At 33.7% G+C, this 101,754-nt stretch overlaps 5 protein-coding genes and 1 long non-coding RNA gene across 6 annotated transcripts; 4 read left to right on the forward strand and 2 right to left on the reverse strand.

Annotated features, from left to right (window-relative positions):
- The first annotated feature begins 23,192 nt into the window (after positions 1-23,192).
- On the forward strand, positions 23,193-31,227 carry LOC137924371 (uncharacterized). Its single transcript, XM_068767766.1, has 8 exons — positions 23,193-23,364; positions 23,919-24,115; positions 25,412-25,559; positions 26,910-27,011; positions 28,361-28,525; positions 29,156-29,271; positions 30,033-30,197; positions 31,054-31,227. Exons 1-8 carry the CDS (start codon positions 23,193-23,195, stop codon positions 31,120-31,122), a joined length of 1,134 nt encoding a protein of 377 aa, XP_068623867.1. The 3' UTR covers positions 31,123-31,227.
- Positions 31,228-32,441: 1,214 nt separating this feature from the next.
- Positions 32,442-34,189, reverse strand: LOC137924420 (uncharacterized). Its single transcript, XR_011107591.1, has 3 exons — positions 34,113-34,189; positions 32,750-32,860; positions 32,442-32,524 (listed from the first exon to the last, which is right to left on the reverse strand). It is a non-coding gene; the product is annotated as an uncharacterized lncRNA (long non-coding RNA).
- A 3,430-nt stretch (positions 34,190-37,619) lies between these two features.
- Positions 37,620-47,976, forward strand: cin (Molybdenum cofactor synthesis protein cinnamon). The gene is made up of 9 exons (XM_068767367.1): positions 37,620-38,618; positions 40,109-40,263; positions 42,460-42,601; positions 42,922-43,001; positions 43,577-43,683; positions 43,957-44,116; positions 45,067-45,178; positions 46,425-46,627; positions 47,409-47,976. Exons 1-9 carry the CDS (start codon positions 37,865-37,867, stop codon positions 47,538-47,540), a joined length of 1,845 nt encoding a protein of 614 aa, XP_068623468.1. The 5' UTR covers positions 37,620-37,864; the 3' UTR covers positions 47,541-47,976.
- A 756-nt stretch (positions 47,977-48,732) lies between these two features.
- CHOp24 (transmembrane p24 trafficking protein CHOp24) lies at positions 48,733-50,859 on the reverse strand. Its single transcript, XM_068767368.1, has 4 exons — positions 50,611-50,859; positions 50,284-50,465; positions 49,945-50,094; positions 48,733-49,291 (listed from the first exon to the last, which is right to left on the reverse strand). Exons 1-4 carry the CDS (start codon positions 50,750-50,752, stop codon positions 49,142-49,144), a joined length of 624 nt encoding a protein of 207 aa, XP_068623469.1. The 5' UTR covers positions 50,753-50,859; the 3' UTR covers positions 48,733-49,141.
- Positions 50,860-52,816: 1,957 nt separating this feature from the next.
- On the forward strand, positions 52,817-71,763 carry LOC137924240 (alpha-tocopherol transfer protein-like). The gene is made up of 5 exons (XM_068767619.1): positions 52,817-53,085; positions 65,886-66,045; positions 66,323-66,503; positions 67,184-67,375; positions 71,129-71,763. Exons 1-5 carry the CDS (start codon positions 52,938-52,940, stop codon positions 71,369-71,371), a joined length of 924 nt encoding a protein of 307 aa, XP_068623720.1. The 5' UTR covers positions 52,817-52,937; the 3' UTR covers positions 71,372-71,763.
- Positions 71,764-73,702: 1,939 nt separating this feature from the next.
- On the forward strand, positions 73,703-100,923 carry LOC137924180 (citron rho-interacting kinase-like). Its single transcript, XM_068767542.1, has 30 exons — positions 73,703-74,043; positions 74,701-74,798; positions 75,382-75,537; positions 76,338-76,534; positions 77,082-77,253; positions 79,410-79,525; positions 81,050-81,230; positions 81,684-81,819; positions 82,316-82,409; positions 82,618-82,800; positions 83,333-83,597; positions 84,816-85,025; positions 85,132-85,248; positions 85,498-85,650; positions 86,232-86,504; positions 86,905-86,973; positions 87,332-87,579; positions 88,313-88,469; positions 90,220-90,321; positions 90,733-90,900; positions 91,759-91,968; positions 92,534-92,650; positions 93,158-93,264; positions 93,594-93,647; positions 93,729-93,785; positions 94,568-94,624; positions 95,376-95,529; positions 96,580-96,766; positions 98,000-98,253; positions 99,263-100,923. Exons 1-30 carry the CDS (start codon positions 73,839-73,841, stop codon positions 100,325-100,327), a joined length of 5,562 nt encoding a protein of 1,853 aa, XP_068623643.1. The 5' UTR covers positions 73,703-73,838; the 3' UTR covers positions 100,328-100,923.
- Positions 100,924-101,754: the final 831 nt, after the last annotated feature.

The raw sequence follows: 101,754 nt of genomic DNA on the forward strand, positions 1-101,754 counted from the left end.
GATAACATCCGGTACTGGAATGTGATCTCTCACTTCGAACAAGCACAGAGTAGGATGTTCACTTATAAGAGGGATAGTCGATTTTGTTACTGTTGTCGGAAGTCCCTGGATCCGGGTCGCAATCAATTGGTTCTATTGGATATATGTGACGAAGGTCTATGCAGCTGTGGATGACTTATGGCTGGAATGATGATGAAAATGTTCTACTCTCATTATTTGAACGGAATCACTATACATATACAAAGGTGGCAGCTTTATGCAGTAAATAAACGTTGTTCACAGCCAAATTATATTAAGCGGCAGAGCCAATAGCCAGATCTGGGCAGAGGGTGGGTTTTTAATTTTCTTGGCTTTTGAGTGATGTACTCTGGGGAGTCCGTTTTACATATTAATTGAAGAAACCGAGAAGTAAGATCTTGGCAAATATACGATGTAGCTGGTTACGGAGGGACGGAGATTCATCTCGTTTCGGGATGCCAGTGAGGTTGGAATTGTGTGCGAAGGCATTGACCCTGCTATATAGTCCTAACCCTTAGATGTTTTATTGTTTAGAAGTCCGACCTAACCAATTTTTGCCAGCAACGAACAGTAGTAAAGGTTTATCTCCCAGTAAAAATAAGAATACCATTTGTCTTAGTTGTTTTTTAAAAGTAGATATCACGATCTTTCTTCTTGTGTCATATCTTTCAGCTGGCGCATGTTGTGTGTGGCATATTGCTTCAGCTCATGTGGTATCGAGCGTGGTAAACACTAGGAAATACGCCGCGAGTATTTTTATAACAATACTTTATGGCGTGTTAGATGATGACAATACAAGATGCTTAGATAGTAGAGAATATTTTCAAGAACTCATCAACATCAAAAGACGCTTCCTCGTCTTTATTTTCAATTCCTATAATATAAACTATTGTAATATAATAAAAGGAATAAAATTTAAAATTACCTTCATTCATTACAAAGATGCAATCAGTGGACGGCTTAATAACGTAGTTATTTTTCACTTTAAAAACGCATTGGAAGGGATAAACATTAAATAAAGTCGAATGATTTAGATGTATATTTTGTCCCCATAAGTGCACACATAACTCATGACGCAATTATGTTACGATTTTATGATCACCACAGGGAATTGATAGCACGTTTTATGGTTTATTACACAAAATAGTCACTTCACCACAAAAAGCAATAAATTTTTTTATTACTTATTTATTTAGTTTCATTTTGTTATATACAAGTCACTACATTTGAAATTTAGTTGCATAAAGTAACAATTATTAAAAAGTTATTAAATATTTAAATGTTTCAAAAATAATACGAATTACGAAAACAATATTCGAAAATAAAATAATAATTCGAAGCCGATGGACTTATAATATTTTTAATTAAATTTGAATAAATCCACAATGCTTAGGTTTTTAATATTTTGGTGCAAGCAACCTACTCCGATTTTTAATCCGAGCAACTGGATTCCCGCAGGTATCGGGCGAACTCATTAAGTTGTCTTATCGATCATAGTAATAGCAAAACTTTAATTGCCTATCTCTTGGAAAACACTTCATAATAAAGCTATATATTTTACGACGTACTTTTATATACTCGCTGAATTAATACAAGCATTGGAATATTGATTGTACAACATATTGTTTTGTAAAACTTTAGAATAATTCCTTCTTAAAGAACTAATCTATTATAAAATTCTGTATAATTTCACTTTCATATAAATACATTTAGTGAGGCGTCCATCACAGATCCTCAAATTAAAAGAAAATTGAAATTCAATTGCATGCTGATTCTGACTCGTACACGTGTCGTTAAATCGACCAGACAGAGGTAGTAGCTGGTACCATACAATAGAACATTGGCTTAAGTGTAAATAAGTGTATAAATACACATACTATAACCTTACACATACGATATTACATCAAAGTCCTATGTCATCATCATATCAGCAGACAACTAGCCACTGCAAGGCATGGAACAAAGATCTTTTGGTTTCGTTGAAAATGTTGTGCTTGGCTTTTAAACATCGCACGCGTCTTTTCGTGCGGTGAGTGGTCGTTAGTAGTTGTATTTGCGCTTGCAGAGTTGTGAGTGTCTGAAGCGTGCGGTGTGTGATGACTGGATTGTGGGGACTCTGCGATAAGATCCTTAAGGACGTCTTAGGATGCCTGATGAGGTTTCTGTAGGAGGTGCCGGAGGAGTAGCGAGTAGTTCGTTATAAGAGGGTTGGGATGAAAGGCGGCCTTCTCCAAAATATGCTTTTGATATTCATTCGTGTTTCGTCCGTATTTATATCGACGTAAGTGAACAAATATTTCTGTGTGATTTCCGTTTTCATTGCGCCGCTGACTATGACGTAATAGTGTGCTTTCAGGATAATCATCATGACGTCAGCCAAAATATGCCCATTGCTTAGTAAAAGATTGCCATGTAGATAATAATATGAATGAATGAATAAATGATATTGTAAAATCCAATAACAATATTGTGGAATTACTGCTTTAATATAAGTATAATGTTATTTGTCATTTAATTTTCAATCTTGTCTCGTTATTTAGAGAAAAATAAATATGCTTAAAAATGTACTTACCTAATTCTCTCGGTTTGTAATAAATTAACGACATTTTTCTTCAATTTTTTTACATAAAAGCAAACTAAGTGAATATTCTATGTTGCCGGTGAATGATATACGAAGCTTTAGTGTTTAAGTAAATAAACGACAGCGGTTCACGTTAAATCAATGCTTGGCATAGTTTATACAAACGACACACGGACACAAATAATAATCGTTAATAAATTACTCGTAAGTGGAATGGAAATAGGTGTACGAGATATAAAGCTTTTACACCTAAAACTAATCATCCTGTATGTTGGTTAGTCATTTTTCCTGTTCGACCATATATCTAAAATAAGAAAATAGAGATAATCAACGACCAGATCTGACACAGACGCCTGTACAGAACTTATATTTGTAAGTGTGATCTTTGTCCTTTAAGACGGGGAAATCCCTTACCAGTGTAGAATCGACCGATGTGTAGCATGGCCTATCGTAGCTAGGACAAGTCGCATCTGTAAAATTCCTATTCTTTTATTCCCTAGATCGACGAGATATGATAAGGGTTTTCCTTGCGCACTCAGAGAGATCAAGTGCGTGGTTTTAAAAAAACATGATTTATAATGATGTGACGTTTTGTGAGGGTGAAAAAGTCTGGTGAAATATAGCGACCTCATGAGGCTATTTAAGGTGCGTCACTGTGGGCGAAGGCCCACTTTGTCTACTTCTTGCTACGCCACTACAGACTTGCAGTGTGTGTTGGTGAAGATCCGGTGACTTTGGTGAATTAAAAATTAGGAATATTGAAGTGGTTTTGAGCAGTTAAAATATAAAGGCATTTCTTTTGTACAGTATAACAATAAACTTCGAACTTTACTCTTAACGTTGACTGACTGAAACATAACCATGTCGTACTGACAATGAAACCTTTTCTGATATTACAATTTCCTCGTTTAAAGACACACATATTATCATCGTTGACAGCATTTCTTGAGAACATGAGTAGTCATTCCGTGCTCCTTTGAGGAAAAAAATTCAATAAAACAACCTTTTCATTCGCTGCCGGAACCTTGACGTCAGCGGAGGTCATCCTCCATGCTGAGTAAAGACTGGTTCGTCGAACATATATTTTAGCTAACTCCACGAGCAACGTTAAGATAACGAGTGAGGAACTCCAACTCCGTCTTAAGTCGTCGAGGTACTAAGTCAACGCTGTTTAAACTACAGTTGGTAGCAGTACCACTAAAAAGGTTGATTTTATTAATTTGCAGAACAGTAATTTTTTATTTCGTTAATTCCATCACTACTGTCATGAACTTATCACACGTGTATAGTGTAAATAATTAAATCTAAAGCATGAAAACATGTACATGTGCTTGTGAGTTTCATTGTTAAACTTTAATAGGTATCGGAAAATTCTGTGTTCATTTAGTATTTTTTACAAATAAGCTAATTACTGTCAAATTCAATTATTATTTGTACGTAAGTACGACTTGCTTACGATCTGTATGTATACGTTTCGGTACATTCTAAAGTACAATGAGAATATATCGAACCTTAACACTATTTTATAAATTCGATTTTGTTTACACAAGTTCGCACCTAAATATTTAAATAACAAAATATACAATAAATACATACATTTATACGGAATATAGATAATAATAGTGAATTCTATTATTTTAAACTATTTGTGATAGTATTTCGAATTTGTTTTATTTAGTAACGAGAACGTGGTATTTTTAAGTACTTTTTATATTTTAATGTTTGTCGTGGCAGTGGGGAAACCGTCCCGGCGTCCGGCACGCGAGATGTCCATCTACAAAGTGGCCAAGTGTCTACCATCGGTTTTTTATTGGAAAGCAATGGAAGAGGCCTGTGTCCAGCTGTGAACGTCCTTCACTTAAAACAATTATGATGATGATGTCAAAATTCGAAAACTAATAACCATGGCTATCATATGTACAATAAATAACACAAATCTCATAGTAATAAATAATTTCGCTAATGTGTACGTGGGTGTGTAGAATTACGTTTCCATATGTTAGCGTATGCTGCAAAACCGGTCAAAGTACCAGAACGCATCAATAATCGGGAAATTTAAGATAAATTTAGAGCAGGACGTCCTGCAAACGAAATATCCGTCAGGCGCAGATGTTTCATCGCTATATCATATTTGTGATATTTATTTGATGCTGAATGTCTTATTATTTTATCAGATATTTCTTTAATATCTATTTTCTCGTAATATCTAACCGTGATGTTTGTGATTAATTAAAAAAAGAAACAATTGCTAAAAACCAGAGAATAATATAAAATTTAGCTTTTAATAGTGTAATGGAAAAGTGAAAACTCTTTCAAATGTTTTGCCGGTTAAAATCATGGAGAAAAAAAATGCAAAATCAATATATGATCCCACATTCCACTCAAAATAGTGTACATTCATGAAATTGAAATGTAAAATCTTGCGGCTTTCTACATTCGAGACAAATATGGATTTCCACATTAATAGAAATGGTAGTAATTTATCGTCCACGGTGTTGAATTTGCCAATACCGGTTCGAAATGATCCTATTGAAAAATTATTCTGGAGGTCTATATGCAGCAGTGGATATCGTGCGGTTGAAATGATGATGACGCTAGCAGTTTAATACACCATGGAAAGAAATAACATTAAAAATATTTAGTTATCCACCAACCTGATCTGAAGTCGATGCATCCAGGTATGTATTAAGCAATAATTTAGCAAAAAATATAAAGTCGTAAAGGAGATAAATTCACAAATAAGTGCTAATCAAAACGATAATAAAATAAAGGAATCTCTAATGGATTCCCAAAAAAACTATAGTAAGGGTTGCACCGACCGGGCAGATCGATGCCTTACCGCGCCAAAACTGACGGATAGTTCCAAGATTATCTTTGACCATTGTTTGCGTAACTCGTTTTACTTTGAACACATTGTTTGTGATAAACAACTAATCTCCAATTTTCGAGAATTATTCATGTCAAAACATTAAAGTCATTTACCATAACCTATTACATAAATATCATTTTTTATTTAATTAAAATTGGACATTTTTGATCTCACCAGAAAACGCGGGACTTGGGGGGATTACCTACCTACCATTCGTGCTGGAAATTTTTAACGTAGGCCTATGTCAGGCAGTGGACATATTTCGGCTGAATGATGATAATTTAAAAACTCAAAAGATAAAAGATAAATTTCATTTATTCAACACTTGAACTTTTAACAGGACTCTTACTGATCGTCAACCATTTTTTAGAAAAAGCAGAATGAAACTCCACAACAATATATAATATCATCTGAAACAGTTAAATAATATTATTAATTACGTATTATACAACAGATTTATGCACATACACTTTCTCTCAGATATAACATAATTGAAAACAAAATAATAAGGCGACATCATTGCTAAGGATTCATGTCATATTAACGTTAATTAGTTTATTATATAATATGCGTGTTCCGTTATTTTACTACATACGTTTTAAATTTTATATATCAATCAGTAGTCCAACAGTGTTTTGAGGAATTTTATAAAAAAATCTAATTCGTTTTATTAGTCGAAATTTCTGATACAGCCAGTTTTTACGGTGCCCTATAACTACGGACGTCCCCTATTTTTTTCAATTTATTATAATTATTCTCAACGTACAAAATATTATTATAAATAAATTGTAAGGCTATAGTAAAAATTTGATTTTTTAAATCGAACATTTCTTACATAGTTTAAAACCACCATTTCTTGTTATATTTTTAGAGGTGTTTGATTTAACATTCGATATAGTAAAAAATTGTATACAGTTAGTCTTTAAATTTAAAACTAAGTTGTTAACCGCAAACCAACTCAGCATTCGCGAAAGAGTTGAAAAATCATTGCACGAGTCGCTGAAGTTATTCGCTTTAACTTTAAACAGAAGAAATGTGTCATCAGCGTACAGTACAATCTCGCTATAAGATAAATTTTGGGTTAAAAATGGCAAATTGTTTGTGTTTGTATATATATATAAATATATTAAAATGAGTCCCAATTTATTAATTATAATTAAATAGTAACCATAAATTGAATAGTACAATATTAGAATAGTAGTTTTTGTTATTATTAAATAATAATAATATATTAGTCCTTTTCTTACTTAGGATGGACTTCCGCAAAGTAACGCCTGAATCTATTAGATATAACATATCAGTATTATTTAATAATAATAAAATATGGCGTAAAGAATTAGTGCCCAAACAGAGTGTAGTATGTTCAAAATACACTTTCCTCTGAACATGTTCATAAATTCCATTAACATATCAAAAACTGACACTAGCATAGCTTATATTTTAAAACACCTAGAAAAGGCATAGTAAGGAATAATTACGCGATATTCTAAAGTATTTAAAAATGTTATTCAAATTTCATAATTCTTATCAACACCCCTGACACAGTTTAAAAATGTTAAATTCTTTAACTTGACAACTTAAATATACGTGTTTCCAATATCAGGGAACATTCGCCTTTTAAACGTTACCTTTTGAAGTTACAATGAAATCGTTGTTTTTATTTTTAACTCTTTGTGCTACCATACTTGGCGGACTTAGTGCTATGCCAATGGATGTAAAAATAAGTAACCAAGATCCACAGGTTAAAAAAATTGTAGCAATTACTACGATTGAAGATGAAGATTCAAATGAGAAAGTTAATACTGTACGTCAATATATAGATTCGTTTAATGATCAGATTACCCCTGAAAACATGGGGAGTGGGATTAAATCTTTGATGAACGATAAAGGTATTGAAAAACAATTTGACGGGGAACTACCAAGAAGTAAACGACAGACTCTGCTAGAAGAAAATACACAGGTTTTAATTGGTACCTTCCAGGCTTTAATACGGCCTATGTCTATGAAAACAGGAACTGAATCAAAAATTGTTTAAACCTTGTTTTTAATATTAAGACAAATAAACATTTGTAATAATTTACGAGTTTTATTTCTGTGTTATCTGTAAATAAATCAGAGATTTTCACTTGTACTACGATATCTCTGGAACAATAAGGCTTAGCAACTTGAAAATTGGTAGGAGTATTTATTTCGCATAGTAGACGTCTGATAAAAATACTCGTATATAAGGGTTTCAGGAAATTTCACTCGCAAGGGGCGTTTAACTGAGATTTATAGTTTTTATAGGTATAACACTTGTCTAGAATTTTTTTGGCATCAAATTACACCTATATAAGGCAGTGCAAGCTATGAGAACCAGGCAGGGGATAGTTAGTTATATAGATACATGTATATTACCGATTATTTGTAGTATTAATTATAAATCCATTAAAACAAGTTGCTGTGCTCGCTTGAAAATGGCGCAAACAATTCAGTTTTTTTAAAATTTTTAAAGTTTTCGTTAAAGCAACCGTAAGGTTCTTAAGGGGTACAAAAATGAAGAAAATAGTAAAAACAACATATTATATATTTCGATTTCAAACAGTAAGTTAAAACATTGGAGTAGTGGTATCCTAGCAGCAGACGACTGAGATTGGCGATCGTAGCGCTCGGGTACGTTTCCCGGTATACAATCTTATGTAATTCATACTTTGTTTATTATTTACATAGGATTACCACTGCTCACAAGTTTCTAGAACATGGGTAGCAGCGTCCTCTGCGTACCATAACATCACACTGCGATCGCCAACTTGCCTGCCAAGCGTGGCGATTACAATATATCCCCCCCCATATTTATCTTTGGGGGAGACTTATGTCTATGGGTTGCAACGGTGATGAAATTCAAACATCTGCATCTAAAATACAGCAGTCAAACATTTGTTTTTAGTCGTAAATAAGAACTTCAATGTTAAGATTAGATTTCACAGTATACAATCAAATGTATAACTTGTTAGTGTAAGTGTAAGCAGTCGTAGTTTAATGTTAAAACAATAAATAAAGTGATGACTCTGAAATGACTTTTATTTATGTATTATATTATCTAAAGGAATAAAAAATATAAAGAAAAGTAAGTTTTTGTAACTTCTGACAACTTAACCCGGTAAAAAAGATTTATTAATTTTTAATTTATTTTTCACGTAAATTTAAGTATCGCCTATGTATTTTTTCAAATCATATTGTCGATCTATGAGCTATGTTTGCCTTTATAGTTGAATCAAAAATTTTATTAACAATGGTGAATGTGGTTTCTCATCGATAAATTCAATAATCGACGATAAAACTTAAACCAAAAATGTATCAATTCTTTTTATGTAATTATAATAAAAGTCAATAATATAAATTTAACTAATTCCAATTTGTGATAGAGTAAAAAGTAAGACCAAGGCACAGGAACGTAATGTTATAAAATGTTAATTTTACTAATGATAATTTATTTATTTTTAATTTTAATAATAATGTATATACATACATAATGTGTGTAATTAAAGCAACTTTTTTGTTTAAATAAACATCGATTCATAATTGATTTGATGGCTTTCTGCTTTAACAAAATTAAAAACATTTAAATTATTCTCTTTTATTAATAATAATCCGATTATATAGTAAGATATATGCAGGTAGCACCTAACAATTGATTTTAAAGCATAATGTTTTTTTCTTGTAGCATCCTATAACAGTAAAACAATAAATATTTCTAATGTTTAACTGTTGTATTCCTCTAATAGCATTTCTACAGCCAATGTTTGTGCAATAATTTGTTCTGAAGATAAATCTTTTGACTCATCGCTGGTTGTTTCGTCGTAATAAATATTATCATTATTATTTTCTTGTATTTTTTCAATCTCTTCATCCGAAAGATCATTACTTAGGTTATAAAAATTATCGTCGTCGTTTATCAGACTAGTTGAGTGATCCTTTAAAGTATTTTTGATTTCGGTAACTGGCGGGCTTTCCTTTTTGGTCCTTTGTAAAAAACTTCCAATATGTTTGTTTATATTATAAGATCTTTTTCTGTCCGATTCGTGAATTTTGATATTGTTATCAAAGTCGTTTACGTTGTTATATTTTTTATTTTTTTCTAGATCTTCATAATTGTCATTGTAATTTTTGTTTTTATTCAAAAATTTTAGCATATCATTCTTAGCACTGTTCGAATTTTGACTGTGTTCTATCGTAAAGAAATTAGAATAATCTTTTGTTTTAACTTGCGCATTGGTTTGTAAGATTTCTATCAATTGCTCCAGGAGTATTGGAATCGTGTTGAAAATATTATTGTATTGATCACGTGCATGAGTTATCTTCGCGTTTGGATCTGAAAAATGTTTACGTATAAAATGTGATCTATATTTGAATGTAATAGCACGAATTGGTCCGTAGTCATCATTAACATCATTATTTCTGTAGGACGATCACCGCTGGAAATAGGTCTCCTTTGATAATTAAGAAATGGCCAGACCATTTCCAGCATCTTCATACTACATAATCTAGCATCATCATACTACAGTATGAAAAAAAACTTATCTAAGAAGGAAGTAACGGGGCTGCTATAAGTCATGTAAGCTCGGTGCGGATTGATTGATGAATATCAAAAACCTACTGATCGTAAGATGTCAGATTTTTAAAATGATATATTTTGTGACCAGTGACAAGGTGAGATAATTAACACAAAACTCTTCTGCTGGAAATTGAACTCATGATTTCATCTTCACCGCAAAAAAATAACTGAGAAATTAAAACAAAATATTCCCTTTTCAGTACACTGGCATGTAGCTTTTTTCTATAGATTGATAACTTATACTATACTTATAATGTATTATGTATGTTCGATTACATAGAGAAATCCTAAGCATAGTCCTCTCCATGGTCAACCGAGTGACCATAAATTTGCAAATAAGGCTCAGAGTGAGAAACCACGTGTCAGTACCGTAAGTCATCACTGGAAACATACATTGATTGTAGATTTTAGTCTAAGCTCTGAGGGACATTGTACGAGAAGATGTTTTGTAGTTACCTGAACGTTTAAACAAATAATATATAATACAGGTTTTTGAATATTTTAAATGATGCATGCATTTTGGAACCGCTTTATACAAATTGTTCATGTACTTATTATGTATTTAAATTAAAGAAATATCCATTACTTTCAAAAGAAATAAACATTTCACATAGTGGTAGAACAAATACTCAATTTCTTTCAGTAATTTATAATCTATGTTTATATATTATATACCTAACCTTAGCATTAACATGTATCATTTATTCATATTTTATATTTCGTTGCTCAAGGAGGTCACTGACTCTAATTGCAAAACTAGTGCAGCCGCTAACGAAATATTTTTCATGACCCCTGTTTTTGGGGACCTTTCAATCCACCCCTATTTATATGGGAACAGGGATTTTTTTTTTTGTTATTAATTTTTTCACTCTTTTATTATTTACTTTCTCTTCTTCCATTCCTCACAATATCTATCTTGCTACTCTCTCATTCCACAATTCGGTCTATTTTTCTCTTTTACTCTAATTTACTTTCATCCATCCTAAATCACTGCAGTTTGGTCTATTTATAATTTGCAAATCTAACAACATATAAGAAAAAATAAATGATTACGCCTTGTTTTAAATTGTGATTAACAAACCTTCTGAATTGACGAAAAACAATGTATACGTTAGAAATAGTAAATATTTCATATTCTCTTTTTTTAGATTATTAAAACGTATTGAAATTATTTATTCACTACTTGACAACAATTTTGACTGAAATGCACACAGCCAGTCTAGATATAGTATGCAAGACTGCAATGTTCTTTTAACAACTCTGACAAGGAAATGTTACAAAAGCGATTACTAATTCAACCGTAAACTGCAAAGGGTTTTCAGAATTTTTTTCCCTTGAGGAATATTCCTTTCACCGAATAGAGATCAGCTAAGACATTTTCGTAAATTCTAGTGCTGAACGTCGAATGAATTAAAAAACGATTTGTAGAAGAATGCAATTTTTAAGAAATTACAGATGTTCGAATAACGGTTACTGTAACGGTCGTGGTATAAGGATGTTCTGTACCGTGAACACCACATATGCTATTACATTTATCAGAAAAACTCCTATTCATAGCACGGTAAATACTTTTATTCCACTTTTAATACTCTTATAGACCAACTAGCATAGTTTCCACTAGACAACTTGTCACTTCGTTGTCGAACGAGTGACCGAGCTCCCGACTCAATAATCAAAACGCTGTTTCAACCCCACCACTCTCAATCCTTTTACTGGAAGTTGTCACAAAAGAGTCACGGGGTCGAGTAGTGTTGCCATTTAAGAAAAGAAAATGATGTTTTATAAAATTATTACACATTATACACGCAATTCTATTACATAATTGTCTATTGGGGTATCTTACATTACAACGTTGACAATAGTCAAAAACTTAATTTTCATTTATTCGCTTCTTCTTCGCACTTATTGTCTAATCCAAAGATTTTTTAAAAATTGTCTAAGAAAATTTTAACTTCTTTCAACTTTTAAGAGAAGATAACAGTTCTTAAAACAAATTGTGCTGCAGAAATCCTTGTTTATAGAGTAATATCGTATATTCAGTATATTAGAAATCGATATTTCGTTGGACTGCTGCCATAAACCCTGCCATTGGACTGTTTTTATATAGTTATAATGACAAAACCTTCACATTGAACTGTCGTAATGTTAATAAATTTTATAAACATCAATTTTTTTTTCAAAAAGGTTTAGTTATTGTAGTAAAAACACAACCTAATCTAACCTATATAAATATTTTCTTTTTTTATGCTTTCTTGTTGGCGACGATGTGGTCGAAGATGAAGCACGCAGAATCAGTAGATTCCTATTTACTCTGATCTGAGACTTAGGTTATAATTATCCGGAAAAAAGTAGCTGTCAGATTGTTACATACTTAATGGCTCAAAGACTGTTCACAATGTTGTGGGACAGACATACAACCATATCCGGATAACAACAAAGAAAGAAAGAAGTTTGCCGCATGACAGCGTGCAGCATGACATAATCCAGCTGTGGACTTCCTACCACTGAAATGATGATGATGTAATAAAATGAAAAATTTTTAGGCTATTTACACATTTTAACATAAAAACAAATTGTGAAATATTGCACAGCAAACACACAGTTAAATATATGCATATTAACCGACTTGTTTAAGGGAACTTATCGCTAAATACAAAAATTTTATGTTCCGGCGACTTTGTTATATAAATTATAGTAGGTGAAGGTTTTTGAATTGTGTCCTGCTTTTTGTTTCTAATAGGAAACCCTAAATATATTTATGCAAAACGATACTAACCAAATAAATAAGTAACCAAATTTGTGTAAATGTTACGAATTTTTTTTCCGTGATTAAAAACCTTACCCACTTTTTATTACATGCATTTATTGTATTACACAGATATGTAAATATTATTATATTAGATAAAAAGTAGTTCGACTCAAATGTGCATTCTTTTAAACAAGGTATTTTTCTCCGCCCAAGGCATATAAGCGGTGAGACGGGGGAGGGCGCGGTCGAAAAGACATACATGAGATATTTAGGAACAGACGGCTTGACATTTGTGTATCTCGCCTAAAGCACAGGAACGTTCATAGGAGTTGACAAGCACACGCACGCGCACTTTATCTAAGTATCGACGATATTTCGATGGTTTGAGATATTTGATCGTGTTCTAATGTTATCAATATTACTTACAATATAAATAGTGCCGTCCTTTCAGTCTACTTTATTTCGATACTACAAACATTGCTGTTTGTAATGTCACAGTACATATAAATGAAATAAATTTTGGTAAGAGCAAATTAATTTAATGAAACAAATATTATATACGCTTACAATTGGGAATAATGGAGTTAAAACGTTGAAATTTTGGCCGTGAAAACACAATATAAAAAACATCGTAAGCTTAAAACTTGAATAGGTCGTATAACAAATAATTTAAATCTCCGATTGCAATGAAGAATTGGAGTCTGCGCTGAACACTAATCCTGACGTCACAAGACCATCCAAGTTAAAATCTATAAATATAAAGACACAGGTGAAGACTCCGCCAATGATCTGAAACGCAACATTCTGCTAAATGCATATTGGGTTCAATATGTAGTTACACTAGTTGCTGTCTCCTCTATTGATGATATTGTCATCATACTTATCTTTTCATAGTCAATTCTAAATATAAATTTTAATAAAATATTCATGCTTAAGTAGAAATATTTAAGGGAAATATAGAGAATTAAAATGACACATTTAATCTAGGCAAGTCATATTCTAATCATCATCATCAACATAAGTAGATAGACGTCCATCGCAAGGCATAGACCTCCCAAAAATCGCCTTAACGAGAGGTTTTGCGATACTCACATAGAGCGACTTCCTGCGACCGAGACTTTGTTATCGATCCATCTAGTGGGGAACCGTGCCACGTCTACCGGCTCGAGGTTGTCCCTCGAGAACCTTCTGCCACTTCAGACGACCAATTCTTCGAGCTACGTTGATGACTTTGGTTCTTCTATCAGTTGTCCTAGCGTATCATAATTACGGAAAATACTTTGTATTTATGTGGATCAACCACAATATTCAATGATTAAAAGGTGTATTTTAAAAATCCCTGTTTTCCACATGCTTGGATAACAGAAATATTTACTATTGCTCTTGGATGTCATAATAATAAATAATATTCTCTGCTCGCTTTAAACATTTCGCAGAAGAGCAGCATAAAGAAGTCAAAGAGTACTCATATCCCTGGTTAATCCGAAACAGAAATAAAATAGTAAATACCGTAAATATTAAGCTTCTGTTGAATGTAATAAGTCCCATCGGCGAATAACTTATGTTATAAAGTGTTAGTTGATCGAAGTAAGCGTCCAACTAATTCTGCATAAAATCACCGTCGGAAGTGTGGCACATTAACCTCGTGACCAAAGCTTTAGTGTTCTCAATCTGAAATCAGCAAACGTGATTTCTATTAACACTGGCTGATAATATAAGTCATAAGTATATCGAATATCATGTAGTAATTAGTACTAGTCGCCTCTTATTTTTAAGAGGCCGGTACTATAATAATAAATAAAGAGACCATGCGATTGTGCGTAGTTATTTCATTGCAATGGTAGCGTGTACATCAAATAAAGGCGTTACGGCATTAAAAAAAAAAACATTTTCATTACAAATTTAAGTTTACCTTATAAAAAAATGACAATCACAATTCTCAGCTACGCTAACGACAAGAGGGAGAAAGTGAATTTTTTAATTTATATTTAATTATAGAGACAGATATAAAGTTGGTACAGTGAATTATTATACTGTAAAAGGGACCCGCTGTTCACTTCCTATGTATGTATGTATGTCCTATGTTTATTGTTTATTTTTAATTACAACTCTATTTATCGCCAGACTAAGTATACATGGTAAATAATACGTATAGTGTATTTATAAAATTTTAGCATATATATAAAATAAGTTTTTCGAATAACATTTATCAGAAGTCAATCAGTATTATTTCAACTCTATAGATTTTTACTTTTTAATGCATTTTCAATTTTACTTCGGTTAAAACATACCATTAATTTAAAAACATGGAGCTATTAGCTCGGTTATGTTATAGAGCCCACACGTGGAAAATGTAACAGTTTGGTTTAAATACACATTTGACAAATGATTATATTGCTATGGTATTTTATAATCAAAGTAAAAGCTTTGACGCATTTACTGCAAATTAATGTAATCATATCAAAAGATCTATGGTTCCGGATAAACCATTGATTAGCAATGATAATATAGAAAGGAAAAGCGTTTTTATAATTTGAATAACTACGTAGTAAAATTAATTATTGTTATTAACAATCTGTCATTGGAGACTTTTTACTGACAGAAGTTATTTATCTGACGCAATATACAAGAAATTTTTTTACAGACTTTTCACTTTATATAGGAAGATTGAAAATAGATGTAAAAGTTTAAATTATATGCATTGACCTCTCTAAATGCTTTATAAAATATTAAAAAAATATACGATAAACTTTCTAGGGTCTTTCACATTAAATCGGTTATTTTTTTATTATTCAGATAAGGCACGAGGAACACTCAGGTAGATTAAGGAAGAAAAATAGTGAAATCAGTTTTCTCTTTTCATATAAACACACATAGCTGTCAAATATTTTAAGTCAATCAAAACAAAAAACGGTCCGAAATGTTCTGCTTTCTCTAGAAAATTATTAAACTTCCATGGTAGAAATAAATATGACAAAACAAAGTTGCGCGTCACTATGTATATCATAAAGAAGACCTTGGTATTGCGTAGTTGTCTGTCATTTAATATTTTAAAGCTTTCTATGGACGCGTATTCGTCCAACCCCTAGGCTGCATGTACATTTGCGACGTAAAAAAGTTACTGAGACATTGTGTTATACTCACGAATCACTGCGCGTTGTCGCCGGCTATGAAGCGAAGCAGCGCAATTGTGCACAGCGCAGTTGCACAAACATTGCGTATCTTACGACTGTTTGGAATAACACCGGTACACCTGGAGCATCTTGGTTCGTCGTATCTTATACGCGCCTCCTGGGTCTACTCTTTATGGAGTTACTTTTTATCCACGGCTTTCGGTTGTTATTTTTCGTTTTTATTGATTTAAGCATAAAACTAATCACAGGTTTAATTCGACAGACAAAATATGTGAGATTCATTCATTAGAAAAACGTAATCTAATCTTTATAGTTCTATGTCTAATCTAAATTCTTTATAATTCCATGATATTGCTGAATTTGCATTTTCGCATAATTCACTGTTAACATGATGTCGTAAATGTTAAGGATGCTTGTGAGGGTCGCATGTGATTGGTTACTGATCTCTGGTTACCGTTACTACCGTTCAAAAAAGCATTGGCGCTGAGAGAAATAGACGGAAATAGTGAAGAAGTTGTTCAGAAACATCTTACCATTGACGTTTGTAGATATTCTGCGATACGTGGTGGTGGTTCGTGAAGGTCACCCGGGACTGCCAGAAAGTACGGCGTGCTCTCTCTCTCTCGCTGCGATTTGAGTGTTTTTTTTTAGGAACTGGTTTCAGTTTCGTGATAATGATTGAGCGTACCAAAAAGAACGAGTTTTATCTGAGATATCTTGACAACTCTATGAGGGCCTTGCACTAATGCAAACAATTAGTTTAATTTTGATCTCTGTTCCAATTACAGTTACCGCGTCAGTCGTAGTTTTACTACTCGACGGGAAGCATCTCAGTACAAAGGAAGATTTGCTGGCGTCGTCGATCACCAGTTTTATACTGGTAGTCAGTAAAATGTCAATTACGCTTCCTATAATCCTGGTGGGAGGGTACACTGCTAAAAATCGAATGGAGCGCTTTATATGTTATTTTAATATTTTACAAAAGGTATTACAAGTTATTGTTATCTTAACCTTATTGATTTGTCAAAAGAATTTTAATTTGACTATACTATCTATGAATGGGAATTGCCGCCATGCATCCTGAAAACGCCGCAAGTGGAACTGGATATTCCAGATGCTTCGAAGGGACCCTGATAACATACCGAGGCAACTCCTAGAATGGAATCCTCAAGGAAAGCGAAGATGTGGCCGCCTAAAGCAAACCTGGCGGCGGACGATCACTGCAGAAGTTAAGGCAGTTGGAATGACGTAGAGCGAAGTAAAGCGCGAGGTTTAAGATCGCTCGAGATGGCGTACTGTGAACACCCTCTTTCCCGTTTTGGGGACATAGGAATAAATGATGATGATGATGATGAATCAGAATTACAAATATCATCTATAAATGAAACATGAAACAAGTCTTATAAGATCGTACGTCCGTGAATGTTTATAAAATATTTAAAAAGTTGTTAAAATATTATAACAATAATGAGTTTTATTCTAGCCAAATCACGAAAACATCGGTTACAAAAGTTTAGTGAATCGTCAACACTGGATTTATTTTGCATTAATGGTATTAGCTTTACTCATGACACTGTTTGTAGTTTTACACGATAGCTACTCTTTTGTGGAAAACGCGATAAAAGCACAGCGCTCAGGTATATATATATTGTTATGAAATACATTTCTACCAAGGAATCAAATTTATTCTTACATCTTTTTTATATGACTTCTTAACTTTATTATTTTAGTGATGGTGGCCCATTTATACAATTTGTTTGAGACAGAACATATCTTCCTGCTGCTGATAGAAATTCAAATCGTTACCGTAACTTTATCCGTGTACGAAGTACTTGGCAATATCGACCACAGCATATCAAAATTTATTGCAGAAATCACCCCACGCAGTAAGTTTATTAATTAATTATTTTATTTGAAATAAAAATCATGGCATACGTTTATTAATATAATTGATTTTATTGACGCTATGGTATTCGCAGCTACGTCATTAATTAAATACTAGTTATTTTTTTAATTCTAACGTGACATAACAATAAAAATTAAAAAAAAATGTTATCGTGCAATGCAATTACGTACGTTTTATAATAAATTATATTTTTTAAATATAATCATGTAAAAGTCTTTAAAATAAGTCGGAATTAATTTACTTATACAGTCTACCTTCTTAAGCCTAGTGGGCCATTAGTAAGCAAACCGTTATATACGTAGAAAAACAATTTTATATAAAAGCGCAGTTTGATTTAATTACTTTGGTTCATAATTAGTAATTAATTAAATTATATATTTGTTATTTTACACTAGTCACATCCTATGTGACGGGTTTATCAAAAAGTTTTGACGTAAATAACAATTATATTGCTGTTCAGTTTTAACAGTTAGTTTGACATGATTTATAAGTGTTATAGCATTCTGTAAGATCATTTAATGAAAGAGGCATCGTCTAAATATATCACAAAATGTGTAATATATCTGAAGTGGCAATGGGTCGGGCAAATTTATCGTGCAACTGACTGTCTTTAGGGCCGAAAGGTACTCATGTGGTGACCACGGGCCAGTAGACGCAACTTGGTTATGCCTTTTACTAGGTAAACCGATGACATAATCAAACTTGACAAGACCAGTCTTTCTGGCTATCTTCAGAGAATCCTATGGCTTGCAGGGGCCGCCTATACTACATTTATAACAATATCAATGACATTACAATGTTAAGTTCTAACAATACGAATATTTTTCATACCTTTTTTAAAAAAAATTCTCAATTTGTTATTCTAACATTTCCAGATAGAGAGAAATTGTTAAAATCTAATGTTCTACAAAAGAAATTTCGTCGTGTAACCTGTGAATATGTATCCGTGTGTAACCTAGCACGCCACGTGAATAGAAACGAAGGCTGCATGATCTTTGGCCTTTTACTTTGTGCCCTTCATTCCCTGGTCACTAATATTTATAGGATGATAGCAAAAGTCTCTTCACCCGGTACGATTTATTTTTTAAATGTTTTTCTTCACACTCACCAGAAACATCGTAATCTTTTAGGTTGAATAAACTGTTTATTTCAGGCAACTTTAACATTCTTCTGATGCTTGGGCCTATTATATGGTTTATAATTCATATTGGGAAAATTATATTACTAGTCGAACCTTGTCACAGGACTCAAAATAAGGTGAGTTTAATTAATTTCTATAGAAATTTGTAAGCATGATTAAAACATTAATTTCTTATATATGCAATCTGATATAGAAATGAATTGTCTAATTAAAAGGGACATTGGAAGTGTTTGATACATTCTGCGTTTAGTCAATTACATATTGTTATATCTTATCTGTGTAATTGTGTTAACTCTTCCTAATTTTTTAGGTTTAACTTAACAAAGAGATTTAAAAAAGATTCTTTTATTCAAAAAATCAGTCTTTTTATGTTAATAATTCAATCTTTAACTTAGAAATTAACACAAAACATTTCAGTGTACCAAAAAATATTATTGATCTGTTTTATTTTTTTGTTTAAGTCCACCCGATTTTTTAAATACTAATCTTCGCTAAACTTTAATATAACAATTTAAAGATGTTATGGTGAACAAGACCGTAGGATAATCAATTATAATCAAGCGTTCATTAAGTATTCGTACTTATCGTGGTTTCAGAAGTAGCGGGAGAGTAATGTCAAAACTGCAACCATACCCATCATTCTTTCATCGCTATTTATAATTCGACCCAAGGCTTTCGTTAACTTTATTATTATTTTAAAGGTTGACGAACTTAAACTAGTTCTGGGACGCTGGCTACGTAAGGAGAATGCTATTCGTGATCCACTTTTAATGAACGCCAACAAGTTCTTCAAACAACTACTTTTCCAGGCCCAGCTTTATACACCGCTGGACATTTGTACTCTTACGCGGCCGCTAATCACTACGGTAGGTGCTAGGTTTCTTAACATGTTCTTTAGCGAGATTCAATGTATAACAAGAGAATTATGGGGAAAACGCCTATTCTTCTTCGTCTTCTTTTCAGCCGATAAACGCTCACTGCAAGGCATAGGCCTGCTCCAAATATTACCACCATGACCGGTCTCGTGCTTTCTGCATCCATCCGACTTTTCGCGACCTTAACTATATCATAGGTCAACCTAGTGGGGGATACCCTGACACACGGGTCGTCAGCCCCAGCACTAGCCCCTCTCTCGATGACTCCGCCACTCCTAGGATGAACCCATGGAATTCCTAGAAAATTCGTCCCTTAAGTAACTAAAGCAAATGCATCTAATATAGCTCTATACAAAATTGACATTTATTACCGTGTATGTGTAAGATATTAACGGATATTTTTATTCACAAAATTGGTTACGACCACTATTCTGTACTAAAATGCTGTAAAACATTATTGGACTACCTTGACCAACAACATAACGTCTTAAGGAATACGAATTTATAATTTACAAATGGAATTTATATTGGTCTGATTAAAAAAAATTATACACAGACAAAGAAAATTTTATGGTATTGCACATTTAAAAAATTATCTATTATTAGCAAAAAAATATTAAATTGAATCTTTTACTCGCATTGTCCAATTGCCTCACGAATCGTTTCAACAAATTCTAACGCATTAACAAATATTTTATGTTGCAGATAATTGCCGGCATGACCACCTGCCTTGTTACCATTTTCACATTCCGCGAGATATAGACATGCTGATGCAAGAAATAAATTTTGCCCAGATTATTTTACAAGGCTTAAGATGGTGGAGCGCAAAGGACGCTTAGCCAACACACTTTTTACTGTAACTATGCACGTAGGTTACTTCGGCTGGGACCGTAACTTTAGATGTTTAATCGGATTGGGCGCTGCCGAACACACTCTCTTGACTAGTGGCAAACGCTCCTATAGACCCGTGCCGTCATTCGAAACGCGTTAATCATTTCAAGCATAAGATTGTTAGGATCGAATTATTTTGCAAGCTCTGCACCAATTGATGCTTATCTTCATGTATTATACTAACATTCCGTTATGTTACAACATAATAAATTATATAGAAAACTAATTTGTTTAATATGTAGTTTAATCCCATAACTACAAAATTTATAATGAGTATACCCTTGTAATTTAGTTTTTAAGTATGTATTTTGTTCTTTACAAGAATTGTTTTTTATACCACCAATTTATCAATTTATATTTTATATTGTCAAACATAGTAGTTTTATTAAAATATAAAAAACTTCTCTTCTGTGTAACGTTTTTTGTTGACTTATTGTCAATCAAATTTAAAGTATCCTGAGTTGTTCATATTACTACGGCAATAGATCTTCACTTTTCAAATTTTTTTTTAAACAAGATACTGACTAACATAGAGATTCACGAAGTGCTGAACTGAGCTAAAAGTAGCTAAGCGCTATAATAATTTATATTGCGTATAATCATGTATTACGTTGCATATTGATGGGTAAAAATGCAAGCATTCGCCGCAAACAAACATTGAAAAAGTGCAAATGATGAAGATAATTTCGTATTTTACATCTTTCTGAACTCCGTTGTTTTATTGTAACAGAAACAAAGTATTTCAAATAAAATCTTTAAAACAAAATTATAAATTTCTGAATTAGTAATTATACTTAATATCACGTTGAGAAAAAATGCATTGTGAGTTTTTTTTTAAATATTGCTGTAGAAGTAATGGGTTAGCTTCACTGCCTTTCTGGATATCAGAATAGATTATCTATCATTGAATACTAGATACTTCATCCCAAATATACACAAGGATAAAGGCATTATACATCAATAAGGTGAACACAACCGCGGTCTACGGTAAAATCTTGTGTAACAAAAAATCATCTAAGTTAAATACGTATTATTATAAGGTACGTATTACCGTGATATGCAAAGCTATATTAGTATGTATCAGAATACCAGACAAATAACTGATAGTGGTTGTGACCTTTGACATTGGTTCGGTTAAAGATAGTGCTAGTCAGAATTTGTCCGAAGTATTCACAGTTCTTAATTATATCTTAGTAAATTAAATACGATAATACCTGGTACATCCGTATTTATAGCATAACGCGGTTTAATGTTCTTTTAGAAACGCAAGCAATTTTATGATTCATTTAAATTTTTGTGTTTCAATAATGTGGTACCTCGTAAGAACAAAGCCTAGAATAACTTTTCTGTAATATTTCTGATGATGGTCGAAGCTATGGAAAATCCTAATTTTGTACAAAGTCATGTTGTTGCGTAGAACTATAATGACAATAATTCCATGGTTTTTAAAATTATATTCCATGACATGTAATTTGTAACGTATCTACAGATTATGAGTAGTTACGTTTTAATAAATTTTCCATTAAGCTTAAAATAGTGGAAATGCAGCAAGCCCATTAAATTTCAAAAAAATGTAAAACACAAAGAAATGATCTGATAAGCAAATTACATATTGTGTAACAAACAGTTATTATTAAGTAAAGCATTGATTTATAATTAAGTAGTGACAGCTCAGAGGAAAACGATTTTGACTTCGTTGGTACACGGGTTCACTTATTTACACAGTTTTTGTAAATTATTTGTTACTTTAGTTTTTTTTTGGTTAAGGTTAAATGTTATTTACTTGGTATTAGCTACTTCACCTGGTTTAGCTTAGAACTCTTCACCTTTTCTCGAGTATCGATTCACCGTAGGGATGCGACAGTTCTGTTGATCCTTAAAGAACAATTATAACGTTTCGTAATCGTTAACAATTATTCATAGAAAAACCGACAGAAGGATATAACGTCCTTACCTATCAGCTCCAAACTATTATTCTCGACTTATTTTCAATTATATTTATTTAAGAACGGTGTTGGACAGACTAAGAAAAAAAAGATTAAGAAAAAAATACAATCATCGTCATACCGATGGTTATAATTTTTGCGAAAATAATAAATAAACTAACACACAGGAATCATTTATTATGAATATATTTTTTTTTATTTTTATGCCCTTTACTATGTATATACAGGGTAGATTGTATCAAGAAATGAATAAAACATTTCGAAGGTTAATTTTAATAACCACAAACATTAGGATAAAGTTTACAACAATATTTAATGTGGTTAATGTGTATATACGTTTCTTTATGTTTTAATACCCCAAGTAGTTTAAAAAACATCAGTACATCTGAAGCTCTTCAGACATAACATACTTAGAGCGTACTAAAGATACCTTTATAAAGTTTAAATAACAAAAACACTAACATTACTTCTTAAAGGATAGATTAAGAATGAAGAAGTCCGACGCGGAATCGTGTATAATACGCGACACTCTAGCGTTGGTTTTGCGAATTTCGAAGTTCCACGGCGCCGCTCCTTTGCACTTGAAGCCGCATGGAAATGGTTACATTACTCGCGCCTCTAAACTAGGAGCTTGCACATGGATTTTCTTCGTGTTACACAGTAAGTTAGGTACTTTAATAACAATCAGTTTCTGAAATGTAAATCCAAGTAATAATCCTGTAACATTTTGTTAAAAATTATCAAGTATTAAACTGTTCATAACCTGCTGGTTATTGTATGATTCATTCAATAAAGATAATTTAATCAATGTTTAACGTATGATTTAATTTTGAATCTAATTTTACGTCAACGGTAAATTCTCACTTCTATCTATTGCATAGGTATATTCTCTTTTTTTTTTTTGAAAAGCTACTTCTATTAAAATCAACAAATAAGCACGAAGTGATTTCTAGATAACTTAGTACTCAACTCTTACAAAACGATTAAGTTTTTTTACTTATTCTGAAATCTCATCTTGGTTTATTTCTTTTCATTTTCTTATTTAGTAAGATTAACAAAATACTTACACTTTTATTATTGATCGAAAACTCATTAATTTTATGTTAATTATTATTTTGATTGTGATTTAACTGCAAAGATTTGACTTAATTTACACTTAAAACATTCGAATGGAACAAAGAACCTTCCCCTTGATTCAACTTTACGATTTGCAGCTGGAATAGTAGGAGTCGGTTTAATTATGGACTTGCACGTCTTCGGGACCAGTAAAGCTATCAGGGTTAAGACAACGTCTGCTCTAATTGTTTGGCTCGGTGATCTTGGAACTTTGTTGACAACAGTCGTTTTAGGCGTGATCTTTGGAGAGTCCCGTATGAAAAATATATTGAAGTTACAGAAAGCCATCGAAAAGGTTAGAGAATTATCATTTGACTTTTCTTTGTATATAATATAAACAGATTGTAACACGACCGGTGGATCAAACGTAACACAGGGGCTCAGGGGAACCTCAATATCTATCCATTTTACTGGCATATATGAGTCAACAATATTCAATAGTGTGGCACAGATGTGAGAATTTGTGATTTTCTTGAAAATTTCCCGGATCTTCGGAGAACTTAATGATACAATAAGACTGTTAGGCCGACGTGATTTATGCCTCATTCTAGCTAAACACTAGGCATTCCGTATCATGGTACAGCAGTTAATAATCGCTTTATAAAATTTTGAATAATGTTGATTTGAGATATTTATACATACTTTTCTCCAACCTTTCATAAAAACTACTAGGGTGTATGCAAAGTAATCCCTGAAAATGTTGTTAACATGTTAAAAAATATTAATGAGTGTAGGTGCAGTGAAATTTTAAAATCTTAACTACGCAAATTGCCAACTTCAAAAATGTTTTGTTCATCTAATTACAGCAGTACTTGCTATTCTTATCAGTTAAAAATCATCATTATATGTTGAAAGAGGGTTAATAAGTTAAATATTGTCATGTAGGTACAGGCACCGGATTGGTTAATTGCGCCTGGGCCGTAGGTTGCGCCTATAGTCTCCAGGTCTATAGTCTGTGGATATCAAATCTAGTACTTTTTTACTTAGCAAGGATGCAAGTCTTGCTTCGCGCTCTATTCTAGATATCTATGTGAAAAAGCCTAAGCGGTTTCCAATTTTTCTGGTATTTGATGAAGGATCTCTTTGTACTTCTCACAAAAATTGTTCTACTCGACCTGGATCGCTCCTTTGGCTACTTGTTGGGTGTATAGATCCAGGACTTTCTATGCACGTATTTCGAAAATTAAAAACTCACAGCTCGACTTTAGGTTGAGGACCGCCTCTTTAAATACATTGCTTCCAATACATTCTAACAGCCGTTTGAGCGTTTCCTCAAGCTATTTTATGTAAGACAAATAGTAGCATTTAATAAGTGATATAGCTTCCAAATAATAGTGTGTAGTAGCGCATATACACCAGCGCTTTTAATTTTTCTATGTACGCGTATTCGTAATCAACTAAAAACTGTACAATTAACAGACAAACCTCATCTGAATCTAACTAATCACTTATGAATTTGTAGTATGTGATTCGCTGGAAATGTACATAAGTGTTATTTAGTTTACAACATCGGGCAATGACATCATCTATAAGTAAAACTTAATTATCTATAGATCTCTAGCATGTGCATATAATTTTTATTGTGTTCCAGATTAGAGAAGATGTACGCTACGACTATAGGAACCCAAAAGAAAATTTATTTGGTATACTTTTCATTGCCTTCTTAATTTACACCTACTTAGTAATGGTTATGGATTATGCCATGTTTATCTTAGATGCTTATGTCAACGAAAGAGAGAGTAAGTAGTTCGTTTTATATCACAGTATAGATCCAAATTGTTAAATATTATCTTAAATGTTCCCTTTACAAACCTATATCGTAACATAATCTTCTAATAATTTTTAAAATTTTTATTTGAAGTTGTTAAAATTGAATATGAATAGTAAAATGAGCAAACCTGTTTTATTAAATAAAATATTAATAATGTTTACTACAACTAAATATAAATATATATATTTATTAAATTCAGTATTATATTCTAAATAATACTCCTCGCCTATAGCTAAAGATGTTAACATTTCGCAGCCTGATTTTTCTAGTGTCACATCAGTATCTGCCCCATAAAGATCCAGCACATAAAGTTATCATTTAGCCATAACTTTTCTTTAAATTACGAAACCCTGATATCTGAGTCGTCATACATTACGTAATTGTCTTAATAAATATGTGAGACATACGGAAAATCATTTTTCACAGTGGCAATGGCATTTAGCAGTGGTACCCCAGCCTTAGTGGACCGAAACTTGCGATCGAGTGATCGCGAGTTCGGTTCTCAGGTTACAATGTTATACAATTCACTATATGTGCAATCATTACACAGGATTTTCTAAAGGATGGGCAGTACTGTCCTCTTCGTATCATAATACCGCACCGCGATCGCCAACCCGCCTGTCAAGAATGACGATTATGGTTTATGCCTCTATAGAAATCTTTAGCAAGAATCTATGCCTTGCAGTGGGCATCTATGCGCTGAAATAACGATATTCCCGCCGCACACGGACTTCCACACAACACTAGAAAAGTCACCGTGTGACGTAGACTTGTGAGAGAAGCGCAAATTATTCCTCAGAAACACCCTCACTTTATATACTTATTTACACAAGGAGTGTTGTTGATGGCTGCCATCTACCATTGTCTCGAATGAAGTTATTGCTATTAGCCCTGCGGGTTTTTACAGCTTTTACCGCGGAACCGAGTTCACAGAACGTAGAAGGGTCCGTGGCTGTTGTCTATGAGTACAACATTTAGTATTTATTAAACGCTAGTCTTTTACCACTAATTCTATTTTTTTTCTGCTTTCAGTGACGATCGTCTACCTTTACGGCTTTGTATATATTGGATACATTTTGACATTGTTAATTACAATGCAAGTTGTATTTGTTATCCTGACGATCCATGCAACAAGCAAAAGTATAAATATCAGTCTACAAAAGCTGACTGATATACTTAAAATCAAAAGTATGTGATTAGTTACAACACGTTTTAAAATCAGAATTAAAACAGTCGAGTCTACTGTTTTAATTTGTTTTTCCACTAGATCACTGTTCAAGTTTCAATTATTATAATTTTATACTAATTACATTAACAGATAAAAAACCAACGCCGATAAATGATTCTTTACCGAAACTTAATATAACTCGACCCACAACAATTACTAACAGATGGATTGGTCAAATAGATGATGTTTCAGGTAACCAACATTTTTTATATTTTATAAATAGTCCAGATAAATTGCTAACGCGCTTTGTTAAAATATCGTATACTGTAAAATAAATAGCAGTCTTACCAACCACAAGACAATGATTCGCCTAGATCAATGTGAGCTACCTTTTTAATCAACGGGCCAATTTAAATTAAAAATTGTTTCGCGGGACGCACATCAGTTACAGTTATAAAATTTAATTTGTAATATACATAAGAATTAAAAATATGTGCAATTAAGAAAAAAGCAAGATTTTATAAAAAAAATAATGCAAAATATAAGTAAACAAGAAAAGGACAGAAAACGAATGTACTTGAAATTTTTAATGAGAAATATGGCACTGTTTTTTCGATACAAACTGCTTTCAAACTGATTCAAGATTCAATTTTGATCGGTTGTCACTTAATTAATTGTCTCAATTTAGTATGTAATATCATTATATTACAATATATTATATATCAATTTATTGATGAGACAAAGTCGATAAAATAAATTTAATATTGAATATGTTTGGCAGGTCATATAAACATGTTTAAACCGTTAAACAGCGACACGCGGCACGCAGCGCGCCGTCCTCTTGTGGACGTTTTGAACATCCCTATACCTGGATCATTAATAATTACTGTTCCAGTTCAAAAAGCATCATTATGCACTATTGATGCAGTAGATTAGTGGGGATTATTTTTAAAAGTAGCAAGTGCAAATGCGATGCAATTACTTCTAAATATGTATAATTTACCGTCAGACCTTGTTATATCACTCTTATACAGTGTAGTAAATGTGTAGCATATTTGCTGTCAATTAGCGGTAGCTGTCAAACATTTGACGTCAATAAAAAAATTACATAAGAAGTAAGTAAGAAGAGCTTTCGGACGATGAAACGACAATACGACAAGCCACGTACAAGTACAAGGCCTTCTTAATCTGATACAATAGTCGGATATAATAGCCCGGGCTGAGTTAATTATTATAGAAAATACAACAATTGGTTTTCACGACTCTACACATGCAATAAAGCAAAGCTCTATAAACCGATACCTAGCAGATTTTCGTCTAATTTTTCGAAGAACGAATATGACTTTAAAGAATTAAAATGATGATATAATTACATACATTATTTCTTTAATAAAATTCACTGCAAGACTTAAAGTGCTATACATTTAACATTTTTTGTAAGAAATCTTTGTTTATAATTAAGCAAAAAAGTTTTTTGGAAATTAATTTTATTTGTTAATTCTTTTACTGGACTGCGACAAGGCAATATCTTTTGATATCACGTCTGTCGGGGCATATTGTTTTTTATAAAAACAACATATAAATCGACCTTTATTTTACAGCTCATGACTCGATTCAGCGTTTATCAGACTCTTATATTCTGTTATGCAAAGTCGTAGGAAATTTTAACGACGAGAATGGTTTATTACTTTTGATACTGTTGGCGTCTTTCATTGGGAACACTTTTATAACAAATTATTATATGATAAGGGATTTATGTTCACCAGGTACGTCATATGTCAATTTAAGATAACTTTTTCAATGCATAGACTAGGCACTAGTACACAATATAATATATACACAAAATAATACACACACACTAGTACACAATCAATAAAATTCTATTGATGGAAAATTTGAAACTAATTAACAAACCAATTGAAATTGTTTAAATTACGTTGAACAAGTACGCTGATTAACATACATAAGAGTGATGCTTTAAAATTTAGCAGTTGCGGGACTCTATCGCTTAAGAAATAGATGAGAGTGTCGCTGGGGTGAAAGGAAAGAGGCCCTGTACTTGTCTGCACGCGAGTCCGATTTAACCCCGCGTACCGGGATCGTTGCTTTACCTTATCTGAATTATTTATATCTGCATTATTATTTGTAATATACAAATCAAAACAGTATAAAAGAACCGCCATAGATTATTATTTGTGTTAATTCTTTAAAAGTCAACGTGTAAGATTACGGAACTTTAATATAGGAGAGAAAATTATGTGTCGTCACCCATTATAGCATTACATTTGCGTGCCACGAATGATAAAAACACTTTTTAGTTTGTTGATTTCTGAACTTAGATTAATATTCACCATTGCTATTTTTTTTCTCTAAAATCTTTTAATTATTTCTAATAGATTTAATAAATAAATGGAAAAGAGTGAGCAGCGTATTAATTCCAGTGGTGTGGACAGTGCTTCGATTCGTGGAAGTCTTGACTTTGATTGAATCATTTCAACGAACACATGATGAGGTGCGTATTTGTTATATTGTGAAATTAGATTGTGGTTTGCTGGTGGACATTTGGCCGGTAATTTACTTTGATTTTCGATTTATGAAAAAATGGAAATATAGAAGTAAAGCAAACACTTTTCTTTGTTATATTGGGGCGGGAGAGATAGATGTCTTTTCGTCTAAAATCTCCTTTTTTTCTGCATAGAAATGACACGCCGAAACTTAATACATTTTATTTCTCGGGCTCTTCATTTTACACAAGTCACAAGACCGATCTTACTTCCTGCAGAGGATCTGGCCTTTAGCTCGGCCGCCAATACTAATTCGGCCGTGGCTGATGCTTACCTTCACCAGCCCCACCGCCGTAGTATAGTGATGTAATAAGTTTATTCATGGGGGGAGAGCATCACATCAGAATACTGACACTCCTTTTCTAAAAGGGATCCATCTCACTTGTGGCAAGCAAAGGCAGAAGTAACCAACTCTACTCCGTAGCCCGTTAGTTAGCTATTGAAATGTGCTTTTCGAGTACATTCATAGCAGTTACAACGAGCCAATTTTGGTAACCAAGCCATGCATAATGAGCACCCTGCCCGGAAATGGCAAAAAACAATTTGAGTAAAAAGTAATCAAAAACATTGTATAAACTTGAATTTAAATATTTCAAACAGTTCAGTATAAAAGCCGACTTCTTTTTCCTAAAAAATCATGTTAAACGATAATATTTATTATTTTTAAGACATAGTTCACGAGCTGTTTGAAATAATGTTCCTAATACAGATGAGTCTAACACAAGTTCTTCTGAGCAAGGCGATCTACTGCATGACTCCTGTAGGACAACCAACGTGCACCGAACTGGATTCGTTTTACAAGCAAATTGTAGTCTACAAGCCTTCATTCTCGCCGCTATCTATTTGTACCTTACAAAGGTCACAACTTGCCGCGGTAGGTATTATCAAATTATTGCAATCCATAAAGACGTACTTCTTTTGACCCAAGAGTCAACCGCGAGCTATCAGTTGTTCGATAATGTCGGTTTTTTTGTTATTGATTAATCAACCAGCTGACCTGGTGAACTTTGATCCACATAACACCTAATGAATATGCAGTTTGCGGATTTTAAAATAAAACAAAATTATTAAGTCCATTTTTGACACTTGTGTTAAGAAGACCATGCACGTGTTTATTGACGTCGTTAATCGGATCAAGAATATTTGTTGACTCTTTCGCATAAAAAGGAATCATGATAAAGACTATTTTATATTTAATACCGTGAAATTTTTCATAACTTTGAAGATGTACATATATATGAATCTTGATGATAAGTGAGTGACTAGCAAAATTTATAGAATTCGAAGATTCAACTATTAAGACAAAACATACTATCTAAAGTAAAATCGTTTGCAAACCTTATTCTAATGTGATTACCTAGAATTTCGAATTCGACTAAAATTGTGAAAAGTAGTTTAATTCCTAATTATAGAAATTATCAATTCCAACTACGAAATAGTTATTTCCAAAAATAACTTATAATTGATTATTTACTTAATTGCTTTATTATGCTGAATAAGCCCTGCGGATGTCGGCTGCACTGGCTGAACTACTTAAAATATTATCTGCGTACATTGATTGGTGAAGTCAAACCAACAAGTTAGTTCTTAACTGTCGAAAACAGTTAAATTTTCGTGTACCACCGCTTACACTTTAGTAACTAAGGCTCAAGTAACATGAAGGCAAACGTTACATCAGACAGTAATATTGACTCGTCCCACATATACTTATCTACACGTGATGGTTTCAGATATTCGCATGCGTTGTAACCTACATGATTATAATACTACAGTATGGTCTTATTGAAGAATGTAAGTAGTAACAAGAAAACATCTTTAATTAAAACGAACGATGCTTTACTTTGTGCGTTTTGAAATGCACGATGAAACTCCTGTGTGTTACATACAAGAATGTTATCACTATATAGCACCAAGTTTTCATTTGCATAACGTTGATTCATCGGTTTTGGGACAAAGTGTACGCTTATATAATAAAATCATTGAAGCCATTTTAAATTTATTCATGAAAAAATTCATAGCAAGCAATATTAATTTATAAGGCCTATAATAACGAATGCCTATTATTTTATTAATATATGAGATAAACATGCCAGAAATCAGTATTACGATGATGTTTAAGTGACAAATCGATATTTCTAAACAGAAAAATTGGAAATTTAGCGTCACAAAAGTAACTATCGAGTTCCTTGCTAAGTTCTTCTAAATGTACATAAACTGAAGTATACATATTAAAATGTGTATCTTATATCTTGACTTTTAAAAAGTAGTTAACAAAGGACATTCGTAAGAATAAATACTTCTTTTAATGTTACATGCAATTTGTATAATTTTTAAACCATTAAACAATGTTTTGATGATAAGCTACCGGCTTGCACATAGTCCCCGCGTAGGTAATGTACGGCGACGTTGTGCCTTGAGGTACGTTTGGTTTTGCGTAGGAGTTTCATCGAACATTTAGGAACAATTATAACAGACGCCCAGAGTGCGACCTGAGTCCTCCGAAAACTCCCTCAAAAATATTGTATTAACTTATCCCCAGCATTGGTTATTGGTCGCACGAAAGCCAAACTAAATTGTTTTACGTGTAATATTTTTTTTCCTGCGCGGAAATATCAATGTAATCGCTGACAAATACAGATATACTTTTAAACGTACTTTTATTTTTATATAAAAACAGATTTTAATTTCGGAGTTATTTATTTATACGCACTTTTTGTATCTTTTGTAATGGCGGACTTAATGATAAACTCAAGCAATTTCTACCAGTCAATTCAAGGTGGTGCAGAGGTGATAAGTATTTTAACTATATTTCATAATATCAAATAACGTCCTTATAAACTATAAAATATTGCGTATAAATCCGCCCCAAACTTATGTGAATTCAACACTTGAATACATTAACAGAAACGATCAACAGATCATTTGTGTTATTGACATTAATAAATATAAGAACCTTTGATAATATACCGTTTGTTAACATGTTCAAAACTGTAATCATGATATTCAATTAAGTAAAAGCGATCTAATTTAAAATAAGAGAAGCTATAATTAAGTTACAAGGAGTCACTGTACGATTGTAAGATAAATAACATTACAATATACTATTAAAACTTTTTCTTTTGTCAAGTTATATGTTGCAACTTAAGCTTTTACTTTATAATATCTGACAGCTTTGCCGTTCCATTTGTTGTTTGTCAGCATCTGAAAAATAAACAATGTATGAAACTTGAAAATGTGTTTATTTTTTACATATTTAATATACAAAAGATGTGTACGCATACACAGCATACACAGTTTGTACAGGTGAACTGTACAAATAGAAAATTTGGCCGTCGATTGAAATAAATTAAGAAAAATAGGTTATTTCCTATATTTCGTTTAGTAACTTACTTAATGTATATGCATTATATTATGAAAAAATCTCACCGTTATTAACTTATCGCTAAAGTACTCCCTTTTATAATTTATTACGCAACCGTCCGCAAATTGTTGCACTTGATTAAGAGTGTTCCAATCGAGAGTAAATTTTGACTTCGCCTGAAATTTTTAATAGGTCACTTGTAAAGTAATTATAAAATAACATCAAACATTTAAACCAATTTTTTACTCAATTTTCAATAACGACTGATTAGTAGTTAGTGGAAAGAGATGAGTTTAGTTTGCAGACGAGTATCCCAGATATTGTTGTATATGTACAACTGACAGATAGATAAAACTAAATTAAAAATAGCATGACCTTGCTACAAGTGCAGAAAGTGTTTCGTCAAATTCTTATTCGATCTTGAATGAGGCATTCACAGTTTCACTTGGGCATTGAGCCGTCAGTGTATATACATCGCCCTTTTTCTCGAGTTTATGTACTGGTTTGAATTTCTTAAAAAAAACAGCACGCGCTGGTGGCATACCTTTACAGAAAAATAAAGTTCTTTTAACTAAAATGTTTATAATATTAAGAAACAAAGTTAACCGTATTTATGTGTAACAACAATACTATGAAATTACTTGCAAATTACTTTAAGTAAAAATAAATTATTACTGTTTAAAGCACGCGGCGAAAACTAATCGAGTTTTAAGGTGACATCAGTTTCAAAATCTCAACATAAAAAACTATTTCAATGAATATTTCGGATTATAAAAATTTGGTGTTCTGTAACAACTAATGAAAGGAGTAGAAAAAATTTCTCTGACAGTATATTTACCCAAGCTATCGACGAATGCTTGGAAATTTTCTTCTTTCAAATTCGTACAATTTTCCTATGAAAGCCATTTTAAGATTTATTATTGTTAGTACTTCGTCCAGAGCTCGTATAGCGAATATTCAACGAAAATCTGTATTTATAGCCTACATTAGATAGGTATTGTCCGAAAGATAAACTATTTATAGACCTTTTTTTTGGCTTATAAATGTCATTGCATGATACAAAATGAACAGATCATACGTAATGCATTATTTTGATATAATACATGATATCGAGTTAATTATTCAATATTGCCAAAAAACAACAATTTCTTAAATTGTTATGTTGTTGACAAAATTTATTAATTGGCTTTCTTATCTCTTCGAACGCAACGATCGAAAGTTTGTTAGGAGTTCACTTATGACTATGAATTATTTAACCTTAACTGTTTGTTAGCAAAGCCTCCTGAAACTTGATCATAATCTTTATAATTACAGCCGTAGGACGGCCACAGCTCAATAAAAGGCCTCCGCATAGATCTTCGATAGGGTCGGTTGGAGGCGGTCTGCATCCCGCGTCTATCAAGGTCCTTAATAAAGTCATTTGTTCACCTTGCCATCATCTGTCCAGCGCTGCGCTTGCCGGTCCATGGTCTCCGCTCCAGAACCTCCAGGTCTCGGCTGCACTCAGCTCTGCGTGCCATAATGTCATTCTTTCATTTACGGATCTCTTCATTCCATCACGAAGTCGTATCAACGACTTCTATAAAAATTCTCGCCCGTTGACTAACCGTGAACTTGTCAATGTGGCCCGAAGTGAGAGACCCAAAAATTCATACCGAATAAATTTACAAAAAAAGTAAAAGTCGTCATTTACACATCGCCAAAATGAATTAATTATTGATAAGACCTTCATCATAGGTATAGATATTTTAGACGAACCGCTCTTTCTATTTTTATAACAATAGCAAATTAAGTCAACAGAATTGAAAGCGCAGCGCTACGAAAATAAATTTGTGTTTTTGCAAATCTTTCACAAGTTTGTTTTTTACTTAACTCTTCAATTTACTGGAACTGCTTAGCTTTACTCGACCACTAGAGTTACACCAGTGTACATAAATAAATTCCACATTGGACATTGCTGAGACTATTGTATTTGTGAAATTTCCGCGCAAAGAGCTACTAGTTATTCTTATTTTGGTATTTTAAAAGACGATTTAGTTGATTACTCTTTATTTAGTACATTTACTTACTTTTGATACAGTCTGCCAACAAAAGTGCTATGTAGGTTCTTTTTATATGCCTGCCAGGCTGGAATTGAGTTGAGGCTATAGATGTAAAAAAGCCGATTTAAAACGTTTAAAACCAAATGTGGCGGTTTAAAACCCCAAATAAATCTTTTTAAACGGTTTAAAACTCGCCTACTAAAATATAAGAACAGTGTTTTTACACATCATTATCGACAATACTTGGTCTTGTGTTAGTTACCTATGCAGTTTATACCTATGTAGGTAAGTATATTACATATAAAGTACTATAATTATAAAGAAACAATATTACATACAATAGATTAAAATATGTACCTAAATCATAAAGAAATTGTGGACAGAGAGCCACCGCCGACTGCTATGCACACACACAGTCTGTCAAGAAAGTCATGAAAAGAAATAAAGTGTTGCCATATTTAATTTTAGGACAGAAATGTCAGTCAGTTTTACAAAGATAGTGGCGCCTCATAAATTTTCATGACTTTCTTGACTGTATGATCATCATGTTAAACAGCTTATAACATTTTAGTAATTTAGTAATGTTTGGCATATTTGGTACGAGTACCTTTATATTGAATCCAAATTTGTACATTTTTTTACAATACTGGCAACACTGACATGTCCGCACGCAACACGCTATGTATGTGTGTGTGTGGTGTGGAGTAGGCGAGCTGGCAACGTTGCATCTTGACGTCTCTCCGCGTGAGAAGTGCAAGTGTGTGAGTTTGGTTTTAAACCGAATGAAACTGATTGATAAATCTTTTCAAAATAACCAATATAGTTAACTAGGTAATAGTTTTTCAACTTAGCTAGGTAATGTCTACGCTTGGAATAGATAATGTGTTTATATTTAGGAAAAACATAGTCGTCAACACTAAACGTTTAAAATCAAAAAAAATGGGTATTTTTCGGTTTAAAACGGTTTTTTTCGTTTTAAACTGATTGGTTTAATTCGTTTTAAACCGGCCTTACATCTATAGTTGAGGCACAGTTTTTATTCTATGCTTTTATCTTGAATTGCTAACTAAAGTTAAAGAACCTAGTGCAATGTAATCGTACACCATATTAATTTATTTTAATAAATCCTGCTCATTGCCATTACTTACATTCCGTTACTTCCATTCCTCTAGGGATCTCCTCATTTCTTTTTCGATATCCTAAAGAAATCTCAAGCACAATCGGCCCAGTATCCCCGCATTTAATTAATTTGTGGTAATGTGACAAGCAACGAAAAATTGGAAAGAGTTCACTTTAGTTTTTCAATTAAAAAATCCTAAAGTATAAGTGCGAATTCTAATTATACTCGTATGTACGTTAGTGAGGCTTATGAAACATACACAATATTTTATAATTAAAAATTTCTTTGTTAGTTTCTACGTGTGCGGATACGCAAAAGTAAGAAATAATTTGATACTATTAAATTTACTCATTATCTAGTTCTGATTTTCAGGTACTATTTATAATTTTTTTTTGTGTATTATGCTTTGTATTATAAATGTTCTAAAATAATCAAAAAATAAAATAAAATCAAGTTGTTAGAGAAAAAGGCTACGCAAGGATTGAAGAAAACTAGGGCAGTTAGCTAAAAAGTAGCCTTCAAATTAAAAACGAAACTGTACTACAAGAAGCGAATCTAAACGATTTTGTTGCGTTCATTAAGCCACATATTCCTTTGGAGTCGCTTCTCAAATAGAGCTGTCATTACAAGAAGGGACGGACGGCTAATACCACAAAGATGTTCTTCCCGGATGCGTTAGCCGCCTGTCATGTAGTGAAAACGCTGGCTTTTGAACACAGTGTTCACGAGGCACTGCGGACAGTTTGGCGCGTACCTGTGACCCGGAGACAAGTCAACCATATAATAACCGAGTGTCCTGTATACATTAAAATAAAAAAATATTTACAAAGACAATTAAATATAGACGTTAATAAATAACTCCGGATCCTACACATGGTACATGTCGCCATGGTACGTACGCCTTGAAAACCTTCACGTCGTCGTCGATAAAAATATTACTTTTTGAAAGAATATATCAAAAAAACTCAGTTTTCGTAGTGCTCTCTAAAGATTTCTATGCCTTTCCCTGTTAGACGGTTAAAATTACCAAAGGCGGAATAGAATGCTAACATAAACTTCAGCTCCAATATCTTTTAAATAATAATATTTCAGCAGACATCATAAACAATTACGACCAAATACTGATACTTACAGTGACTGTTAAGTGGTAATCAGTTCTTTTCTTTAGCTTGCCAACTACTGAAAACTATAATTAGGATGCGTTCAAAAATATAATATGGTCAAATCGACTATAACTTCCTTATAAATTGTAGTCGACATTTAAAGAAAACATAGATCACATGAAGAACTGTACATTTTATTTATGTACTTAAACATGTATTAAAAATGTAAACCCGATGAAGACAGACGGAAAGGACTAGAAATAAAATAACTTTTTTATGTATGAAATAATAATGGCAGTCATTTTACGAATAATACAGCATGTAAACTACTGAAACCAATGTGCAACTTAATAACAAGGTAATTGGTATGTAGATACTGCAGTTTTTCTTTAGCTAACTTGACACGCATTATTACAATAAACATTTATTTACCCAGATTTATTAATCAGTTATTAGGGATGACGACACCACTAATCACGGTAAATCGGTCACACGCAAAAGCACTTGTACATATAATACGGGTACTTATGGCCGACACCTAGTTTCTAAGTATCGATACAAAATGAAATTGTTATCGGAAGGAAAAGTATCGAGTGAGTACTTGGATCTACGCGTATCGTTCGATCCCCTCCCTATTGATATTTACGTTATGTATCAGTACAGTCGGTAGTTACGCGCTCGAAATATTTGCCAATTATTATTTTAGTCTCTGTTGAAACAGTATAAGACAATAAATACTACATTAATAAAGTTCAATGATAAACGCCAAAAAAGTTACGTAAATTATAGTTAAGCATTATCAAATACAATTCGTGTAAAGTCTGACAATTATGATACCGAGTTTTATCAAAGAGTGAAAAGTTATATGTGCGGTTTAATTTACTAAAATTTGTAAAGAATATTAAAGAATTTAAAATGTCGATAAATACTGTAGCTATAGTAACGATTAGTGATACATGTTTTAAGAATACTTCTGGAGATACTTCAGGTCCAGCGATTCATGATATTCTTAATAAAATTTATCCAAAGGTGATTAATCTTATTATACCCGACGAGAAAAATATTATCGAAGAAACCCTCAAGAAATATTGCAATGAAAAGTTCGATTTAATAATTACCACTGGTGGTACAGGTCTAAGCATCCGAGATGTGACACCAGAAGCAACTAAAGCTGTGATTGAAAGGGAAATTCCGGGTATATCGATAGCTCTAACTGTTGCGAGTCTAAAAAAAACTCCTATGGCTATGATATCTCGCACAGTGAGTGGTATAAGAGACAAAACACTTATTATAAATTTTCCAGGCAGCAGGAACGCAGTATTAGAATGCATTGAAATAGTCATGCCTATATTAGACCATGCAGTAGACATTATTAAAAATGATACACCTAAAATAAAAAATATTCATTCCTCAATGATATCAAATTATGTCTGCCCACATAAGCGAATTAGTAGCTCTGTGGATATATCTAAGGTGGCTTTGAGGCCCAGGGAATCTCCATTTCCTATGTTAGAAATGGTTGAAGCATTTAAAATTATTGATTCTACTATGAGTCAATGGATGGGGTCTTTAGAAATGGTTGAAATACAAAATAGTATTGGATTTGTGATGGGTGAATCTTTACTTGCCAAGGAACCAATGCCACCATTTCCTGCATCAATTAAGGACGGTGAGTTTGGAATTATCAATTTTTTATAAGATAACCATTTTTATTAAAAATATCAATAAGAGCTAAGTATTAAAGTGAATTTTTTAGCAGTTTAAAATTTGTTGTGTTAAAAATAAGACTATGGTTGTATTTAAACTTAAAAGAGAATCACTCAAACTATTTCTAATCATAGTTTGGTCTTGTCAGGGTCACCAATATAAGTGAGTAGCAGGCAGATAGGTGTTACCATTTATCTGTATCTGGTCCTTCTTCAGTATAATATATGTATTTGGTAGAAGTAATTATTTTAATGAAAATGTGACCCAGAGGTATTTGAAAAACTAAAATTTAATACACAATTGTAAGTTGGTATTCAAATTGGAATGCACAAAAATGACTGATTGACTGACACTAAAGTATAATGGCTGTATTGGTCAGCAATATTAAATGTGAACATTACATCAACATGAACATTATATTTGCTGTTGTTATCAACTATTGGTTATGTAGGTTAAGGTTCAATATTTAAATATAATGTGAAGCATTCCCTATAATTTTAATACATATTTATTTTTAAATATTTACTTGGATACAAACAATGCAAGTTTTATAATTTACCATTTATTAATCACAGAACTGAGGATTCAACAAGATGATGAATTATAAATATTTTTATTTGCCTGATCTATACATTTTAGCAGACACATCACGATCTCTGGCCCTGACTTTGATGAAAATGAATCGAGCTAGAGTTTATCAGTTTAGTTCTGATTATAAAAAGATTTATTAAAAGTTTAAAATATGTGTTAGTAAATAGTAACAGACAGTTTAAACTTTTTAATACAAATCTTTTAACAAGCTATAAGATTGTTTTATTATGTGCATTTGCATTAATAACAATAGAAGAAGAATATCTTATTCTCTTCATGCTATTCTGAACACCAGCAAATTTTTTTACCCCTTTTAAAGGCCTTTGGTTGTTAAACACTGGAACTTCTACATGTTTATTCAATTTGACTGCAGCATTTTGATGTAAGCTAATAATAAAAGTGTTCTTTTTGTTAATAATGAATAATAATAAATGTTAATAATCAAAAAATAAATGTATAATACATTTGCTGTCAATTCATGTATAGTACATCCTATCCAAAAATCAGTGCTTTCAGAAATAATTAATAACATAATGATAATATAGTTAATAAAAGTGTTTTTAAAATTCGGATTACTACATATTAAAATTAATTATTGTTTGCTATCTGTCCTTGTTGACTAATACCAAAGTTTTTGGCCTGTTGCATTCCAAAAGAAGAAAATGAACTTTCCGAGTGTTTACTTGAGACAAATGAGCTACATATTCACCCCTTTAAAGCATTCACATCTATAACCAGTGGCCCTGTATGTATCAATAAAATATTGTAATGGTCCTAGGTAGAAACTAAGCCTTATGTGAGTTTGTTAATTTTTGTCATAGCAGTTACGGCTGTTAGACTACACCTATTTTTGTTTGGCAGGGTACGCATGTATTAGTTCCGACGGCGCGGGCAAACGACGAGTCCGTGCTGCAGTAGCAGCAGGCGAAATCAGTGATGCGCCTTTGAGAGCCGGGGAATGCGTTCGTATCAATACCGGTGCTCCATTACCTGTTGGCGCCGACTGTGTAGTGCAGGTTACTGATTTTTAAAAAATAATCATCTACATTACAAATACTGGTCTTGCACTACCCGCATTCAGCAACTTCATGTGACTTTGCCTACTTGCTACCCATTGAATGGCCTACTCATGCCACGTCTTCCGGTTCGTGGTCGCCACTTGAGAACTTTTCGGGCCTAACGGCCGTGATTCTGAACGCGGTCCAGAAGGGCTTGGCTCAGAAAATCGCGTGGACCCACAGGACCGCTTCCCTGCACTCAGCTCTTATCCTTGCTGGGCTGGAACCTGGAGTTACCGGTCAGCTATTTGAAACTTCCACACCCGTCTGGACAGTTTGGTGTGAAATTCTCCTGATTGAAGAAAGGTGAGGAAGCTGTCCAACTTGCCAACGCGGCTGCCGATCTAGTGATTTCCAACCGACGGCCACTGCACAGAGGATAAGGTGGATGCGGCGTTCTGCGTTATGCGGTACGCCACACGGCTGCACAGCAAAAAGCTCAAGTTGGGCAGTTTCTGCACTGTATACCAGGCAGAGCTGCTGGCATTAACGGAAGCGACAGAGTACGCAGCCGGCAGGTCGGCACAATCATGCGTCATACTGAACGACTCGCGGTCCGCCATCCAAACAGTCGCAACATCTGATACTCTCCATCTCTTAGCGTCAACAGTAAAAGAGAACATAATAAAGTGAGAGAAAGAAGTGAGGATGTAAGACTATACTGGGTGAGAGCGCACGCGAGGACAGAGGGAATATGAAGGCGGAACAACTGGCCAAGGGTGCGGGAATAAAGCCCCGTCTCATTTGTCAAGCTACAGCTTAGGCTAGGAACGCTTGACGAATGGAATAGCAGGTATATGGAAGGTACGACGAGATCGACAACACGGAGATTTTTTCCGGACGCTATCTCAGCCTACCACGTGCTCTCCAAAATCGAGGTGGACGCGGTCTTGGTCCAACTTTTCACGGGGCACGGGGGATTTTCCGAGTTCCTTCACCGGTTTAAGCTCCGGGTGTGGACCAGACCGTGATCCATCTGGTAACCGACTGTCCTGCATTCCGAGGATTTCGAGTCGACTCCGAATGCCGGTTAGGCATAAAGATTGGCGAGGACCCTACGGCCTCGCTAATCAACGACGAAGAAGCTAGACCAACGTTCCACAAATGTGTATTGCGGCAGACTCAATTTGAAGGAACAAGAGTTAGTATGTAAAAATAAAAATTGTAAATAAAAGTGTAAAATATAGGGTAAGAAATAAATAAATAAAACAATATTGTTAGAATGTAAAATCTAGAAAAGACCAAAAATGAGAGATAGAATAAAAACAAAAAATTTGTAATAGTTAAGGTATGAGGAGAAGAAAGAATGGTAACGAACGAAAGGGAAAGGTAGAAGAAATGTAGAAAGAAAGAAAAAAAAGGAATGGAAGATCATAAGAGGAATGACAGAGGAGCGCGAAAATAAAATTACGAATAATGAAAACAGAGTCCCTGTCCCGCAAAAGATAGGAATATGAGAGAGAAAAAAACGGTCGCTGGTTAGACGAGTGACGTAGGTTGGGCGCTGTCACTTCAGACGAGCAATTCTTCGAGCAACGTCGTTGGTTTTTCTGCGTAAATTCTCATTTCTGATTCGGACCCGCAATGAAGCACCGATAGCCCTCACCAATGCACTGTGGGTGCCCTTGATCTAAAAGCTTTACAGTATATGAGGATCTTGTGTAATTATATAAGGCCCATCGTAAACAACAAAGTCTTAAATTCATTTGTCGTCACCGGCAACACTCTGGTTAAATACCATTGTTTTATTTTATTCTTAAACAATTGTTCACGATTTAAGTGGCCTGTATCTCCTATAACTTTGCACTGATTATAGATCGAAATTAATTGAAATTGCGACTGATGATGGAGACATGACTTTATATCGTCGAACATTTCGTCTCTGATGTTTATCATCGAAGTAATAATTAGAAGACATACATCAAATTATCACTTATTCTGACATAAATGGGACTTTTGTATTTCAAAACTTGATTAAATATAACTTAATTGTTAAATTATAGTATAAGTTTTCAAAATGTCACTTCTTTAATCCATCGTCTTTTGTGATTTCTCGTGTCAATATTATTTCTGTACTCTTAAGATTACCACTAATATGCTATTTTCTTTTAATTTCGCTATTAAATCTATTGCCCGTTTTACATAATACTCTAGGTGGAGGATACGAGGCTAATCTCGGCGTCTAAGGATAACAAAACCGAGTTGGAGATAGAAATTCTTGTAGCGCCAAAGCCACGACAAGACGTGCGTCCGATCGGCTTCGACATAGGTTTAGGAGACCTATTGGTCCAAACAGGTGGGCATCAGAACATAAAAATACTTATATTTTATTTCTCTACCGATTTCTTTACTCATTACATCTTAAACTTGAACTAGTTTAAATTCATGAGTTTTAGTCATCATCATTCGCCGTAGGACGTTCACTGGTGGACTGGAGAGAGAAGATTTCCAATAAAACCGACTGAAAACATCCAGCATCTACGCTGCGTTTGCTAGTTGTTGCCATTCCAGTAACTCAAGTCCTCAGCAGCCATCTGTTCTGTACATTAAGTCTTAGATGTATATCAATCATTGATAATTGAATTTCAATATGTGTATTCTTTTTTTTTTAATCAGGTTCGGTGATCAATGCCGCTATGGTAGGGTTATTAGCAGGCGCGGGATATCAGCAAGTAAAAGTGAAAACAAGACCAAAGGTATTTTTAATTAAATATTAAATTCATTTTGAGGTCCTGTCCATGTCGAGGTTCGCTGTGCAATACCTTTGCGCCTATTCATTCAATGAAAAAGTATAATGTAAAGGCGTTCACGCTTTCGAGAGAACTTACAAACATTAAAAAAATAGGTTTTGTTTAAACAACTCCAACAGTCTGCAACCTCTAATTCTAATCATCATCATTTCAACGGCAAAAAGTCGACGACTGAATGAGCTGCCCACCATAGGTACAGACAATAGGATAGGACTTTATAAATAGCATAATATAATAATAATTAAAAACGAATGAAAATAGCACATATGTAGTTAAAGAATATAAACTTACAAAATGTGTTAAACCCATTGAAACTTAGGGTCCCAACAGCTACCTGTTCTGCGCACTATGTGGGCAATTCACACTTATTTCATCTTGCCAATCTCCTGGGCTGTGTTTTACCTTTAATCCTATTAGCTTCATGAAAAGTACTGTAAAGAAGTATTAAAAGTAAAAATAAATATATTACTACCTAGTCGTGTTAATTTTTTTTAATGAATAAAGCAATAAAACTTGTTCAGGTGGCAATACTATCAACGGGGAACGAGTTACAGGATCCCTCGGAGACCGTACTCAAACCAGCGCACATTCGTGATTCTAACCAGACAATGTTGAAAGCGCTTCTCATGTAAGCACTCATTTTTGACTAATGGCAACTTTTAAAAATGTTTTTCTTTTATTTTGGTAAATAAACTTAGCTTACTTAACCTAACTTAACTAAGTTGGAGAAATAGAAAAAAAATTATGTCACTACATTTTTTACCTAGACATAAATCGCAAGCTGTGAAATAATAAAATATCTTTTAGCTAACGGTCTCTGAATACAAACAACCGTTAATTACTTTTAAATTATGCTTATTACTTTTGTCATATATTCGTGTCTCTTCTAATTGTGTAATAGGGAACATGGATATACGAGCGAGTGCATGGGCGTAGCCCGCGATGAAGCAGACGTATTGGCTGCGAGCTTAGCTGCCGCGATGAAACGAGCGGACGTACTCGTCTGCACTGGCGGCGTCTCTATGGGCGAACGGGACCTGCTCAAACCCGTGTTGCTTCAGGTAATATAGTACGAAAACTTTAACTGTACTGATGTACGTGATCAAGAATGAGGAGGTTCGAAAACGAACGCAACTGATGTCGGCCGGCGTATTGAAAGTTGAAAAGATAGAGGACAGGCTGCACTACATGCTAAAATAACGTGATTTCAACGCCCTAAATAGAATACGAAACAATCTTTTTCTAACTTTGACCTATAAGAATAACATTACGTGTTTATTAATACACATCTGAAAACTCAATATAGTTTATTAGTTATTAACAAAAATTTGTTTACTATTTTTCTAAATTGTTAATATTTTTTATTATGCCTCTTTGAATTTGTATATAGATAATAATGATTTTCAACCGTACAAACTTAAATAATTAGTTGCTTTGATATGAAAATAGTTTCGGAATATGATGATGGTTATACACTAATCAATAAAAAAAACTTTATTTTATATATTACTAGCTGATCCCGCAAACATTGTTTTGAAAAAAAAATTGTTTTTATTTAACAAATTAAAAATAAGAGTTGATTGCAGAGGGGTGAAAATTTAGGGTTGTATGTATTTTTGTATGCTGTATCATAAAAAAATAAAAACAAAAAAAATTGTCTAAAAAATAAAACAAAATTAGGGGTAGACCACCATTAACATTTAGGGGGATGAAATAGATGTCCGATTCTCCAACCTGGCCGATATGCGCGCTAAGATTCACGAAAATCGGTCGAGTCGTTTCGGAGGAGTTCAGTCACGCACACCGTTACACAAAAATTTTATATATTAGATGTAATTAGTTAAAAAAATGTTTTGAAAACTTCTCTGCCTTCTTTTTAATAATACCAATTTATGATAAATCCTTTAATTGTCTTTTCATATAAATTAAATGCCATAACTGGCTTTTAATCCATAATAATCTTAAAAAAACAATTGACAGTGATATATCTAAAATTATTTATCACTTCCAGGACTTCGGCGCACAGTTATATTTCGGGCGTGTGCATATGAAGCCAGGCAAACCGAGCACTTTTGCCTCTTGTCGATTTGAGGGAAAAACAAAATATATCTTTGCTTTACCAGGTAGGAAATAATGAAATTTAATATTGTATCTATATTAAAAATATACATTACCAACATTACCATTATTGCAAGAACATATATTATTTAGCAATAATTTACATTATATGATTTAGATATAATAATATAAACGAAGGTTCGTTAAAAATGACCAATTCTGATCATGTGTAGAAGAATGTCAGTATAGACTGATTTGATAGAAACTAAAATCAAATTGAACTCTTCTCTAAGGCATCTTTTAACTTAAGCTACGAGAGTTCTCAATGCGCTTTGATCTAAGAGCCCGTCACAAACTTAGAAGTTTTTTTTTGTGGTCACAGTATCCTCAATATAGTACTGAAACAAATTAATTCCCAAGCTCTATTGAATGAATGAATATATTCAAATCCTTAAAAATTACATCTACAGTATTGTTAATAATGTTTAGCGTTTCCTTAATATTAATGTTTTTTTCTCCAGCAAATTCCATACATTCGTCTTTTGTCTTGTTCGCCCAGTCCTTTCCTGCGATTTCTGAAATATATTTCCATCTTTTGCATGGCTGACCAAGTTTGTTATTGCCAATTAAACCTATCTAAGTGCTCTGCAGTGTTTGCGCCTTTTTTCTTCAAAGCGCACTACATGCCCAGCCCAATGCCACATATTCTAAGAGCCTTGACAAGAGCGTCGTGGACTTTGGTAAAGCGTCTTATAACTAGACATCCGATATTTTACTATTTTTATCCCGAGTTGATACCTCTCAATCTCCATTATTACTTTTATAACCTTCACACCGTTAAAGCATTTTTTTACTAAAATTAGTTTTATTTCCTTAGTTCTTCCTGTTAAATTTCTTACAAGATAATTTAAACATGACATGGAAGTATATTGTATTACTGTACTATATATTTCATATCACCCCACTATACCATCCCATGAATTTTTTAAGATTTGGGGGAAAAACACATGTCCCATAGCGCACCATACTTCTCGGCCTCTCTACCTAACACGTGCTATGGACTACCTCGGGTAATACATACTCCTCAAACTCAGCGACTATTCAGTGTGGTTCATGTGGTATATCCCCCCATAGATATCTTTGGAGAAGATCTACGCCTTGCAGTGAGTGTCTATGGGCGACAAGAATCTCGAAAATCTATTTGAAATTGCATTATATTTTATATGAATATTGCTTATATAAATGCTACAAGAAGAGATGCACTTATTTTAATATTTAAAAAAAATTAGAGCATTTACTCTGTTTTTGCAGGAAATCCAGTTTCAGCATATGTATGTTGCCTGCTGTTCGTAATCCGCGCGTTGCGGGTATGTGAAGGTCGTAGAAGCGAGTTTCCTCGTATACGTGTGCGTCTCGCCGAACATTTTCTGCTAGACTCAAGGCCGGAGTACGTCAGGGCAGTGTTACGATTCATTGATAGCGATTTGCCAACAGCTCATGTTCTCGGGAATCAAGTAAGTTGACATATTACAGTCTACTATGCATTCTAATTATTGATAAATATTTTCTAGCGTGTACAAGAAAAAAACATTAAATTACATTTACACAAATCCTATCGTATAAGAAGCGCATGCGAAATCAGTGCTCACGGAGTCGTTCGGCAGAGACAGGTACCTCTGCGAAAGAGAGATCCGACTACGGCTATATAACGCGCACTCTGCGAGCCCAGCCTCTCCATGACCGGCAGATTGTTCCTCAAACAGTATAAGAATGCCGGAAGTTACAGGGTTGGGTTCATAATCCTTTGAAACCGCAACCAAGCCACAACCTATCAACCCATACGTCTTATAAAGGAAAATGTACCTAAAAATAATTCGCGTTGAATTAGTATGTTTTTGGGAGGCGAAAAAGCTCCCGAAAGTGTCTTCCGACGACCTTAACATGATAGTTTGTCTTCATTGTGGGTCTTATTTGCATTTGCGGGCCTGTGGTCTCCAGACAGAACGTTGAGGACCTAGAGAACACCTGCTGTTACTGCTACTTCAACTTTCCAATCCACTGGTCTGTATTGGTTACTCTCATTGTTTTAAAGATTTCCTCATTCCTGATTCATAAAATCAAGAGCATAGCTCTCACCATGGCTTGGTGAGTGACTGACCATGCCAATGAGGCCAGAAGTAAGATACTAAGTTTCTATGCCTTAAGTTATCATTGGCAATGCACAATGGTTGTTAATTAGACTTATATTTAAATGATGATTAAAAAGATAACTTATTTTTAAACATTTTTTAACAGTGCAGCAGTCGACTACTCAGTGCATGCGGAGCCTGTGTCTTACTGGAACTGCCGCCCGCCTCCTCGGTGCTCAACATCCTCTCGGCCGGAACCATAGTTACCGCCGTCGTAACTGGACGTCTAGAAGCCTAGTTCCAATTAGTTAATGTTTATGTGCACACATTAAAAACTTTTTTTATCAATACTATTTACTTGCCAATGTTTTTAGGTTGAAATTATTTTTAGATTAAGTAAATCTCTTGAAATTGTTAATGTTTGTTCAATTCTACGTTATACTTTTATTTCTTTACCAAATTAATATATATATATAATGTTGCTCTTTGTGTTCAACGCTACGTTGTAAAGTTAATTAAAAATATTTGTGATAATCTTCTAATTTTATGTGTGTTTACATGCATGATAAAAAAATTTTAAAAAAATCAAATATATGTTCCTAGGTGGTGGGTATATTTTTGTATAATTCAATTTTATTGCGAGATATATATTTTTCGAGGTGTTATATCATAGATCTGTTAATATTAAAACATATTAAAAACCTGTTCACACTTATTTTGTTTTAATATTATTATTTACTATATTACTTAGTATTACATATTCCTTTTGGGCACCCTTATCTTTATGCATATTTTTTAATGTTATGAAGCATTTTGGTATACTTCTAAGGAGAACAAATTTGGTATAGGTCCAAGGGGTTACTAGGACACTTTTATAACATGTGACTTAACTGTGGTGATTAGCATTGTAATTTAGCTTAAGCTAAACAACAGTCAATATCTTGTTAACCAAGAACAATATTCTTTTTTTTCCCAAATTTCAGTAATTATAAAAATGGCATTGCTTATTTTAAATGTACAAAAAACTTGATAATTGATAATGCTATTTCACATGATTATCCCAGGACAATATTTAATTAATAAAACAAATAATACATGTTAGGGCGGGTAGGAGTGTATGTTTAGAAGCTAAATTTGAGTATAGTTTAATAAATTAGTAATTGTTAATTGAGGGTATTTTGCCGTGTCATATGTTCACTGCAGGCCAGAGTTCCTCTATGCCATGATGATGATGAATTACTATAACATGATAATTGATGGCCAACAAATATTCCTAGTAGTGACTGTAGAATGTTATTTTTTTCCCATGATTCACATTTGTCAAATCAAGATATATGAGGTACAATTCAATAATGGTGATACTATTACTAAAAGTTAATTTTAAAGATAAAATTTTTTATTCTATATTACATTAAATTTACGGGCAAACATAAAACAATATAATAATATTTTAGGGACATAACATATTTATATGTCAGTGTGGAAATTTAAGCAATTTTAAAAAAAATGAATCAAAAGTATCAACTTTTCACAGATAACTATGGGTTTAATATGACAAGCTTTCAGTTACATAAGTAGCTAAAAGTTTAAATGGTTTAAATAAAAATATTTTATTAATTTCATTATAAAACCGATGATCGTGTTTGCCTCTTGACGGAACCTATATGGTAATTGTTTGAACAACTGTGAAAATTTAAACAGAGCCTGATCACTTTTATTATACAGTCTAAACAAAAATCAACAAATTGTCTGAAAAAACTAAAAAAGTAAATCATTTTAGCATATCAATGGTTAATATTCTTTTTTTCATAAATGAATTGCACTTTCTCTTTTCACAATGTTCTTTTTATTGTTTACTTTTTTTAACTTATTTAAATATAAAACAACATAATAGCACTGTTAGACAACACGCTGCACCTCAAAGAATCTCTTCAGGTAGTACACTTGTCCAAGAGTCATGACTAGTAGAACTGAAGCCTCGAAGATAGACCACATGACAACTCTAGAGTTTGTACTCTCATTTATCTCCCGGTGAATGCGGTCACGAACCTGTTGTAAAATTTTTTGTAATAATTCATCAATATTATTATCCATATAAAATCAATTACAGTAGCCAATAATGTATGCATTAAAAACAAAGCACAATAATTGAAAATTTGAAAATAGATTTGAAGCACCACTGGAGTTTTAAAATAAGAACAGAGGAAAAATTTATTAGTAATTTTAAAATTCATATAAGTTAAAACAACAAAGAAAAATCCATTTCATAACACATGGTATAAACTCGGAAAAGTATGTGCTTCTTTGTTAATTATTTTATGTTTAAAATGTTGTTTAGTAAACAAAATTGATTATAAACAATTTGTATAATTATGATAATAATGTACCCACAGTAAATAATCAATTTTGGTCATCATCATATCAGCCAATAAACACCTATTTCTCAGCCCCTGCTGTGCAATAGCTTTGTATCTTGACTCCCCATAAAGGGCCTCCCTCAAGATTTCCACAAAGACTGGTCTTGTGCTGCCCACATCCAGCACCATCTAAATTTTTGACTACTTAATATAGAATAATCACATGCTCAACAAGACCACAGTTACGATTAATTTATTTGATCAATAATATCATCATTTCGAACAAAGAAATCTGTACAGGTAAAACAACTTAATTGACTGATATTTTTAAAACGGAATGATTACCTGCATGTACTCCTGTTCATTTTTAACAGTCTTAAGTGTGGCTGCAAGTTCCTTGATCATGTTTTCCAGATTGTTATGATTTGCTTCCTCGTTATTTTCTCCTGTGTTCTTGTTGGGGGTTTCCCCAATTTCTAAGTTGAACATAACCACCTAAAATTTATGAAAATGTTAACATGAGTTAATAGCAAATAATAAATCATCTGATCAGATATTCATTAATTGTTTGTTTATACTTGGAGAAAGAAAAGTAATTGATACTTTAAAATTAAGACAGAATATCTATTGATTATGATAGCAATTTAATTTAAAAAATTGTTAGTATTGAGTAAATTATCTTACTTTAGGTGTCATTGTTGACATTTTATTGCTAAAGCAGTAAGTGTATCGTCCTGAAGTAGGCGCCGAGAAAGTGTAAATACCAGAAGACTCCCTCTCTCCCTTGTGTATTACTGCTCCATCAGGACCAGTGATTGTGATGTCTATGTCTAAGAAGCCGCCTTCTGCTATTTCAAATGTTAATCCTGCAACAAATATATTTTAACATTAGATTTACAGAAAATGTATTTTAACATTAAATTTACAAAAAGTTGAGATTATTTGGAACGAAGTTTAAGTCAATAAGACACGTATATTACTAAAACTACTACATAATACACACTAGCTTACCCATTTTTGTGTCGGCTTCAACATTTTCGTAAAAGCATTCTTCAGCATGCGCGTCCACTGTAATTGTGTATCCATTAGCATTATTTAATAACGTGATAACTAGAATGAAATATATTAATAAAGATCTATATAAACAGTCCATTGTATTAGCTATTAATATAATATAAATATTTTATTTAGTAATTTAAGTATCAGCAACTTGTTTTGTTCGTTTCGCTATTTTCTGTGATGACTTGAGCCACGTAATGACAAATGAATGACGTGAATGACAAAATGACACTAATCTAACGTCAATGAGAAAACTGCGATCACAGACTGAGATAAACACTACATATTATTTGGAAATTTTGTATTTCTTAATTATTATTTACAAAAGAAAGACGTGATTTTTATGTACTTTTTTGTTACAGGTGTGCATTTTAAAAACTGAATTTATTTTTATTGAATTTTAAAAACCAAGGGTCTTATTAATCACTAGTCATAAAACAATGATTATAAAATATAATAAATAAGGAAAACCTGTTTAGTTTTTTACATCGTTAATTTGTGAAAATTATTCTAGTTGGTAACTTTAAGTGGCTGAACTATGTGTAACCTGTAGAACAGGAAATATAAAACCGCGGCAAATTTAAAAAATAAATTAGTTAAATGGACACCGGAGTCTCTTAAACTATAATACCATAAAATTTTCACAGTACTGTTTAGTGGCTTCTTGTGATAATATTTTAGCTTTTATAAATTATCATAACCTCGACCACGAATCGAACTCATGTTACGAATAAGAAATGACAAGTCATTATACTTAATGTAATGATTTTCGCGCAACATTTGTTGCCTTTTAATAGAATCAATAAAGAATGGTTTATTGATTCTATCAAATTGTCAAGGTTAACTATTCCCCCCATATACATATTGCGTCGTTTGCCATAAATAAGTACCAGCATAAGTTAGTTGTTGTTATTTGTTTTTGAGTTTTCTTTTCTACAACCACTAATTAATTAATGAAGAATTATATATTATTTTAAAATTTAGTTGGGAGTATCATTATCACTCCTCTCCGCTCTACTTTATTATGATCTCCATAGGGAGGAACAAAAACAATTGAAAAATCGATTCAAACCATGTTTATTAATTGGTTTTCTTTTTCAATCTATTAATAATGACATCAAAACCAGCCAGACACAAATAGTATTATGTCTTAATATAATACTGTTATACTTAGTCTGGCCATAACTACTGTTATTATTAAAAATAAACAAAATATTACTTTTGAATTTAGACATCTGACATTTCCAAAAATTGTTTATTGAGTATTTATTTTCGCGCCAATATAATGTAAATTATTTTGTGATGTTAAAATGGAGGGAGGTGATAAAGAGAACCGAATATTAATAATATATATACATATATATATATATATATATAAATGTCAGACCTTTTTTGTCACAGAGGAGGTTTTATTGTAGCCATCAATAACTCGATATGTATACATTTTATTTATATTATATACACATATTAATATATTAATATTCGTGTCTTTAGTTTTCGGAAACGTTTGTATATGGTACAAGGGAAAAACTAAAAAAAAAAATATATATTAGTCACCTTTTTATAACATATAATAGTTGGTAAGAAAAGGAAAAAAACAAATCCTACTATATTCATAAGTTTTTTTAAAAAGCAACATGGAAGAAAGAATAAAAATATTAAGACAAATATTGGGCAATGGTAATAAAAAATTAAAACCATGTTGCGGAAAAAATCAAAGACTAATTATGATTAAAACTCCTGTATGGAAAGTTTCTGAATGTGATTTGTACAAAATACATCTATAAAAATAGTTGTCATGGTGCTTCATTATGGTAAAATTATAACATAGTACAAATTTAAATATGCAGTAATAATAATGTCACGATGCTCGTATAATGGTGACACACTGCGACGTCAACAAAAACAGTTTACCTTAGCAAAATCTAAACACCGATGTAGGACAAAAATACATTTGAAATTCAGACACGTAATACGAAGAAGTTTGGTATTATTTTTATTTTCGTAATCATGGAATAACTTTTTATTACATTTCGTTAATTAAAACTTGTTTTTATTGCATTAACTGAAATTGACGTGTTGTTTTGCTCTCGGTCTAATAAGAAATAAGGATCTGTTTGCTTTGTACGTATTAACGGTGGCATGTTTATAAAAAGAACTTTATACTATTCGCTCACAGTTCTCTTCTGACTTAGCACGGCGTGCTAGTATCACGGGTGAAATAATTTAATACAAATATTTTATATACTAAGTTTGGCTAGTCTAGTTTTGTGTGTAAAATGGCGTTCCTTGAGGGACCATCGCCTAAGCAAGCGGAAATAATCAAGCAAGAATTAGGCGAAGGCACTGGTGATTTAGAGCGGGGGGTCCGAGATCTTCAAAGTATGTGTGCAGCCTCCCCGTATCTACCTCAACCTGAAATCGTGGGTATGAAAAATTTATTTTTTATTTTATGAGATCAAGTTATTTCAAAGCATATTATGACTAAAATACTTTGTCAATTCAAAAATAAATTTTTAATCTATAATTTCAATTTAAACAGCCCGACCTTTGCTAATATTAATAACTATCACGACCAACTTTTCAGTAAACTCACGCTTTAAAACTTTTAATAGAAAAAAACATTCAATTATACGCATAAAAATGGGCTAACAATAATAATAAAAGGAATATTATTTATAATATATGAACAATGTTAAATACTTGGTTCATTACGACTGGAATTATACAAATAAAACTTTATTCATAATATAATCACGGCAAATTTAAATCTTAGCATACAAATAACACAAAAAAGAATATTTAATAATACTTAAGGTGGACAAATTAATTTATTTTTGAAAATCAATGTATTAATAAAAAAAAACTGTTTTCGACAATACGAATGTAAGAGAGAAAATTAAGATAATGGTTAATAAATTACTTTCCCAAATTTAGAAATATCCAATTGTGAGATGCTAGTCATATACTTTAAATAGAAAATTGATCATAATATTTATAAATAATTGCTACAGTTAAATAAAAAAATGCTATTCATGTAATAATTCAAATTTTATTACCATGAATTTCTTATATGTAATAATGCACTTATATTTAATTACTTATTAAATAACCTGTATCTAAATGCTATAATGCGTCTCGCTTACATATTACATAGATCGTTAATTTTCTTGAATAATTAGTTTGGATTTTTATTTATTTATGTTCTGTCTAAGTCGTCATAAGTAATCATTAATTCTGATCACTACACGACTCCGCAAAACTATTATTTTTTTGTAATAATTCTATAACTCAGGCGATTTTAAATTTATTTTGTTAAAAAGTAGACTAATATATCTTCGAAGTTATTTATTTAAGATTGTACGTTTCCACGCATTTGTCCTTTGTATTTTCTTGTTAATAAGCTGCCTGTTATTTATTGCTGCTAATACAATTCCGATGCTCCACTTCATTCCACATAGTACTTTTTTCAAAGCTGGTTGCGAAATAAGGCAAAAGATGTCAATTAATGAAAAAAAAAGTTTGTCTTATTTTACTGCTTGGATCTACTACGAGTATTACATAAACATTGTAAATCGATGTCGAGAATAGTAGATCTGGTCTGACCAGCGTATCGTACGTCGCCCTCTTGACTATATGGTTTACGAACATGTAAATAAGTAGTCTATTACGAATTAAATTATTACCAGTAATAAGGTTTTTGTCGGGCCCATTTACTATGCTATTAAGAGCGATATATAGTTGTTTAATTTCTGTATCCTGTTACAACATATGTACATCTACTAGGTGTTTAAATGTGGTTGAATTCTACGGGCCATCTCTTCGTTTTTAAATGATGCAAATTCTTTGAACACTTTTTTTTATTTGTAAATACTGTTTTGCGCCGCCGGCACCAGCCATGATGGCGGACTGACAAAACGGAGCAGCCGATATTATTCCCCGTTTCGCCGCTCGTAATAAGGCGCGATACTATTTCGGTAATAGACTAGTCAAGTAATTAAACTATTACGAAACTTTTATATCAAAACAGTAACGGTTATTTGGCTCCATAAACTTCAGGGTGCCCTTCATCATGTTTAAGGCTAATTTCTAGAGGCTTATGACACCTATATCTCAAAATAGTGCAGGAGCTATGCTGTGCTACAATTTATCGTTTTATATCTAGTATTAGAAGTATTGAGCTAATGCGCTATCTGTTCTATTTCTTCTTCGTCTTAATAATCTTCTAATAACAACTGATTAAGCCAAAAACATCCTTAATAGGTACTTTCCAAACCCGAGCCAGTTGGCCTCTCCGGTGCCATAGCCCCAAGTCACTTCATGGAGTGACACAGTGACTTAAGAGCTTCTCAGCTCCCAAGGAAGCCAAAGAGTAAAGAGTACTGCTCTAAATCTCGTGAACTTGTAAATACAAATAAAATGAAATTGCTAGTTTTCGATCCCAAGCATTGTGTTCTGCGTAAATTTCTATTATAAAAATCACTCATCATCATTTCAACCGTGGGATGTCCACTGCTGGACGTTAGCCTTCCCAGTAGATTTCCAATAGAAGAGCTTCGAAACGACTTGCTTCCGTAGTCTTACGACGATCTTAACAAGGTCGTGTTTCCTCGCGAGTACACATTCTGCGCATTTTGTTTATTTTTTTAAAGCACAGTAGCCATCTTTCGTGGGCTATGTAGCCTGCTTACTGCCACATCATCTTGTCAATATCACTCATTATTAGGTGAACGCCATCACTTTTGACTATTAGAAAGAATAAATTTGTCTTTATTTTCTATTGTATCTTAGTTGGTGAGATCTACTAACATAAAACTATTATAATAGATACGCTATAGCGGAATTATGTAAATCAATAGTTGTTTGCCTCGGTCATCTAACAAGTATTTATTGAGAATTGTTATTAACAGTCCCTAGGAAGTGAGACCATTATCGACTACGGTTAATCAAATTTACGATGGATATGCGCATATTTAGATGAAATTTTAAAATTTTGAAATAAGTATGAAAAAAAAGTTATCGTAAAATAGGTTTTTTTATAAAAATAAAAGGAAATTATGGTCGTACGCATAGTTTATAATAGGACTGCTCAAAATTTGAAGATTTTTGCACGTCGCAAATAAATACATATTTATAAGGAAAGAAAAAAGATGTATTTTTTTTACAAAAATGCAAATTTTTTATTGTAATAAAATAGTACAATAATTTAAAATTTACAAACATTTAGGAAAGAAGTCAATTTTTGAAAATCCTTCAAAAAGCGGCAAGTGACTCGTGAGCCTCGATTGCCTGTAGATTCCAATTTTCTAATCCTCCTTTAACTTTGCGCGCCAAAATAATTACAATTTTTTTCTGCTTACGAGATATTCAGTTTGTTCAATCATACGTTCGCGATTTTTTTTACTTTGATTAATAGCAAAAAAAGTATTCACCATACGAATAAATGGGACATTCGTCCATACGGCAACCGACCATGTGTGTTGATATACTCTGTTGAATGAAAATGGCAGGTTATGTAGAATAAGAATGATTATTACGATTGTTGTAACTGACATACCTACATTGATATTCATTGTTGTGTAAGCTCATGACATATTACAATCGATTAAAGTTCAATTTATTTAACATGCGTAACGCATAAGTCATTATAGACTTGAGTATGTATAAGTTATGCACCTCAGGGGAGCAACGACTGGCAATACTTGTTTGTTGGCAACATTTACATTTATAGACGGGAGCGAGTTCTTGTTACCTACACATTATATGTTGTTTACTACGATTCATAAAATTGAAAGATTGTATATGTTATGTTGCGGTATCGTTTGGACTTTGACTATATGATCATTTCATATGTGGAAAATTCAGTACAGGACATAGGCTTCCTCCGTAGGTTACCAATTGATCGATTGGAATCGCCTACATCCAGCATCTTCCACAGACATAAAAAGATCGTACATCCACTAACTCTTCCACTGCGCTTGCCGGTCCTTGGTCTCCACTTTAGAACCTTAAGGCTTGTACGACTGCCCACTGTAACTTCGACTCAACGCCTATTCTTTATAATAACACATCAATCAGATCATAGAAATACTTACACCATTGGGTAAATTTGCAAACTCATCGTACTATTAAAGACCAAAAATATATTTTTAAACATCTCAATAATCACATCTAGTGCAACGACCTGTTTAAATTATAAATGTGCGTGTCTCTCACATAATTAAATTCTCGCTACGGCTTTGGAAAACATTCGCTATATGTAAGACATCATAAAATGTATATACATAATGAAATAGCGACTGTTGCCGAAGACATTGATATCTTCAAAAATATCTTGCCTATGTTTAGTAATGTATTTTGTTCATTCTAATTTATTTCATTTTATTTGGCAATTTTACGGAATTTTTTTAGCTACCAGTTTAAAAATAATAAGCTTCCCTACATCATCTACAGCGTGACTGATTATAGTCGAAAAATTTTAAAGAAGTAAATATCAGGTGTTTTGTGTGGTGGCTCATTTGCTGTCAATTATTGTATGATACTCCCAAGAACAGTGGGGCCACCAACATGTGTCACAACACAGACTAGACAAACTCGTGTAAGAGGGCCGCTAGAAAGAAAAAACCTAAGAAAGTATGAAACTTCAACATCGAAGGTTACAGAAGCAGCCAAAAACTACGGCAACAACGACGGAACGAGTACTGCTCCGCCCAACACCACCCGGAGGAACGAAGATACAGTTTACCCGAGTCACATACACGCCACATAACATTCAAGTGGTGTAAGCACACAGGCTCTCATAGTGGCAGAAAGTTAAAATTTAGCTCGCGGATTGGAGCCCATGTGGAGCTGTGACCGACAAAGCTGTAACAGCCGCACAATGTGCGCTAACCGCGCCGTCACTTAATAGAAACTAGAGAGAGAGAGAAGGATCGTAGGATAGACAAAATTCAGTAGTATCCGAAATTATAAATAACGTAATAATAAAGTAACAAAAAGCCTTAAAATTTTCGGATTGGTACCTATTAAAATTAATAATTACTATCTGTCCTCGCAGATTTTTTACTGCCAGAAGTTATTGGCCAGTCGCATACTAATATTAAAATAAATTAATGTTACATATTTCAGAGTGATTACTTTATATCTTTCTAACCAATCAACCTGTATGTAAGTATTTACCCACCTATATACCACTATACCACCTTGTACAAAAATTATAGATATTTTAACATTACAATTAAGACTCATTTATTTTCGTTATATTTTTTCTCTCTCCTGATTCCCTTAATTGAGCATCTTTGGTTACAGACTTGTAATTTTTTTGATTATTATATTAAAAGTAAGTTATACATGCTAAAGTTGATTATAGGTATAATTTGCCGCCCATGGGCCCAAAACGTTTTACCGCCTCTATTTAGAACCATTTAGAAATTAATATTTTTTACTCGAGTTAAAACTGCTTACCCACTAGGGTAAGCGGTTTTAAACCAAAAAAATATACCTGATATATATGATGTGAATCCTAACTTATATCTAGGTTAGGTTAGGTTAGTTAAGTTCTTCGGTCCCCCGTTTAGCGCAGAGGGCGACCACCGGGGGGGGGGGGGGTTTAGTGGGTAGGAATCCCACATACCCCTGTCCTCCCCCCAGAGGCAGGGTATCTTGAATACCGGAAGATTTCCCCCACCGATAAAAAAAAAAGGTTAGTTAAGTCCTTAAAAATCTGCAGCCTTGGGCACGTTTATGTCGCCCATGCCTAAATCCGGCACTGAACATTTTAATATTAACGAATTAGTTATACGTATTATTATCTATTGTTAACACCATATTAATAATAAAAAATGGAAGAATCCAATTCTTATCTTTAAATCTTCAACTTTTCAAGGTACACATGTGAGAAACAATTTTTTAAGTAAATTGAATGCAAAAAAATGGATTTCACAAAAACGTTAAACTCGAACAATGGAAAATTTTATTTAAAATATTAAGTCATAATATCGTATTTGTCTCTATCGCGGAAACTAATGACCAATGTAGCTTTTAAGCATAAATCTGCTGGGAAGTGATCCGCTCTATCGACAACAATGCAGTCTTTCTCAGGCTCTTGAAATATCACGTTTTGCTCTGCGTTGGTTCGATATAAAAAAGCAGTAAATATGGATACATTCATTGTTTAAATACCTATTTTTTTAAGAATTCAGAGGAACTTTTTGTATAAATAAAATGTTATTTTAATTATTAAACCCTTTTTTGCAAGTTACAGCAGATGCATTCGTAAATAATAAAGATAAAGTTAGTTTTTGTGCGACGCAGTGGTTATTTAACGGTTGGAAAGGTTTGAATTTTATTAAAAATCGTAAAAAATTAAACTTTGTAATAAAGGATACAAATTACTTGTGAGGACTAACATAAACCAAATGTGAAGTATTTCGTCATCTAAAAGGCTGCTTTAGTCTGACTATACTAACTGGTTTAGCCGAGGTTCTGCTCTTTCAGGTACATTTGAATACTAAACACGTATTGAGTTTCAGTCTAATCAGGGGCATTATCTAGGAGCGGTTGAATTATAGGTATAAAATTAAAAGAGTCATTCCATGGAGCGTTTGCATCATCTTTGCGACTACATATTCCTGTGAGACGTAATAAGCCAGAGCCTCGATAGCTACTCTATCGAGTTTAGTTACAAATATAATTGTTCGTATTAACGCCCTTAATGTATTAAAGAAGTTTGGCCTTAATGGCAAGTTGGCAGGTTTTCTAAGTGCCATGGGGAAGGCTACGCTTGATATTACTCTATGAAATCAAATCAAGAATGAGGAGATCCGTAGACTAATGAAACTAACCGGTATAATCGTTAGCGCAAAGAACAGATTGGGAATTTAAAGTTCTGCAGTGAAGTAGAGACAAGGTGGACGACGGACGAAGAACATTGGAAGACGCCGGGCGCACGTTTCTAACCTTTCCTATTAGAAATGTGGTGTGGTAGGGAAGCTTATATCCAGCATTGGACATTCGAAAGTTGAAATTATGATGATGATTAAACAAGTTTACAATATAAAAGAATATAATTAATACTATGTGTATATAAAATAAATATGATAGATTGTTGTAAACAAATCGTTTTAACGCGATTATAGGCTTTAATTAGTAATTTATTTAGAAAAGAATTTGAGTTGTAGTAAGGTGGTTAATGTCGATTATCAGATGGGGGTCTGCCTTAGTAAAATGCCTTATCGTTATAATATTACAAAGAGTATAATTAAAAATACGAAACCTCGTTTTCTAATGCGATTATTCTTTTCTTAGACCATGTCAATAGCCACAGAGACAACGCGCAACTATGAATCATCTTATCATTGACCTGTTTACTTATAAATTCAATTTATCATACCGCCGTAAATTATTATTATTGTTTCCTTTTTAACTTGATGTAAATGCTATGAATTAATTGCATCGAGTAATTTATTAACAACCAGGCGAGAAGTTATTTCTATGTTTTATTTGGTATTTTTATTGGCTCCTGCTGTTGGGGACATTCGTACCCCTATTTTGGTTTGGGACAGAGTTTTTATTCCCCTTTTATTAATTTTTTCAAACCCTTTTTTATTTTTATGCTTTTCTGTCATTCCTCTTAAGATATCCATTCTTTCATTCAACGATTTTACTTTCATTTTTTTCCATTCTATTTTCTGTTCATTCATAGCCTCGTTCCTCACATGTCACATAATTATCACATTTGTATTAAGTAATCATATGATATTTGTACAGATCACCATTTTTTTTGGTTTGTTTTTTTTTCTTAACGTTTAATTCACCCCTTGTTTACTCGGTATGCCACCAAGTAATCAGGCGGTAGAATTCGAATTTACCCCCCCATATGTATTTGTTTCATTTATTTTTGTGACATCCATCTCTATCCTCCTGCAGAACTCGAGGAACGCTAGCCTATCGTTGTTAACTAGGCGTCTGTGTAAGTGAGGCGATGTTGTCCACGCTTATTTTTTACTTACCTGGCAGTCGGAGTCGTATCAAAGGCCTCCAAATGCGGGACAGTCAACCACCAGATGCACCATGGTCTGGTTCACGCCAAAAAAAATTATTTAACAGATCCTGTCATTGAAAAAGACTATGTTTATCCACGACTGGGTAGTTTGAATTCTCTAATTGTTACTTTTTCTTATTAGTTAAGCTTCGTAAAACGAGGACAATATTTCAAATCATTTTTAGTATATGTCAATTACACCTTTAGTACTGAAAGGTCTTGTTCAACAACAACTTATCTTGATATTTATAATTGTCGTTTAAACGATGGCTTTTTTAACCGTAAGGCAAATTTAATTTTTATTTTATTAAAATAGATCCGGATAGTTGTTACAATTGAATAAAAAAATAAGCTTTACATGTTAATGTGAAATAAATTACACAGCTAAATAGACGTAAAAACTAGAAACGCAAATTAGAAAAAGGGTAATACGTGAAAGTAACAAAAGATTAGAAATTTCGAAGAACTACATATTTCGATGTCCAAAAAATTCTATTAAGCAAAACTACTTCTTCTGGAATACAACCTTATAATTCACACTTTATGCATTCATTATGAGAATTGCTACTCCTCATAAACAAAGTAATGGTATATCAAGCATTTATCAATGATATAACAAAATTTGTCATAAGTTCTTGGACAGCACAGATCTATAATTGCTATTTCTAGAACTGCGAAGTAACACAAACATCCGAAAATTCTCATCCAAAATACCGCAATGTCTGAAAACTAAGCTCTTGCCTTGCCACCACTGTATGTTGTATTTTATACTGTTGTGTATTGTATACTCTATGTTGATAATGACTTATGAATCTTTGAAGTGATCGTTAACAATGGGCCTTATAAGATGGCTCAATGTCACCCAGAGAGCAACGAAGAGAGCTATGCTCAGAGCTTCACTGTGTGACCGAATCAGGAATCATCTCTCTGCTCTTCTGAGTGCAATCGATGGCCGTTCGAGTGGCGCCCATGAGCAGGTACATGACGACATAGTCTAGGATATACAGAATGCAGGCAACGCTGGATGGATCATCATGACAATCTTTAGGGAGGCATATGCCTTGCAGTGGGCGCCGATCGACTGATATAATAATGATAATATTGAAGTAACACAATAGCGTTCACTCCATTTTAGAATGTACTTATACATAAAATAAAGCTAAATTAACTACTTGTTATTGCATTTTAGTCTAGAACATAAATAACAAGATACATGTGTTCCGGGCATAAAAATACGTTAGGTTATATAATCGATTCTACGTTTTTCTGGCAAAACGATGACTTTTGTAAACTATTTGCATCGAGTTGCGATTCTAATTCAATGTACGTTGCGCATCGCAATGTTTATCGTGAACTTTTTCTCATTTTGTATTCTTAAAGGGAATTACTTTCGCAATGCTGTGCAATATATTAATTGTGGCAACGTATTACGAAATCAAATGGATTGTTTCGAATTGTTTTGTCCGCTAAGTACAAACTACATGAGTTTTTTTTTTTCTGGATCACCTGCAAAGAAAGTAATGAAACATGAACTAGTTGAACAATTCGTTTGGACATGTCACTTTAAGAAAAACCTTACCACAGGCTTAACATGATTGTTATAAAAATGGAAATTGGAATTATTTTAAAAATCAAGGCTTAACTTAAATTTTAGACTTTAATCATTTATAACAACGAAATTCTTGGTTTTTTTATATTTATTGTTAAAACTTAAGAGATAATTTTATTTATAAAATGAGATAAAAATCAAAAGATCGCTTGCGACTTTACTGGCCACCGTTCTTGAACTACTTATGATGAATCAACTATTAATGAACTTGTTATATAGATAATTTTCCTTGTCATTGTTTGAAGTGAAGAGATGAACAGAATAAAGAAAAATATTTAAATAAAAATAAATGTTCATATTTCTAACAAACTTAAAATAACAATTTTGCTAGTGTTATATTATTAAGATATTAAACAGGTGACAAAAGTGATGAAAATTAAATTGTGGTCTAAAGTCGACAGCATAAAGCAAACAATTCAATGTAACTTAAATATAAATTGTTACTTTATAGAAAAAAATACATAAAATCTGTATCTAAATCTGACAAAATAACTTTTTCTTATGTTTTGTGTTTTCGCACCAATGTTATGTAATACATGAGGGTCATGATGACTTTAGAATTCCAGTGAAGTAAAAAGATAAGCAAGGAACACATCGCCTCACTAATAGGAGATAACAACGACAGGACAGTGTTCCTCGAGTTCTGCAGGACGATACTGAAGGGTATCACAAAAATTAATAAAACCAAAACAGGTCTGGTAAGCCACCAAGTAAACAGGGGATAAAATTAGAATTAAACGTTAAGAAAAAAAAAACATAAAGCAAAAAAATGGTGGTCTGTGATAAATAGTAATAAATATCATATTATAAGGATGAGAAAAATGTAAAATAGCATAAACAAATATACAAATGTGTTAATTCTGTGATATTTGAGGAACGAGGCGAAGAAGGGAGGCGATAAATGATCGGAAATTAGTATGGAAAAGAAAGAAGGTAAATTGTAGAGTGAAAGAAGAGGAAAGATAGATCTTACGAGGGAATGACATAAGAGCATAAAAATAAAAAAGCATCTCAAAAAATTAATAAAAGAGGTATAAAAACCCTTCCAAATAAGATAGAGGCACGAGAGGTCCCCAATAGCGGAGGCAATAAATAAAAATATTTTTTATTTATGGCCTCCGCTATTCGGGTGACAAACAACGTATGCCGAAGCCTCTTGTCAGAGGCTCGAGCGTCCATGACTTCCCACGCGATCCAACGGTTTGAATTCCCAATACAAATACCATTAATATAAACAGCATTTGTTTAAATTTACTGCAGAAGAGATCTTATCCTGATACTATTTTATTCTGTACGTGTTCTAAACCCAATTACCTATTTTTTGTTAAACTAATTCTTATATTAAAGTTTCCTGTTTATTTCACCAATAATAAATACTTTCATTACTAATTCGCACTGAACTATATTACCTTCCCTCTGGTAGGATGAGCTCTGTATTCCAGCACTGACAATATTAAAAAAGTTAAATTAACAGTTACCAGTTTTATAATGTAAATTTAAGATTGTTGTTTATTACAAATGTTTTGATCACTCTTTAATTAATATATGTATGAAACAGCGATCGAACAAACGAGCTAAATGGAAAATTACCAAACATTAGAGGTATAGTACTAAATCAAGGTTTTGTTTATGTTATAACTTATATGTCTACCGAACTTAGCACAATAAAAAAAAACACTATACACTATTATTCACGAACTGGTGCACATTGAAATAATGTATTTTTACATTATCACCAACTTTTATTATATTAAAAAATGTTTTTTTCTTTTATTACAGTATAATTGGTATTCGTTAGATATATATTATACATACGTAACGATCGTGTAGAAAATATTATTTTTTAAATATTTTAAAAGTTATGTAATGTGATTGACAGCCAAATACACGAACTAGTTACATCCTGCATCTGCATAGTTGCATCCTGTAAATTCATTTTGAGAATCGGTTGGCCCACTGTAAGTTTTTCCATGGCGATTATTAATACAGCCACAGCTTCTTCCGGTTCTTGAAACAGTATTCTAGATAGGATCGTTTTACAAAACATGTGTAAATTTTAATAGCAATAATATTCAAAGAAATACAAATAATTAAATTTAAAAAATCCACACAATACTTTATTCGATAATGTGATCAGACAAATCGCTTGTGATAATACTAAAATTTGCTTAAAATTGTAGTTACTGTTTCACTAAACAATCATGAATTGAAAGAGAACCATGTAATTAATTGTATTTACAATTTTTGTTACATTAATTTTATTTGACAATATATATATTGATAGACAACTTTTAAACACTATAAATATATCTGGATACTCAGGAGGCGATCGAAACAAGTACCATTAACAAAATTGAGTAGCTATTGATGACCTCTGTATTAAAGAGTAATGCACACAGAGGTTCTATGGTTCTAAATAAGTAAGAAAAAATCATAAACAGTTAATGAAAGAGTAGTACGTATATTTAGTCTACGTCATATTCACGAGATACAAATGAGCTAATCAACACTAACGACTGAAATGCTTCCGTGTGCTGATCTGACAATTATAGTCGATAGAAGCATTGCTGGAGTTTCTTACGCCATTTCTTCTTCCATCATTAACGCTTTTCGAAGTTCTAGTAGTGTTATTAGCCGGGTAATAGCAACCGACCAAGTCGGATTTCGTCCTCCTCGGTCGTCCTTGTGTCCGAATGCTAAGAGGGTATTAACGATGAGTGTCAGCCCAAGTCGAAGTCCCCATGTGGGGCCTTTGAGCCTAGTGACTAGGCCTAGTGACCATGGAACATCCGCTGATGTGTTTATTTTTTGTGGCGCCCACTATTGGGGACCTCTCATTCCACCCCTATTTATTTGGGAACAAGGTTTTTTATTTCCTCAAAAAAATTATGACATTATTTTTTATTTTCTTTCTCATCTTCAATGCTTCTCAATGTTTATTTTTCTACTTTCTCTCATTCCATAATTCAATCTTTCTTTCCCTTCTATTCAGTTTCTCTCATCCCTCCTCAATAACTGTGATTTTGCAGTCTATTATTTAAAATGTTTTACTGATTTTCATTTATTATGTTTCTTAAAGTTATTTTTATCACAGATTTTGTTTTAAGTTACATTTTAATTTATTTCTACTATCATATTTCTACATAATAATAAACCTTCTGTGTTTACATGTTTAAGTTTTATTTCTTTTTGTTACTTTATTTGCCACGTTGATGTGATGTTAGAGCTCGGCGGCCTCACAGTCCGGTTAAGTAGTAGTATGTAGTGGTCCTCGACCTTCACTACCTTATAAAAAAATCTTAGGTTAGGCGCGCCACTTCAAATCCGCGCAATCCGCAAACCCCATTTGGGCAGCAGTAAAAGTCCGATTCAAAAAAAGCTGGTCTACTCAAAGAGAGCGCTTTATAACCGTGGTATAGTTTATTGCATTGTATCAATATTTTTTAACTACAGTATATATAATAATGTTCCGTTATTTCTGTTACAATAGAAATGAAAGTTTTTGATCATAGATTTTTAAATGCCTGAGGAGGTTTTAATTACCTTAATTATAGCTGTATTTTTATTTATCTTCAGACACAAATATACTGGAGCTGTTTGTACGAGGGTGCCGCATGGATCAAGAGCGTGCGCGAAAGAAATTCGAAGCGTTTTGTATTGGGCGCGCACGCAGCCGCGATCTCTACGAGTTTCGCTCTATAAGCGAGCCCCCGTTGAGCAATGTTCTCAAGTTCTTGTGAGTAATGTAATTAATTCGGTAATATTGAACTACCTACCACATTTGCCACAACTATTACAAAAACTGCTCTTATCCAAGTCAGGCTTAGCTGCGTGAACTTACCGATGTCTATACTGTTTTCATCACAATTTTATATGAGCCTTTGTTCTTTATAAAAATAACATTAAGTATTCTCCATATTCCAGTAATGCTACAACACTTTGAGTGTATTGCCTTCTCCAACATTAGCTTAACATTAAATACACTGCTGTAAAAATAAATTAAATATTTATAGAGACATCGCACCTCTGCCAAAGTTAACGGATGAGGGTCATCGGGTAACGATATTTCGAGTTCGTCCCAACTATCCAGAAGGTTTCTCTGATATAGCGGCTGTGGTGCGTGCTATCTTACTGGTGAGCGACGCGCGAATGCACGACGAAACACTTATAGCTGGTGACATCTTTATCTGGGAGGTATGTTGATAAATACTCAAATATCTAAAACAAAAACATAAAAAGTACTCCAAGGTAATAATCACAATATATATTAAGCTAATTCAGCCTAAGACATCCGTCCACAAGGGGCACCGCTGAATGCAGGCCGCTTCTGGTTGATCTTATTGGATGTTATTTTTTTATTTGATGAACAGCCTGGCTTATAATACGACAAGAACTTTGCTCTTTATTATTATTATTATTACACAAAAAAGAAAATCATTCTTTTATTATATCAGAAAGACTTTATAAAATATTAATAATAATATAGAAAACATTTCCTCCTCGACCATGTTATTTACATGTTGATTTAACATATCGAATCTGTAAACAAAAATTTTAATTCCATTAACATTTTGAGTTTCAAGACGGAAATAAATTGGAATCGCTTTGTTAAGATTCCATCATTAACATAAATTATAAATTAGCCGCTGATTTTCGTGAAATTATCATGTGTCATTGATCCTCACATTTCCTGAAAAACCAATTTCCTGTTTAAAAGCCTTACATCTTTTAAAACATGCTTTTCGCAGTGTATGACTTCACAAAGAGAAAGTTAGCTTAACTGTAAATAATAATGTTATTTTAGACGCTTTAATTTATGTTTACATTTGTAATGATTATTAACTGTGACATTTTGTTACTGTTTGTCATAACAGGGGTCCAATATACGTTCGTCGTTCGTTGCACGCATCGCAGCAGCTGCGAATGCGGTACGTCGTGCGATCCACCTCGCGCACGCTGCGTATCCGCAACGTTTACGTCAAATACACGTCGTCGGCGCGCCGCCGCTCATGGCTTCGTCCCTCAATTTTATCCGCTCATGTGTTAATGAAAAAATAAGAAATAGAGTGAGTACGAGCACTTACATTTAATGATAATATTCCAACTTATAACGCATTAGTCAGTGCATTAAAAAGCATTGAACCATTGTCCGCTGATCTAATCGTTCCTAATTCGCAGATGCTTTCGAAAGTATTAGGCGGACCGGAAAGTAAGTGGCCAACATTTGATTGTCATTTGGTAGCTCATTACGTACTTGTAAGACATTGTATACTAGAAAACAAAAGGTTTAGAAGAAGTAAAGATTAGAAATAAAAACTTGTTAAAAATTTAGTCGTTTGAAATTAACTTAAGTAAGCGACATTACTTTCTGGTCACCCTAATATTTTGTTAGTTGATCTTTATAAGATTGACTGTCAAACTGGAAACGATTTAATTAAGTTCCCGTAACTGGCGACAGACAATAATGACTCGCATTCTTAATATAAACGTACTGTAAAGCAATGGAAATGTAGTTATTAATGTCTGTGGCTTATGATCATATATCATACGCTGTGAAGTATAAAATAGTATCAAAATCAAAATCAAATATCAAAAGGCGTAGAACTACTAGTAGTAGGAGGATGTTTTCTACATCGTAAGGATATGAGGTGATGTCGGTCACAGTTTGTATATTTTAGCACCGTCCTGCTATGTGCTGGTCGAAACTTTTTTCTGCCTATTGTTTATTTAAGGATTCATCGTGTTTAAGATGAACTAGTATAGTACATCTTCGGCTAGAGAACTTAGGCATGGGCTATCACTCGATACTCGTTTACCATTCCGGTTCCAAACTCGGTAGTGCCGAACGGGTTCAACTAGTTTATATCGGTTTATAATAGTCAATGTATATTTAAAGTAAAATATATATTTTTACATTTTTGTTTGCAAACAAACTTCTTTGGACTGTCGCTAAACATGCCAAAAAAGAATGTATTAAGGTTATTATGTACAAAGGCTATAATTATTTTAAAGTGACTGATCGAACAAACTTATCCCAGCTCTGGGTAATCAATTCAGACCTTAATGAATTGAAAAAAGTTATTTAAAGAAATAATCCATGTTATTGATTTTCATACAACATACTTGTTTCTATTTTGTAAAGCGTAAATAAACAACGTTGATTCTTTTCGAACACTGGATCATGCCACGTGCTCTTATTATATATTTGTCGATGTATTAAGGGAGACCGGAAAGCAATGTTGTTTCTGTCGACATATTTTACAGAAAAACCGATTGATTTTTACCACTTCGGCATTGAAAATTTATATACTAGATGGTAAAAGGTTGTTGATAATGAAGGTATATTGTTGATTAAAATTAAAAACTCGATAAAAATGTAGTCGTGTGAATTTTATTAAAGAAAGCGACATTACTTTCCGGTCCTCTTAATACAAGCTAAAGCAAATAAAAGCTGCGTCGTAAATTGTATTTTTCTTCTCTAAAAACTTACAAAGTATTAGGAAACTTTAAAACAATATGAATGAAATCGGTAGACGTGGACCGAGATAAATAAATATAATACACTACATATATAACTTTAATACATTACATACACTTTAATAAATAGATAATATAAGTAGTAATTGCTTTGAGTAAAGGCTGCCTAGATTAAAAAAAAACTGTGATAATTAACTTGGTAATGCAATCAATATTATATATACACAACAGCCGCGTCCCGTAGACTTTAAAATACGTAAGCGGATATCATGTTGCAGCGATATAAACGTTATTACTGTCTGATTTAATTATGTTATTTTATTAATCCCATTTTGAATTATCAGTGGGTTGACTGAATGATGAAGACCGCCGATTGTGGCGAAGGCCAATGCCTTATAATGTGCGTCTATCGGCTGACATGACGATGAACGAATGTATCCTGAAGAAGAATCCCGAATGAAGATGAATCCTTTGTTTATTACTTGGGCTTTAAATGATATTTGTTAAGAATACCGCGCATTAGTTATTCATATTATTAAATTAGGAGGTTGGTATTGCCAATGACTTTGTTGGTGTAAACTAGTTTTAATAAACATCCGTAATATTCCATCACAGATCAAAACAAGTTTTTAATTGTTAAAGTCGAATCGTAATCGATCGATAAATAAACATTAATGCAGTGCGAACTACCGTTATGTAAAGTTTTTTTTTTTCTAATGTCTCAAATACCGATACAGGTTTTTAATTAGTCTGTCATGCTAAAATAGTCCAGGAAATGACAAGATAATGAGGCATTTGTCAGTGCTAACCACTGTTTTATTTATGCTTTAAATCATTATATTATATACGATAAAATATTATGACTGTGGTTATAAATCGTTTTGTTAGAAAAGTTTTGGCTGTGTCTACTTATTCGTTAGAGGGAAAACTTTGCTGGGAAAAAACTTTTCTCCGACGACCGTGTAGATACCGCTGTCTTTCCTAATATAAAATAATAAATGTAAAAAGGAAAAGTTGGAAATACGTACGTATAGATCGAACACAAGGTCCTATGGTACAAATAAGGTTAAGTGTCCTACCTGTGTAAGGGTCTAGATAATTCACATAACATAATATATGCAAAATATAGTATAGTTATTTATACTATACTACACTATATATCCCTATATTTACATACACTAAGGCTTGCAAGTTTCTTTACTATATTTTCTACAACTATTAACACGTGGTCTGTATGACTAAGAAAATTGAAATATGTTTGCGTTTCATTCACAAATATTTAACTGCATTCTTTACTTTACTTTATTGTTATAGGATACGACTCGCACCTTGCAAGGTGTTATTACGTATAAGATAGTGTTGCAATTTGTTTTTAGTTAATTAACAATATAACTATATTTTTTTTACCTGCACCTCTCAGCGTTGTCGTTTTATTAATTTTCGAATCAAATGTAAAGAAACAAAGTAATGTCAATTTGGTAATAAATGGATGTATTTAAAACAGGCACAAAATCGCGCCCGCACACGCAGACACGCAAACAGCTTTATCTAACTGACCGGAAATGCTGTACCGCACGAAAGGAAAGCGCGTATACCTATTATAATAATGCATGTTTTATCTTTTATCTGTGACTAGGTGTCTTCTATCCACTTCACAAACATAATGGACGCCACCGCATCCCGTCTTTCAGACGGAATTTGATGAAATCCGTTCTCAGCTGGCTTCTTTTCTGTAAAGAAATAGTATCTACCAAATTCAAGTCTTTAAGCTTTATGGTTTTAGAAATATCGTGATCAGTAATTACATACGGGGCAATATTCACATTGTAACGTTGTATTACAATAATAAAAAATAAACTGTTAAAGTACGTACATAATTAGACGTTGACCGTACTCCGTCTACTCTTAATTTGTCCGATTGCTTAAAACTGCTGAGATATATGCTGCCATATTTGCACGCGCGGCGTTGGGACGTTTCCGCAGAACCTTTCCGCGACACCCGTGCCGCTTGCTGACTTGGGCTCAATCGCCACATTCATATAACTTGAGGACGAGCTTCTTTAATTCTCCATTAATCTTTAAGTAACGCAGTTTTTAAAATTTTTAAGTTACTTTATTATATTAAATTTTAGAAACTGATCCAGAATTAGCTTCTGGGTAATTAATGATTAACATGACCTTATGATACTTTTGTTAAAAACATACAGACTATATCATTTTGTTATTTATTACATATTTCCAATTCATTGAGATCTATTTTCACCTTGAGGACAGGATTTACGGCGTTATTAATTACTCTTAAATTTTTCTTTTAAATATTAATTATAAAATCCTTTTGACAGTATTATTTTCATCAAAAAGTGGAAGATTTGTACGAACACTTGCCGGTGCGAATACTGCCCGCAGAGTGGGGCGGCGAGGAGGTATCCTTTGACGTCATCATGAAGAAATGGACGCAGCGCGTGGACGAACTGAGAGATTTCCTGCAGGACCTTAGCGAACTCTCCAATGTCACGGAGGAGCCACAATTGGATTCCGACATTTACGGCACCGTTGGTGCTTTTCGAAAACTTGAAATCGATTAGAAAATATTAATACTACTTTAATAGCTATTATAAAATAAAATTGGTGGATTATCTAAAGGAAATATATTTTAATATTTACATTCAAAAGTAGATAATAACTGATACGATATTTCTGGGTCATTGTAAGCAAATTTTCTGCCTGCCAAAATCTTTGCGGATATATATTTTTTGTATATAAAATACTTTGTTTGTATAATTTTTTAACGTACATCATACTATTCTTATTAAATGTAATAAGATTTGTTAAGTGTCATTAGATAAGACTCATCTACATAAAAATTTAGAAATGATATTAAATCATTTCTTGAATAGATAATGTGTACTATGTAAATCAAAGATCCATGTATATAATTTGTGAAATACAAATTATCTGAGTAGTTGTAATTTTATTTAGTTAATAAAGACAAGCCATTACAGGAGAGTTTTAATTTATACATTAAGGACTGTTTGTGCGAAGATTAAGATAAAAAAGAAGAAATCTTCATAACTCTGAATGTCAGATGAGGGAATGATGAATATTAGAGACTTTACTGGATTTTATGGTTCTCCCTGAGGTATTTTTATAAGTAATAAATATAGATGTAAAAAAATAAGTGAAACCTACGCAGACACCTTAGCATGAGATATGGCAAAGGAAAAGCAATATTTACTATTATAATAATTTACATTTGAATTTAAATGTTATAATTTAGCAAAATCATAATTTTTTACAAATATTGCCACCGCGATTTCAATAAAAATTATTGCTTTAACATTAATTATGAGCACAGGATCCGATGAAATTATTCGACTTTACAGTTGTCATTCTTATCTCTCAAGGACTCATATAATATCAAGAAAATTGTTTTGTAATATTAAAAATAGTCAAGATTACGATTATGCAGTAAATTTAATTTAGTTTGGTAAATTTAACTGTATTGAGAATGCACGAATTTTATCTATAACCATTAATTACTTTTTTCTTCTACTTCGTGATACTAATAATGTATCGTGATCGGACAAATCGATTTATTACACAGTTAAATAAAAAATATATACGTAATACTTATGAAACAATCACGAATCACTTTTTTTAAACGGACGTAAATTATCAGTTTCTAAAAACGTGCCTGTGTACATGTAATAAACTTTTACCGAAACGAGACATTCTGAAAAGTTTTACAATATATAAATAAAATACTGTAAAAAAATAGAATTTATAAGAATTAGTTTTTTTATTGTCTATGTGATATTTGATTTTGACGCATTTATAACATTATAAATGTTGAAAAGGCAATATTATTTATACCAAGATTTATAGCAACTTATTTATAGCAAGCCAATTATTTATAGCAACATTTTTAATTGTCAAAGTTTTAAATCATCTGTTTCTTTTATACATATTATGGTAGGGGAGGAACACAAACGAAAAGTTGTATGTCTCTTATTATCAAATATCTGCTAAGAGTTTTGTCATAACGTCTTCCTTTATCTCCGCTCGCAGACTTCAGAAGGAGACTAATACTTCCGTGCACACTACTGGTGACCCATCCACGCGTTGCTGTGTTTTATTATATATATAATAAGTTGATTCAATGCAGTGGCTACATGCAATTAATTTGGCAGAGTTAAAATTCAGAATTAAATGCGATTACATCGCAACATATACATCGTAACTTTGTAGTTTGAACCGTCGACAGATGGCAGTAGTTGTTGGTACAAAGAATGAGTAACTATAATAGCGTAGTACACGTAAAAGAGGCACCGCGCGGTAGAATCGACATTAAAAAGTCTATAACGATACTATATATAAATATATATATATATAATAAAATATATATATTTTTAGTTACAACATATAAATCAATGAATTACAAACATAGGTCATATTTGTAATGTATTGATTTTTCAATCGGTACTAAATAATTGAGATTAACATCATCGTTCGTTTTTAATTTGTAACTGTTACATTTTATAAAGATATAGTGACACTAAATTTACACAAATTTGATTGCTTAATAGATTTTTGAAAAAGTCGTGCATCATAGATTTAAATTTTGAAATAATGCCTAAAACTAGTAAGTTGAATGTTTATGGAGACTTATAAAACAGCTATACATTTTTGGGTTATGGTCGGCCATAAATGTTTGCTCTTGTAGTTTTTTGTTATTATAAAGGGTTAAAATAACATAAAAATTACACTGACAACGCACGTCTATTTTATATAATAATTATTTAAACAGTTTATAAATCTAAAACGTACCTCATTCGTCAGTTTTTAAAGTGTTGCAAGTCACTTCTGCTTGTTGAGGTGTTAACATTAATCTACTCTATTAGCCCTCATGTCTACTGTCAATGTCGACAAGTTCAAATTTCAAAAAATAACGGTGAATATACCGGGCTCTTGTGATTACAAAATATTGAGTGGATATTTGGAAAATAAACAAAGATTACAATGAAATTACATTAAAACACAAGAATAAACAACATGGAGCCGTCGAAAGAAGCAATTGCTGTACGCATTACGCGATTAAACCGTCAAATAATAGGAAAAGTTACAGGTGGTTCAAATAAATTAAGCAAAAAGGTAGATCGTGAAACTCTATTGGATGCTATTAATGTTCTGTACGATGAGTGTAATGATGATCCAGTTAAAAAGTGTGACGAACTTGTACGAGCTTTTGTGGATAAGTGTAAGTATTTATATTCGACATAAACTTACAAAACATACAAAAACATGCACATTACATTTTAACATGGTTTTGTCTTCGACTTCTTGATCAAAGACGATCGATCTTCGATCGAGACGATCAAATCTTGATTAAAAATAACAAGATTTGTTCAATAATGGAGTACTTAATTACAAAACTAATATTAAGGATATTCAGGAAGGAGATCTAAACAAGAACAGATGAAATTTTCTTTTAGTATATTTATTAATAAGCTTGCTTTTTCTTGTTCATAATTAGCAGTGTCAGTATTTACTTCTCCAGAGGAATTAGCTAAAATGATATCCAAGTAGTATTGAGCTGTGATTCTTCTCTATGTTTATAAGATCTTTTTTATGTGATCATCAACATATTGTTTCGCTACAGAAACCTGTACCACCACTTAGTGTACCAACTGTTTTAGTGTAGTGTGTTGCTAAGCAATAACACAAAAACATAACAGGGCTATTATTCTTATAGTATTGTGGCAAGGAAAGTAAAGAGGCTCACATGACTTGCTTTTTTGTATGAAGATGGACAATAAAAACACAATTTTTGAAAATAAACAGTTTACTAAAATAAATATGTAGTTTAAATTGACATCCTTATTTAACTGATGAAGATAATTCTTTTATAATTTAGATCGAAGCTGTTTGGCTGAGTTGCGTCGTGCTCGGGTGTGCTATTCAGATTTTCAATCACTACAAGTCATTGGAAGAGGACATTTTGGTGAAGTTCATGTAATAATGTGTCCTTATTTATTCTATTTCTCTTTTCTTGAGTCACCTTATCTACAAATTATCTGTCACTAGTTCAATCTTAGGTTTCTGCCACAATGTATACCACACAGGTGGTGGATCCAGCTGGAACCCTAACCGGGGGAATATTACAAAGCTAGTGCAACTAATCTCTTTTCACCTGGAATGGAAAATGAGACTCCTTGAATAGATAATATTAATTTTACTTATTATTTTGTGAAATGGTTAAATAATTTATTACAGGATAGTAGTATGAAACATTTCTGGCTAGATTGCAGAAAATTGGTCTATGTGAAATCCAAGAAAAATTAATTCAGTTTACACAAGCTGGCCAAGACATATGTCTAGTAGCTCATAACATCATTAAAATTAAAATATTTTTATCAATTGTAAAAATGTTGGAAAATGGTGCAAGTTTAGTTCTTTAAAGAGTTTAAAATCCTTTATACCATTATTAAATATAATAATAAAATGATAATATATATATAATATAATCCCTTGTTTAATTATTTTGTAAAGATAAATAACATTTTAAAAGAGAATTATGATTTTTTTTTCTCTCTAGATGGTGCGAGAAAAAGAAACAAGTGATGTTTATGCTTTGAAAATATTACGTAAGGAACAAGCCTGTAAACGAATAGCGAGTGGCACAGAAGACGAAAGGGAAGTTTTAGCCAGTAATACTGGACCCTGGATTCCAAAATTGCAATATGCATTTCAGGTACTTTATTTGCTATATTTAAACAAACAGGCTTACACAAACATTTATTTAACTAATTCATTCTTAGTATTGGTGGGAAAATAAGGGAACTCATACCAAATTTCAAGTTTCTAAGCCTTGTGGCGCTAAAGATATTGGGATGTCGGTACATAGGTGGAAATCTTAAACAAGGTCCTTGGTTGTTAGACACACACACAAAGAATAAAAATAATTATTAAAAGAAACAAATGATACTTATTTTAACCCTCCTAATAGATACCAGACTGTTTGTATTTCATGCGACAGAGATAATGCACTATGAAGGCGAAATTAGCCGATTGACTCTTTCCAAAGGTCAATGTGCAATTTTTATCGCCGGGTACTGTAACTAGTTTACAGTTTAACACTGCATGCACTTTTATTGAGAATTAGAATATAGCTCTGAAAAATGAAATTTAGTGGATGGTATTACAAAATCATGATGTCCTAATTTATAGCTGGATATGGTGAATTTAGGCAATCAGCAAATTTCGATTGCAATAATTTTATTGTTTGATGGCTTTTGCAGATTTAACACAATTTTTTTTTACATTTAAGTGATATCTTCTGGAAAATAAAGTTCTGATGAAACATCCTAGTGTAATAACATTATTGTTCAACATTAACAATTAACAACTTTCTCAACATTATCAACATCGTTATGTCAACTGAAAAACACCCAGTGTGAGGCATAGATCTACCATAAAGGTCACAATAATGATCGGTCTTGCACTAACTGCATTCAGCAGTTCCTCTCTATATTAACACAAATACAATTACAGGACAGCAGTCATCTATATTTAGTAATGGAGATATGTAATGGTGGTGACCTTGCGGGACTGTTGGCCCGACGCAATCACCCACTATCCGAACGGGATGCTGCATTTTATGTAGCAGAAGTTGCACATGCATTAAAGACATTACATGCAATGGGCTATGTGCACCGAGATATCAAACCACAAAACATTTTTCTGGATAGGTAAGTTCTCTGGGCTTCTTGTAATTATTACTATTATGGTAGTTATTATAAGGCTTAACATTAGAATAAATATTGTGTAAATTTTGTATCAAAGAGGTGGTGGCAGATACTTTTAAACGAAATCTGTTGTCATTGTGGGTGGATGTTGCCCCTAATATACCTTATACTAAACACAGGTTTATTCATTTTTATATTTTCAAGAAATATTTATTATAAACATCTGATTTAAGTGTAGGTGACCTATTAATAAAAATGTTTATAAGTCCTTCAAATTTCATTACTATAATGAGAGCGAAAATTTTTAAAATTGAAATTCTTTTTTTAGTTGAGTTTTTTTTTAGTTAAGTGGGTGTTCCTATTAATGGACAATGTTTTTTTTTGTCTATTGGAATATATTGTAAACATTAATTTATTACTAATAATTTCAGTTTTTGTTTAACAATGACTCAAAAAGAGACTATCACGTCTTGTCTCTGTGGGTTGGTTTCCGCAACTCGCGGCACTACGCTCTTTGCGTTGGGGTTGGCAATCGAATTCCATGTTTCAGATGCGGTCACGTGAAACTCGGAGACTTCGGTTCGTGCGCGCGCTTATCCGAAGGCAACGCGTCCGGCGTGGCTGTGGGGACGCCGGACTACGTAGCACCCGAGCTGCTGGCCGCTGCTGACTGCGCACACACCGTCTGTCTCGACTACTGCCGCGCCGTAGACACTGCTATTGTGGGTTCGCTTGCACGCGCACACGCTTTGCACATGCCATCTCTTTCTAAACTTCGTCCGCTTTTACTGTGTTGTGGGTTTTTAGTATACTTTAGGGTAATATTTGAGAATCTTTACACAATTTATAATATATAGAAATACTTCTGTGGTAGTCAAAATTATATTAAAGATAAATATATTAATATGGTTATTTTCTTTTCCAAATTAAATTAAAAATCATTCTACTTGTCTCAAATAAAATAGTATTACTACAACCAGGCATTACTGTTTCATTTTGGAAAGGTCCTTAGATGGTAAAATTAGGCTATTGTGATACACTATGCCATATCTTGTGGTTAAAAATGAGCTGTGGTTCTGCCGGACACCAGTATTTTAATTATATATATCAAAAGATAAGCAGGGAGTTTTCCTGTGGATAATTGAGACATTCCAACCATTAACAATTTTGTTTCATAGAATATATTAATACAAAATTCTGTGCAGCATGTTGACACTTCCATACAAGTCCTCACCTTAAATCAGATTACAGTTCATTCTATATTATAGTAAAAAATCAAAATCTCTTCAGATATATTCAGATGCATAATTACAGAAAGTTGAAAAATTGACTGATTTTAGAAATCGTTTTTGTTTAGAAAATTCGGAAATTGTGAGTGAGATGCATTACTATACTTACTCATGCGAGAGAGATGATAAAACGTACTTTCCAAAATAGTTCCACTTGTGAATTTAAAACTAACTTTTGGTTATTAGTTACCCTAAATTAAAATTTGAGTGTATAAAACATCTAAAAGCTTATTAAATAAAAAAGTTAAAAAAAAAATCGTCTCTTTTCTAATGCATGTTTTATGTGTGTGTCATATTTTATAAATTAGTATTCGGGATTAGTTTGTATTATTATAAATTAAAAAGTCCTTGTCATATGTACATGCTTTGCTGTGTGATAATTGTGTTGTTTATAGAAATAATTCTTGGGTTTGTAGTGATAATTTACTTTTTACATAGAGTATGTTAACAGATACATGTCGACATGTATCCTGTATTATTAGGCTCTTAACATAACAAGAGTAGTACTTGACCAGATCTCATGTGTGTTAATACCGAGGAATAGTATCCAACCCGCAACACATATTAACTCTTTCAATGTTATAAAACAATGAAAATCTTTAATTATATAATGGATTAAAAATACTGTTTAAGTTACATGACTAATAACGTACTGCTATGTGTTTAGAAAGAGATGCATATGTTTTAACCGTTGTTACAAATTTTATTTATTAACATTGCACTGTGTTATAGCGGACAAGATTATTGCAAAACAGGATACAGTTTAGTAAGAGCGACAGAGGTGAAGTTAATTATTTCTTTGTAGAGCATGTTTGATGAAAGTTAATTTAAAAATTAACAAATTTTGGAAATTATAGTAATATGTAATGACGATTAATTTGATTGTTAGTTTTACACTCGTATAAATAATATATTGACAGCATGAAAGAAGTATTTAGATCGTGAATACTAACGACGATGGAAAAATTTCCTTTAATTACATGTTAATGAGATATATATTTTGTTAATCTACTGAATTTCTCAATTTGCTATAAATTGACAAAGTGAAAGATTAAAAAAATTAATATAGAAACATGTTTTAATTATTCTCACTATCAAGCATAAATTCAAGCATTAAAGACAGCATGAGTTATGAGAAACTAAAAGTCATTTTTAATAAAATATAATTGTCAACACAATTGTGGAATAATATCAAAAAAATACATATGAAAATGATATTATAAGTTTTTAAACTGAGATTAGATGTGAATTATTTTTAATTATGTTATGTTATCAGAAATTAGATTATATTTAACACTAACAGATAATTATTGGATTATGGTTTTTTTTTGGTGCTGGGAATAATTCTCAACAGTATAGAAAGACGTTTGTGATGCTACAGAATTTTTCAGTAATTTTAGACAGTAGAGTTATTAAGAGAATGTTGAATTCAAATTCTGTGTACTATTTAATTTCAAACCTATTATTAGTAAAAAAAATATTACTAATGACCTAATTTGTGCAAAGTAGGTTTTTGAAAGTAAAATTAAATACAAATTTGTTTTTGAAATATTTTTAATTAAAAATTAATTCTATAATTCTGTGTACAGTCTGCATGTGACTACTGGTCGCTGGGCGTGGTGGCGTTTGAACTCGTTACTCTTAAAAGACCGTTTTCCTCCGGAGATGACGACTCGCTGGCACACATCTTGGCTAACATACAAAAGTAAGTATTATATTCCCATATTTATTTTCTTATTTTACCTTTTTTGCAATTCATGTAATGGTTGGCTATGTGCCTTTGGGCATTCTCTACCAGTAAACCCAAGGTGGTGCAAAGATAATTAGTGGACAGGTGTCTAAATAAAAACTAAACAAAAACATTAATTAATTAATTATATTAGGATATAATATACATAAATTGCACAATTATACATATGTTATTATTGATGAGAGGGTTAGTATTTATCCGTGAATAGGTCTCGTATCTTCTTTTTGAACGTGTAACACCGCTCGGAGATAGGTAAAAATTTGAGATTTGTTCAACGAACAGAAACGTAAATGGCCGTATTTTCGAAGATTAAAAATCAAAATTGAGTAAGGTTGAGTTTAGTGCCTTGGTCTTGATCGGAAGAAAATTCGTCGGGCGATAGAGACAACGCATGGCACCAGTGATTATTAATTCATCTGCGGACCCCAGCTTAAGTTGGTGTCAATTAACAGTCCAAGTTCCTTAACCCTTTCCTTACCGCAGTCCGTTACGCCGAATTGACGCTACTGAACCGGACATGTGCGCCGCGAAGTGTGCACATTGTATGGCAGTAAGCTGATGTTCGAATTTTCTCATTTGTGTTACATATTTAAAGATTTTACTAGTATATTAATTAAAAATAGAAGTTAGAATAATTCTTAATAATTTATTTAGCTGTGATAAATCTTAAAGCAGGGATTTACGTATAAGCCCGCATTACAAGGTGGATTCTGACTAACTCGGGCGCTGGTACACACGGGTCGTTCAGTGGACGCCGGCTTACTCCGGTGCTCGTAACGAAAGGGTTAAAGAGACTAGCATTACGAAATATCAGCTTTATACGGTTTTTAAATATGACATGAGATCTTATATTTACCTAAAAATATTATGTTGTCTTATTTTAGTAAGCTTTTTTGGAAAGCATCTTGCTTTGTATCTTTGAAGGTGGGGCGATAAATACTCAGCCAAAATATAACTACTAATCCATCCAATTATCCATTCTATGAACATGTGTTAGTTCTTAATCTTAAGTACAATAGTATGAGCTAAGTATGCAATATTTAAGAACAATTGTTGTGAATAATGTTATAGTGTAACCTGAAAATAACATCTGGTGTTGATAATTTAAAAGCTTGTCAGTGATTCCTACTCTAAATTTGTTTTATAGTTTTAGAACAACAAATTAATTCCATCAGCAACTTTTTTAATATTGTCTAATATTCTTGAAGTAAAGAAAATCTACTAAAGTATTCAAAACTATGGGATAAATCTAGTCACCCCTTTGGCGCCTCAAGGTCTGTTTGTTAACATGAAAACATTGTGGAACTGTGTTGACTGACATTGATGTATGTTTACATGTAAATATAAGAAAAATACATATAATAAAGAAAATTCTGAGAAAATCAGTTACCTCCTTATCTGTCCTAAAGATAAGGTTGCGTGTTTTCAACGTTTTTTATTTTATTAGAAATATCATTTGTATATTTTGTAATACTTTAGATATGAGAGTGTGAAAGACGCTGAACCACCATTCGAGCCGTTGCCACACGGCCCTTCGAGTACTTGGCGTGCACTGGTGGGAGGATTGCTCCGCGTAGCCCCGGCGCGCCGCTTCAACTACTTGGACACGTTGCAACAGCCCGCTCTAGCGCATCTGCGTCTGCATTCTATTCGTGATCAAGTAAATATACTCTTTACAATACAGTAACAAATTTCGAAATAAAATAATTACAAAAATATCTGTGTTTAGGTATGCATTAATGTACATTTTTGATACGTCAATTATGTCACCTACCACCGGCTCGGCATGCTGATCTGCTGATAAAAGCTGGGCACAAACTCATCAGTTGCTCTTTTTATATAATCTTTTAAAAAATTCACAATTCATATCGTAATATCAGTTATGTAAATGAGTCAACAAACCAACTTTCAGAATAACATATATTAAATAGATCTGGGATGTCCATTGTTTAACGAACAAATGTCGGCGTCGCTGGGGACCTTGAAAAGAGCAGCCTTATGCCTAGCTGCATTCGATTAAGCCTCACGTACCGTGAATGTTATCTTTTTATATATATATATATACCACATACATATATATACTACCACATCATACAAAACTTAAACTTTGCAGGTACCTCCATGGGTACCGCACTTGCGCGGTCCGGAAGACGCGTCCTACTTCAATCCCCCACCGCGTAGTACGCCCTCTCCCTCAGCTGCGCCCTTTCGCACGCGGCCGCCATTCGCCGGACAGCTGCCGTTCATTGGTAAGATTTTAGAATTATCTATATCAACTAATTTGACCTATTCTGTATATAAGTATTATCAGATACATTCATTGTGATTTCTGTTAGAGATCGAATCAGGAATAGTTAGATCCATTGACGAGCAAAATCACCCGACATAGCTCAACTGATTGACAAAATAAGTGTCAGTGGGTTGGCCACATAGTTCGCAGAATAGATGGCTGTGGGGCCTTAAAAGACTAGAGGGGACACCACGGGCCGGTAAGCCAAGTGTAGAATGTCCATCCACAAGGACAGATGTCCTTGGTAGGGTCGTCGAAAGACGTTAGATGCAGGGCGCTTACTATTATTTCTATTAGAAGTGTATGGGGTAAACCATGTCCAGCTGCCTAAATTATAATGCTAGTAACGTTTTAAGAAACCAAAAACTATTCTTAAAAAATTGTATTGTAAAAACTATCGATTTGTACTTTTGTTGGTGCTGAAAGATAAGGAATGTAATTGTATATCTTTATAGGATATTCATATGTTGCGCACGATGAAAATGAAGACAGTACGGGAGGCTTCAATGCATCACACGATTGCACTGCTATCAATCTTGCTACATTCAAGTAAGTTACAATCACAAGAAAGGTAGATGATGATTAAATTGTTTATAATTTTTACAGTTTTAAGTGACTTCCTGACTTAAATGTGTTAGGATTTACAAAAATAGGAGCAATAAATTCACAGTAAAACCAAGGCTTAATTAATTTTAGGCACAGAAACATTTATGTGAAGGGACTGTACTGAGTTCTGAAAAGCAAATAATGTTTCCAGATCAGCGGAGAAGTTGGCGGCGATGCGAGGACGTGAGATTGCGACACTGCAGGGCAAGTTGGCGGAAGCGGAGGCGGCGGCCAGTGCAGCAGCCGAGCGCACACGTCGCGAAGCTGATGCTGAGGCCGAGCGAACCCGCGCGCGCCTCCAAGCAGAGATCACCGCACTCAGTCTACAAAATAAGTATGTCATCAGGTAGAAGACAAAGACTTCAACAAAGACGGCCATGCTACTTAGTGCTGCAGCAATTTGTGTGCACCTAGAGTGGTTAGAACTGATTGAGATTTAACTTTAAAGGGTGGCGCTTGGCTAGTGTAGTTATTTGGAATGAAACACTTTTGTGCTATACTCATCTGAGTATTTAAGAGGCAAACAGTAAAAATTTAATTTAATTGATAACAAAAAAGTAATTTGATTTGATTTGGTGTGATCAAATAATCAACAGACACATGGGCGCCTCAAGTAAACGCCAATACTTTAAACTGATATCTGCGTCTTTCGTTCACAGCGGCGACTTACGCCCACTATATATGAGTCCATAGAACCGAAAAAGGTTAATGTTTCACATTAACATTTTTGGACTTCGAAATGCAAATGCTATAACAACTACTATAAGTGACGAAGATGGTAATAGATAATAGAATACCGATAACCCAAACACATTTTTATCATTAAAGGAATTCTCGAATAAAATGTAATTAATGTATCTCAATAGACGCTTGGAGCGCCAGGTCGAGGTTGAAAAAGAAGAACGTATGGCCTTGCAACGCACGAATCAGGAATTATCTTCGGGCATCATGGAAAGAAGCAACGCAGAACTTCGTTCTGCGCAAGCGCGAGTAAAAGAATTGCAGAACGAGCGCGACACATTAAAGGAAGAACTGAATAAGTTAGATGCGCGCTTTTCTGAACTACAAGCTGAAAACTCCCGAGCCAACGCCGCGGCGGAGACAGCTCGCGCACAACAGAAACATTACAAGGTAATCTTATTATATCAAAAATTAATATGAAATGCACGCAATTAATATTTTATTTGAGTCGACATTTCAAATTGATTACTTCACACACTATCTACTTCACACATATCTATTATATATGTAAGAGCTTGGCCCATAATCCTGTTGTACTCTGGTCATAGTGGTGAGATATAAAAAGATGACTAAAAAATTAATTAATTTTATGACTGGTGATGTTTTTTTTTATCATCGGCTACAAATCTGTTTCTGTAACATAATTTTATTTCCTTCTTTAAATAGCAGACGAAAATTCATACAATAGCCTGATTTAAAAGAAAATTAAAGATTTTGGTAAACCACATACTCTGAATTATTAACCCGATCATGTTGAAATAAAAAATAATTTCCTATGGTTAACTATCACACCACATATCACCCAATTTTGGTTTAACGTTTATTTATGGGAAACCCTGTATATGTATGTATTCTCGGTCAGGGTATATAAAAGTATTTAATATGTTTAAAAATAATATTTATTTTTATAACCATCGTTGATGATTATAAAACAAGATTTTGAAAGTTTGTGACTATAAACCTTATTGAGTTTTATTATAAAGATGCTTAAAACATTCTCCAGGACATTATACAACAAGCACAGGACCTAAGACATAGGAGGCTCACTGAGATTAATGTTCGAGCCATTGTAAGTCAACAGACTGCAAACTAATTATGTAGTAGCTGTAGAAATAAAATATTAAGTAGATAGAATAAACAATGTAATGTTTAAATATAATGATTAAATAGTCTTATTAGTTGTATCTGCTTATGTTAATTAGTAATAGAACATAGTTACAGGCCACTTAAACCTCCCTTTAAAGAAAAAAATAAAGTAGTGATTATTATAATCGTATTATTATTATAAAAAAATCTTACACACATTAAATTCAGACAAAGGACAAATATTTTTTAATTTAAAATAAATGAAAATAGAAATTTCATTTTGATTCCGCTACTGCCCTCCTAAAAAAAACCAACTGCCGCTTTTGAGCATTATTACTACCTCTGTAAATCTATGATATTAATTATTATAAAAGGTTAGATAAAATTTCTGATTATAATCTTTCTTAACTCTTATCTGTTGCTTATTCTAATAAATAGTCATAATATTTGATAACTTTCTTATGTAAAAAATATTATTTGTTGAAAAGGAAGTTTTATCCAGTATTATTTTTATGCAATTAGGATACCATAGCAAAAGAACGTGCACTACGCCGTCAGACTCTAAGCGGTGGTGAAGTGGATGCGTCCCGACTGGCGACCGCCGAGGCAAACGCTGCCAAGGAGTCGCGGCTCCGGGCACAGGCTGAAGGGCGACTGGCAGTGGCCGACGCAGAGGCAGACTCGCTCCGAACCGAGCTTGAAGCTGTCAGGGTACAACTTGCCTCTGCTGAGGTAACTATCGCCCACGTTTATATTTTATTATATAATTTGAAAACCTTTTTTAAAATAGTTTTAATTATTTTTATTACAATCAATACATTTAATATATTTGTATAAGGAAACACTGAACAAAAGACGGCGCGTATCTGAAACAGCTTCGCAACAATTGAATGATGTACAGCAACAACTGGCGCAAGAACGTGTGCAAACAAAGGCATTATTAGCACAAGTACAGGTAAGAAAGCTTAAAACCGTTTGAGAAAATCGTTAATTATGTATTGTGTAAATCTTTCTTCAATATAAATGAGGGTATTGATAACACAGAGATGCAAAAGATCTCAATAATATCTTTGTGATTTACTAATGATGTTCATAATCATCAATGATTTACTCTTTCATCTGTAAATGCATTTCTTAAGAATTAATTGTCTGACGTCTATTAGCAGAGTTTAAAATCTGAAAACTAATCGAGTTGCTGTCACAGGAGTTGGAGCGCGGCGTAGAAGAGGCGGCTCGACGTGAGGCGGCTTTAGAAGAGCAGTGTTCGCGCACCGAAGCTCGACTACGAGAGAGATTGGAAGAGGCCGAGGCAAGGGCGGTTGCCGCTTTACATGACGACTCCAGAAGGAGAGAAAAGGTAATTTTCTAGATATTCCAATAATTTAATTTCTAAAAGGGACTAATATCATCTAACAGAAATACACCGAACTATTTTCTACACTATTTATTTTCTGGCATGTAAACCCAAAAAAATCTGGTTCAAATTTCAGAGCAATCCTTAAGTTTTATGTAGCTGAATTATATAAGCATCTTAAGATATAAAATACAGCTGTTAATAAAAGAAAGAAAAGAAAACATATGTTATACCCTTTTGGTGTACTGGACATATCTGATTGGTCCAGTTCGTAATAAACGTGCACGCTTTTTATCTAGTATCGATGATTTTATACCTATTTTCAATTTGCATTTTTATAAGTTTTGTACTTAAGGATTGAATTTTCATTGTTCACTAATTTTGGTAATAAAAATTGTTTTGTAAAAGTAAATACTTTAAAAATGTGGTGTTTTCAAATTACACGATTTTTTAAACTTCTTGAACATATCTTCAAATTTACCACATGCCACAAGTCTTTTTACACTAGCTTTTGAACGCTTTTCTAGGAACGTGTCTACGGTGTAAAAAAGAGATGGGTGTAATTATTTGTAAATGTGTTTTAGGTAAATAGCTTAGAGCAGCTGGTACGGCAGTTGGAACGTGAGGTGAACGCTTTAGAGAAGAGAACGTGCGCAGAGTGCGCAGCGCGGGCCGCGGACACCAACAGCGAACGCGTGGACGCAATGGACCCCGAGCACGTGCGCGGCGATCGCAGCGACACAGAGAGCGTGTCTGACGTGCACACGACGCACGTGCATGCACATGCACATGCGCACGCGAACGCGCAAGTCACGCTGCTCAAGGAACAGTTGGAACGTGCCGAAGCGCAGCTACAGGTTAGGATAATTACTATAACGTTACTACGTATGAAATAACAGTAATGTAATATATTTTTAAAATGTATGATATATCTATCTTGATAATATTGTAAAAAATTTGAATTTTATTATGACAATATTTTAACTTTCTCTGTAATTATTTTTTTTTCTGTAAAGATAAGATAAAAGATTTTAACTAATTTATTCAACATTAGAAGTCTTATTGACAGTTAACTTTAAAAAAAAAACTAACTTTTGACTCTACTTTGTTTTGCAAGGGGTTGTAGTTGTGGAGAAGAATCAAGAAGAAACTCTACAATGCGATGCGATTTAACCGTACATATAACAAACGTAGAAAAATACCTTTTATTAAATTCATAAGGCTTTTTATTTTATTTATAAAATTTAAATTTATTAGGCTCGAGCTGACGAAATTGCAACACTACGTCAAGAAACAAGGGCAGCTAATTTGGCGAAATGGCGAAAGGTACTGTAATGAATATATAAATTACTTCTATTGGAAATCTACGGGGAAGGTGTGGTCGTCCTACGGCTGAAATGATGATGACTTGTTATACACACCGAAAATTTCTTGTTCCAAACTATATGACTTAATGAAAATCCTAAATGACGCGGCGGGTAAAAGTTATTTAAATTTTACTCAGTTTATTGGATTCGTACTTTTACTCACGTATATTTAATTTTTCAAATTTCCTCCAAATAAATCTTTATTCCTACCGAAACTCTTTAACTACTATGTTTTTTGATTTTTATAAAGATTTTTTTCTCAACAAGGGAGATATTTGTATAAATTACTACACGAATATTATTAAAAAATGCATTAGGAACGAGAATATAATGAACTATCAATGGAAGCAAAATCGACGGCCCGGGAGTTGAAACGAGCGGAAGAACGGCTCTCCGCGGTGCTGGAGGCCCGCAAGACCGCCGAGCAGAAGGCGTCCGCCTTGCACGCGGAGCTGGCTGCACTGCGGCCGCAGCACCAGCGCGCAGCGGCGGACCTCGACAACGCGAGGGAGCAGCTCGCCAGGTTACTAAAGGAACATGCGATCACGCAAGCTGAAGTAGACAGGTGGGAATAATATAGTGCTTCAATTATTTTCGGTTAGCTGATATAACACCTAGTGTTTGATTTTTAATGTAAGAGATAATTTAGGCTAGAGGTCCAGACTTTTGTTTCGGTGGACCACATGTAGCTATATTCTTATAATATTCCCAAAACTCAATCAAAACCCAATGAATATAAAATATGCAAATAAATAACAGTCCCTTAGCTTCTTAAAATGTTATCTGAATATATAGATACATCACAAAATAAACATTTTAGATTTTCACTATATAAAACAGATAAATTTTCATGGTTTTTCTCATGGACCCCTGAGGTCGACTTGGTTCACTTCCGTGAGTTACGTTGTCGTTTGAGCCAGGTTTTTACCAAGCCGTATGTATGTAAGGACTTTATGTTGTTTGAAAGCTTGAATAATTACTAGCTCATGAAACATAACCTGTTCTACCTTGATTTTGCATTAGATATTCATTTAATAATACATTTGTAATGAACTGAACGTTTTTGCGTTTGCCTTGATTAGTTATAGAATATCATTATTGTAATTATACAGTTTTATACCATAATCCAATGTTTCTCAAACTTGTGACAGTGTAGCCATTACCGTAGATTCCGCGAGATTATTCTCAAATTGAATAGGGAGCAGGGTGGGTGTGCAAAATATAATTTTAATCAGGACAGCGTTTTCGGACTAAAGTAATATAAGAAGGTGTGCAATAATCAGTTACACTTTCTCCAGATCTCGTAACGACATACGCAAGCTGAAGAGCGAGTTGCAGTACAGCGAGAAGCGGCGCCTCCACGCAGAGGAGCAGGAGGAGCTCTCGAGTCGGGAGCGCGCGCAGCTCAGGGATGAGCTCACCGCGCTGCGAACGCAAAACAACGACTTAATGACGGTACTCACACTGAACTAATTAAACGCCTCCTTTATATTTAACAAACAATCTAATGATGTAGGGATTTAATTACCCTCTTTCATTGTACTTACTTCATTGGTTATAGGTGTAAAAGATATGAAACGGCAAATGTATAGCTTATTTAACAGCAAAAACATTAAAACTTTTACATCGCCCTTTATAAAGTGATCACTTTAGCACTAGGTTTACAGGACCTGTCAGTTTGACGGATTTAAAACTAAAAAATGTAACACGCAAAAAACATTAGAATTAATGTTAACTACTTTTCATCGTACTTCAGTTCTGTTTGAATGCATATAGTCATTAAATTATATTTATGTTACCACATTGATAGGTCTATATTACTTTGTAGTCTTTTAACAAAACTTACAGCTTTACAGTGACTAGCAAAAAACAAATTTTTCACAAAGAATCCTTTGGCAATTGGTCGGATATAGATATAAAATTTTCTAAATTTTGTATTATTAGATTTAAACATAAGCGACGAGCGAGTGACATGTTGTTTATGAGTATAGTAATTTTATTTAATTCACTATATATTTATGGATATATGAAATTTAATTACTGTTAATGATAAAAAGTGAAATCTTTTATTTTACTTTGTGTTCATAGAAGACTATATGAACACAATGACAACATCGGCTAATATTAAAAACCATATCCATTAAATGTCGTAGTCGTCGTCATTTCAGCCCATAGACGTCCAATGCAATCCATAAATCTCCCAAAGATATCTATATGGATATACCATAATCGCCACGCTTGGCAAGCGCGTTGATGATCGCAGTGTCATATTATGGTACGGAGAGGACACTGCTACCCGTTCACTAGAAATTTGTTTGTGAGCAGTTGCAATCCTATACAACTAATGCACAAAGTGTAAATAATATAAGATTGTATATTGGGAATGGAACCCGCAATCTTTGAACGCATGTCTCGGTCCTCTATCGCTGGGCTACCATTGCACAAATTTAAAAAACAATGTATGTAGTATAATATAAACTAATTATTCACCTAAATGGTGAGTACATACATCTTTATTGATTATTTACATTAAAAACAATCCAGTCATCCTGAATTCTTCGTTGTCTTATGTTCGTCTCATTTGTAAACAACGTAGTCATCTTCAGCGCACGCCGCCGTCGCGTGCTCGCACTTGCTGCAAGCAGCCGAGCCTCATTGTTTGTGCAGTAATAAATAACCAACTGATTAACTTTATAAAGTCAATTGAAATGTTAATTATATACAGTAAACAATCAAGAAGAGCAACCGAAAAACTAATTGCAAGTCAAAATAAACGTTAACAAATGACTTCCAACTTCGCGTGTTTAAAATTTAGTAAGAAAACAGCTAGATCGAAGCAGAAATTTGGTACAATTTTCGAAAAAATTGCGACTTCAATGGAGTCCTTACAGAATAGATGTAAACGTAAAGTGGCGATCGAGAAGCCTGTAGTGAAACCTAAGCCGGCGTATCTGAAGGTTGTGGCCGGTCCCAACGCGTGGACGCAGCGATTGCGTCTGGCGCTGGCCGCGGATTTGTTGCGGGGTCGTTGTCGCGCTGTAGACAACACTCTGTCGGCGATCCACAGCCATTTGATGACAGTACGACTTCCAAATACTTCTTATTTTTTTGTTATTCATATCTGTTACTTATTTCGCTTTATATTTCATATATGTCCGATTTAACTATATGGAGGTACAAGTTAATCTTATATTATTTGTTATAGAACAACAAAGCTTTACAAGAGGCTTGTACGTTATTAGAAGACCAGCTAACTGAATTGGAGAAACTAACTGATCTGCATGAAGTTAAAAATAAGGATCTTGAGGTGAGTCCACATTGATTACCAAACGCTTTTACTTTTATTAAATTTTACATTAAGATGATCAGACTGGGTATATAATAAAATACATCATCTACATTTGTTATGTTATTATTGACATTATTTTACACTTTCGATCATTTGCAATGCACACTTGTGTATAACAAGATAATTTGTTTGAAAACAAAAATCTAATCGAGGTCCTGTATAACGACATTTTTAAATTTAAAATAGAATCCCTAAAGTGTACTGGTCTCTCCACAAGCGTTTTTTTTAATATCTTTCACATCTTACAATACAATAGGAAAATCAATTAACAAGTTATGTTATTTAAAATATTCCTAACGGAAGATAACACGGCTTGGTAAGCTGTTCCGGTTGGACTGTAATATAAAGGTGCTGTAATATATTTGTCAGAGCGAAACTCAACGCATGAGGTCAGAGTTGGAGGCGTGCCGAACGCGGCTGTGCGAGGCGGAGCGCGTGGCCGCGGAGCGCGCCGCTGCGGTCGGTGTGGCGGCTCAGCGCGGGGACGAGGCCCGCGAGCAGGCGCGCGCCGCTAACACTCAACTGCAACTACTGCGGGTATGTATCGCACCAACATTTCTCTATTGCCGCCGGGGATATTCAGTACTGATATTGTTTACACTAAGTATCGAGGCGTGAGAAATATTCAAATAACGTTATAAAAAACATTCCAAGGTGATGAACCTTTATCATTATTTTAACCATAGTATGTCCTCTGCTGGACAGAGACCTCCCATAGGTGAAGAGACATCACAATGTTGAAGTTTAAAGAATACATCTTTAGTCGCCTTATAAATTAATTATAAAAAATAAAGCGACCCTAAATGAAAGTATTTAAATATGATTTACCTACTTCGCCAAAAAGAACGCATGTAACCGACACAGCTAAGTGGATTGGCAAGATGATGGATGAAGTGGCAGTGAGCAAGCCATATAGAGAGCAGAACAAATGGCCGCCGGGGCCTTAAGGTGTTAAAGTGGACACATGGACCAGACGTCTGTCCTCCCATTAACATTGCGGGAAGACAAACGGGTCCTATTTGAAATATATGGGAAAGGCTGGTCATAGCCATGGATGTAAACTTGTACAAGTTGTATTTTATTACGTGTTTTCTGGTAATGGCCACAAATAATTAAATAAAATTAAAAAAACTGTGAAACTCTCTAGTTTTTAAATTGATGTATTAATTGGTTATTTTAAAATATTATTTTGTAGTTATACATTAATATAACGCGTATTACATTAATGTAAAGCATCAAATAATTAGCAGATAAACAAATATATACTGATGAATTATCATCATCAAAAATACAAAATGGTAAGGAAATTTGTGAACAATGATAAAATTCAAGTTTAATATATTACCTATAATTATGTAAAAAAATAACTAAAACTAATAATACTTCACACAACAGGAGCGTCTAGAAAGCCGCGAGGCTCGCGTGGCGGAGTTAGAAGGACGTATGGCAACGTTGGAAGGGGAAAAGTCTGCAGCTGCCGCAGCGCTGGCGAGCGCATCGCGGCGTGTGCGCGACCTGCAGGAGGAGAGCGCCGCGCTGCGCACACGTGCACACCACCACCACGCGCACGCGCTGCAGCTGCAGGCCAGCCTCGCCGACGCACAGGTACACCACACACACGCATTAACTCCTCCCACGATGAACATTTGCGGATACCCTACAGTGCCATTAAATAAAAATACCCATAAGACACTTAACTAAAATATATTACAAAGACGCTTGATGCAGTAAGAAAGATTTAGATACAGCTTATTAGGCAAAAACAGAATTGTTCCGAAACATCTCGTTCAAAATACCTGAATATCTGAAGACAAAGGTTTTTCACCAGAGTGTGTTCCCGACGATGTCTTGCAGATCTAAAACGTGTTCGTATACTCTGGTCCTTATAAGAAAGCTCGGAGTTTCGCTACCAGATTCAAAAGTTGGCGAGTGGCGATGAGCCGGACGACGCGGCGTCTGTAGCCTCCTTAATAGTCAAGCTCTCGGGAAATCGCTGGATGCAGGCATCTCAAGACGGGTCATCGTGTCGATCTTTGAGAAGGTCTATGCCTTGTAGTTGGTGTTAATTGGCTGATTTGATGATAATGGATCATGTTCGAGAACTAGAGTAATAAAGACAGAATACAAGATAGAATAAACCTTGGGATTTTATATAATGTATGTTGCGTAGGAAGAGGCCGCGGCGGCACGAGAGGCGAGCGAGGCAGCGGCCGTGTGGTGGCGCACGCGTGAAACCAAAGCTGACGCCACTATACGCCAGCAAGCGAAACTCATCGACTTCCTGCAGGTTTGTTCCACTTTCATAGCTCACAAAGTCAACATAGCGGCTATCCACTGCTGGACCTTTGCCATAAATTCCCAAAAAGGTCCATTATAACTGGCCTAGGATCAGCGTCTCCATATGACCTTAACAAGGACCATCCACGTTGTAAGTGAACGTCTTTTGCTGCGCTTGCCGGTCTCTAATACAGAAACTAATGGACCTAGTGGTCATCTGTTCCGCTCGCTATGTGACTTGCCTACTTCCAATTAAACTTGCCAATCTAATGGCACATACACATATACATGGCTCATTGGGCTTGCCGATGAGGTCGGGAGTGCGAGGCTGTATATCACCGCCGTAGATCGTCACTGATACTTTCATAGCTACAACAAAAATATTAGACAAAAAATAAGAGAGTTCACAACAAACAATTGAAGAAAGTAATGTATTATTAGATAAAACTTGTTTGTGCAAGTACATCATACTTGTTATCGGTTAGGAAACAAAATTGATAATTTCTATGTTATTTAGGCAAAAGTAGAAGAAGCGAATCGTAAGAAGTGTTCGCTCAGCAACAAACTATTCGGGCGCTCTGGGCGCCGCGCCGCTGCCTCTCCGCCCCTTATGCGGGTCAACAGGTAACAAAAAATCAGCTCTCGTTTGAAAATAGAACCACAGCACGCATTAAAGATAAAGTAACGAAAATGACGGTATGAAAATGAACGCATTGATTATTGTCACTCTTCTAGTTGGATACTTTTTGTTTTTTAAACAGTATTAACCAGCCTCATGTCAACAATATCCAGGCCTAGATTTTTTTCTTTAACCTAAGTGAACGACAATGAGGGGTTACCGATGGACAGGTATGAAGATATCAGATTTCTTTTCCCAAAGTTTTTGTGTCAAGTTTTAAGAGTAATTGAAAATGCGTGGTTTCTAAAATAAACTTTTATTTTCGTTTTTACAGAGAACTACGCGACGAAGTGGAGCGTTTACGAGCCAAATTAGCTGCAAATGACATGTAAGGGCATTAATTCATAATTTTATTTATTTAGACATACACGTGAACAATTTTTAATAACATGAATATATAACATTGCAGCCCACCCACTCCGAGACGGGATAAAACAATGGAAAAGCCTAAAAAACTAGTCAATGGGTAAGTTTTAATGTTTAATAATATCACAAGTATACATTTATTTAAGAGGCGACACCTTTTAAGGACACTGTCGTTATATAGCACAATATAAAAGATTAATTTTCAGTGTTGCCCTGTTGACAAACTATATTTAATATTTATTATTAAACATTTTTTCCATCTGTTGTTTCCTAATATCTATTTTGGTAATAATACAACACAACCTTACACTATTTTTCTATTCTTTTTTTAAAATGGAGATTCATTATATATCATTGTTAGTGAATATGTCAGAGACTGACTTTAAGCCTCGTTAGTTAACTTATATAAGCTTAAGGAAACTTGGAATGGACTATGCTCGGGATTTCTTTAAAAGATTGGATGATCGCGTCCAACCGGTCCTATTGGAAACTTATGGAAGAGGCCCATGACGACGACGTCCTGCGAATGAGATAATGATAATCTGTCATTGCCATATAAATTAGAGAACAAAGCATACCTAAATATATCATTCAAATAACATTGTAGTGTTGTAGTATTCTAAAGTTAAGAAATAAATTCATGCACTATTAAAATAAAACTTTATACATCATTTTAGTAAATTTTTCATATTGTAAATCCACAAATATCTAAAAATTGGGCGAAGCCCTGCTAGTGACGGCTTTCTTACCATCCAAACCTAACTGCTGCCCAAATTCTTACATCGTCTATTTATGCCAAATGCATGACATACCACACACACCAGACTGATAGTGAATTAACACCGAATATAAAAAAATAACATATTGTTATTGTGTTTGCAGTTTGGGAAGTATGGATTACTCAGACGATGTGGCCGAACCGTCGCTCCTAATCGTGTGGTAAGAAAATATTCTGTTTGAATTATCGTTTTACACTCTAGCAAATGTTATCTGCAAAATGTCTATGTAATAAATGCATTGTCATAAAAACAGCTGTTAATGGACCTGTAATTAAAAATGTTTATTGTAACAAAGCTTAAATACCATGATAGGTCTAAAAGCTAATGGGCGCCGGACCACCGTTATTTCTTAAAAGACCCCAGCATGGGTAGGAGCTTTAATCGACTGTGAAATTTGTCTCTTGGTAGCTTACGTAATTTTTGAATTGGTGACTCTTGGACAACCTACTTAATTAATTGTAACTTTTTTAGAGTTTTAACGCAAAAACTCAACTTCTTACATGTTATCTGGGTAACAATACTATAGGTAAATATTTCCTTAAAACGGGCAAAACAGTTTTGGTAGCTTTCACCTATGGCCATACAAACAGACTGGCTGAAGGTTCGTACGCGAGGTTATATACGTACGAGTAAATGCTAATGACATATATTCAGTAAAAATAAGGTTAAAAACTTACGTTTAAGAGTTTAATGAAGAAAGTATAAAAAATAACGCCTTGTATTTTGTCACTATCTATGAAATAAGATAAGGTATGATGGCAATACGCATGGGCTCTTTTATAATATATAGCCATAACAATATTTTAATATAAGAAACGCTAGTAACCTTATGGATTTAGCTTGTGCGGTGTGGTGATATCTAAAAACCCCTTCCTTTTAAAAACTACTAACCCATATTTTTTTATTACCAGGAATGACGGCACACGGGAGCGAATGAGCGCGCGTTGTGAGGGCGCTACGCTCGTCCTGACGCGCGGGGACAACGAGCTGCGCGCGCGCCTGGTCTCGCCAGACTCCGCCAACTTGCCGCACAACGAGGCCAACCGCGCCTTTCTGGTGCGTACCGTACTCGCACTCAATACTTACGTTATGAGCTAAAGCGTATTAATAAACATAAAAACTTATCCGCATTAAGCTTTCGAAGAGAGTTGTTTACCATACCATCTTTGTAGAAATAAAATGGCATTGGCAGTAATATTTTTAAGTTTCGTGAAATTATCTAAGATAGGCACTAATATATAGCTAATTCCGCTATGTAGTAGTAGTCATGTAATGTAGTGCTAGATGTTAGAGTGACCAGTGCCAAACACCGAGTGAGTCAACATCTTCTGAGGATGCCCCGTGGAGGGGTGAAACACGTGTAGAGTAGATTAACGATGGTAGTTGTGTTGCATTGTTTGCCACACGCGCATTTATCAACGGGCTGGCGGGCGGTGCACTTCATTGCACAACTACTGTTGCATAGCGGAAGTAGCTATATTTTAGTTTATATTGTCCCTTTCATACTTAGGATGGACTTCCGCAAAGTAACCCCTGATTCTATTAGATTGTGAAATGATGTCTTAAGGTAATATGGTTTACAATAAATTCAATATTTCATGACTCTGTAACTGTGGTGACGATTAGAATTGTTCTTTTAATATCACGTACGATGAAAGCCAGATCTTTATAACCGTTTAAAATTTTATGTACATCAAAATATCATGAGTCGAATCTACTTGTTTTTTTTTTAATACAATAAATTAAGACTTAAAAATGTTTCATTACTGTTTGTCTTTGCACTAGGCTCGCAGGTATCGTAGAGATCAAGGATCATGTCATATTTTTGAAGAGCCGACACGGCGGGGGTAGGCACCCAACTTTGCGGAGGGACGACATAGTCGAGTCGCTACATGCAAGCAACGCAAGTTATTGTATATATATTGACGTATTTTATTATATATTGACGATTTTTGGGAGAAACCTATGCCTTGCATTAGGCGTTTGTAATCTGACATGATGATGATTTGTTTTTATTTTATATATTTTATATAAACAAATAAATAAAAAGAGTGTAGCTGTGTATGAAATGTTAATTATTTAGTTATAAATAAAAAATGTAACGTTTAATCGTAGATAAAAGTGGAGAGCGGGCACGGCGAGGCGGCGGCCGTGTGTGGCAGCGTGGCGGCGCGCGGCGAGTGGCTGGCGCGGCTGAGCGCGCGCGCGCCCGTCGCCGCCGGCTACCGACCGACGCAGCTGTGCGACGCGCGCGCCGCCGCGCACTGCGCCCTGCACGTGGCGCCGCACGCCGTGGCTATAGGTACATAGCGCTACGCTCACGTAGGCATTTTTTGCTTATTTTATATTTTTTTATTTATATTATCAGCAACTCGAAGGATTTTAGTGAAAAAATCAAATTCACATGTCACTTAATAATATACACAATAAAAGAAACATTATTTTTTAATGTTATTATTTCTTTAATTGTTTATCAACAAAAACTTTTTTTTTGTGATTTATAAAAAAATCCACAAATTATAAAATTTAACAATTCGTATTTGTATTTGCGTACTTAAGGTTCACTTTTAGTGGTGTATTGGTTTTGCGGTCATTTTAAAGGTACATTGGACACTGGTCTGTCACATACATACGACGGTAATAGTTATAACGCTGCTGGCCGTAGTGACGTGCGGTCAACGTTATGCATAAGTTGAACATGGCGGTACAGATTAAAAACTTTAGTTTGCACCGCCAATACGACAACTAAATTACATAATTAACTCTAGAACGCTGTGCTCACTTCTAGGGAACTTTGTTTATTAATAAAATTATGTCAACATAACGCGGAAACTTAAGATTCGACACGGTGCTCAATATAATTACAGCTATTCTGTCTATAACACGGCAAATTAGTTACGCGTTATAGGAAAATGCATACATTTGTACTGTACTTGTGATTGTTCAGATTATCCCCATTCAACGTTACGTGTAAACGATTCATATTTAAATTTTCTTGAACATACGTAACATGGTAGAAGGTATGTACAGACGTACGCGTAATTGAAGTTAAACTAAAAAATTACACAGTACAAGTACATTTCACATTACAAAATAAAAAAATATAAAAGTACCGTGATGTAAATTATTAGACACTTATTGTATTAATAACTGACATTCAAAAGCAGCCCGCGAGTTCGAAGACAAATTCTAAATGGCTTCGCTCCGAAGCCTTTGAGTGTGAAGTTTTTTCGCCTGGTGGGTGTTAACAAGTGGGTAATCTCAACTTGATGTCAACAAGAGATGTAATATCAGAAAATCATTTACTGCACGCTACAATAACACATACAAAATGATTTAAAAGATCAAGACAAAGATCAACGTCAAAAACTGAATTTGACAAAAGTAAAGGTTTATTACCAAAGAGAATCTTTGAGCATGTACAATTGATGTGACGCAGTATTCGGAAATGGGTCATTATTCAGTATTAAAAGTTACCTAGTGTGCGGAGAACTAGTTTTGAATGTAATGATGTAGCAAAGAACGCTTGAATCAGGTTGCAGCGACGGGCTGCAGTCGCTGCGGGGCCCGGTGCGTTTGGAGTGGGAGGGCGCGGTGCCGGCGGCGGGGGACGCGGTGCGGCTGGCGGCGGGCTGCGGCGGGCGCGCGCTGCTGGTGTGCGGCGCGCTGCTGGCGCACGGGGGACTGCTGGCGCTCGGCTCTGCGCTGCGCCGCGCGCCCGCTCTGCAGCCCGCACTCACTCTCGCTCCGGTCCGCCTGCCCGACACCACCTCGCCTCATATACTCAAAGTTAGTCCTTCCATTTTGTTTACAGTTGTACACTTTAGCAGGTGAAAGTGAATTACGATTTAAAATAATAAGGAGTTTGATTTACGTACAAATTACGATTTGAACCTGAACACGATGGCAGCGGCTAAATGTATATGTTTATAATGGAACAGAATGTATATTATAAATCGTTTATCTGCGAGATAAGTATAGTTTTTTTTCATTCACCTAGCTAAGCCTGCGCAATTAGCGCAGTATGCAGTATATTTTCACATAAATATATGCCTCCCCCAATGATACCTTTAGGGGAGGCCTATGCCTTGCAGTAGGCTTCTGCCAGTTCTGTTGGAAATTTTGGGGTGAAGGCCTAAGTCCAACTGAATGTCCTATGACTAAAATGATTATGACTGAGATGGTTCCATCAACCCGTCCCGAAAAGTCTTCTTATAATGATATCTTTACTATCAACAATACAATATTTCTAAACTTAATAAATTCTTCAAAATCATAAAACTTTATAAACATTTTTAAAAAATGGGTGAAAACAAATTAGCAAAAGAGATTGCACTATTGATAAAAGATTGGCAATTAACAACGACATTTAAGACCGGTGACGATATACATAATTTTTAAGGTTTTTATCTTTTTTCTTATAGAAATGGAGATTCTAGAAAGGTGCCTCAAAAATATTATAATTTAATATATATGTGTTCACAAGTTTGAATGTCTTTTTTCTTTATCGACGACTTTTGCAAACATTTTGGACATAAACTGTTTCTGTAACAAATATCATATTCTTGATTTGTGGTCGTTGGTAGACACAATACAGGCCGCTTCCAATTGGTTTTACTAGAAGTCTACAGGGAAAGACAATGTCCAGCCGTGGACATCTTACTGCTGAAATGATGATGTGACTAGAAATACCTGGGATTACATTAACATAATACAACTCACTGTTCTGTAAACACAAAACAATGTTTATTTAAGTAGCCATTTGCTATGTTATATTAACGGTTATGTACTTAACCAGGTAACCGCTGACGAGGCAACGGAAAGTCCGTGCGCAGCAGTGGCCTGCGGGCGGCGCGTGTTCGTGTTGCGGTTCGAAGCGGCCGCCACCGAGTTCAAAGTAGCGCGCTCGCTAACAATCGACAGACCGCCCAGCGCGCTGCTCCTTACATCCAAATACCTTTTCCTTGCCGGAGAGAAACCTCTCAAAGTAAACCTACCTTCTGGGGCCTTGGAAACCTTTGCCATGGAAGAGTTAACAGTGGCCTCGGCCGTTAAAAGTCGCTCCTCGCTTCTTGCCATCCTTCTAATAAAGAACAGACCCATTGAGCTTCTACTATGTTACGCTGAGTGTGGCGTATTCGTAGACGAAAACGGTCGACGCACCCGCAATGAAGATCCCAAGTGGAGTTCGGCGGTGCAAAGCTGGGAGTTCGTCTCGCCGTTCCTCTACGCAGTCGGCACGGACAGAGTCACAATTATATATCTTAACGACGAGGCCTACAGGAACCCGCCGTGCACGTGCGACACCACGTCCGTCGTCTCTTCTGGTTCCGAATGCTACATGCCAGAAGTTTTCAACTACAAAGTAAAAGAGCCCGTTTTACTTGGAACTGCCCCCAACGGTATCATAATAAGGTCGAAAAACGACGAGGGATATTCCATTTCCATAGTCGATGGTCTCGGAGCATTCCGTAGTATAGGTGCGTCGGTGGAATCCCTAGAAACTACTTCAGATTCAAAAGGATCTTCCTCTACGGACTTAACTATGTCGTGCACGGATCTATCCCAACACGAATTATCCAATGAGAGTGTAGAAGTCAACACTGGATTTTTAGCTGATATAAGAAAAAGGGCGAAGCAGCTTCGTAACGCTAATCGTAAGGAACAGTCTTCGGATGACGTCATTAAAGAAATTCTCACTACGGAAGTGGGACTGAAGCGAGCTTCCGCAGGAAGAAAGTCACCGGCGGCGACTTCAGAGTTTGACTCCGACACAGAATCGGACGATCAGGGCACGGGTTCAACCAAGGGTACAGCTGATCTTTGTGCTGAAATGTTTACAAGGCAGGTGCGGTTTAAATAAAGTCGATCTAAAGAACACTTTAAAATATAATAAAATTACAAACAATTCATTCACAGAAAACATTAACATTTTTGTGCGAGTCTCTAATTTTCTATTATTATATTTTATTTAAGCTTTAATATTTATTTTTAGCTTTCTTTAATAATTATTTTGATAATACTTCATCACAATGCCTCACTCCCATAGGTGGTTTATAATTAAAAGCACTTAATTTAGCACTTAATTTTTTAAATTCTTTTGAGTATTTTTATATAGTAATAACTATTTGATCTTCAATTAAATATTTATTATTATGTGCTGACATATTCATAGTTGTTAAATTAGATTGCCAATATTTTTTTAAAAAACACCACTTGATGTATCTGTTAATTTATATTACACGATAGGATACGTTTATACTCATGTAATACACGTAGTAAGGAAATAGCAATTTTCTTTTAGGATTTGTATTAAGTTTTGCTATTAAGGTCACATGCTTAATTGTTTGGAATAAGCAAGATGTCACTAATATTAATTAATATACTGTGATTTGATATAATACTTGTTTAACAATTTTAGACTAATATCATTAAGATATTTAATTGTAATTTATGGTAACCGATGTTGATGTTTATTATATTTTTTACATTTTAAAAATTTGTTTTTTTTGTCACCCGAGGTTAGTTATGATTATTTGGGTTTAAAAATGTTGGTGAGAATTAAGAAACGTGTTTGAGAAGTCTATGACGTTTTATGAATAGAAATTTGTATACAATGAGGCTGGGCTGGTGAATTCGATATGTATAAACAACATGTATTAAAAATAATTATTATTATAGGTACTGTGTATTGATGATCTCACATTTTAAGCTCTAAATTCGCTGTTGGAATTTCATGTCCTCTATCAGAAAAATCATAGTCGATATGTATGTTTCATATTTTACATTTAATATGTAATGTCTTCTCATTTTTAATTTTCAAACACGAACCTAAATCTGTACTAGGTTTATTATTGCTGTCGTGACTTCTCTTAAAAATCACAAGATTTGGCAATAATACGACAGTATTATTGAAGTGGTTAAAAATTTAAATAATTTTCAGTTTTTACATATCACCTTTAATCATATAGCTTTTTCATTACATAGGCTTTAGTACATAGAGGTAAAGATACGGCAGTTATGTAAATATAAAAAAAAATCATAAGAATTCTTGGAATCTTTTATTTACATTCTTATACATTTTACATGTGAAGTGCGATCGAAGAGACCAGCCATTTCCCATCTCTCACAGAGAAGGAGGTTACCGTGCGTGAACGCTTCCGCCGCCGCTCGCTAATACCAACGCTCCCGCTCCCGATCTTCCAACAGGGTGTACTTAAAAAATGTACTACTTAAGTCTGACACAAGACAGAGATTTCTTTTATTCACAAATATAATGTACAACACAAT

The sequence above is a fragment of the Battus philenor genome, unplaced genomic scaffold, assembly GCF_028537555.1.
Source record: "Battus philenor isolate CCGP_79_NKW_IND1 unplaced genomic scaffold, ilBatPhil1.0.hap1 SCAF_23, whole genome shotgun sequence".
NCBI classification, from domain to species: Eukaryota; Metazoa; Arthropoda; class Insecta; order Lepidoptera; family Papilionidae; genus Battus; species Battus philenor.

Excerpts from the sequence above, each read along its gene's own strand:
- LOC137924180 (XM_068767542.1), top strand. The coding sequence starts at position 73,839 with ATGGAGCCGTCGAAAGAAGCAATTGCTGTACGCATTACGCGATTAAAC. Across the intron at positions 87,580-88,312 it reads ACGCAAGCTGAAGTAGACAG|ATCTCGTAACGACATACGCA; the intron begins GTGGGAATAATA and ends CACTTTCTCCAG. Across the intron at positions 92,651-93,157 it reads AACTCATCGACTTCCTGCAG|GCAAAAGTAGAAGAAGCGAA; the intron begins GTTTGTTCCACT and ends TATGTTATTTAG.
- CHOp24 (XM_068767368.1), bottom strand. The coding sequence starts at position 50,752 with ATGGACTGTTTATATAGATCTTTATTAATATATTTCATTCTAGTTATC. Across the intron at positions 50,095-50,283 it reads TGTCAACAATGACACCTAAA|GTGGTTATGTTCAACTTAGA; the intron begins GTAAGATAATTT and ends CATAAATTTTAG. Across the intron at positions 49,292-49,944 it reads ATGAACAGGAGTACATGCAG|GTTCGTGACCGCATTCACCG; the intron begins GTAATCATTCCG and ends ATTTTACAACAG.
- LOC137924371 (XM_068767766.1), top strand. The coding sequence starts at position 23,193 with ATGAAGAAGTCCGACGCGGAATCGTGTATAATACGCGACACTCTAGCG. Across the intron at positions 23,365-23,918 it reads GATTTTCTTCGTGTTACACA|CTGGAATAGTAGGAGTCGGT; the intron begins GTAAGTTAGGTA and ends TACGATTTGCAG. Across the intron at positions 27,012-28,360 it reads TCAAATAGATGATGTTTCAG|CTCATGACTCGATTCAGCGT; the intron begins GTAACCAACATT and ends TTTATTTTACAG.
- cin (XM_068767367.1), top strand. The coding sequence starts at position 37,865 with ATGTCGATAAATACTGTAGCTATAGTAACGATTAGTGATACATGTTTT. Across the intron at positions 43,684-43,956 it reads ATGTTGAAAGCGCTTCTCAT|GGAACATGGATATACGAGCG; the intron begins GTAAGCACTCAT and ends ATTGTGTAATAG. Across the intron at positions 46,628-47,408 it reads CTCATGTTCTCGGGAATCAA|TGCAGCAGTCGACTACTCAG; the intron begins GTAAGTTGACAT and ends ATTTTTTAACAG.
- LOC137924240 (XM_068767619.1), top strand. The coding sequence starts at position 52,938 with ATGGCGTTCCTTGAGGGACCATCGCCTAAGCAAGCGGAAATAATCAAG. Across the intron at positions 53,086-65,885 it reads ACCTCAACCTGAAATCGTGG|ACACAAATATACTGGAGCTG; the intron begins GTATGAAAAATT and ends ATTTATCTTCAG. Across the intron at positions 66,046-66,322 it reads AGCAATGTTCTCAAGTTCTT|AGACATCGCACCTCTGCCAA; the intron begins GTGAGTAATGTA and ends AAATATTTATAG.